The sequence below is a fragment of the Thunnus maccoyii genome, chromosome 20, assembly GCF_910596095.1.
Source record: "Thunnus maccoyii chromosome 20, fThuMac1.1, whole genome shotgun sequence".
In the NCBI taxonomy this organism is placed as follows: domain Eukaryota; kingdom Metazoa; phylum Chordata; class Actinopteri; order Scombriformes; family Scombridae; genus Thunnus; species Thunnus maccoyii.
Genome location: NC_056552.1, coordinates 26,514,611 through 26,625,129, shown reverse-complemented (window position 1 = coordinate 26,625,129; position 110,519 = coordinate 26,514,611). Strand labels below are relative to the sequence as shown.

Here is a 110,519-nt window from a genome sequence, read left to right as displayed (position 1 = left end):
TGAAGTTAGTTTTGTTGGCTTCAAAGTCCGTTTAATCACAAGGTCTCTTTTTCCTGTTGCTCCCTCTTTTTCTGCTGACCATAGCAGGTGCCCTGGAATTCACCCCACACACACACCCACCCACACACACACACACGCACTCACACACACACACACTCACACACACACACACACGCACACACACACACACACACACATTCTTGATGTCCTCCTCTGTTACACATGCTGAGGTTTTGTAGTACTCACACTCAGAGCCTGAACAGAGAAATGGCCAGTGACAGGGTCCATGCTGCTTTACCTGACCCTCCCAATCAAAGTGAAGAGGACAACAAAGAAGAGGAGAAGGCTTTTGGGAATATTTTTGCAGAACTAGAATCTGTGGACCTGCCTCTGGGAACCACCTTAAGGTAAACTCATGCAATATTAAGGACACAGTTTGTAGAATTTCATCTACTGGTCACAATCGATGGTGGACACAATCACCTGACTTAACCAGTGAGTCTCAAATAAAGAAATCATCTGAAATGCTGATTGCAAATATGCACACAAAGAGTTTCTTAGAGAAAAAAACATGCATTTTATTTTTGCATGAAATCTGTGATTTAACTTTGTACATCTTAAACAACTGTAAGAGCAAAACAGCAAAGTTGCAGCTGCTTATGTAAGAGCTGGTGACAATGTGTAGCCAAATATCCCCCCACAAATACACTAGAATTGAACATAATCATAGACAAGATGGTAAAGGATAGTTTCCTTTTTAGTAAAGATGCAAGATGAAAATCTCTCATTTGATATGAAGACTTAATGAATGAATCCAAATAGGATTTCAAGGATTATCATATTCATAATTTGAAAATTCTAAAAGGTTTGAAAATTAAACCTGCACCCTTGTGTTCATGGCAATTGGAAGCAGCATTATTCATGCAATAAATGCAGCTCAAAGTGCTTTACAACAAAGAAATTACATGGAAAAATGATGTTTTCGTCACCTTGTTAATGTGCGACCTGAAATTTAGATCTGAATCTAAGATACCACCAAGACTTGTAACCTCAAATTGAATCGAGGGAGTTAATTTCCCCAGATCATTAAACAGCATTTCTCTTTTTGTTTTGTCTAATGAATTGAAGGTTGAACACCTGCTTAAAATGCTGGGGAGGGGGTGCTATGGGAAGCTATGTTATAGCTTGCTTTGTTATAGAAAGTCAAGGCTTCTTTGTATATATTAGTGAGCTTAGTTTTCCTCCATTTTCTTTCAGCTGCCTGACAGTTTCTCTTGATCTCATTAACACATTTATTATTTAACCATGGGGAGATCCTGTCAGTTGACCTCTTTTTAACCTTTAGTGGAGCAACAGTATTTGAAGCAGATGAAAATGTATTGTTGTCATTTAGAGCTTATCAAGAGCTTATCTAGGAATCTCTTTTGAACCAAAAATTCCCTTTAAGTCTTTGTTAGGGTCAAAAAACACAGAGCGATGATCAGAAATAGGTGATTCGAATGCTGAAACATTATAAATGTTTAACCCTGTTGTTATTACCAAGTCTAGAGTGTTACCAAGTATGTAACCATACTTCACTTCATTTACATGTTGGGCGAGTTCGAAACTGTCCACTAAATTCATAAGCTCCAAAGCTTTGGGGTCATTCATTTTATTAATATGAATATTCAGGTTTCCATTCAGGATTAACCTATCATGTGTAGCGATACCATGTAAAATCAACTCTGAGAATTTCTGTAGAAATAGCGATGAATATTTTGGTGGCCAATATAATGTAATGGTGTGCAATGATAATTCTGCTTTGAGTTAAAGAGCGGGATATTCAAATGATGTGAATTCACCCATATCAATGTCATTACACACAAACTGTAGAGAAAATGACTGCTAATGGCTTATGCTAATGATGATAAATTTACGCACTCAACTCCGGTATGCTTTTCTATATGGCCTATGCATTATATAATAATGAAGCACAATAGTGTAGCCAGGTTACAATATTCCATTGAAATATTCCAATAATGTTGCAAACAGCCAACAACCATCTGGTGCTGTGACCAACTGTCATGTACAGGATGTGTAGCAACAGAGCTGCTGACACTGAGTGGATGACGGCTGTAGTGCGCCCCCCACAGGCCGGACCCCCACTGCCCTGCACTCCGCTGCAGCTGCAGTGAGCCGTGATGATACACACATAACACACACACACACATAACAATCATGGCGGAGAATGAAACCCTGGAGTGTATAACGGAGCACGAGCGGATTTTACAGGAAATTGAGAGCACCGACACGGCCTGTGTCGGTCCCACTCTCCGGTAAGGATGTGTAGCTTCTTAGGAAGCCCTTACTAATCATAACGTCTGTGTGTTTGGCTGCAGCTCCTACATTGTCAGACCTTTGTTCATAAGCTAGTTTAGCTAATCTAGCCACCGGCAGGCTAGCGTTAGCAGTTTCAGCCAACAGGCTAACATTAACCACTGTTTCAGTGAATCTGGTCCACCTTTAGTAAAACTGCATTTGTGTGGGAGTTTCCAGGTTATCAGTATTGATGGACAGCTGGTGACCTGTCAAAAATGTAAACATCATTTGTGGGTGTGGCTGTGGGACTTCACGTCTTGTTGTCATTATGCAGCTGATATTAGCTAATGGTGCTAACAGTTTCGGCTAGTTGTTTAGCAAATGACTGACATTGCGTTTACAATGGTTGGATGAGTCATGCAGACCCCCTGGTATTTTGTTTTGGGTGCCAAAGAACTTGATATATGTGAAATCGAAGAAGGATGTTTAATTGCTCAAGCACACTGCATTAGCTATGCTAGTTAGCTCCCAAGCTAGCTCCCAAGGCCATAGCTAATGAATGACATTAGTTTGACAAGTTAGTGCTCTAAACGGACTGCAGCTTCAGCTGAATGCCTCAACCTCCGACACACGCCTGTCCCGCACACATGCCTGGAGGCCACGGTTGTCTTTCAGCATACCTGCGGAAACCAGTGAATATATGCCCTGAGGTTACTTCTTTTAGCTCGTCTCAGTTTCAGATAGTGATATCAGCGCTGTCATGTTTTAGCAGCTGGCCTTGGCCTTGTCATGTCCTGTTCCTGCATCGTCGCCTACTGAGTAGTTCATCCGAAATAATGATACAGAAAGACGCTCCCCTTTGTTGTAGTGAGTAGTTGAAACGTTTTGTTGCATCTTCAAGCGTTTCAGTTTAAGATGTATTCAAGTGTTACCTTTTTCTTTCAAACCTTTAATTAAGCCTCGAAAATCATTGAGGGTTCCCTCATTTGTGATGATGCCGAGTAACAGAGTTAAAAACAGTAGGGTGAAATAGATCAGTAGAGGACAATACTCAGTGAAAACACACTGAGGCAAAGTGGTTTGAGATCATAGTCTTGAATTGTCCAGGAGTAGTTAGAGTGTCGACGTTGATGTGTTGAAGATAATTCCATGTGAACCTAAAGTCAACATTATGGTTTGATACTTAATTTTGTATTTCCTCAATTTGCATAAACATTTAATGGAATAACTACTGGAAATATTTAATGTTGTATGTTGACAATTAGCTGAGGTAATGCTCTAACATCACACAGCACTTACCACTAATGAGTTTAATTCTCACAGTGAATAAACTCACATTAGGAAAATTACAACACATCTGCAGGGTTTATTTGTCTACCTACTCGCACATGACATGTTTTAGGGATATTAAAAGTAGGCAGTACTCCTTAATTCAGGAATGATGACATTATGAAGAGTAAACATGCATTTTCATTATTGCACAAGTTTTTTTTGTAGCTTTTGCTTAAGAACACCTCCATGGACTTAATGGCAGTTATACGAGTCAAATTTAATGAAAAAGAACCACTAGGTGACCCTAACACCCATGTTTTCTGATAGTGTGTCAGGTATGCTACTGCTTACATGTTTATTCCTCTTGAAAACAATTGATTGTGCATGCAGAATGTGTATGCAGCTGTAGTTCTGCCCGCTTTATGAGGGTGGCCTTGAAGTTTTAGTACTCATAATATGAACATGCACCTCATCCTGGGTGTGGACCAATACGTGGCAAGATGAAAAGAGGAAGTCACTCGCTGTGTTCGCCTGAATCAGTTGGTAGCGCAACACTGGTGATCGTTATTACAAATCCGATAATCAGCTGTCTCTTTTAGCTCTTGAGTTTACCAATTCAGTTTTGAAAGAGGAAGAGTATGAAACTTGACGTGAGATAAAACGGTGATACCCATGAGGAAATAAGGTTATTGTGGTAGAAAAAAGTTGAGTGTGATAAAGTATGTGTGGTATAATCCCACTACAAGAGTAGAACTAAAAGCTGTTGAAAGAGAGGTTGTCTCATGTAATCCTGTGCTGCAGTGATGGAATCAGAGTGTTAAAGCATCTACACTATCAGGAATCCTGGAATGAGAGCAATTACCCTAATATGCAGCTATAATCATTTATTTCCTTCTGTGTGGGAAAGTGTCATTCTGTTAGAAGTCTTTTTTTTTTTTATTATGTCCCCTATCTGTGATATAATCATCATGAAAAGACAAAGTGATCCGCTGCTCTATAAAAATGTCGCCCTATTGTAAAAGTATCAGGCCTATTTTGTCCATGTCAGGATCCTGTAGGAATGAAGAGATTTTACAGTGAGCTAATTGGTCTGCAGTTGGGCTGTTGTTGACTTGTTTTGATACAATCCTCTGGACTAAACCAGCAGTGCCGCATAGATTACCATGGTGATCTACCACAAAATGAACAAGCTAGGTAATTCTGAAATGCTGATTTCAAACTGATAGCTGACTAACTTACTAATCTTGCTTTGTGACAGCGACCCCTGGTATATTAGCTGCTGTTCTCCAACACCTGTATCTCACCCTGATTATCTCTCTAATGTAAAGCAAGGAATCGCTGTCTGTATGTATGTATGTCCTTTGTATTTCTTGAGAACCGTTCATTCAGTCTACTTTATACCTAGCACATGTATTGCTGGGGACCCAAGGCAGTGCACTGCCGAGTGTGAAGTTGTTTGGATGAGCGGTTCTTGAGAAATATATAAAAATACCTCATAAACAGTGTTGATTTGCTTCTTCTTCTGCCCATGAAGTCAACGAGAGGAAATACAGACAGCACCACTGTGGTTGGAGGTGGGATTACAGTAGTCGGTAGTGTTAATGACTTGAAAAATTTTAAGAAATTTAAGCTTTACTATTGAACTGTGAATGAAACTTGGCATGTACATTCAAGACTAACTGCAGGATGTCTCAGACATGTTTTGAATGAGCACTGCTGTTCATCTAACTAAAAAGCAAGGAATCTCTGTCTTTCTGTCTGTCTGTCCGTCCTTTACATATCTTGACAATTGTTCATCTGATCAGCTTCACAGTCAGCGGATGTATTTCTGGGGACCCAAAGACGTGCAGTGTCGAATTTGGTGCAATTTGGACATGTGACATGTTTAATATGAATAAACTTTGAATAAACAAATGAACAGCAAGCCGCTCCAGCTCCATGCCTGAGTGCAGTGGGGGCTGTTTGATATAAACGCCATCACATCACAGTGGCACGGCACAAAGGCACACGTCCTGCTCAGTTAAACTGCCTGAGAGAGAAGAACAAGCACACACAGGAGAAAAAACAGAGGCGGAGGCGTAAAACTAGCCAATACGAGCACAGGCACATTTGATTGGCAGCAGAATCAACCAATGGAAGGCTTTAAACTGCTTCCATGGTTCAACCTTAGTTTAGTCTCACTGGTGAAGTTTTTGTCTGGATTAAAACCATTCAATTTAATAATTCTTTATGGTTTTAATTGATGCGGTTGTTAGTTACCACTGCCAGTGCAGGAGTATTTTCTCTCTTTATGTATGTTCTTTAAACCGTTTGACAGACACCTGCACATTAATGGAAACCTGCACACTGTATACAATAAATAATTCAAATGTGTTTCTTGCTGAAAGAAACAGACTCCTCTGTCTGACTATAATATCATCCATGATAAAGATTAATGGGGGAAATAACATTAACACATTAACACAGATCCACCATTTTTAACTAGACTATTACACTTGAGTTGAATATATTATTTGTCTCTCCACTGCAGTGATGTTGTGATGTATCAGAACAGTCTGACCAGCTGCAGCATCCAATCAATGACTGATTTCCAATAAGGGGTGTGCCAGCCGATAAAAGACTTCTCGAAGGCTGGTCTCATGTTTCCTCGCTTCCTCGCTCCTCAGATCAGAAATAAGAGCTTCGGAACTGCCTTTATGATGGTGGAGCGGAATGATTTGCAGGTTTGAGGGATGATCACATATAATAAGGGAACTGGCGTGTACCCGCTGTCAATGTTTTTATGACTTTGCCAGCTAGTAGATGTACATTGAAAAATCCCTGAATCTACACATCTAATTTAGTCACTTTCTGACAATTACAGATTGTCACTGTGTAATTTCCAAACCGTGTGTATATCAGTTAAAACACATTTTCGATGGATAGTTTTGTTACCCTGTGGCCGGTTTAGGCTGGCTGAAGTGAGCTTCCTGTCTTGGCAGGAAGCAGGAAGACAGAGACCTATTTGTTTCAGCCACCACCTGCTTTCAATGATTAATAACAGGAAAGAGGAAGCTCATATGGCAACATGGAGGCTGATGATTACTGGGTCGAATGGGTGCGCATGTGTCCATTTTGCATGTGCTGTGCTGCTCATAACATCAGACCTAAAAGGCTTCGTTTTAGCTCTTTGAGGAGGTTTATGGTTATCAGTGAATCTCTTATCAAGTAAAACATTAGCCAGTCCCAGCTTTCCAACTGTGTGAATTGGCAGTCTCATCTGTATTATGTCTCATGTGCCCTGGTAATCAAACTGTTCTGTAAATGACGTGAAAGTAAAGATGAACATTTGACTAGGTGAAGCAGCATCTGATTTGTTTAACAAAATGTCTCCAACTGTTGACAGCTGCAAAGCCCCCACAGGGTTAATTTTCTAGTAGAGATAGTTTGCTGGCTGCAGGAGTATTGTATTGTTGCCAGAATCATGTGGTTTATGGAGTTTGATATATAGATACATATAAAGTAGAATGGGAAACTGCACTCCAAGTGTGGAGGAAACTGAGAATGAATGAAATGAAATGAAACATGTAGCATCAGTAATTATGGCTGTAAAATGGCCATCAAACAATGTATTCATTACGATCTGATTACTACTACTAATCCTACTATTCCTTTTGATAGTGTGTTAGAAACAGAAAAGGTTTGAACAGGCAGGTACCACAGGTAGAGTGAGAAGGGCCAAGCTTGTAAACAGACAGAGAGGAGAGAAAGAGAGAAACAGTGAGGCAAGTCTGCATGTACAACCATGACTCCATCGCTTCATTCACTCCCTGCTTTCCTCAGCATGGAAACTGACCTTCAAAATAAGAGGTTTATTAAAGCATCTTGTCTCTTCAGAAACAGTGTCCCATGTTGCTTGTGGGTAATCCCTCACACTCACTGTGAACAGGTTGCTACTGTTATGTCCCTATAAACTGTCAATTATGAATGGCTGGACTACTCTATACTATTCTATGTAATACAGTAATTATTCTGTGCAACAGTATGTGTAAATAAACACAATGGAACAGCTTATGTTTATTAATATGTCTGCAATAAGGATTATTTTCATTATTGATTAATTAGCCATTATTTTTTTTGATTTATCATTTGGTCTATGAAATGTGAAAAAGTAATGAAAAATAATGTTCATTAATTGGGGAATAAAGATCCCAGGATAATGTGGTCTTCTTCTTTTGTCTGACCAGCACGACAAAACCAAAATGTATTCACTTTAGAATGATATAAAACAGAAAAGAAGAAAATCCTCTCATTTGAGAAGTTGGAAGAGAGAGGATGTTTGATGATTTATTTTGTTCTTGAAAAGTAATCGATGACGAGACGCTGCTGGCAGACAAACAAGAGACCTGTAACACTGACACTGAGTACAACACTATTATTAAAATATGCCCAGTTATCTCTGTAGTGAAACGATACCACGCCTCCTCTTCGCCCCTCCCCTCTCTGTGATGATCAGATTTTCACGCCGCCTTGAAGTGAAGCCGTTCAGAACAACTATAAAAACATTTGATTTCTAACGTGGTCAGACAGCACATCCTAAGATCCAGTACTAGGAGAGAAAAATGTAGTTAAAAATATGAAAGTAAAAGTTGTGGTTTGGTCCCTCTGACTGATAGATATATATATTGAACCTTTATTTAACCAGCTATTAACCTTGAGATTGAAATCTCTTTTCTCAGGATGCCCAGCCAAGACAGTGAACCAGTTACAGTAGAAGATAGGAAATACACTCATCTAACACACAAGGAAGATGCTCAGTTACATGAACTTTTAACATGGCTTTTCCATATATATATTATTATATATGACATCATTAGATTATTAATAGTGAAGCATCAGTGTTAGAGCAGTATGTTAGTGTTGTAGCTGCTGGAGGTGGAGCTAGTTTACACTACTTGATATACAGTTAGACCATGTAGTCTTGGTCCTGTAGTCCTGGTGTTGTATTAGAAAAATAAACTTGTCAATCTAAAAATATTTATTTATTCTCCTTCACATTTTTGCATTTTATAAGATTAATATTTTAGGTTATGGTATTGTATCGGGCCACAACAAACCAATAATTGTTATTAACGGATCTGAAATTTAATATCGTTGCATCTCTAATCTCTCTCTTTCCCTCGACACCTGCAGCCCCTCCCCAGGTGTGTGTTCCTGAAAATCGTTGGAAGCACATGTGACCACAGGTCTGATATTATCAAACAGGACGTTAAGATACGGGCTCAACAAGTGGTTGGAATTTTCAACAACATCCAGTTTATTGACCCTGTAGGAGCGATTACAGAGGTTCAGGGTTATTCTGTCTCAACATAACTTGTATGTGGAGTTAAATGACAAAAACAAGCCTCGAGCAGATATATGATCTGACAGCATTGTTACAAGTTCAGTGAGAAAATGTGCGTGTACCTTCAGTTGGATGTTGTTCTCTTCTTTGTGCAGAATGATGTGCAGTTTGTTGACATGTTCATCTGCTGAAGGAGGAACGTTTCAAGCGTAATTGAACTTTTTTTGTGGAAAAAACCATATCAGATGCATATAATTGTTCAAAGCAAAGTATTTTTTATACGTCTCAAGACATGTTTAGAGGGATCTTTACATTTTGCATGAATTAAAATCACTAAAGCTCAAATTAATATTATAGAAATTCAAATATTAAACTGATTAATACAGAACCTATTATCTTGAGTTTAGTATGTAATTATTTTGGGATATTGAAGTGCTTTTTTTATGATGAAGGCTTAATTATCTGGTGAAAATACATATTGTACTTGCACCTTGAACCCGATGAACTTTCTTTTCCATCAGGCAATATTTGCACAATAAGTATGCCCACTCAGATGCTGGTGTGTTATGAATAAACCATTTCATGTTTCCTTTAGGATTGTTTTGAGCAGCAGTGCTGTCCACAATGCCAGGATTTTTGTGTATGTACACACACCGGCAGTGGAATAACTGAAAACTAGCTAAAGCATATCGGGGGGAAACACTGCGTTGGTTCCATTTTGGATCCAGGTTGAGAACATTAATTAAGCTGCCACTACAAACTGTAGTTTTTCTGCCTTCTCAGCCAACAAGAGGTGATTAGACATCTCTAATTACGGCAAGGCTCAAGTGATTTTGTATCGCCGGTTAAGGCTGTAGCATCTCAACTTGATTGGTGACAGTTAGCTGTGGCGGTGTCTGTGCTATTTCTGAAGCAGGAGTGCACACCAGATACACACTGTTCACTGTAGAAAAAGATTTGTTTGTTCATTTTCTGCCAGCATTAATCTTTTGCTGTGTGGCATTAGTGGTAATGAAAACCAAACATTTCCTGCTGCTGCTGATGCACATTCAAAGCTTTCTACCGGTGGGCTTTTATTGTCAAGCAAGTACAGGAAATATGTGTTTAGTATAGATTATTGCTAGTGGCTGTTGTTGAAAAAACAAAATATGGTCATTTTCAAAACATTTAGTTGTTGGGATCAGTTTTAAATGTTGCATTGAGGTATGGCAAAAATAACAAACAGTCTCCTATGCAGTTACTGTGAACAAGCAAACCTCCAACAATTCAACACAGTCATATCCAACATGTGTAATGAAAGCATAGTCACTCACATTGTTCTTCAAAGAAAGAATTTTTGTCAAATGAATTAGCCAGACAGAGGATGTTTTAGACTACTTGAAGTAAATGTCATTTACCTTGATTTTTTTTTATTTGCACATTGCTTATATAAAGAAAGTAATAAGCAATTTCTCATGCACAAGATGTTTTCTCTTCAATCTTGATTTGTTCAGAATAAATTATAAAAGCTTTTATTGTGTCTGTGTTAATAGTAATAATAAGAGATTTTATGTAAAGCATGGTTTAAAAATTTAAATGACAAAATGTGGTAGTTCTTCTTCTGACTGGGATCATCAGACTTGATGGTAACATACTGCCATGGTCTAGTAAATAATTGTTGCTCTCTTGTTCCAATAACTATAACCTTTGTTCTGTCCTAGTTTACTGTAAGGATAATTGAGGTCATACATATATTCCTGTGATTCATCTCAATAAACTGTAATGATCAACAGTGTCTGTAGCATTTCACTACAGCGTCACTAGATGGAGCTGTTACTCCAGGTGAAATAAATGGTGATGGGTGTTAGTGCAGGTCATGGGCTCATACTGGTCAGTTTGGGATCATTCATCATTTCCTGACCCTAATTATATCAGAAGCATGTTACACCTGAAGGCCAGCCTATATCTATATATGTTTATTTTGTATCCTTTCTGTTGAATCAGTTGTATGACTTTAGAATAAGCTCATATAGCCTCTTGTGTGCCTGTGAAGTTATTTTGTGATCCATTTACACTGAAGGTTTGACTTTTAAAGAGTGACTATCTGATCTGTCACACATCTGCAGTATCTGATTCAAAGCATCATTTGCTTATAATCCTACTCTGTTTATCTCTGAGTTATAGCTGCTGGATGATAGATAGATAGAACTAATTGATATTCACCTACTGTATTTAAACCTTTCCAGAACATGTGTATATATCATCTCAATATGAGATGAAAGCTCTTTCATCTTATTGCTGTTGGTTTGATATTTTCCATGCCCTCTGCCTTGGGGAATATTGTCCCTTACAATGATATTTCAAATTCAAAATTCTATAACTGGAATACTGCTGTTTTCAAACCACTGCTGTATGAAATGTGTGTGTAATGTGAATGTCTTTTTTGTTCTATATAGATCTGCAACAATTAGTCAATCAATTGAAGGTTCAAGGTTCAAAAATGTGATTATTTGTTGCTTTCTCTTGGTTTTGCATTATAGTAAACTTAATATTTGGGGGTTTAGGACTGTGTCAAATCAAGACATTTGATGAGTAACTTTGTACTTAAGGATATTGTGATGGACATTTTTCAGTTTTCTGATGTTTAATAGACCAAGAAAATAAGATTAGTCGAAAATGATTAGTTGCAGCCCTAGTTCCATATGTAGTATACTGTATGTGTGAGGGGAAGTAGTGCTCAGAGATCAAGGTCCATGGTGTCTGCTCGTGAAAGCCTGCTAGTTGAGATACAAATATACACGTGTGGTGTGACTTTTCCACTAGGTGGGGCTACGGCCCTAGGTAGCTGTGGATTTTGTCCGTGAGCATGTGCCATACAATGTAGCGGAGAGCCAGCTGCTAGTGGCTAGCGGCTAGGCTAGTGGTTTGTAAAAGTGCACCTGTATGGAACCTCTGACCCAGGCATATGAACATTTTGGACGCTGGGGAAATTGGCAAAACGGTGAGGTGGTGAATTGAAGCCAGATTGTATATTGATTCCTCTCACTCATTTAGTTTCACTTATACCTGCAGTGTGGAACTTTTGTCTCCCCCTTCTGGCAGTGAGAGTAATTACAAAAACACTGTCAATGTGTGCTTTGTGAGGTATGCTGATCACCCAGCCAGTTGCTCCTCACAGCGCCAAAACATTACAACAAATTCCAAATTTCCATATAAACTGACCAGATATTGGGAATCTAAATGGTTACTTTCTAACCTGAAAAATATTAAAACTTACTAAAGTGACATATTAACAGTCCTACAGCAAAAATTACAACAGCTCTTAGCCATGCATACCAAGTATGCTTTGCAGTCCAACAAAGATGCCCAAGCACCTGTCAGGATGGGTCAGGATGCCAAACATGATGTAATATCCCCAGCAAACCTGAAGGGAAACCAATCATTGCTGGGTGATGTAAAACGTATCACTATCAGTGCACCAGCACAGGAATGTCATACCAGACACCAGATTAAAAAACTCCTTATACTGTGAAATACAGAGAGATTTAACAGGCTTAATAGGCTTAATCAGCATTGTGTGAACTTGTTTGGCAAGGGCTTGACTGTAACGGATGGTCATTGATATTTAAAAGTCCCGCACTCCAGCTTTAATATCAAAAGTTAATTATAGAGAAGCACCTTTCAATTTTAAAGATATAAGCCAACTCAAATTTTAACCATTTAAATCTGTGATTTATTATTGAACAATTAATGAAATATTGAGCACAAGGCACTGTCTCACCATCACATTCTCAACCCCCAGAGTGCAGAGAAGAGGTTCCCACATATGTGATCAGTTGTGGAGCAGCACAGCTGCTGAAATGCCAGGATGATGTCAGGATGTGGCAGGATTCTGGAAAGTCTGGCTTGCCTTTCCCCAATATTAAGCGTGAATATTCTGATTCCTTTTCACCACGTTAACTAACTGATGAAATTATCATCATCAGTTGTAGAAATCCAAGATGACATCAGATAACTTCAAAGAATAGCAGAACAGAGTGCTAATAGATTTTTAATAATATCTTCTAATACTGTGCATATATCACTAAGTACAATTTTAGTGTTGATATATTTTCGTGTGCAAAATCACAGCAGGGAACAGGACTGTGCTGTCAGGTGCCCAGAGCTCACTGGAGACACACACTCTCACCTCACCAGCACATCTTCACCTCCGGCACTCAGATTTAGATTGTGTAAAATAGAGAAACATCTGTATGCTGGATTTCGGAGTAAATATCAGTGAATACAGTGTTAATTGTATTTTAGATATTGAATGTGCAGTCTCATCAGTCATATATGTGTCTATATACAGCAGCTTGACAATGCTTAACAAATACCAAGCAGTGAGCTTCAGTGTCCCTCCACTTGTCCATACCCTGACAGTGTGTGGCAGTGCACTTTTTGGCATCTACCCTCATGTCTGAGCACTTTGTTTAATTTTGGGAATTGTTTCATGCTGCAACTGTCAGCCTCTCAAACGTTCTTCTAGTTACTGTTGCTGTTCTCCACAGGAGCAACATATACATCCATATTCATGAGGGCTTTTGCATTGACCATTTATGGTTAATTGTAGGAATGTAGCAAGTGGGATATGAGGTTTGTCCATGTGCGCACATTTTCAAGTTGACTGTGATTTATAAAGAGAAAACTACATGCATTTGTGTAGGTTTCTTCATAGCAATGTGCGAGCAACTGGTAACCTTGCCTGATGTTGCATTTTTAGTAAATGTATGAGCAAAATGACATATTATATGAACCTCATCCTACTGCCTCTATAAAAACGGCACACACAAGTCCTGCCTTAACCCCACTCTTCTGTTCCATGTTTGTCTATGTCAGGTCTATTTACGATGACCAGCCCAATGCCCACAAGCGCTTCATGGAGAAGCTGGATGCCAGGATAAGGAACCATGACCGTGAGATTGAGAAGATGTGCAATTTCCACCACCAAGGCTTTGTGGACGCCATCACAGAGCTCCTCAAAGTCCGAACCGATGCAGAGAAACTGATGGTGAGAGAGATCACTGTAAAGATGACTACAGGCCAGAAAAGCCAATATCAACCAATCGTGGTATCTCTGCAAATCAAAAGTCTTAAAGTCAGAACCTGGTCGGCCATATTGTAAGTGTCTTGGCTAATCTACTTTGGTGTGACAGTGTGATGAGCTGAAGACTTTGAAAGGATCTCTGTTGAGTTTGCAGGAATTAGTGGAACAGTAGCTCATCTCTAGAGTTTACAAGCCCTGTTACCACTTCAGGCTCAAACAGGACCAACCAGGTCTGTGAAGATTCTCAGTCATCCAGGTCAAAGGACATCTAGGAGTGCTAAGTCAAAGGCAACTGGACTTGCTGTAAATTCTTGAAGATGTTTCACCTCACATCCTAACTTAAGTGAAGAAGATTTTCGGTTGAGAGGGAAAACTTCAAGAATTTACAGCAATCTAATTGCGACAATGATATACAAATGAACTAATATCAAATCTGTAACTAAGACGAACTTAATGCAAAATTAATATTGTGTTCAACATGTCATCAACATCATTTATGTTGCAGCTGACTGTATAACATCACCTACTGTAGACTATAATATTCTCTCCTCCAATATCTCAGTGACAGTCACATGACTACCTCTCATATTAGTCATGGAGCATTTTGCTTTAGAAAGATGTTTTTTAGTATCTAACTTCATGTCATAGGTTGTTCTCTCAGATAGCCAATTTCTCTCCATCAGCAGGCACTTGTTTCCTGACCAGTACAACGCAACGTTGTTTTAGATGACAGTCTACATACGTTAAATTTCTAGAAATATCCTATATCTCTTCTCTTTAACCATTGATGGAGACTCTGTCTGGTGCTGTTCCACTGCTCAATGAAAAAAGAAGAACCAGTGATTATGTAGTTGGTCCCTCCAGTTTGGAAGCTTCACTGTTGAAAGGATTGTCATCAAAAAGCCGACTGGTCAATTGGGTCATGGCTCTCAGCCGTGTGACAAGAGCCGAGAGTTCAAAAATCCCCATCCAGAATCGAGAAGTTTGTCACTGAATCTGTGAGAAAGAGCCTGTCACAAGCCATTAAACCCCATGAAAGGCCCATTGCACCGACGATGGGTTCAGGTCCCCGCTGCCTGGTTAATCTGAATTTGCCTGCCTTTGTCCTTGTCCCTTCATGGACAATGAGCTGATTACAAGGCTGAGCAGCTGCAGCAAGGGAGGTAGAGAGGGAAAAGAGAGGGCATGGAGAGGGGGGTCAGACAGGGAGAGGAAGGACAGATAGACATGTGATATCATATATGACTGAACCAAGACCAACCTACATTCTAAAAAGGTTTTCAACTATCAAAATTTAAAAACCACAAAGAAATACAAGTGCTCACTTAGAGTAGGTCAAGGAAGGAGGTTTTTACCACCTCCACCTCAATCACTAGAAGAAGAAGACCTTCAATTGACTGATGTCAACTCGTTCCCAAATTCAAAGCTAAGCGTTGCGTCTGGCTCAAGTTTTCAACATGCATGAAAATTCCCAAACCAATAATGTGTTGGTCCATATCTCAATACTCTCTGACTTCCCATGCCAGGTCTGTGGCTCTCAGCTCCAAGCCCATTGGTTCCAACTGAAGATGCACATCTTTAAAAACAGCTCATTAATATGTGTGTATATATATATATATATACACGTGTATATATATATATATATATATATATATATATATATATATATATATATATATATATATATATATATATATATATATATATATATATATATATATATATATATATATATACACACATATATATATATATATACACACATATATATATATATATATATATTAAAAAGGCTCAATAATTTACTAAAACAACTGGACATTGCAAACGTTACTCAAACAGGAGGAAATAGTGCATTTTTTGGGAACTACTTTCAGCGGTGGATGAACGCACATTGGAGTATTTCTGGCAGCAGGACGGTGTGTGTGGGATTGAGTCAAAATTAACTACAGTGTGTGTGTTCATGATAATGAAGGAACACCCAGTGCAACAGTGTGACTCATTGTGTGTTTTTATTAGTTTCTGAATAAGAGATATCAGGTTTTGATACACACACACAATACTTGTTAGCAGGATATACAGTATTCATTGTTGGTTTGGCTTTGCTCATGAGATTTGTTGGCAATAAGAAAAATATAGAATTTCAGCAAACTTAAGCAAGCAAACTTTAAGGTCTAGATAATTAAATGGAGTGGATGGAACAGAATTTTTAAATCAAAACGTAGTAGAAATCCTGCATAGAGGAAAGGAAAAATAAAAGGAAAGATCTGTGCAGCTAAACTGATGTCTGTTTGTTTTCCAAGGGTCAAGTGACAGACACTAATCGAAGACTACAAGAAGCTGGGAGGGAGGTAAGAATGGCATGAATGTGCAGAAGACAAAAACGGTCGATTGTATTGTGCTGTCAGCACATATGCATGCTCGTTAACTGGAAGGACAGTTCTGCTTTAGACATGACCGTTCTTTAACCCAGTAGTTAGCAGTGGTGGTCTCTTTCTCATTGTCTCCTTCCTTTTGTGTGTTCCTTCCCTCAGGTGACAGCTCAGACAGAGGAGGTGATTCGCTGTCGGATCCAGCAGAGGAACATGGCCACCACTGTGGAGAAGCTCCAGCTCTGTATACCAGGTAGCACAGCTGATTAGGTGTTAATATGGTGTTAGGCACCCTGAGTGACCTCAGGGTGCTGCACTAGTCCATATACATGTACTTTCACCTTGAATATGACCAAATCAATACTTTGGAGAAAATCTTACACATAGGTGAGAGTGGCAGCCATGATAAGAGCCTATGGAATTCTCTAAGTATTACGAAAAGGTACTTTATTACTTCATTTTCTATCTCCTGTAGCCCATGAAACACATGGCTATCATTCATGAAAGGAAAGGAGATACTGCTAAAAGTCCTTGTTCCAGCAAAAGAAGACCAAAAATCAAAGTTTGGATAAAATATAATATGTATTTGTAGGTTCACAGTCAAACATTATGTGTTTTCTCAGGTCTGTAAGGGTGTGCTTTGATCAGATTTGACAGCACAGGCAAAGGCTGCTAAATTGTGATTGGTTAACAGAAGTACGTGACATTACCGTTTTCCAACTGAGCCCAATGAGAAGAGCACAGACAAAAACAGAAATCTCTCATGTTTAAATGCCCAAAGAAAAGAGTGTGTCCATGTTGGACCCATCACTCATATTGAGAAGCTGATTGAATATGTTCACACACAGTCTTGTGAAAATCACTCCCAATAATGATTTGTGACAATGTCCTTTTGCAGTAGACAGGTTTTGTGTGTGTAGTAAGAGATACACTGGATGGCTGTTGAAGTAAAAAGATGTCAGTATTTTTTTGTGTGATTTGAAGCTCAGGAGCTGACAAAAAGTGATGTTAAGCTAGACTAAGAATTTTGTGACACAGGTCAGATTTGGGCATTATTTGGACATTCCATATTCACACAGATGTAGTCTGATAGAGTGGACAAACTCATTGGGAATCATATTATTCGTGCTGCAACTACTGCAGGATGAAGCTGAAAGTTCTTTGTTTTAAATGTGTTGGGGTTTTTTGTTGCTTTTTTCAGCAAATCTGAAAAAAACTCTGCCACTGACCCTGTTTCCTGTCTTCTCTTCCTTTGCAGTGCTAGAAATGTACAGCAAACTTAAGGAGCAGCTGGAATCTAAAAGGTATCCATCACAGTGTGGCAGATGTATACCTGTAATATACTGTCCTATTAAAATAACTCGGAATGTGGAATTTGAAACACTTATGTAAGATTCCCAGATTTTAAATGAATAGAAGTTATCAAATCAAAACTGAACAACTTTACAATACAGTCCTTTGAGCTAGAGAGAACAAGCTCCTGCCAGACCCTACTAGACCAGTCTGTTAAACTCTAGTGTTTGTAATGCAGGTTTCCTACCAATGTTTCAACTCACCCCTGCTACGTGGGTTTGATTGAACTTCATTTTTACCCCATGAACTTCATTGACAGGAAAATAATGACCCTTTCTTGTTCATTACTGTGGACCAAAGGAAGAGGCCATTCACTGGCAGGACAATTGACCCTCAGTATGCCCTTGTTCACAACAACGCCCCCTCACTGCAGCCCTGTCACGGCCCACAGACAATCCAAGGCAATTAGACCATGCTGGCCACCTTGTGTGATGTGTGTGTGTGTATGTTTGTGTGTGTGTGTTTGTGTGTAAGTGTGTGTAGAGTCTACTTTAAGCACTAATGACATGGACTAAGCACTGTGTCTATAAATTGGCATGAGTTTGTATGCCGCAAATGCACATTATTATCTGCACTGTATGTACTGCTGCTCAGGTCACATTTTGTTCAATGTCCCGCCACTTGCAGCCTTTGTTTCCTCCGTCTTGGTGCTCTGCACTCTGACAAACCTTTTCACTGTAGAGTTTATGAGGCTGTCTTCTGTTCATGTGTATACAACACATTTTACACTCACTGACCGACCAATTAGATCTCTTCACAGCCTGCCTATCAGCCTAATGATGGGAGCTCAGCACACTGACCTGAGGCTGAACCCTTGTGATGTGTGTACACTATGAAAGACCACAATAATAGGTTTCAGAATAGGCATTCGGAAATAAAATATGTAGCTCTTTGATTCCCTAGTTAGGCCTTTAAAACGTGAGCAAATAGCTCAATTAGCAAATAGGGAGCACTATCCCAACATATTTTGATATGCTGGTTACAATTTTAATACATTAGTCTGTAATCCATCAGGTGCACTATCTGGATGCACTGTAAGTTGTCTCAGAACACTATCATATACTTGTTTTACACCTGTTTTACATTTACTGCAATGCTGGTTTTTGCTACTGTTACCTTTCCTGTTACTTTCTATCGTTCCCTTTTCTTAATAAACCCTGGTCCATCTGTAACCAGGCAGTATGTGAACCAAATTTAAAAGTAAACTTAACCTTCATGCTTGTGCATGAAGGACCATAGCTGAGATTACATCCTAACTGAAGCTATATTGTTTGTCTCTGCAGATACTATGCTGCATTGAAAACCATGGAGCAACTGGAGAAGGTCTACATCCCCAGGTAGGATCTATACCATCCAGATTTTGAAGGAATACTCCAATAAAACTCCTAAACCCCACCTGCAACTTAATCCCTTCTCCGCAGTTGATGCTTACACCATTACTACACAGAAAGCGCTTCAGCCTTGTTTTTCAGTCACCCGTCTCACACTCATCTGATGAACAGATGAGTGTTGTAGACACATGAAAAATGGAGCACTTACTGCTGACATGCTGCTCATGCTACGTGTCCTGTGCAGACATGGTGTTAGTGTGTTTCAAACAATCATCATAACAACCAGATTTTAAATGTAATTATTCAAATCAAGATTTTATTTACTTTACTTTGTGGTGTAGCTGGTGTTGTTGAATGCTCCACTATGTTCACCAGCTAGTCTTTAACTTTGTCTGTCTGCTGTTTGGTGCTGGCAGTGTACAGCAGGTTAATCAGAGCTCTTTCACTGAAAACAGCTGTCTGTTGCTGCTGGAAGTTAATGAGAACAGTAAGACCGAACCAAAACAGTAAAATTCCAGCTGTGAAACCAAAACACTGAGCTGCAAGAGGCTAAAAAGCTGTGTAGAGCTGAGGGAAACTGCAGAGATAGTGATAATTGTCTGTGGGTTTGTCACTACTAGCGACAGCATTCACATTATACATAGTTATTTGATCCATTGTTGATGTAAGAATATTGATTAGTACAGCTTTAATATTGATTTCTTCTTGTTTATTGTCCCAGAATTACATCTCATTAAGGAGGCAATGGTGCCATCACATGGGAAAATTAAATTATCCTCAGTCTTACATGCAGAGCATTCTTTATAAAACTGTCACAAATAATATTGAAGATTCTGCTGGTTAGATTGGATAGTACTTTTGAAGGTAGACAGAACTGAATTGGTTGTGCTGTGTCTCTTGCAGAGTCAGCCAGTACAGGTTCTGTCAGATCATGGCCGAAAACCTGCCCAGACTGAGAGAGGAGATCAAGGAGATCTCCATGTCTGACCTCAAGGACTTCCTCGAGAGCATCAGAAAACACTCCGACAAGGTCGGAGAGACCGCCATGAGACAGGTAAGAGAGTTTGTGTTTTTAATAATTATCACAATAGCTGTTTGAAGGTATTTATCAGGTTATTGATCAGTGTATGTGTGTGTCATGTGTCCCTCCAGGCACAGCAGCACAGGACCTTTAACAGTGCAGTAGCAAAGCAGGCTAGTTTGGGCCACTACACCAAGCCTGTGTACTCCCTCAATGGACGAACACACACTCACACTCACAACGGTCTGATGATGGACGATGACACAGGAGACGAGGAGGAAGGCGATGAAGAGGTGATGAAACATCATGTGTATTTGGGGTCGTGACAGAAAGTGATCAGACTAGAATAAATATACTCATCTGTTCCTAAACTGGGTTTTATTTGTTGCCTCAGACTACAGGATGTTTAGTTCATTCTAATGCAATGGCAGCTAGATGTTCATAGAAAATGCAGTAGGAGTTGTGTTTTTCTGTTATACAAATGTCATGGCTACAGTATTGAATCTATATTCATATATACAGTATGTAGATATTTGAGTCCTGATCACAAAGTCTCACAGTCTTTTTTCATGTTGCATAATGAATACCTCCTTTTCAAGCATATGATCACGCAGAAGAAATATTTAAGAGTAAACATGTTTCCTCATCTTATGTCTGACAGATTCTTACAGCTCAGGACCTGGTAGACTTCTCACCTGTCTACAGGTGTTTACACATTTACACTGTGCTGGTAGGTGTCTCTTTCTCACACATACACACTCACTCACAAACTGGATCATAGCAGTGTCACAACACATTTTACAACTGTGAACTCTAAAACTCAAGCCAAAATGAAAGAAAATGTTGTAGCAGCATTTAAAATTTAACATGATGAATTAATGACCTCTTCACTGACCATTTCTGTTGGACCTCTGCTCTCATTAGCCAGAATGCTCTCACTGATTCTCGCTAGTGGTGCCTGAAAGGTTATCCCAGTAATTTACCCGGAACTATGTGTGAAAGAGACTCAAGATATTCCGCTCCTATTAGCTAGGCCTGTGGAGGGCGCTGTAGGAAAACATCATCCTTTAAACAAGCTTTATTTTTATTTGTCCAAAATCATGAGAGATGTGTCCACTCTGGAGTGTTTTTGAAAAGCTATATTATTGCATTTTCAAATTTAGATGGCTTATGAGAGTGTTTCTCTTTCATTTACACCATTACAGCTTTCAAACATGCTCCGTTTCCTCAAGATTCGGTATTTCTCTAAATTCTATGCCACTGCATTCATTTTTTGAATATTTAAATAAAGGCATTCTGACTTGTAACAACAAAAACAATCTTGATCCACCTACAGTACTATGGTTATCAGTTACCATTGGAGTGGTTATTGAAGTCTGTTGTATTTCTTTGTGTCTGCAGGGTGACAGAGAAACATTTGAGAACTACTACAGGAAACAGAGGAAAAAACAGGCCAGGCTAGTACTGCAGCCACAGGCTAACATGGTGAGCAACACACAAACAGGCTCAAATGGAACCATAGACAATTGCTAATATAGTGGCAGCATCATTAAACACACATAATTATGAAATTCAAGAACTGAATGAAATTTGTAGTCCACACCAGGAGTTAATATTACTGACTTCAACTCTTCCATTTGGTAAAATGTTTTGGACGAAGCAGCTTTGACTCAGAGACGTAGAAGAGTTGATAACCAGTAAAGTGAACGAGCCAGTGAGGCAGTAATTAACAAGCCCTACCTTTAGTGCTGGAAAATGCTCTCCAGTTCTTTTCTTGACTAAAGTTTTCATTTAAGGAAAATACAGCATATTAAATGAGGGCACTGAATTCCACTCTATTCCAATTTTCACTTGGAGCTTGGAACAGTTCTCTTGTCGTCGCCCCCTTGTGGTAGTATCAAAAAAGACAACAAAAAGAAATGGCTGCTACCCCTGAAGACTGCACTGACTTCCACCAGGATAGCCTCAAAACTGGCTGCTATGAGAATAATTTGAAAGGCCTTGTAGTCACATTAAGTGTCTACACATAGTGTCTCTTAAGTGGAAGTATAAAGTGGTCAACAGTAACTGTAAAAAAACAATAAACATTGTTAAAAAGGAGAACCGATTATTTCTTGCATTACCTTGTTGCCTTGTTTTGGATGTTAGAATTTGACTGAACTTGTAAATCAGTCCATACTTACAAATGCAATACCACAAGATAACATTCTATCTTTATCAATCTATCAATCTATATCAGTTGAGCAGGTGATGACTTAAGAAGCACTATGCTGTGATGGTTGCTGTGTGTGTTAACATGGATTTGTGTGTGTGTGTGTGTGTGTGTGAATGTCCAGCATGAGACCGTGGAAGGCTACAGAAAATACTTCAATCAGATTGTGGGGTGAGATTTTTTTTTTACACTTCAGTATCTCAGTACAGAATTTAATTTTTACATAACATCCCACTGACTTGATGATTATCTTGACTTTTCTGTGTGTGTGTGTGTGTGTGTGTGTGTGTGTGTGTGTGTGTGTGTGTGTGTGTGATCAGGTTCTTTGTTGTGGAGGACCATATCCTCCATGCCGCACGGGGGCTGGTGACCAGAGCTTTCACTGATGAACTGTGGAACATGGCCCTGTCCAAGATCATCGCTGTGCTCCGAACGCACTCTGTAGGCTCTCACTCACTCACACACACATGCGCACACACACACACACACATACACACACCAGCAGGGAGTGAGCTGTGAAAGCAAAGGAGACTGTTGAGAGTTAATAGAGATAATAGAGCCTGCTGTGGATCTATTTATCCTTTAAGAACCTTCATTCATTGGCTGATACACACACACACACACACACACAACACTGTGGAGGTCAGTGCACCCACAAACACACTAATGATGTCACTCTCAAGAGAAGAGGTCAAAACACACATACGCATGCAGCCAAAGAGGAGGTCATTGGAGCCTTAATGAGAGACAGATTGCAACAATAACAGCAGATTAAGAAGGCATATTCCTGACAGCTGGGCTCCAGTCAGTTGTAAATGACCCAGAGAATTATGCTAACAGGCCAGAGAATGGGCCGCACAGTGTGGGGTGAGAAGACTTACAAAGCCCTGGGTCTGCCCCCTGGCCTGCAGCCCCTCTGCTGGGCCATGACACAGGCAGCTCCACTCTGCCAGGTTCCTGCTTTTACCACTGCATGGTCAGCCCGCAGGGAGAAAGTCTTTCACAGACCTGTCGAGGAGGAGCCTGCTCACCTCAAATTCAGTGTACAAATGTTCAGAAATAATAATTACAAATGGTCTACAAAGTGTTAGTTCTCTCAATATATTAATGAATAACCCCCCCCAACACAACAGTTACTATTCAATTCATCATCATTAATAATAACAAATAGAAAAAAAATACACTCCCTGACTAAAAAATCATGATATATTCTCACATAGCATGAACCAGAATCAGTACATTTACTCAAGTACTCAGTATTACAAAGCATTCATTTGAGAGCTATAGTCTCTACTACTTAAGAAAAATATTTGTATAGTGTATTTTAACACTGTGGTATTGCTAGTTTAGTAAAACATCTGTACATTTCTTCCACCACTGACCAGAGTATGGTCGATATAAACACATACAAATAATCTGCTGAGATACTTTCCTATCACTGCTGTGATTTGTTGCTGTTTAGTCCAGTCTCCATCTGATTGTTGGTGTGTGTGTGTCTGAGTAAACAGAGAGGCAGGCGGCTACTGCTTTACGTCAAATCTCAGGCTGTGTTCATTCTCTTGCTTGATTTACACACTCCTGTGTTTGGCAGGATCCTTGTGTCAATGTTAAGGGACTCGACTGTGCTGCTTTCAGGGTCATAAATCACTCTGAACTACAGAAAAATGGAGTGACTTTGTTGGTGTTAATTCACCCTTCATTAAGTCCCACCCCTCTCAGTTACTGTTGCTTGTCAAGCTTTGCTGTCTACCATTGCACACGGTTTACAATGACATTGTAGAAGATTTTTGGAAGAATAGTACTGTGTCTGAAAACACAACTTGTTCACTCATTCACTATAACATAATAACACATAATAGACACTCAATAAGTTTGAGCAGTAAACTGACATATCGGACACACATCATTTTGCAGGCATAGTGCTGCATCAATCAAATGTAATGCATTGGATTGTGGGATTGTTAGCACAGAGTAGTGTACATGCCATGCCTCTACTTCCTTCATCCATTGTGCATTTTTTGAGGGCTCTGTATAAAGCATACATTTCACACTCAGAATTCAGACACTTAAATAAAATAACAGAAAATAAATATAATGCACTATGTAGTAAAGAAGAAGTGGTTTCAGAAACAGCTGCTGTCTTTGAGCTCAAACAGAAGAAGACAAAAGCAGCTTCTCAGTTTTAGTCAATGTCTGTTGATGTTGCTGACATGCCGACTATCACTGGCAGATTTTATTAGCTATAGATTGCTAGCTAATTAGCATACATTTTGTGAACTGGTTGGAAAGCCCCATCTCCAGCTGATCTTTGTAATATTTTTGACTGTCTTATGAGAAAATGACCCAATAAAAGGGTCTTAAATATGCATTTGGCTATATACTATATTACTCAGCACCATGCAATAATGCAAAAAGACTTCTGCTGCCAGTTTGCTTCATCAGAAGTGCTTTGGAAACACCTCTCCCCCCAAACACCTTTCCAATGTTGTAACTGGAGGGGCCTCCAACAATTTCTACAACTCTCCAAAACCAAATTTAATAACACTGTTTTACAAACCTCATTTTTAACATTCATTCATAAATGATTGTCTTATTATTGTTGCTGTTGCAGACGCAGTATCTCTCCCATATCTAACCTATATCTATCCAAGTGTTTGCTGAATCTTAATTTGTTGTCTCCAGTCATACTGTGATGATCCAGACCTGGTCCTGGAGCTGAAGAACCTCATAGTCATCTTTGCTGACACACTACAGGTTGGTTCTTTTGCCTCAGTCAGGCTCAGAGCTGTACTTCATTTTAACAACTTGTGACTGTGAGGTGTGTTGTAAAGCAGCTGAAACATTTGATTTTGTGTGTTTGTGTGTACAGGGTTATGGTTTTCCAGTGAACCGACTGTTTGACTTACTGTTTGAGGTCAGAGACCAGTACAATGAAACTCTGCTGAAGAAGTGGGCACTGGTTTTCAGGTGGGCTTTGCTGTTTGCCTATCTGTCTGTAGTTGTATTTCTGCTCATCTTTTAAAGTGTGAGACAAAACCATGCAGGTAGTTACATCCTTAAGTTTTGATCAAAACTCCAACGACGCTTCAGGAACTATTACTGCTAACACATAACGCTTTAAGACATATTATAAGACCAATGCATTGACCACATGGAATCTATATAAAGATGGACATAGCGAGGTGTGATGTACGGAGTGTTGCCTTTCATGCTCTAGAAACACATCCCACTACCTCGGACCCAAGCAAATGCTAGCTTACTGGGAACACTGACCTTACTTGAGCTAAAGTTTGCCAGTTTAGCTAAATTGTGCTAACAGTGCAGGTCTCATAATCCAATAACATTTAACTGAGTGAAATATTCTGACAGTAGTGTAACTCAGTGTGAGTCCAGGAGCCATGGAGAGCAGCAGGTGAACTGTCAATCACAGCCATCAATCAAACGCCCACACAGCAGACATCAAAGCTATTATAAGTCTTCAAATCTTACTAACGCAGCAATAATTTCCAAAATGACCACCAGCACACTTATTAGAGGGCCTGAAATAAGAGACTGAGACCATAATAATTTGTTGAAAAAAATGATTCTTAGTATCTCTAGAGAGAAGTTGAGGATTTTTGGGTGGCAGACAGTTGAAGCATCTAATGGCTGTCAGTGGCACTTCAAGGTATTTCCACATTAGCTTCAACATCAAGCCATGGTAGTTGCTGCATTGTTGACCCTAACAAAGGCCACAAAACAAAATGCGTCGGTCTCACAAAAAAGTTGTTAATGCCACATGTCTTGCGATCTTAAATGTGTTGTATCGATCATAAGTCTTGATCTTGGTACAGGTTATGTAACTTATTTCTTTTCAGAGAGGACTTTTATGTTATTGAAATATCAGATTGTTGTCTTAACACATGTACAAATCTCCATGATGATTGTATGACCTTTATTTTGTACTTTAGGGTACACATTTCTGATAAGTACAAGAAAATAAAACTACAGCATGTTTTCACCTTCAGATGAAAGTTGATGAAAACAACTGAACAAACTACTTTGTGTTAAAGAGAGAGATTCTCAAAGCTCTAATACTGTGCACAAACACTGAACTGTTATTTTCCACAGGGAGATCTTTGAGTTGGACAACTACAGTCCCATCCCAGTGGAAACAGAGGAGGAATATAAACTGGTGGTCAGCCGCTTTCCCTTCCATGATGCTGAGATAGAGAAGGTAACAAGTTCATGTAACATGTACTGACTCACAGAGCTAATAAGTTGGTCCTGAGCACCTATTCATAAAGCTATTAGTTATTAGAATGTATGCAAAATCAGTAGTATTGTAGTCTTCTTATAGGACATTTGACATATAATTTCTACAGCACTGCTGCATTAGGTAAAAGTGTTTTGAAGAATGAAACTGAGGTGAATATGAAAAACATTTCTCCAGATGCCGACAGATAGGACTTGAATTTATTGACCTCAATGTGGAATTAGATAATGAATCACTGATTTAAAACTGTTTTCTGTATTTTTTGTCTGTCTGTGTGTGTGTAAGCAGCAGGACTTTCCTAAGAAGCTGCCAATGTCCCAGTCTGTCCCTCAGATCTACACACAGGTTAAAGAGTTCATTTACGCCAGTCTCAAGTTCTCAGAGTCACTACACCGCAGGTAGGTCTCACAGAACAGTCACTGTATGTTCATTCCAGTAGGTCAAGACTCAGTGACAAATCTCTATGAAGCAGACACCTTCTAATCTTTCTTAAGTTTTTTTGTCTCTGTGTTGTGCAACTGGACATTCTGGAAATTCTGGACTTTCTTAAACATAAAGTTTGTTTGTTTATCCAGTTCAACAGAGATTGACGATATGTTGCGAAAATCAACCAACCTGCTGCTGACAAGAACACTCAGCAGCTGTCTGCAAAACCTCATCAAGAAACCTCACATAGGACTAACTGAGGTAGGATCAACGCTAATGTTACCAACAGAGTTCACCCATGCTGTAGACCAATGGTTTATTATTGAAGATAAGATATTTGAAATTTGACTTGGACAGTAGTGCTACATACAACTGCAATCACCTTAAATTCAATATATAATTACTAGGGGTGTGCCCGAATATAAATACATTATTTGGCAAAGCACAAATAGTGGGTTTTATACGAATATTTTGTTTCATACAAATATTTTTAAAATTATTTGTTGGGGGTGTTCCCCAGAGATAAAGTTGAGCTACTGTTGTTCCCCTTCTCCTTTCCACAAAGTTAGGTTGTAAAAAATAGGCAATAAATGAGAAGTGCAAAGCATTAATTGCCTTTGAAGTTCCTCCCTACACGTGACACGGTGTGCTGTCTCTGTGTTATGGGTGTACAAATAGATAGGTCTGGCTGCAGTGAGGCGATGAGTAAAGTTTTAGCTCAGTATTCATCATAATTTTCTAAAATTAAAAAAAAAAAGTGTAATAAAAACAAAAACAGGATTTTTAAGCCTCTTTCCACTTTTATTCAAATACAAATACAGATACAAATAATTTTGCTGCCTCAACAAATACAGATACAAATACAAATACTGGGATCTCTGCACATCCCTAGTAATTACATACAACAAAATAGAAAATATATGTAAATATTGCACATGCCCAGAGAGGTGAAAGATATAAATACCCAAACATTATAAAATGAGGAATGAAACCATACAACCAAAATTCATAATGCATAAAGCTGAATGCAACAGTGCCTCCTTACTTATGAGGCACTACAAGTAAGGATTGATCTGGTTGTTTGTTGAGAAGTGCTATGGATGTAGGGAGGAAAAAAAGCTTACAGTGGTTGTTTTCACATTTAATGGTTCTGTAATGTCTACCTGAAGGTAATAGTTCATATTCAGAATATAGAATGTGTGAAGGGTCCTTCAGAATTCTATGTGTATATCTAACAACAGTTCTCTCATAATTAGTGTGAAGGGACGGGTGTTTTTCTTCCCTATTACTTCCATTGCTGTTTTCACCATATTGTCAATTCTTGATGTTAACTGGACTGTAAGGGTGCCGCACCATGATATCTAATGATGTGTTCCAGCATAGCGTTGTAGAATGTGATCTTGTGAAAGAACATGATCTTGGTCTCTGAGCCAGCCTAGCACACAGCATGCATGTCATTTAACTTCTGAACAACAGATGTGGATGGAGTGTAGTAAAAGCTGAAATAAAATCCGTAAATAAAACACGTGAATATGCCTTGGGGTCCTCTAAATGCTTACTAATCAGGTGTGTTACACTGATAACAGCATCCTCTGTACAGATGGGCAGATTTTTTCAGAGAGCTGGAACAGTGTGACTGACTAAGGACTGTTGAAAAACAGGATTCAATGCCACAGTTAGTTCTGATGAGAATTTTTTTAGCAGGAAGGTGGGTAAGCCATCTATCCCCATTGATTTCTTCTTGCATACTTTGCTAAAAATGGTCTGTACCTGCTTTGGTTCAACACAGATCTATATGTGGGCATGAGACGAACAGCCGAGTGATCTAAGTTGGAGAGAGGAGGAGCCTTGGCTTTGTTGGCTGGTTCCACATTTAACATTCTGGTGAAATCCTGTTAGTGCTTATTCAAGTCAACAGATATCAAGAATGAAGATGAGGGCCTTAGGAGTGCACTAGAGTTGGGTGTGAAGGCGTTCTGGCAGATGATTTGCAGCTCATTTCCACTTGGAGGAATATACACAGCACAGATGATGATGTTCCCAAACTCTCAAGGGAGGTAAGGGAGGTCTCATGGAGAGACAGAGCACTTCTAAGTCAGGGTCGCATGTAGTTTCTCTAATTGTGTATTGTTTACACCAGTTATCACTCAGCTCCAGCATTGAGTCTGGTATATCCTGGTGGAGCCATGATTCAGTGAACACCATGATGCATGTACTCATGACAAAACCTTCTGTTTATGTGGAGCTCCTCCATTTTGTTACGCAGTGACCTGAATTTAGTCTAAAAGCTGAACCTTGTTCTCTCTCTGTAGCTGGTGCAGATCATCATTAACACCACCCACCTGGAGCAGGCCTGCAGGTATCTAGAGGAGTTCATAACAAACATCACCAACGTCTCCCCCGAAACAGTACACACCACAAGACTTTATGGCTTGTCCACCTTCAAGGTAACACATGAATGTGATATGGATTCTTCTTTGTGTTTATATTTTGTGTATATGTTAATCACTGATGTTTGTTTTTGGAATAATGTGTCTTCAGGGCACATTTTTTCCTCTGTCTTTGACTAAAGACAGTCAGCATGCTAAATAAAAGCAACATAAACAAAGCTCTCATGTGATAATATGATTGTTCTAACAATAGTTCAGTGTGGCAGCCAATTGTATTGGCTATATTTGATTATATATCATATTTCATCATGTGTATGTATTTCACTCATGTGAAATTAAGTTGAGATAATTACACCAACAAATTTTGATTATTAACGTTCTCATCATCAGTCAATAGTACTGCGTATCAAAACTTTTCTAGTCATTTGTTAAATCAAGTTCAAATCATGCTAACTCAGTTGTCCACATTTGAAGAATAGGGCCATGGTCTGACAAATTGCTAATGCTAGCATAAAAGCTAGCATAACAGTTTTCAGGTTTGCAGATTGTTCATGCATACATAGAAATTTGTATCTCTGTTCCTGGATGACTGTATGTATTTAAAACTATTTTTTTTAATTAAGTCTGGTCAAAGGATCTTATAAAAGATGTTTTCCAGGATGCTCGTCATGCTGCAGAGGGAGAGATTTATACCAAACTGAACCAGAAGATCGATGAGTTTATCCAGCTTGCAGACTATGAATGGGGCATGGCTGAGTCGGACGGTCGTGCGTCTGGATATCTCATGGACCTGATCAACTTCCTGCGTTCCACTTTCCAGGTCTTCACACACCTCCCGGTGAGTTGGACACGCCCACTAACCTCTGACCCATTTACCCTGAACCCGCCGCCTTTCTCTTGGAAGTGTGGGACATTGTCTTCTTGGTTTTGAGATTGATTTTAGTTGTATTTAAACAGTGTGTGGCAGTGTTGATTGTGTTTTTGTTGATAATAGGGATGTGATCATTTCTTTTTTTTTCTTTCCATTTTCCCTAAACCCCCCACAGTTGTCTGCTGTTTTTGCTTGTTTTGCTTTGCTGTGATGTTCATCACATCCCTATTAAAATGTGTGTACTGTCTGAAAGTGACTTGTTTTGAAGTTTGTGCAAAGTTGAATTGAGTATGTGTTACGTTCGGTCCATATGCATGGTGATTGTGCTGTTACTGACTTGTAGACTGCTTTTGCACATACTGACATCATCCACCTGAACAAGGCACTATTTGGTGATAGCAAAGTGTGATGGACTTGGTCAGTAAATGTGTGTTTTGGCAACTGCAGCCTGTTGAGTTCCTCTCTCCGTGGGCCACGTGCCTGCTCTTCTCTCCAAACATCCCTTCCCGTCTTGAATGAGTTCCAGCTTGTTTGTCTCCTGTCTCCCCATCCACACCCGCTGTAACGAACAGCACTTTAACGCTATAATGATTTGTTTTACTACCAGTTTTACTCCTTGATTAATTTGACTTGTGTCAAGCATGCACGATTACTCTAGTTGAATTTACCTCCTCCTGTCCATTTATTGTTGCCACATTTCTTTTCCTGTCCTTTCCCTCTTTCCCTCCCCCTCTTCCATTTTTGGTTGGTTTGGGGGTGTCTCTGCTCAGAATAACAACAATGACCATGCATCGATGTCGGTGAGTATTCCTGCCTGGCTGTTACACCACTTTACTGCCTTTTTACAGGCAGAGGGGAGATGAAAAGCATGCTTATGTTTGACTGTGGAAGCTCCACTACTCCAGGCTTGTTGGTTCTTCTGGCACCTGTTGTAACCCTTATTGGGGACACCGGACGACAGTGTTTATGTTTGCATTTTAGCAATAAATGCTCTCATCCAGGGGTGATTTTGAGTGAGGGAGGATTAAGTGGCAACCACCACAGCTGAAAGCCAAAGCCAATGGGGAAGATCCAGTAATGGCTGCTAGATGCTGGCCAAGAAAGCTTATTCACTCTCTGCAACCTATTTTACTTCTTTTCTGTGTCTCTCACAAGGGTGTAGGTTTCAGAAGAAAGGGCATGATTTCAGAAGAAAAAAGGATCAAATTAGAACAGTAAACATGTGGAGTTGCTTTGAAAATTAATCTCAAAGTCGGACACAATAGCAACTGTCATGTGTGACAAAGTAATCTCACCTCAGAGCTCCACTTACTAGCTTTTTCTGAGCTTTGTTGTCACACATATTGAGCCCAAAATTCAAGACTGAACTTCCATGATCAACTGGAATCTTATCTCGGGGCATCTGTTCCTGTGTTTAAAGAACTTGATCATTACATCCCACTCACTATTTTCTGTTTGCCTGTGTTGGCCCAGTTGCATGCTTTTGTAACTTAACATTAGTTATGACAAAGTTTTATCTGTACTGTTGTATTTTGAGGTATGAGAGTGCATGGCATCAGGCACAGGAATGTAACATAAGAGATTTTAATCTGGTCCCATTTGAGGATGTGCTGTATCTTTTTTTTTCCACAGAATGAGAGTTAGTGAGGTGTCACCACGTGGCATGTTCAGCCTTCACTTTCTTTTATGCACTTGATTTTATGCGATCACTTTGACAAAATCTGTACGTTCTCAGAATTTGTCTGTTGTAGGAGTAAGAATCTTGGGACAACTTTCACAACAAGCCTGTAAACTGCTACTTCAGCTGCATGATGGGATATATTTAATGAGCCTTATTGTTCTTTCTGCCTCGCTATCAAGTCCATATGACAGTGTGTGACCAGCAGCTCTTACTCACCTCTGGAGCTTTAGTCTTCCCCCTTTTCTGTTAATTTTGAGTTTTAGTCTTCACTTTCTTTGTTTTTTTTAATTTAAGCTCAATTTGAGTTTTTATCTAGTCAATTATGTTTTTATAGTTTTATTATTACATTTAAGGTGTAGATAAGCCATTGTAATGGAATGAATGAGTATTTTTTTTATTATTCATATCCTTTGCTTTAATTTGATGCCTCGCTGCATTTTTTGAAAGTATTTGTGTCTATGTGGAAGTGGACAGTGGTGTGAAAGCAACACTTCAATGAATAGCTTGGAGAAAGTGTGCACGGCTGGATGATAGAGCCAAAAAATAAAGTAGCTCAGAAACCAATTCAATTCACAATTTACACTCTGTCTTTTATCAACATCAGCCTGATATCTACAGACTGCTAGTGTTAGCTACCCAGCGGCTAGAGACAAACTGAACAAAGTAGAATTTACATACTGTTCAGCCGACTCTCAGCTCCCATTACCATAGATAATGCCTCGTTACGGACACAAACAGAGTGCAGAGTCTTTTGCAGGCACTGATTGTCTCTCCAGTGTTGTTTTTAATAGGGGTTGTGTCCTTATGGAAATCTGTATCTCAGTAAGAATGTTGGCTGTGCTTTATCCTTGAAATTTGAGTCACCACATCATCCTTGTGTTTGGCAGTTGTTGCATGAATGTCTTTGAGAACTGATAGTGTTGATGTACTGTTCAGTTCCTGTTTACCACAAACATGAACTGTACTGTACAGATTATTTCAAAATTATTGTTGAATTTAACACTTGAGGAAAGGTTTAACTTATGACAGTTCCACTTGTTCTAAGCTGGATAATAATTTCAAACTTGGATTTTCACAAAATCAAGAACACCTCAAGCCATGGACGCAGATTTGAGTATGGACATTAGGGACATATCCCTATCAATATCAAGGTGTTGCTGGATTGTCCCTACCGAGATTTTTACTGATCTCAAACAATCTAGCCCCTTTAACTCCACATAATGTTAACAGTAAGATCTCTGCAGAGCTGCCAGGTTTTTGCGTTTTCTGAAAAAAGGTGCGCTACTGTGATAAAGAGTGAAAGAGCATGATATGGGGGATGCTTGACCTGATGATCTGGCAACCCTCAACCTCAAGTTATACACATTGTTGACTAGCAGCAGCAGCAGTAGCAGTAGTGGAGTCGGTGAGGTGGAGAGTCTGAAGCAGTTAGTATTTATAGTTAAAATGTTCCAAACGACACAGAATTGAAAATGACTTCGCTGGACAAAACTAAGATCATTTGATATTATATTTAATTACAGGTGTTAGGTGTTGTTAGTGAATTTGTGATTGCTGCTCAGACATGCTGTTTACTTAAACAACTTTATTACTGTTGGTGAAAATTCCTGCTAAACGCAAATGAAGACATCTGGTCCTTTTTAAAGAAGAACCAAAATGTCATTAACAGTTGAGCTTAGTTAATAAGAATGTTCTGTAATCACAGTCATCTTTGAAATTAGTGGTAGATGGATTAAGAGCAGAGTTATTATTGCATATGTTTCCTCAAGACATAAACATGATTTTTAAGCTAAATAAGCCATAGCTGGTCTAACTGATTTGTTTAACTGTCAGGCATCATTTTATTATGAATATCCTGTCAGCAGCACACACAGACAGGTGAGCTCTGATGTCATAGTGAAAGATCTAGCCATAAGTTCAGGAGTTGAATGAAAAATAATACAAATCTAAGTTTTTGAGATGATTTAAAGGTAGGTTTGAGCTTCACTGTGGTTGTCATGAAACTTTTGTCACCCAAATCCACAAACTGAAAGGACAGAATCTCAGGTGAGGTGTGAAAACCTTACAGAGCAACACATTACCTACAGGTTTCTAAACATTTCTTTTTTTGTAACATTTATTGTGACAGTCTATCATATTTATAGTTAAGTCAATAAAATGTAAAAATCAGAGAAAAACTCATAATACATGTCCAATTTCAGGCAAGTCAGCAAATGCATATTCAGTAAAGAAAACATTTCGCTGAGTCAGGCTCTTAAGAGAAAAGAGAAAAGAGTGGTGGAGAGCAAGTAAAAAATGTCCCTACCAAAGTTAAAACCAAACCTACACCCTTGTCTCAAGCAGTGGAAACACTCTTATTTTCTTTCTTACCTGATTTGGAGATGTAAACATGATGCTATGGAAGTATATGGAGTGTTACATGTGGATTATTATTGATTGAGCTTGTGTTGTGCCTTACCTGCATGTGTTGGGCTATCTGTGGTTTCTTTTTTACCTATAATGTGTTGTAAAGAAGACATGTTTGGACACTGTAGCACTGTAAATGGTCTCATGCCTCTTAGTGACAGATCTCATCACCCGGTGATAATTTAATGGTAATCAAAGCATGTTTATTGTACATATTCATATTCATGATCATCAGGGGTTGGGAACCTATTTAACCTCGTTGATTAGATTAATAGTACATTATTCTTTTGTATACCAAAAACCATTTCACTGGGGCCTTTCATTTTTCCTCTATGCATTATGAAAGTATTCCTGTTGTCTTGCAATATGCTGATGACACAGAAATGTTCTCTTCTGACCAAAATGCGGTTGTTATTAATTTTAAACATTCTTTCTCCTTCAGTCTGAATATGACTTATTGTAATTGAATCAATTAGTTGTTAATGTATAAAGAACACTTGAAAATCAAGCCCTTGCCATCACATAAAGATCCATATATCTAAGTATGTATCTTGATAATGATCTTACCTTGAGCCCATATTCACAAAATTAGAAAGATGCTCATGTAGAAACTCACATACATACAACAAGATGAGGTCATATCTTAACTCTCTATTAATGCAAACACACTGGAAACCATCTCCTACTGTCTGCCAGTTTCAGCTTCTACTATCAAGGAAATTAGTGAAGACATTACATGGTTTTCAAAAAAAAGCTGTTGTCAAGACGCAACCCAACAAGATGAGAATGTGTCACCTGAGCCGTCTTACAGCATGCAATCCAGTACCAACTTTTAATAACAACTAATTCAATCACTCCTGGTAGTATTGAGCCATGCCTAAGCCTACCTCTAACCCCTGATGCTGGAATTATTCTTAATTTGATTTTAAAGTTTATTTTTTCAAAGTCCAGTCTAGTATGTAATGCTTCCCCCTAGATGGGCCTGTAAAATACACAGAACTTGACAAGGAAATACATTCAAAACAGCACAAAACCCAAACAATGGTGCAGTAAAATTAGATTAAAATAAATCTCAATTACAAACACCAGATCATTCATGACTACATGACTCACACCCCTTTAAAAACTGTTTGAACTTGACAGTTCTCTGAAGATTCCTGTTATCATCTCTATGGGTGTACACAGAGAGGTTGGAATGTCAGAGGTGTGTAGAGTAGCTGTTGTGCATGGCTCCCGAATTAACTCCTTCTGAGAGACAGAAGCAGAAAAACACAGAAATGTTAGACACAAAATCTGTACATGTCACTGTTGAGTTTTTGATATTATACCTTTTGTAATGCTTTGAGACCCACAAATGAAATCCCATTCACCTCTCTTGTATTGGAGGGACATCATAAATCCCAGAGATATCTCAATCACATTAATCTGCAAGGCTACATACCATCTGGAGTAAGTATTGAGTATAGGGTAATTACTTGACCCTTAAAACCAAAAATTGAAATTGGGTCTCTCATCATATCAGAGGTAGCACTTCTCTTTCATACGTCAGCTGTGCACATGAGCAATTCCTACTTCAAGCTCAAAAGCTCAAATCATAATTGTCATAATGACGTTTTATCTACAGCTTCTGTACCACCAGACACCCTCATGTTCTATATTAGTCCTTTTGTCTTTGTCTTTTGTGTATTGTTTTCTGCTTCTATATCAGTAATTCATCTTGTTTTGTCATTTCGATCTGTTGTTTCCATTATGATTTGTATTGACATCATGCACAATGTCGATACAGTATGTCTGCGCCGATGTGTCTGACCGTCTTTATGGGCTTGTATGTGTATACAGTGAGTGTTGCCTTCAAGTCATCACCACCCTTGCTGAGGATAGGCAAAGGGCAGCAGCTCCTTTCTTGGTTTGCTCATGGTCTTGTTGGAAATCGGCAGGTCACATTACTTATGAAAGACACATTCTCAGATCATATTCCCCTGTTGGCCAAGTTATCTTTACCCAAAGAGGCATTCAATACAGTAGTCAAAAGTAAGCCAAAAATGCTTAGTGTTCAGTCTAAATACATCTTAAAGCACTGGTCACACCTGCAATTGACTAAATAAAGTTCATCCATGCATCCTTGCAAAATAGCTTGCTGACAAAGTGACTACTGGGAGGGCTAGTTGACAAACTACTGTAGCTGGCAAGTCAACTGCTAACACACTAGCCGGTGAGAAACATGAGAGTCAACAGTAAGATGTCTACTGTCTATAAAGCATGCCTCTTTAGTACAGCTGCTTATACTCCAGCAGAGCAGGGTTATATAAAAGTGGATGGTGCAACACAGTTAATATGTTTCGATAGTTTCCTCTGTTTTGAACCTCAAAGGTCAGCCCTGTCAAGACTATTTGCTGTTGGTCAAAGATACAAATTTACATGTCAAAGTTCACAAAGTTGAACTTGATGCAAGAGATTTGTGTGGATTTAGTTTGCCATGCGAGTGAATCCACTGCCTGTGGCAATTCTATCGAAATAAACTGATTTCCCTCCATAACTTTGCTGTTTTAAATGCAGGTGTGACCCAGCCTCAAGAGTCTGACCAAGCACTCAATGCCATATTTTGATACTTAAACAGTTCCCCATAATTTTTTTCTCTACTTGAAAAAGTACACCGGTTGCTAGCAAATCTAATCCAAAAAATAGATGTCACCCTTGTTGGGTTTGCTTCCAGTATGCTTGTTGCACAGGTATTGACATTTTGTTAAGAATAATTGTTCATCTCCATATTTTGTACTTCACTGCTGATGCAAGTGATACATAAGTCATGTTTTACAGAACTCATTTACCTTTTTTCTGCTATGTCCAAGTGGGGTGTGGCAGTTCTTAGGCAGATTTAAATTTTCTAAGCGGGAAGACGCCTGATTTGTTTTTAATTCACTTTTGAAAACTGTAAAATCCACTATCTGGCAAAAAGCTTTCTGGCTTGCACCCCATAGGTTCCTGACCCCTGAGCTAGATGGTAGATGGTATGAAGTGCAGGATACAATGACGGATACAATGACTGATACAGCTGCTCCTATATTATCCTCTGTTTACCCAGAATTCAAGGTGAAGCTAACACTTCTTTTGCCCTTCTTGCTTTTTATCCCCCATATCTGTTTTTACTCCTATATCTACTTCCCACTATCCCTCCTTCTGTTCTTTTACCATTTAACCTTTTAATCTCTTGCCGATTGTTCCCCACAATATCTTTTATACCTCCTTACTCCCCTCCTTTCACAAATCTGTCCTTCCTACACACATTATACCATCTTAATCTTCTGTACCCATGATCCCTCCCTCTCTTTATTCATGTTCAACCCTTTGAATGACCTCATACTGCCTCTTTCCCTTCTGCCTTCTCATTCTCATTTACTGTCCTCCTCATCCCCATCCTCATCTGTCTTATACTGTTCCATCTTTCCCTCCTTTCTTGCATCCTCTCTTTCTCTGTCACCCTTCCTTCTCCTCCCTCCCTCTCTCCCCCCATTCCTCTCTCTGCAGGGTAAAGTGGCCCAGACAGCTTGTATGTCAGCCTGTAAGCATCTGTCCACATCACTGATGCAGATGCTGCTGGACACAGAACTGAAACAGATCAGCATGGGGGCCATTCAGCAATTCAACTTGGATGTCATTCAATGCGAATGTGAGTATAAAGAGATTTAATGTTAATTGTTTAATGTTTTTAATTATAATTTCCTGTTATCTGTCTGTGGGTGCATGTGTATGAAAGAGAACAAAAAAGAATAAGTTCCTCACATTAATTGTAATGTGATGTGTAGTTGGGGTTACAGGGAGTTAGGTGCTGGAACTATTTCCTGATTCCAGGTAGTCACTAGCCTAGTTCAGAAATAGCTCCAGCAACTCCCTATAAAATCACAACTTAACAATTTTACGTTTCAGTTTTTGTACCAATTGAACAAACATGTTAATTAGTGAGCTTTAGAAGCGCTGGTAGTTTTTAAACTTTGGAAAGAGCAAGGCTAGCTGTTTACCCTGCTTTTAGTCTTTATGCTTAGCGAAGCTAATCTGGCTCTAGCATCATATTTAAAGTACAGATGAGAGATTGATATCGATCTTCTCATCTAACTCTCAACAAGAAAGTGAGTAACCTTTCTCGGGTGGGTTCGTTGGTTTTCAGATGAGATGCCACCACAATAATGGCAGCTTGTCTTCTTCCACCTACAGCTCAAATTCATCTAAAGAGACAACTGAAAAACATCTAAAGCAGGCTGTAGTTTAAGAGATTAATACTTGTAGCATATGAAACAGTATCATCTGCATAGAAATGTACATTACAATGTGGAGTGGCAGAGATTATATCATTTTCATATATGGTTATTCCTCAGAAGTAGAATAAGTTGCCATAAAATGTTTTTTCAGCGGGTGAATATAAAGCACAGCAGATAGTTGATTATTGTCCACAGCTTTGACGGTATCATATATTACAAGTCATGTGGCTGTTGTTGTGACATGGTCTTAATTAAATCTAGACATCTGAGGTTGTAATATTAAATTGTATTATTGCTGTATTATTAGACATAGAATATTGTGTGTGTGTGTGTGTGTGTGTGTGTGTGTGTGTGTGTGTGTGTGTGTGTGTGTGTGTGTGTGTGTGTGTGTGTGTGTATTCACATCCACACGTTTATCTTAGTGTGGAAATTTTCCCCTTAAATATTGCTGTGAATCGTGTGTGTGCGTGTGTGCGTGTGTGCGTGTGTGCGTGTGTGTGTGTGTGTGCGTGTGTGTGTGTGTGCGTGTGTGTGTGTGTGTGTGTGTGTGTGTGTGTGTGTGTGTGTGTGTGTGTGAGTGAGTGTTTTTTGGGTCAGCCAAAGTTCAGCACTACATCAGATGATCCAGGGAGCCACAACAAGACAGTATCACCTTTCTGTTTTGTTCTAATGTGATACTGATGTCAGTGAATTCCTACAAAGAAATGGAGGGTTTATCTGATCATCTCTGCACTGATTCCAAGGAGTCGACAGCCCCTCCATTGTGGAGGCAGTGATGCTGTAACTGAATAGAAGTGTTGAGACAACAAAATGAAAGAGTGATAGTTTTTGACATAAGTTAATTCTGGAGTTTTGGAAAATATTGCTCATGAGGTTAGGGGTAGAGCACAGAAGTAACAGCCAGATTACCGGATGATTAAAATACACCTAACACCCTCAATGAGCAGCATTCATATAATTAAAACATTTATCATTTTCCACACACTTTAATAACTGTTACACGTTCAATGTCATTGATAGTATCCACCTTTCTATTGATAGCAAATAAATCATCATGCATCCATCAATACAGACATAAACACATAAAAATGGATATTAAAATTCTACATACACACACACACACATGATCACACACATTCTCTTTTTAATTAGTCTTAAGCCTGGTCATTATATTCTATGAAATGACTTCCTGTGATGTGAAAAGGTAGCTGGTTGAGGTGGGTGATGGGGCCAAAAATCAAGTTTAAAAATCATGTAACATAATCATTTAACTAGTATGATGTTTTCCTGAAAGCTACAGCACGTGTTCCAATATAAAATGTGGTCAGTTATCACATATTATATCCATTAAAATCAATAATTAGCATTACCACTCATGCTGTAAGCCAGTGAAAAAAATGACATTTATTTACTCAAGTAAGGTAGGCTTCTTGTACTTAAGGCTACTTATGCCACTTTATATTCATACTCTACTATGCAGATTAAGATTTTTGATACAAAATAAACCCTAACCCTATGAAGTGATGAAATATAACACATTATTATAGATGAAAGCAGTAGCTACATAAATTAAAATTATGTTCAAATGAATATTCAAATGTTGCTTATAAGGCAATGAGTGGATGTGACAGGAAAGTGTTAGTAACTGTGGTCCTGCTGGTTGTTTCAGAGGGAGCAACAGTCTTTACAATGATTGTTTTACTTTTCCTCTTAGATTTTTCTTTTGAAATGTGCACTGTGACAACTCTCTGTCACTGTTTGATGTTGTGTTGGATGCATGTTACCTGGAGGAGTTTCTGCATCCCTGTCAACATGCAAATGGAGAGGTAACTCCAGTGAAAGAATAGTCCATTAATCTGTAGAGCGCAAGGAGGGTCGGACGTTGACAATGATTTTTTTTTAAGTGTTCTGGGGCCCCTTTGTATGTAATTTCACGGTTTGATGAGTTAGAATAGTAACATCATTTTATATGTTTCATATCTATACATCATAATAAATCTACAGCTGTTTGAGGCCCTTTTAGTTGGGGGCCCCAGGCAGTTGCCTACTTTGCCTAAAAAGTCCGCCCCTATGCCTACTTCATCAGAATAGTAACTTGGAAAGTTGCAATTTGATTCCACTAATTTTTTTGTTACAAAGTGTTCCATGGAAGAAAAAAAGTAGAAGTATTTTTTATAACTAATTACAATAAATTGAAACAGTCTGATTGTATTATTTTGATTAGGTATTTTTTATTAGGTTTTATGCTTCAAAAGAAGCATTATTTATCATCATGAAGCAGTAAACCTGTTAAGACTGAGGTATGTTTTAGTTGAATGTCTGCAGACCTCCACATATATTGTTTATATGTGGTCCGGAGATCTGGAGCCAATTTTTGACACTAGCTGTGTTACTTATACTGTACATTTAAAGTGATTGTTGTCTGGTGGAATTTTTGTTTCTTCTCAGTGTTTGCCAGCTCAGAGCCAGTCCCTGGCTTCCAAGGAGACACACTCCAGCTGGCCTTCATCGACCTGCGACAGGTAAACTGTCTCACTGAGCCATACTGAAAACATGAATTTACTTGTCTACACAGACTAGTTTAGGATTGCTTCATTTACTGCACCAGTTTATGTCTCATGTCTCATCCCTGCATCTGTTGTCTTAGAGGGGTATTCGTTTCTCTGAGTCAGATGTGTGTGGGGGGGAAGCTGTATTTAATGACATCACCACTGGGAATTACCAAAGTCAGAAATATTCACATCCTACCACAACCTACCGACTTTGCTGCTGTCCCACATTTCACCTCTCTTAATCACCTCCAACAATATTGTCTTTCATTTTCTTTTCCAGTCTCATGTCTCGACCTTTTCAACTTTCACCTGTCCTTTAGTTCATCTGCTCAAGAAAATTCCTATTCCCCCACTCACAAGCACAAACCCTCGGCCTCCTTTTTAGTTGTAAACACCAGTGGTATGTAAAGTGTTGCTGGGTCTCATTAACTTGTGTCTGCGTTGACCTTAGTTAATCTGAGCCTGAGGTGGAGGCTTGGCTCTGCATCCAGTCCAGGTCACACACTATACTGAGGGAGTTTGTTGAATATGCTGTAAGAAGATGTGAAACTTTTAAGATTGTTTCAGCAGCGTAGGAGCTCTGAACCAGAGAAGATAAACTCACCACCCACAGCCAACACTTGTGGTTGATGCATTTTCCCACCCTATTAATCAATTAGAAGTCATAAAACAAGACCTAAATATCAGAGTGAGGGATCCAATGGCCATAGCCAGGAGTTGAAAAGTCCCCCTTAACACGCCTTCTCTAAAATGTTTGAATTATTTGGATTGTTCAACTCAACACAACCAACTAAACTGTAACCAAAACAAATGTTATCTTATTTTCACTCTAATTACTACCAGATTATATTGATCTTTTCAGAAAAGTCCCAAGGAAATTATAACTGGCTAGTAAATAAAGTGTTACTATTTTATTTCCCAACATGAAGTCCTAAATGCAATTTGAAAAGCCTCTCCACACTGAATTCTGATGAAGAGGTACTGAATCCTTTCTATTTAAATATTTTGTTGTCCTAAAATTTAAACCACAACTTAAATAAGTTAAATAACAGAACTTGTCAATAATTAGTTTCAAATTACATAATTCTTTCCTGAAAATCTCAGGAAATTATTAGAAAATTACAGACCTGAAAGCATTATCTGAACTTTAAATATAAAAACTCTACAAATACTGTAATATGGTTGTAAGTGTATAATTGACTCCCCCAGGTTGCTAAACCCCCCACATTGTCATAGTAAATCTAAAGGACCTCAGTGTCCTCATTGGTAGTTGTGGGCCTGCCTGGCTCTGTTTTTCAGCTGCCGCTGTGGTTTAGTTTCCTGTGATGCAGCTCATTAGACAAGATGTGTCCATGTTCCCTTTTATACAAGCTGCTTGGTTGACATGTTAATCCTAGCCTTAGGTGAAGGGGTAGGGAGGCATCCACTGGCTAAGGTTACACAGAGGTCATCCTTTTACTTTCCCTTTATCTTATGGCTGTTGATTTAGCTATAACTACTTTGTTAGTTCTTTATCCTGTAACCAGTTAGAATGTTTTGATGATGATAATAATGAGATGATAATATCAGCCTATAATACAAATGATTGAAAACAAATTTATTTTTCTAAAGTTATTCTGTTCTACATAGAAACAGGTTTATAGTTTACTTCAATGTTCTGTTGTTGGCAACAGAGCTAGTGTAATCTCATATCCTCATATAGGTCATTTCATATACAAATAACGATACATATCACAATACAGCACATTTTTTGTAAATTCAATGAATAAATAGTTTACATAAAATGACCACATTGAAAGGCTATTTCTTATTTCATTTTGAATTATATATGTATATTATAATTATATATGACAAATAAAAATTACTTTCTCATATTTGATTATTCTTCTCCTGTGATTTAGAACCTTTGTGCACATTTTCAGTGAAACATTGTGGGGACCAGTCTGCAGCATTAGTTGCAAAGTATGGTCTTCTGGTCCATGTCAGACTTTTAATACCCAAATTACATCCATGTGACAGAAGTAGTCTCTCTTTTAGGTACGAGCTCCTCGTTTTGTCTTGTCTGGACAGAGTCCTTCTCCTGTTTGGAATGACCTTGTTCTGTGTCATGTTCACTCTCCTCCATGTTTGTTTGTGTTGCCTTCATAGAAATTTCCTGCCTGCATCCCTGCCATGTGGAAGAACACAAAGCGTCCAAATGACAAAAAATATTGCCATAAAGAGTGTGATTTGCGACACAACAAAAAAAATGATAGAGCATAATATATGGCACAGCCCTAGTTAATCTTAATGCAGTGACTTGTGAAAATGAATCTTGGTTGATGAATCTTTAATAACATTTTATAACTCGGTCATTAAATGCATTTCATGTGTAAAAAACCTGTTTTTAAAATATGCATGCTCACATCCCCTCAAATTTGGAATGACCTCATATAGATATGGTTCTACAGTGAGTGGTACTCCCCATGCACAGCCAGTATTTTCAGTCAGGTGTTGGTCAGTTGCAGGAACATCTTAAGTAAAGATCAAAATGAACCATCGCACACTGAAATGACTTAACTGTGACTTTATTAGGATTTTGCCTGTAGCTTCTTCAGGTTCACTCAGCAAAATTACATGAGTACATATGGGTCACATGACTAACTATCACAGTCTTCATTTTTTCAGTGTTTTCACTTTTTTCATTTTTTTCATTTTTCAAAAATTCAAAAAATGTTCAATTTTTCAGTTTCATTAACAGTAATTAAAATAATTTTTTCACGACTGTATTCCATGGTAAAATGGAAAGTGGAATGAGTGCTATTTCTATAGTCATTAAATGCCCTACGTTCATCTTCAGGACCTGTAAACCCCATAAAAATGTCATCAAAGTACCTTCTAAAAAACAAGATGTTATTTACAAAGGGGTAGCTGTTGAATGTATATCTGTCTTCCCACAAACCCATGAACAAATTGGCATAGTTAGGAGTGAATGGTGACATCATGCTCATACCTTGAGACTGCAAGTAATATTTGTTGTCAAACATGAAGTAGTTAGATTTGAGGATAAACTTTGTGAGTGACATAAGCAGTTCCACTGGGAGTGCATCTTTCCTAGGTTTTAGGTTAAAGTCCATAGCTTATAATCCATCATCATGTGGAACGTTGGTATACAAACTCTCCACATCAAAAGATACCAAAAAGGAGTTGTCAGGCATAGAGATGTCGGCCACCAATTTTAAAACATCTTTAGTGTCTGCCACATATGACGGTAGTGTCTTTACAAGGTCTTTAATGAAGTAGTCTACAAATTGGCTTAAAGGTTCAGACTTTACACTTGGACATCACAATGACATCACAAATTTTAATATCACTTTTCTAGGCTATATGAAAGTTTTGTTAACTTTTTGCAACAAAAATGTTAAGTTCTGATTGGGTAGGTGGCCTGAGAAACGGATGGTACTTTCTCACACTTGAAGCTGATGTGTGTAACAAGGACTGTATATTCAATTGGAGCCAACATACAGTCATCCATCATCATGCAGGTTTCTGAAGACCTCAACGTGGACCCCAGACTCAATGTAAAAATGGTCTAGTCAGACCTGGAGTTTACGTTTTCTCACCTCTGGTCCACCAGTCTCTGATGACAAGCCTATAGTGAGCAAGAGAATAGCCACGTCTTCCATTAATACTCGTTTTATAGCAAACGATACAAGTCAGTGGGACAGTAGCATTTAATGGGAGACGTCCAAAGTGAAGTTTCAGAAATGCATAAAGAGAAGGAGAGCAGAGAAGGATTTCTAGAGTTTCAGAATGCCACCTTGACTTATTGTTTGAATGTAAAGGTGAAACCTGGAAGTTTCACAACAAACCAAGATGTAATGTCATAGGGATGATGATTTATCTGACACCATCCTTTTGGGAAATCGCACACACACACACACACACACCTTATTCTCTTTATCTTTCTCTCAGGCTCTTTCTTTTAATCATAAACATTTACCTCAGCCTAACCCTGGACATCCACTGTCACATCTCCATCACACTGGAAGTATTTCAAAGCAGCCACATTTCCAAGATAGTTTAGAGTTGTTTGTCGACATTTTTGTTTGACAGCAGATTGAAAACACATTTGCAGCTTAATTCTGATCAGTGTGTTGACAGACACTTTGTGACCAAAATATATGAGTGGTTGGGACCACCCCTAAAATTTCTTGCCACAAACCTTATTATGGTTTGTGGTTTGAGTTCTGGACCAATAGCAAATAAGCCTCTACAGACATTGTTAGATAATTTTATATTTGGTATTTTTCTAGTATTTTCAACATTTGTCATCACATTTGCAATCTTGCAGTTTGTGCTGTCCACACATTTTTGCAGTTATCTGGGTACGGGTTGCCGTGGAGATCATTGCAAATCTCACTGTAGATAGCTTATGAGAGGGGAGCCTTTGGAATTTGGAACATTTAACATAATGACTCCCATTAGATCTTTTCCAGGTTGCCCCCCTCTCAGTGACGACCACACTACCACTACATTTTTATAACATGATTCAGCTCGCCCAGCTGAATCCTTCTAGATTACACTGACTGTTGTCTTCACTGCGTTTGGGGTCTTCTATCAGATATATGTGACAGTGTGGAGCGATGTGGATGAGGGTTGCGTGGGGTTGGATATTGACAGATGGCTATGAATTGGATACACTTCCAAATTTGTAAGCTTGGATTCTTTAGAAATCATGCTTTTTGTTTCTGAAGGTGAAGTTTGGACTAACTGCACTTCATCTACATTACAGATATTTCAGTGTCAGTGCATCTGTGTAGCAGACCAGAGCTAGACTTCCATTTGCAAAAGATGTCAGTCAAAAGACTAAATGAAAACACTGTGTGAATAATTCATTAATTATGAATTAAATATTTCATTGTAAAAAATGACAGCTCTATTTTAATGAAGGCTTACTTTAGCCTAAGACTACATCGTGCAACTGTATTTTATAGGAAATTATCATATAATTGTGTCTTGGCATGAGCAGATGCTCCATATTAAACACCTCAGATCTGTGGAAAACAACATAAAAGCGAAGTCTCTACTAATAACAACCTGACAGTAAGAGGAGGAGGGTAATCAGCCTCTTCACAGTTTTTTATTTAAATAACTAAACAGCCTGTCATAAATTTTTCACTGCAGATACATAAAACACAAACACAAAAGGAAAACTACTTTGACAACACATAGATCACATTTAGAAAAATATTGTACCACATTGTGTCATCATCAGTTTCTTTAATATATCCAAAAATGAGTCTGGGTCCAAAGTGCTCATTGATCTGGCTGAAGGATAACTCCAGTTTAATATTGATAGGCTTTTGTTTTGGTAGGGTTTGGCCATCGGTTTCTATCAGTCATGATGACTTTGTGCTCAGCAATGTAACTACTGAGATAGAGATAGAGGTCTGACAGGGCAAGAAACATGATCAGTCAGACAAGTTGGAAACAAACCAACAGTTTATCCAGATTATATAAACGACTTTATTCGGAGGTGAAACTGAAAGTGACAGATATATTGGTATGGCCATATATGTCTGCCAAATGATATTGTAGTAGAGAAATACCAAAGATATGATTGAGGTGACTTAGAATCAGTGGGTACGTTTACATGCACACTAATATTCCACCATTATTCCGAATATGACAGTATTCTAAATTTGATACAGGTAATGTAAACAACATATTCCATTTGGATATTCCAAATTAGGTCTTATTCTGAATGAAGCATTTTCTATTACATACGTTTTGTCCACCAGAGAGCACTGACAAGTTTATTTTTACACAGTAAAATGTCCCGCTCACTACAGTACATATCTTGGTCACAAAACAAATATTGTCTGATATATTGTATTTTTGTATTGGTGTTTGTGTAAAAAGTCCAGGTTCCTCCTGGCTTTAGTGAGCACACCAGAGATGTCGCTGATACCCCCTCTTTCACTAAGTCAGCCTTGTATTTCTTGTCCTGTTAGTTTTTAGTGATGTCACTGTGTTCCCAGGTCTTAGCAATTAACGTAAGTAGAATACCATCATAACTGATGGAACTGATGGCCAAACATATGAAAATAAGGATCAAGTTGTAAAAAAAACAGACTTTTCCTTTAAGGGCTTATTTTACTATATCAGTCAGATCCTGAATAGTGTAGAGTTGAGAGTAAGACGTGGCAGCCTCTTCGTGACTACTCGTGGTTCATCACTTAGCTCCAGGTGAGAATAATGGCATTGTTGCTAAGCCTCTCTCTCTCTCTCTCTCTCTCTCAGTCAGCTGAATAATGCTATTATCACTAAGCTGTTCTTTCACTGCTCTTTCAACATGACCCAAACACCCAGCTGTTTCACCCTATGACATTAGCATATACTGTGTGTGTGGGTGGGGTAGGAGGGGGGTCATCTCCATCAGGTTAACCAGGGGTCGTTGAGGGGGGGGGTCATTTTAAATGTTCCTGTTCACACTTCACACTCATCATGTAGCAGCAGAACCCCCCTCCCACCTCCCTCTCTCTGCAGCTCTCACTCTCGTGTCTTTTCTCTGCATCTCAGAGTGACGCAGCGACCCAGGATAAACAAGTGTTTACCATCAACACATTATGTGACCCTGTTCCTGACGTGGCTTTAATACGGCTTTGACTCTGCTACTGCATTTTTGCAGGATTACTGTAACCTTACAGGACACTCTTCTCTTAAGCCAAGAGACACTTGAACATGATTATAGAATGTAAGATGCTACATTAGCTTTTCTTACAGTGACAAATACATTCTCTGTACACTGCATTGGTCGGTGTTAATGACCTGAAAGCTGACAAATATGTAGACAAGGTCCAGTGCAAGTCTGTCGTTTAGGAGTGTTGTGTATGGAGCTGTATTTGTAGACCCATGCGTTGATTAAAACATGTCCCCTTAAAACATCAAATGTCCCAAGACTGTGACCCTCCTGCTCCCAACTGTCCATAAATCAAGGGCAGAAGCAATGATGGTAGCAAGCTTCTCATTCATAGTTTGCATTTGAGTTCATGTCAATCAAAATACAAAATTACCCTGTTGGCTGTTTTTACTCTGTTTTTGCTCTGTACGTCCATCCATCCGTCCCATACTCATGAACATTTTATCTCAGGAACACCTCCAGAGAATTTCTTCAAATTTGGCACAAACATCCACTTGGACTCAAGGATGAACTGATTAGATTTTGGTGGTCAAAGGTCAAGGTCACGGCGACCTCATGTCCATCCCATTCTCGTGAACTAAAACGCTCAGAGTGGTGGACAGAGATGGTTTTTAAAACTGTGTTTTAAAAGAAGAACGTATTAGTTTGAATGTAGTCTTTGTATTGTTTTCATATTAAAAGTTAAGAGAGTGAATCTTAAGATTGCTTTTCTTTGTTCTGGGAAAGTTTTACAAATATAAGACCTTCATGGTTTAAAAATTCATAACACAGACTAATAATAGATCATAGATGTCTCTTTTATAATGGTGGTCTATTTTACTCAGTATGAATAACAATACATTTTTCTGCTTTCCTAGATGCAGATGAATCATTTTATAATTTCCTAAAAACAGTACAGTTTTCACAGTGTTGTTATTGTCCCCCTTTTATTGAGCATTTTACCAACTCCCAAACCATCCTGGCTCAAACACTGTATTCATTATGTGAAAATGATCCTGTCTGTCTCTTCATAACTCACCTGCTACCACCCTCCATCTCCCTCTGTTCCTCTGTGAGGTTCTGTTCTGTTCAGTTATCTTCAGTTAGGTTCTAGAAGTATATCTGAGGGGAAATACTGACAGTTTAGTTCTTTTGTTTGTGTGTGTTTTGTAGCTCCTGGACCTGTTCATGGTATGGGACTGGTCAACATACCTGGCAGACTATGGCCAGCCAACCTCCAAATACCTGAGAGTGAACCCAGCCACTGCCCTGGCTCTACTGGAGAAGTGAGTTTGTCTGATTTGTTTACAATATTTCACCATGACTTTTAAAAGGCCAAGTCACATCTGAGCAGGGATGAGCCTGAGAAATTTGGGTTTGCTTATAAAGAGTCTGTTAAAAGCCACCAAGAAACAAACTGGCTAAAATGTCTTTTGAACTGAAAACAGTATTGGTGCTTGAATGTTCAACTTTAACAGCGACACAGAAGCAGCTTCACCAGAATATTTAGTTATATAAGGATGTTCTGATGTGGATGTTATTGCCCATTGACTTCAGACATGGAGAAGGCAAAGTTAGTTGGCAGAATAGGAGACATCATTATGATTATGTTTGAACACCACAGCTAATCTTATAATATATAATCCATATATTTTATTAAGATATAAACATCTATAGTCTTATTTCTAAGTTTTCATGAACATTTGAACACCTCTCACATTAAAACTAATTACATTAATGATTGCATGTAACTTATGAAGACCTCAGATATGAATGTGGCTGCTTTGTCTGTTGCTCTTCTGTTCCTCTAAATCTTCTCTCTTGTTTTTCTGCTGCTGCTCAGAGTCTACAGAGGGTAGGTGCAGCTTCCTCACTGCTTTTCTGTGCTCTTATACATGTATACTATGATATGTGTAGTAATATAGTGTAAATCTATCTAAACATGGTTCTACCTCTTCCACAGTTTAGATTTTGTCTCTTTAGTTTAGTTCAAATAGTGACTTAAGGCTGAACTAGGTGTATTGTTATTATTAAGATTAAATCCCATTATTGGATACATAAAGTTGAAATGTACACAAACTGCTCACAGTTAATACCCATTTTTAGTGACTTCTTGCTTGACCCTTACCCAACTATCGTTGTGCCCACTCGCATATAATTGGGTTAAACTTGAAAACTTTTTGAAAATATTTCTAGTGGCTGGTGGTTTAAATGCTGCATGAGCTCCATTATAAATCCAGGTCTAGCATCCTGACACCAGATCAGAGAAATAGAAAGACCAATTTTTAGAACATCTGTACACTGGATCATAGATCATAGCCCAACATGTGTTAGACTCAGGGAATTAGTTGACCCCATCTGCGCTAAAGTAGGTAGAAGGTGAAGGTATATATTGTCAGACATCTGATTACATCATGCTGATGTCATAGTTAGCTAATTAGGTCAGACTATTGAAATAAAAACTTTCATCAGCCTGCTGCAGGTGATGACCCTGCCCATATCACCAGATGATTGAGAAATATTTTTAGATTTATTCAATTATTTTCTTATCTTTAAAGATGTCTGATAGCCATTTCACAATGATTAGTTTTTTATCTTGTATCTTCTGTCTAATTTAAGTCTAGTTTAATGTATTTAAATAGTTTACTTGCATCAGCATGATGTCATTGGTTTTGAGCTTGCTTATATACACCTTGACCTTCTCATCACGTCAGCCATTTGCCCAGTCAGTCTAATTAACCTTGAAAGTTATAATCCAGTGTGTGCATTCTTTTGCTGTTTGGTATCCTGCACCTGGCATAAATATAGGATTAAATGTGCCCATAAATACCCCTTCAGAGAAGAAAAGTCTTCCATACTCATTTATTGAGACATTGAATTCTGATATATCACTGATAGAAAAGCAGTAAATATCTAAACAGTAACCATCCCTCTGTCTCTGTCTCTGTGTGTCTCCAGGATGAAGGACACCAGTAAGAAGAACAACATCTTCTCTCAGTTCAGGAAGAATGACAGAGACAAACAGAAGCTGATAGAGACAGTGGTCAAACAGCTGAGGAGTCTGGTCAACGGCATGTCCTCCTAAACACACATAGATAGAAAGAATGAAACATGCATGCAGTCACATGCACACACTCAACTGCCAAGACACCTACTGAGGGAGGACATTCTCACACATCTAATGAAGTGACAACACACACACACACACACACACATACAGGAGAGTGTATAAGAACAGGACAGCGAAATACAAAAGAACCACACATATACAAACACAAAAGGAACACACACACGCAAGTCAGACGCACACACCACATAAATGCACAGCAATACACACACTGTACAAGGCATGCAGGGAACCGATTCCTAGCAAATACAACACACACATGAAGCTCTCCTTCCTGTTATACCTGACTGAATACTCAATGTAAATAACACATGCACACACACACACACACACACACTTAACAGTTTACTGGACTCTTCACAGGAATGAACAGTAAAATGTTTGTAAAGTATTTTTAATGGCTATGATAAGACAAACTATGTTTTGTACATTTGTGAGAGTGCAATGATTGTAGCTGCAGAGGAAGTGACAGACACAAGTACTGGGACAATGAGGCACCACAGGTGATGGGAGAATCTACTTCCTGTTGCCCTGTTTAACACAAAAACATACTTATTGAAAATGTCTGAGTTTCGAGCACCTTTGTAGATGAAGATGGAATTTGTTTTCTAGCATTTAATTCTGATGAATAGACAAATAAAATAATTGGTGTACTCATCAAATCCTTTGGTAAAAAAAACAACTTTTTCATCTTGTAGATTTAATGAAACGATGATAGTTTTAGAGGCAAAATATCAAGCTATAGTAGGTTGTTCACAGCGTTGACTAATTCACTTTAACACTTGTGCATCCCTTAAATATGAGTCTCATGTCCAAAGCTGAAAAAATATAGATACATTACATTTACACAGATTAATGTGCAGACAGGAAACCAAAACTCGGTTATTTGGAGAAACCTTGATCCTGCCAGCCATTAACAGTCGTTTCTTTAGAAGAAACTTCTTAAACCAAGTGAAAACATCGTCCCTTTTGGTTTTCACCAGCTGCCAAGCTCCTACACCATTATGGATATGGAAAGTAGCCAGTGGTGTTATGACAAAAGACCAAATTAAAGTCATTGTCCCAGTACTTCAACCGTTGTATGTATGTGTGTTGCTGAGGTCATGGATGGACGGATGGAAGAACAGAAGAATGGATGATGACGTCTTGATTGACTGATGTTCATGAAAAAAAGTGGAGGTTTTGTTGAACTCCTTGGTGGCTTTGCTTGCTGTTTGTCTTTTTTTTTTTCTGCCTCACATTTTACATGTAAACCAACCCCTGAGACAGAGCCTCACAATGACTGAACATGTAGTTCAGTGTGTGTTTCAACAGGACTCATGGCTGTCACAACTACTAAATATGTAGGAAAAACCTGCTTGTTTGAATGACTGATACCACAAAAAGTAGTATCTGTGAAATGTGGTTGTTTTTTAAATTCATGTCAGTTGTAAGTGTTTTCTTATCCTGTCAGGTGAATGTTAAATTGGAGAGTGAAACAGCAAGCTTCCAAACAAAGCTCCCAAAGGATGTTTGATAAAGATTTTAAACAAGAATTCCAGGCTTTAGTTGAGGCCAGAAGGTGATGAACTCTTAACATGTTCTCTGCTCATTAGAATGTAAGAAATCGGGTTGAAAGTCTGCAAATGATTTGGTCCGATATGTATGCACAGGTTGGACTACATTACAGAACATAAACCAACCAAATAATGTAAATCTAGTACAAAACACAAAGTCATGCAGACACAGGAAGGGACAGTGCAGAGTTGTTTTATTAGATTGCACACGTCTATGAAAACCTCCGAGGAGCCGATGAGGGTTTTATTTTGGAGTGTCAAAGTGAACATTGCATGAAGGAATCCTAGTAAAGGGTTTGCACATGATGTCACTGTAAGCAGAAGTTGCCAAGATCATTCCCCCCCCTGAGTGGCAAACACACAATATTCAGCATCTAGCATCATCCACTCACATGGATAAAACACTGCAAATATAGTAAAGAGCTGTTTGTTCACAGGCTGACTCTGATCACATTCTTAACCTCAAATTATACATCCTGAATCCGCACAGCCACAATCATCTGCCCATGTACGCAAGGGTCCATGTGGACGTCACATGCTCAGAAGTTATGATGGATTCTTTATGTGCCACGTGTGTGATCACGTTCCACTACGCAGACACCTAGTGAAGTATAAACAGAACTACATCCTCTGCCCATTAGGAAATGTGCCACAAAATAGCCTACAGATCACATGTTAGTAGCAGGTGGAGATGGGGTTTGAATGCGTAGTCATATTTCAGTGTCATAGCAGGTTTGGCCACTCAGTGGTGGTGAGGGTAGTCAGGTGATATCATGTGAAGTGACATCAGTCCATGCCCTCCTCCCTCCCTCTGTAAATTCTGTCAGTTGTAGGGTTAAGGACATTATACATGTGAAGATAACTGCAGTTTGGTCTTACAACCCACCCAAACTACTTGATTCATGCTTACAAGAAACCAAATTCCAAATGGGGAATTGTTATGTTATTAGTAATGATATATACATACATATATATTTAACAGTTGAGTGACTCGCATTCTAAATTCTCTATTTTTGTTCCTCAGGGTGAAATGAAGCTTTAGAATCTCATTATCCACATATATCAACAAAGCACAGCAATAATGAATTGGTTCCTTTACAGCCTGGCTGGCAGGTTGATGCTTACCTGAAACCTGCAAACTCCTGATGACAAACATTTTATAATGAGACTGTTTCTATTCTGTTTATGTTTTGGGTCTGTGCTCTACTTTCAGCAGGCATTTTTGCACTGAAAATGATTGAAGTTTTTTCCTTTTAGATTTATTTTTTGCCTTTTTTAATAGTTGCTTGTAAATGCCACTGTATATACTGCATATTTTGTAAAGAAAATATTATAGCAGTTTGTCTGCTACAAACAGAATTGGAGGTTGACACTGTGATACACACCTTCATCAACACCTGAAGTAAATATGTAATTAATAAGATTGAATTTCTGTTTGTTGCTTACTTGGTGGACACAGTTGAGTGCAGTGTGAGAAGCTAAGTGATTTATGTTGGTACCTGCTCTCCACTCATTTGCATGGTTAAGATATTTAAAAAAAATCCTGTACAACATTCCAATATGAACTATTTAAATACTGGTACTCACAAATTTCAACTCAACTGTTCATAAACTGCCATCCTTTCACATGACCATAAATTCTCAGATTTCAAATAGAAGCCAATGTTCAAATATCAGCCGGAATAGCAAAGAAATAAAGGCTGATAAAAACATTGTTACATTAACAGAAACTGATCAGCAATCAATTTGGGGAAAATGCTGTTTTTCCCCAAATCCCTAAAATTTATGATAAAAAGAGAAACTCTGCAAAGGATTAGTGAGGATTACATGACTCTGCTGTTCTGATGAAAGGACGGCTTCTAAAGAAAATATGATGAGGAAGAAAGGTTTTCTCTAACAAAGCCTGGATTAAATAAAAACCTGCTTCTCTGCAGCTGAGGTAAATAACTGAGAATTTACATCATGTTCACTATACAATGTGTCATATAATCTCATGCAAGACAGCAAAGAAAATATTCTGACCTCCAGCTAACAAATCTTAAATGCCGATTCCTCAGTCTGTAGCCTTTTGATTTGGCAGCATTTTCATTCCTTCTCTTCATCATAACCCCTAAAACAGTTTCCCGCTATAATGGCACAAATCAAGATTATAGAAATCAAGGTTTTGTGTAATACTGCTTGTAAATCAATGATTATCTCAATTCGAATACTAAAAAAAAGCAAGATTTTCTTTCTTGCCTTCCACAGAAGTGGAGAGTGGGTATATTTTGATATCCAAATGAATCCTTGCTTTAACCTTTGTCCCTGTTCTCAGTGAGACACCCTGACTGAGATGTTTTCCTAAATTTGTTGTTTTTATTTTGTGTGCTGTAATAAAAGTTCATTCAACAGTAACGTCTGTTTGTTGTTAAGATCACTGTTTGCCACGATGCAGCTCAGTTTACAGTAATACTGGTTCTAGGTAAGAGCTTCCACTCATAATGGACGTCTCGAATCTCAAGCTGCTCGGCATCTGAGCATCTCAGCAGCTACTGTCCACATTGCCATGATATTTGACATGATTATGGATATTTGGCATCAGTATTCATGGACCTCAGAGGATATTGACTCCATGAAATTCCGTCTAGTGCCAAAATCAGGCTGAACTTACAGATTTGCTGTAGAAATTAAAGGATAATTGAGGTTTATTACAACTTTGGTCTTGTTTTTGTCACTTAAAGTCATGCTTATCAGGAGTTTCTAGGCCCATTGTTAAGAATTGATTGTCATTGTGGCCTGATAATCAGACTGACTTACCGGTTTATTTAACTTCATTCATTCAGCCAGACATGGTCTTCATGATGGCTGATTTCTGTTTGGAAGAGGATAAGTAGTAACATATCTGTCCTGCTGACATCAGTTATCATCAAATTTCTGTAAGTCATCATTGCTCAGAGCAGGTAACGTTCATGACAAGTGAAGAAATATGTTGATTTACTGGATATGCTGTTGTCATGTCAGTAAACTGACCTACAGCATGTACAGCTGTATCCATCTCATCCACAGTTGTTGCTATTTTTCATAGAGATGACTTCCCTATTGTTCATCCTGCCCACAACAGCCATGGAAAACAGCCATCTATCAGCACAACACCAGACCTACTTGAATTATCAGACGGTGATTAAGAGAAGAATTGTTTCCTCAGGTATGATAACACTGTACTCACCAAGTGAAGCTGACACATGAGAACATTGTGACTTCACTACAACTGTCACAAGCAGTCAGAAGATCAGTTTATATAGATGATCTAAACCACTTTATTTGGATGTTAAACAGAAGGAGAGTGCACATTAAATGTCAGCAATAATGCCCAATTGCAGGAAAACATCACAATTAAACTTTTATCCACTGACATTTGCTTCAGGTATAAGTATCTTTTATGATGTGATGTTATTTGAGTCTACATCGTCTTTGTCTTGAGCACTTCCTAAAAACATTTTATCGACTGTCTGTTCTTAGGTTTAACTCTCGTCTCCATCTTGTTAAAAGGTTGATGGACTGAGAAAACATTAGGGACAACAATAGAAATAAGTCCAGGACGTTACAATATATTAGAGTGCTGTCAGTGAACCTAAACCTAATGGATGAACTTTGATGCTCAACCTATCAGCCAACACAGATGAGATGTTCTAGTCTGTTAATCCTAAAAGAGCTCACATGTCAATAAATCCATCTTCATGACAACTGAGCAATTTCCATCCACAGATGAAGACTCTTTCATACAGATGAAGGCTCCTGCAAAAGCTTGTCAGTGCACATGAGTGGATTTGGGATTGTTTTGTCAAAAAGTTGCATGTTGTAATAATCCTTTAATGGTTCCTGTGGAAAGGTTGTTAAAGGAATAGTTCACTACTTTGGGAGATTGTAATATAATATACAGTACTGTGCAAACATTACTTTCAAAGTAATGGCATGAATTGCTTTTATTTATCACCTAACTTGATACAAAGTTAAGTGAACAGCAGAAACCTAAATGAAATCTATATTTGGTGTGAGCAGCTTTGCCTTTAAAACAGCAGCAGTTCTCCTCAGCACATCTGTACACAGTTTTTCAGGTACTCAGAAGGTTGGTTGTTCCTGCATCTTGGAGAAGTTGCTTCTTCTGTGGATTCAGGCGTCTAAGCTGCTTCTGTCTCTTAATGTAATCCCAGACTGACTCCATGATGTTGAGATCAGGGCTCTGTGGGGGCCAAACCATCTTTTGCAGGACTCCTTGTTCTTCATGTTTATGGAGATAGTTCTTTATGACTCTGGCAGGATGTTTGGGCTCGTTGTCATGCTGCAGAATACATTTGGGACCAATCAGATGCCTCCCTGATGGTATTAAGGATAAAAATCTATCTACTTTGTTCAGTACTGTATATAAAATCTTAATATTTATTTATAGTGCAAAACCCAGAACTTCCCACTATGCAGCAAATTTAAATCAAGAATAATAAAATCAAATGGAGAACTCACAGCAAAAGACATTAACTGGAGCAGAATAAAACTATAAAACAAATTCCAAGAAAGAGTTCCAGCATGTAACTCCTTCTAAAACCACTGATTTTCACATTTCTGTTTGTTTAAAGATTAAGCAAATGCTTTATAAGTGTTGGTAGGGTTTGGACAAAGCTAGGCTAGCTGCTTCCACCTGCTTCCAGTCATTATGCTAATCCTGACTCCAGCTATGAACTTAACGCACAGATATGAGACTGATATCCATCTCCTCATCTCACTGTTGTTTGTGTGGGAATTTCTACTTGTACACGGGAAATATTGTTTACCATAGTTTACTGAGCACATTCATGCTCCCCATATGAACACCTTCCATTCTGAACACTTCATAACAAACAAACATATGATATGTATGTAGTGCTGCAAAATATGTGTAAGACAATGATTGGAATCTTTTTATTTGTGGTACATGCAGCACTGAAAAACTACATGAGAAGATAAATGAGACACAGTAGGTGGGAAAAAATGTTTTTTTTACATGTATATAATTTGGATGAACTGCACCATCAGTCACAATCTAGATACAAGGTCTTTAGCCCTCCCTCTCTCTCTCTCTCATACACACACACACACATACAAAGACAAAACAGTCACTTGTTCTGTGAAGGTTTTCTGTCATCTTGTGTCTCTGAGCCTCGCTGTATCCCACCGCACACACGCTAACTGGGAAACAGCAAGTGAACTTTGGCCCAGGTCAGCGTTTGAATGCGAGGATCCCTGTCGCCGCAGATGTAATGAGGCGAGAGACATTTGAAGAGCTCTATTATCAGTGGACAGCAGCCACCCTGCCAACACACACACACACACACACACACACACACACACACACAGAAATGTGTTTGTTTTCCTCGGAGGTTACTGCACATTCTCAACTGTCTTGTTACAATATTCTACCATTCTATTTAACATTGTGACCTTTCATCTATATACAGTTCATCCCATCTGCAAGTTTGCATTCTATTTACAGTATCTATCACTGCTTGAAATCCAAAATTTGTCAGAGGGAAGTATTTTTGGTGAAAAAAATGATCAACTTTCTTCACCTAGGAAATAACTCCTGACACATTCTCTGTAGATATCTAGGAGAGCTCCGGAGGTTAACGACCTGTTAGGAGCTGCAGGAAGAGACATCCTGTGGAAGGTGAGATGTTCATTCATGACAATAAACATATTAAAACATGCTGTTCTGGCAAAAATTGAATCATTTTTGTGACTGACCTCTTTACAACATCCTCATGCAAATTCTGTTTATTTATTTATTTCAAATGACAGATGGTGTGGCTGTAATGTTTGAGAGATATGTTCATATTGTTACAGTGCATTTTACAACAATTGGTGACACTGAAATATATAACATCAATACATTTTCCACACTTACAGGACACATAAGTTAAAGGACAGCTTCACAATTTTTCAAGTCTGTCTCAAAATAAATACCTAAATGTGCCAAATGAACATGTAAACATGTTTTTCTTGCTGTAATCATTCCTCCTGTTCATACTGACCATTAGAAGATCCCTTCATAATTCATTTATAATGTAAGTGATGGAGGACAAAATCCACAGTCCTCCTCCTGTGCAAAAAATGTATTTAAAAGTTTATCTGAAGCTAATATGAAGCTTCAGATGTCCAAATGAGTCAAATCAAGTAGATATCTTTCAACATTACAGACTTTTTAGTGCCAAAGTTCCTCTTTTTGCAAAAAAGACTGTAAATGTGGCAGATATCCACTTGATATGATTAACTCAGACTGATGAAGCTTCATATAAGCTTCACATCAACTTTTAAATGACTGTGTGGACACACTGTGGATTTTGGCCCCATCACTTACATTTCAAGGGGAGGACTGGAACAGGAGGAATGATTACAGCCAGGAAAACCAGTGGGCACCTGACTAGAAATTGTGAACCAGTCCTTTAACAGAAGGTGCAGCTGGAAGGAGAATTGGCAGGACCCAACCTGGAGGTCGGAACCCCCCACTAGAGGTCACACTCACTAGAGTTTGTGAGATGATTTACAGAAGCGGAGAGTAAGAGACACATTTCTGCTACACAATGTTAAGCTTGTTTTAACAGACCTTCCCTTTAATTTTTGCTTTTTCCTCCCTTGTAAATAACCAGATAAATTAACTTGTTCAAATAAAACAAGGGAAACATATTGACTTACTTGACTTATTGAGGATGACTTATTTATAAATACTATTATCAGATTTAAGCTATTTACTAATTTTGGCATCATATTTTTGCATAACCCATAACCTTTATCATCTATATTACTCGCCCGTATACAGTACATAAAGCCTACACATAAAAGAGTGGTTTTTAGTCATTACGATGCCTATTGTGATACCTGTGAAGGGTTCTGAGATGCTTAATAAATATGAGCCCTGATCTTATTCATTATAAAAAGCCAACATCAGCCTCATGTAACAGTGTAACCCGCCACTGCACATCTGCAGTTGGACGTCCAGGGGAAACCAGTAGATTTTGCCTTCCTGTGTCAATGTAGTGAGAGGAGGGGGAGAGCGTTTCCTTCCTGAGTGTCAGCAGGAGTGACAAGTATTTTAGTGCAGGGATCAAACACTTTAACAAGGCAGTAAACTACTTTTACATTCGCTTCAACAATACAGCAGACAGACACACCTGCTGACACAGACATATACATTTAGTTTTAGATGCGGATGAAAGCATTTTGGCTTCACAGTCATTCAGTAAGATTGAGAGGCTCCCAGATGAAGTTGTCTCTTCATATGGCTGAAATTTACTATTTACTATTTTTTAGAAACTTGTATTGATGGCTGGTCATTTCTTAATGGGGTGGGATATTGGAATATTAGAGTTATTAAAATCTTATCTTATCTAAAAAACTTATCGTAGGTCCTGGATAGTCGGATGTTTTCTGCCAGACACGTTAGTTATCTAGGATGCTGTTAGTCATCTGTGTGCAGAGAGCATGATATTAAAGACCCAGAGGAAAGTCAACAACAAAACACAACCAGGCTTTTGACCAAAATTGATAAAGGAAATTGATTAAGACACTGCTGCTGTTGTTGTGAGTTGTCTTGACTCAGTATGTTCATGGTTTGAAGGTCTAAGAAAACACCACCAGACTTCAGTTACCGACCACCATAGATTGTCTTTAGGGTTACTGGGCTGGGATTGGTCCAATTTAACTTTGAACAATAAAAAAGAAAAGGTATCTTCCACATTTTAAAAAGAAGGAATGAATGTCTTATGGGAAACATGAAAGTGTAGGCTCATCATCTATAGAGGACACCAAGGTCATGACCTCAGTTTTACATGTACGTGTAGGAGTTAACATTCTACAATTACACACACATAAAAGATAAAGCTCATAGAAAATAAACTTGAGCAGTTAAAATGAATAAACAATATGTGTACTTTTTTGGTGGCAAACATTTTTTAGGTAGATGGAACACCCTGCATCCTCGTTATATTATGTATTATTTTTACAACTTATTTTTCACAATTATGGTGTATTTATTTGGTATTTTGGTTTGTTAAGAATATGATGACACCTAGCTTTACTGTAAGGACCACAATGGAAATATCGTCTTTGACTTTTTATTGTGTCATCTGTGACATTTTAGAGTTGTGACAAAAACAAGACAGAATAGAAACCATAGAAAGCATCATTTTATGCTGTATGTTGTTAATGGGAGATTGTAGGAATAAATAGCAGGTCATTTTATACAGTAGTGTCATCACAACATGAGAGAGATTTCATTTGTTTGTCTGTTTTGGTTTGTTTTTTTTCTTATGCATTTTCAACCCATTTTGTAACCTTATCCTTTGAAAGTAGTGTACCTGTGTGATGGACTGAATGTATATCAACATTACAATTTCACTGGAGACATTTCATCATTTTTAATAAACATCTGATGTGACTAGTCACGTGAATTCATGCCCTCTCCTATTGAATCCCACAGAGTTTCTACAGTGAGACACAGAGAGCCGCTGACGTCAGAAGAAAAACAGTGATTGACCTCCTGTTGAACCAGGAGCCTGACACTCCCTCTGACCTCCTCCCACTGGGAATGCACCTCAGATTTGCACCTCAAACTACAAATCCCAGTCCAGAAGAAGAGGAACCATAAAGCCTGTTGTAAATCAGCATAAATGCAGATAAGCAGAATGCATTTGCAGGATATCATTAAAGACGCAGTCATGGATTTTTACTTTTTTGTCCACTTGGGGGCAGCAGATTAGTCGTAAACACAACACTGATATATCATCATCTTACAAAGTTGTTATGGCTAACATGTTAGGAAACAGTTACCTCTTTACACATCCATCAGACACAGAGCAACATTATTATTCATTTGGAGTCGTGTTTCTGTCCACCTGGTGAATGTAAGTACAGCATTCACTCTCTTTTAGCTGTTAATATCTGTAAATATCTGGCTCTTTAGCTGTTGAATGCTTCACTATGTTCACCAGCTAGTCTACAGCTAACTGTGTCTGTTTGCTGTTTGGTGTTGAGCAGGTACAGTGGCTTTTTCTCTGAAAACAGCTGCCTGCTGCTGCTGTTAACCAGGCTGCTGCAGGTAGAGTTTACAGGCTCGAGGCTAAAACTATAAGAGGGTGAAAGGCTCAATAGAGCTGAGAGGACCTGCAGGGTTAGTGATGATTCTCTGTTGGTTCATCACTATGAATGACACATTTCACATTACACATTATCATTTGATCATTTCTCAATATAAAAATATTGACTAGTACAGCTTTAAATTAATTTCCATTCCTGATTTTTTTAAAAATCCAGTTAACAGAGTGCCCAGCTGGATTAAGACTTGATGTGTGAACTGTAACTGGCTCCAGTCCAGGGAGCTTGTGTTGCATCTCTCTCTCTCATCTCTCTGTTATCACAATCTAATAAAAGCATAAAATATCTGTTATTTTGTTTGTTTTTTATGAAGAGGATCAGGAGGAGGGTCATGAATCACTTCAAAAAGTGACTGAAATACTTATTTAAGGCCAAGTTTAAAACTTGAAGCCAATTGTCAAAGGTTCATGTTTGTTGACACTGCATTTCTGCTACTAGTGTTTCATTCATCATATTGTGTGATATACAAGAAAACAATGCAGATTTTCATTTGACATTTTTGTTGTGTGGTCTTTCAACTCTGTAACTGGGCATGGTTGAACGTTAGGGACCAAATTTAGTTAACGGCCCCAAAGAACTTTGGACTGGCTCTGTGTTGGCTCAGTCTCACAGTTAGCAGCTGATTTATGACCCCAACTCATTCCATTCATTTTTCAATCCAAACCAAACTGACTGTATAAGAAACTGCAACACCAGTTTAAAGACAATGGGAATGAGCACATCTAGCTCACTGTGGTTTGGATGGATTAATTGTCTATTAAGCTACAGTAATTCAGTTATTCAACAATGATTTAATATTTATATGTAAAACAACAACAACAACAACAACAACAACAACAACAACAACAATAATGTAACAGTTAAAGTAGTTTTGTGTTGTCCAGCGCTGTCAACTCTCTCTCTCTCTCTCTCTCTCTCTCTCTCTCTCTCTCTTTCTCTCTCTCTCTCTCTCTCGCTCTCTCTCTCACTGTGTGCGTGTGTGTGTGTGCGTGTGTGTTTGACGGACAGTGAACTTGGTTGCGCGCGAGAGTTCACCGAAATGTCAGGGTCACAAGCAGGTCAGCCAGGGCGCGAGCTGGGGGAGGAGAGATACAAACACGCGCGCACGCGCCGCGGCTTATTGGCGCTTGTGCTGACTGCGCGCTCTGTGCGCGTGCGCGTGTATGTGTGCTTATACTTTTACACGTTTATTGACGGTGTTTTGCCCTGCAGTGACATATCAGCTGAGATAAACAGCAAACACACCAACAGATCTGTGAGTCAGTTCATCATCAGACTATCAACTCTCAACTTTATCACCAGCTGAGATGGAAAGTAAACCACAACCAGGTTTAATTAGCCTGGAGGTTTAGTATTTTGATTGTTACTCTACTACATTTCATTGGGACTGTATGATGTAGTGAGTGACAACAGGAGAATATTAAACATGTGTCTGGTGCACTGTTGTAAAAAGCTGCTCAATAGTATTTGAATTACTGAGATACCCAGCTGGAATAACATCAACAATTTAAATGTCTTCAAAATTGGCGTTTTTGTTGTTGTTTTGTTTTGGTTTTTTGTTGTTGTTGTTGTTGTTGGGGGGGGGGGGGGCATTTAAATAAGTACTCTGCATGTTACATACCTGACTGTGTAGAAAATGCTTTTAAACTATTTTAGACCATAATGTAGAACATAAATAAATAAAGAACGTTTGCTTGGTGGCTCATCAACAGTCTCTCAGGAGGGGCTCTGCTGGGGGGGGGGGGGGGGTTGGACTCGCTGCTAATGTATCCATAAGTTAACTTTTAAATAAACATTAAAGGCATTTTATCATTCTGATATTTTTATGTGTACTTGATGAAAATGATTTGAATACTTATTCCAGCCCTGGTTTAAAAAGTCCTTTAAATAGTCTTTATTTACACTGCAGGCCTATTGTTTCATTTGATCTGTTTATTTATTACATCTGTCTCACATTGTGTTTTCACAAGGCACAAATCTAATGTCATGTAGGACAGACCCCAGTCCTGACATGGCCTGCATGGTGCAAATGAACAAAAACAAAAGATGTCACATCTGGGCAATCTGTCATGGAAGCTCTAATCCTGCTGCTCTCCTCTATGAAGGGCTCTCCCTGTCTCTCCACTGGCTGCTTGAGACCACATTCAAACAAGGTTTTATACACTTTGAAACAGTTTTTTTCAGTTCTGTTCAGACTTAGCTGATGTTTTCCAAAGCTTAACGTTTTTCAGACAAATCGAATCTTTAAATCAAATTCTTGTTTTTTTTTTCTGTTCACATGTAGAGCGACTGACAATCCGTGATACATAGAGGCCTTAGGCTACAATAATCATTACACAACAAAATACCTGTGAAGAAACACTGAATAAACATATTGGTGATGTCCTGAGGCTGGTGCTAGAGGAAATGTCATGGTGTCATTCACATTGAAAGGGTTTAACCTCTCTGGAGTGTGAACGTGATCAGTAAATGAATTACAAACTGTCTGTTAGATTATAAGACACATGGTCTATCTTTGTCCTGAAGCTGGTGCTAGAGCAAAGTTCAAAATGGTTCATCCTCCGGGGAGCATGAATGTGTTCATGAAATTTTATTACCATCTGCCATTTAGATTCTGATATTTCCATATCTCTGACCTGACAGTGACGGAAGATACACATACGTGGACCAAAGTGTTGTGGACTTATGGACCAGGGTAAAAACACAACTGGAACACTTTCATCTGCAATTAAAGTGTACTTTCATGGTCACATTTGTCCATACAGTATAAACTACATACTGCTCAAGTGATAGCAGTGAAGATAGCAAGAAGGAGTGTAGATCTCTTCAGGTGATCAGTGAGTTTACACAGTGACATGTTGAGGTGTGGACCCATAAACAACCAGGAATCATTCTCTACACTTGAACTTCCCTTCAACCCCCCCCCCCCCCCCCCCCCTCCCTCCCTCCTCCTCCCCCTGCTTTATCACACCTGAACAGCAGAATCCTGTTTCACACATTCACATTGTGATGAGAAAAACTCACCAGCTACAGCATGTCCAGCTGGAAACCCACTCACCCTGACATGCATCACCCGCTGCTGTCTGTCTGAAGCCAGAGAGAACAAGTATTTGTACATGAACATTGTGGCTCACTCTTCAGTTGCCTATATTTGATTGATTGGTGCCCAACCCTCATTGGTTTACAAGACACCAAAAGTACAGTTGCAGTGGTCAAACATTTCATTTCATTACAAATTACAGATTATCATAAAGCTCAGTTATTATTATACAAATTATTCTGTCTTCTCTCCCAAGCTTGACAAATAAGATCTACTACAAAAAAGGTTCCCTTCCTGAAGCACTACTCAAGTTTATTCATAATCATCCAGCTCAAAGAAATCAACATAAATGGAGGACATTTTACTAAAAAAGTATATCCCTTAAGTCCTTGTAGACAGGACAGTAAAACAAAGATGAACCTCATTCTCAACTTCACCTAACTCACACAACAATGTCTGTCCTCTTCTGGAGTGGCATTAAACCTCTCTGCGGCTGATGGTAATATTCCTGAACCTAACTGTGTACATAGGGATCTTTGTCTTTTGTTTAAATTATACTTCACATAGGTTTCTACACTGTAGCTATTCGTTATGAGTTCATTATTTTTGTTTATACCATATATTAACAGACCATTTTCTTTATACATTTTACTCCTAATCTCCTGAATATCACAAAGTAACCTGTTCTGGAAAATTCATGACAAATCATTCAAATAAAATTAAACTCATTAGCCCAGGGATGACCATGTGAAATGTTGTAATTATATATCTTTTTAGTGAGTCTCTGATCAGATGTCTTCACAAGCCTTTGTCATGTTTGGAGGTTCCCATCCCATAATGACCAAAACTGAAGTAAATTTATGGTCTCCCAAAAAAGATTGAATAGCTCTGTGATGCAGTGTTGTAACTTGTATGTTAGTAAAAACCCCAAACACTAGAAGCATAGTCAGACACAGGACAGACACATGAATTATAAAGTTGTGTATAAGTATGGAATCCCAGATTATAGCCTGTATACTGTTGAGCAAATAAATAATGTCATGAAAATGGTGTTATTTTATCATTAGGCCTTTACTTTTATTGTCATGTTCAGAGTTGTCAGAGTCAAATCTCATCTGTCCATGAAGACCATAAACCTTCAACAAGATGAAATGTTCTGTCTCTCTGTTCTCAACTGAGTGCCATGTTTTCTGAGGTTTCATAAATTATCTGTGGAAATCTGTCAATAACGGAATTTTACAAACAGATCACTACACAGAAACATATAATAATGTGTTTAATGTGTGCCCACTGATGTGTGCTAATTTAATTCAAACTTTGTGTGGGAGTATACAACATTAAAGCACAATATCAGTGAGTCCTGTTTCTTTGCATAATTACAAGGCCCTTGCAGATCAAATCAGCAATTCTGGGTGCGGGAAGCATGTGATTTTATTTCAAAAACTGTACATATTGCAAAGATAGAAGGAGGAACAGGGGGTCAGCGGGGGGCCCAGTTGGTCTTCACCCTTGGGCCCCCCTAGCAGGTTAATCGTGCCATACTGTTTCCAAGATTTCATCATGCTGCTAATTCTGTCAGAGAAATATCGAAATATATGTATTTATTATGGGATTTAAATATACTTAGTCTAAAAATATTAAAATCAGTATGAACATATTGTAAACTGGTAAAATATAAACTCCCACAAAGACTGTAAAACTCCCAAAAAAAAAGGCCAATGTCCTCAGTGGCAGCTAAAGCCCAGCTTGTATCAGCAGAAAGTCAAGGAAAAGTCATGGAATTTTACATCCAAGCCAGGATGGGAACCAGATCATATGTCCAGGCTTTTGTGCGACTGTAATAGTGATAGTTGTCATGCCTTCACACTGGGGTGAACCTCGGGGCGCCCTCTTTTAAAAACGCACACAGTCAGCCAGAACAGACAGATCCATCCATGTAATGTGTCGTTGTAAAAGCAGCAGCCAAGCTGTCTCACTCTGACTGAGCGATTGGCCCTGCAGCACCCACACACACACACACACACACACCCACACACACACACCCTCTCACACCCCCACACACACACTCACACACACACACACACACACACACACGTCCTGACGTTATGGCAGGTCGTAAAAACAGAGTCCAAATGCAGAGTGAGGATGTGGTGACTCGGCTGATGAGCGCCTTCTCTGCTCGGTGTTTACTTTTCATGCGGCGTAGCCCGGGGATAACCTTGCGTGCGTGTACGCGCGTGTATGTGTGTGTGTGTGTGTGTGTCCCTCCGCCTGTCTCTGCTGACCCAAGTTTGAACCCGCTGAGAGAGATATCATTTTTATAACACACACAGAGGGAGAGAGAGGGAGCAGGTTAAAGTCTTCTTCTAGATTACGAAGAGGTTCAATCTGAAAGCAGAATGAGTCAAGCTGAGGGCAGCGCTGCTTTCCAGCGAAGTGTTAATCATCATTTCATCTCTCACAGTCATCTGCTGCCTCATTCTTATATTGATACGTCATGAAGGCACGCGCGAAAAATAAGGATACACGAGAGCGAAGAATGAAATCTGGAAGGAATGATTAAGAATGGTACTGTGTGCAGGTGCAGCCTATAAAAAGAAGGTAACTTTTCTTAAAAAAAAAAAAAAAAAGGCTTAATGTTGAATGACAGCATGAGACACACAGGGAGAGGGATTAGGACATTCTTCAACCTGAAGCCTCTTTTCCATTTTCTGAAGCAGCTGAAAATGTGCTGCTTAAAAGCTTTTTGCTCTTGAATGCAGGCCGCCCTGCAGGCATGATTACTGATCCTACAAGCGGGGCTTAAGCCAAGGTAATGAGTGTGTAAACTAGCTGCCTTATTGCCAACAAAGGCGTCTTGGGATGCGCTTCCATTGTCTCGGAGGGAATCATCACCTTTTCTCAATGAAATCCGCCGCGGATTGTCTGCGTGCAACAGGAGGTAAGGATTAAAGATGCGGCCCTTGGAACAAATGGTGAGGCAAACTAGCCAGTACCGGCCGGAGGCGGGGCCGAGCGACACCCACAATTAAAGATGAACTTTGTGTGAACTAATTTATCTGAGGGAGGAGAAGGTAACAGGCTGTCCGCGGTCCCTGGCAGCCTATAAAAACGCTGGATGAGCAGCCCGGAGCTTCAGTAGCTGGCAGAGCTTCACCTGAACGGAGCCACCACTCTGACAAGACGCTGCAACATGGCTCTGAGCACACTGCTGGCCACCTTCCTGTGCACCATCGTGCTTCCCATCCTGCTGTTTCTAGTGGCGGTGAAGCTGTGGGAAGTTTACATGATCCGAGGCAGAGACCCGAGCTGCCCCAGACCGCTGCCCCCGGGATCCATGGGCTTACCTTTCATTGGAGAGACGCTGCAGCTCATCCTGCAGGTAAACGCATGACACAGCTTCTGACTTCTACTTTCACACAGAAACACTTAAAGATGCGTAATGTGCCCGTGTGGATAAGGATGCTCCAAACACTACAAGGGATATATAACTTTATGGATTTCATCTGTGTAAACAAACTGCACCGCATTTAACTTATCTCTTATCCCTCCTGCATGATTAAATAGTTTATTGCAGTCTTAAATTAACTCTAGCCCTTTGGACCAGCTTTATTGCGGCTGTTAGTTATACATCATTAGAAATCTGTAAAATTTATCATTCTAGTAGTATTGATTAGTTTAAACTTTTTGACTTATTTTCTAACTTTATTTTAATTTTCGCATGTATATTATTATTGTAGTTGTTTGTCATGTGAGTTGCAGTTCAGTACAGTACAGTCTACAGTTCAGTATCAGTGTTTATTCGTGTATTTATCATTGTTTATTGTCTGGGATGTGTCTTGCAGAGAAGGAAGTTTCTGCGGATGAAGCGACAGAAGTACGGCTACATCTACCGCACACACCTCTTCGGGAACCCCACGGTGCGCGTGACCGGAGCGGATAACGTCAGGCAGATTCTGTTGGGGGAACACAGGCTCGTGTCCGTGCAGTGGCCCGCGTCTGTGCGCACCATCCTGGGCTCCGACACTTTGTCAAATGTGCACGGGGCGCAGCACAAGACCAAGAAAAAGGTAAGTTATGATTTTATTTGAAACTCACTTTTAAACAAAAGTGACACGAAGCATCGGTGTCATATCCCTGTAAGCATCTCTCCACGGTCCTAAACCACCATTAACATTTTCATATGTACTTTGAAGACATCTGCATATGCACTTTGAACAGAGGGATAAAAACATCTCCCAACCAATCTCAGTTTTTTTTTATTTGAAATAAAAAAACGTGGCAATCCAACTTTGATCTTAGAATTATCAGTTAAATGAGTATCAAATATTCAATATTATTTTCTATCTTTTGCTTAAAATTTATCAGACAAAAACGTGACATTAGGGAGCATTATTCCCTTTAGATTGGTGGCAGGACTGTAGTTACTGTTCAAATTATTTAATCAACTGGGCTTGGATGTATAGGCTTTCCCTGGGGGAACTGTAAAAAAGTCATCAGTTTATCAAATCATGTCTGCTTATAAATGAGATAAATAAATGCTTGGAAAAAAGTATTTTCCAAAAACTAGATGAAGTGAATATTTTGTCCTTATGTCTGCAAATTGATCATGTTGGCCAAAATATAACTTGTCAGTCATCATTCAGAAATCTAGTGGACAAAATCAGGTTTGGATGATTTGATGAAAAATGATGTTAGATGTATGGACTTTGGCTTTTATTAATCTAACCCTCCATCCATCCCTTCTGCACTTCTCCAGGCCATCATGCGGGCTTTCTCCAGGGAGGCTCTGGAGCTCTACATCCCCGTCATCCAGGAGGAGGTGCGGGCTGCGGTGAAGGAATGGCTGGAGAGGGATTCCTGTGTGCTGGTCTACCTGGAGATGAAGCGGCTGATGTTCCGTATTGCCATGAGGATCCTTCTGGGCTTCGAGCCGGAGCAGATTAGGACAGACGAGCAGCAGTTGGTGGAAGCTTTCGAAGAAATGATCAAGAATCTGTTCTCTCTGCCGATCGACGTGCCTTTCAGCGGATTGTACAGGGTAAGAGAGAAACAAATGATGCTCATGTAGCTACTCTCCCTTTTTAAGGAGGAACATGCTTGTATGAATATTATGTAGATATGATTATGGATAATATTTACCTTGATAATACAGAATAGCAGCCATGCTAATTCATCTTCTCATGCTGTCTCTCCTCTACCCTCCATTCATCCTCTCCTCCCTTATTTCCACCTTCTCTCTGTCCCTCCCTGCTCCTCCTGCCATCCTTCCTGTCCTTTAGGGTTTGAAGGCGAGGAACTTCATCCACTCCAAGATAGAAGAGAACATCAAGAAGAAGGTACAGGAGTCAGACAAGGAGTCCAAACACAGAGACGCCCTGCAGCAGCTCATAGACAGCAGCAAGAAGAATGGGGAACCGTTCAGCATGCAGGTAATGATGAGATGATCACATCCACTGTATCAAACTACATGAATCATATATCATTTAAAACCAAACACAAGATATCGTGTATATTATGTTCTTAAAAGCTGCTGTTTTTAAACTAACAAACATTCTCTGTTTCCAGGCCATTAAGGAGTCTGCTACAGAACTGTTGTTTGGGGGCCATGAAACCACAGCCAGCACAGCCACCTCTCTGGTCATGTTCCTGGGCCTGAACCCTGAAGTTGTGGGTAGACTGAGGCAGGAACTGATGGACAAGGTAACGAGACTGTACTACTGTCTTGTGAAAAGCTAACCAAATGCATGATCATGTTAAATTATCTTCAGACATGAGTGTGACATTGTAAAAAACAGTGGTTTAAAGAAAAATAACTCAAGGTCCACTAAACTGCGTCTCACAGTCTTCCTCTGTAGAGTTTACTCAGTTGTCAGCCATACTTTGGCCAAATGATGACAACTGAGCAAACTCCATCTCCTGAGGAAGACTGTGAGATGTGGTTGAAGGCTAATAAGCTAATAAGTGGACCACAGGTATCCTTGAGCACCTTTATCGATTTGGGGGAAAGTCCCCACCCATATCTACTGTAATATAGTTACTATATTAAAATAAACAGTAGGGTTAATATACAGTAGAGCACCATGGATCGAGTAATCCACATTGAAGGTTTCTCAGTAAAGCTACTTAGTGTAAGTGACCAAGAGCCGCATCATGAAGCCAGGTCAGATGAATAATGCTGAGCTGGTCATCAATGATAAACGTGTTTGTTGCTTTGGTGGTCTTGTCTAAGCTTGTGGGGAGGGGGGTAGATAAACTTTTTTTTAGCTGGGAGCACCAGAATTCATAAATAAGTTGCCTCCTGTGTTTGCTCTTTGATGCCAACATTGATATTATTTATGCACGATAAAATTTCAATTCAACAACCAGCACTATCCCATTCCTCGCCAACTAGCATTACACTTGTGTTAGCACTGTCTCCCTCCTCACACTCCTGTTTGTGTCTTTGTGTTCAGGAGGAGCAGGGGATGGACATCCAGAGTCTTAACATCGAGTCCTTGGAGCAGTTGAAATACACTGGTTGTGTCATTAAAGAAACACTAAGGATCAACCCTCCTGTCCCCGGAGGCTTCAGAGTGGCCCTCAAGACCTTTGAGCTTAATGTAAGTTAACAAACATCCCTATGAAGACTGTTCACTGGGCAGCTCAGTGTTAGAGTTTATAGATCCCAGAAACAGTTGACAGCCATGTGTCCTTACTATCTCCTTACTGATCCTTTCACCTCACCATTTCAGGGTTACCAAATTCCCAAAGGCTGGAATGTCATCTACAGCATCTGTGACACGCATGACGTGGCCGATATCTTCCCCAACAAAGAAGACTTCCAGCCCGAGCGCTTCATGACCAAACCCTTGACCGACTCCTCCAGGTTCCAGTACATCCCGTTTGGAGGGGGCTCCAGGATGTGTGTGGGGAAGGAGTTTGCCAAGGTCCTGCTGAAGATCTTCCTGGTGGAAGTGGTCACAAAGTGTCACTGGACTCTTTTAAACGGGCCACCCACCATGAAAACAGGACCTACTGTCTATCCTGTCGACAATTTGCCAACCAAGTTTACCAGCTATGTACAAAATTAAACTGTTATAATGAGGGCTTGTTTCCTAAAAGCAGAGTAGTGTTAAATATGAGGTTTCCCAAAAGTCTCAAATCATCTGTGTTTTACCTCCTGATCTACAGGGAAACTATGATCAGGGTACTTGGGGAGTTATTGGAAGCACTAAGGAGCTCTTAGGAAACAGATCAAAAACTGCATTTACACATGATTCACACAGATCTGTTCTTCTGGGCTTGTGTCAATGTGGTGTTTTAGAAATGGCATGAAATGTACATATTGTAGATACTGTAGATGATTTGAGAATGTATTTTACATTTTATCTTATGTTAATACATTGGATTTGTATATATCTTTTTTTGAAGATGAGAAACTAAACGAGAGGCACTATACACAGACATGGAACACTTTAATCAGCTCAGAGGTGTATCTATAGGATCATGTACATATGTAATGTAGAGTCTGTTTATATAACTTTTGTATCTTACCCCAATTTATTTAAGTGATTTATGTTATATTGTATGGGCTTTTTATTTAATAAACAGTTTTGTGTAGAATCTTGTTTTTGTCATTTAATTTAAAATGAAAGGTTTAAACAGCAATATCCTTCACCTTTGCTATAAAGATTAAAAGAATACTTCAACATTTTGAAGGAGATAAACAAATGAGCTTTTTTGTGAGGGTGAGTGGAAAAGATTGAGATTAATTTTATTTGCATGTGTGTTAAGTACAGAACTGGAGCTAGGATGCAGTTAGCCTGGCTTAGCATAAAGACTGGAAGCAGGAGGAAACAGCTAGCCTAACTCAGTCCAATGTTCAAAAACACACTTAACACATCTAAAGCTCACTGATTGACACATCTATTTGACACATCTATTTGACACATCTATTTTGTTGAATTGTTTTAGAGGGGTTTTTTGGTGTTCTTCACCCAGAAGTAGTCCTACCTCACTCTCAAAAACAAAGCAAGTCGGCATATTTCCCAAAATGTCAAACTATTTCTTTACAAACCTACTTTACTGGTCTCTTTGCAGCAAGAATCTTACATTTAGTTTTAGACAAGCTAACAATTTGGAGCTTAAGGAAAAACAGGATGTAATTAAATATTTTTAAAAAGTACTGCAGTCATGCTGATCTGGAATCACAACTTCATTATAATATGCAAATGAATAATTACAGGATATAATGAATACCAAAGGTTTAGATGATGCTATTAGTGAGCTATGTGTTTGGACATGAAGAGATAAAGAGCAGCTCTTTGTTGTTTATTTGAAAACACCAGGTATAGATGTTTGATGATGATACTTAATGTATTTACTCTGTACACACAGAGGGTGGGTGGTCCTAAAACACACACACATTCCATTATCCTTACAGAATCAATAAGTTCTGAGGAGAAAAGGAAAATACAAGAAAAATCTGGAATCCATAGAAGGAGGGAAAGCAAAGCAGAGGGCTGATGACCCTGGCAGATGAGCAGAAAGAGGGTGAAACAGAGTTCACACTGATCAGTTCAGTTTCAGGGCACTGAACCAGAATAGACCTCCAGTGGAACAGTGGAAGTAGGCCAGTAGCATGGGTAGATGTGTACTGCAGGGTCAGAGATAAGATTATGTCCTCACCTTTAGAGTGTTACTGTTGATGTTGTTTATGTTGCGATGGCCAATGAACAGGTAAAAAGTATGGAGCTGTGTGTTTGAGAATGGGTGTGTAGCTTGTAGAGAGATCTGCTGATGATCAGGTGATTTGGGGGGTGTAGAGGGTTCAGTATGCTTGAAACAAACTAAGTCATATAAATGCTGTCCGACCACGTTTAAAGACCTGTTCTGAATGATTCCACTCACACTGCCTCCCTGGTCTTTCTCCAACTACTGTGTACTGTGTCTTTGTAGTCTCGATGTGTTTAATTGTACATGGATAACAACACACACTTTCAAACAGTATTCCCTCCAAGGAATTCATAAGATACTTTGCTAATAATTCATTTCATAAGTTCAGACTGCTTTCATAGTGTGTTTGTCTAACTTAGATATGGAGCATCCTTCCAATCCTGTGTCCATCCAACCATACCGATCTGCATCCTGGTTAGAGCCTATCCCAACATGCTTTGTGTAGTGTGGTGATGTGGTGGAGGTTGAGCTGCTATTAGTCTATGTTTCATTAGAACTTGTTGTCGGATGGTTGAATAGCCTCCAACCTTTTCAATGTTGGAATTGTGGGAGCTAGTTAGTTGGGGTTTTTATTAATCCTTATACACACTTTTCATGTCTACAGTTGTCAGTTGGAAGAGCTATAAAAAACTTTTGATTAAAGACAACAAATAGCATGAACAATTTTTTTTCTACTGTAACCTTATCCTTAGAGTGGTAGGTTGATGTTGTTTTCAAAGAAATAGTTTCATCATTTTGAGAATACATGCCAAAATACATGGGCATGTATTTGAAGATCAATGTCAATCTCATGTCTGTGTGTTAAGCACAGAGGTCAGGGCATGGTTAGCCTAGCTTAGCATAAAGGCTGGAAATAGGAGGAAACAGCTAGCCAAGCTCTGTCTAAAGTTAAAAAATACACCTATATCAACACCTTTAAAACTGTCTTACACAATGTATCTTGCTTGTTTAAGCTGTACATGAAGTGAAATGTTAAAGCAAACAACAGTATATCCATCCACCCACTTCTTCTGTGCAGTATCTCAGGCTGTAGTGCAGGCTGTCAGATAGGTTAGTGAGGTTTTGGTTTTGGTCTCTGCACAGGCACAATGGTACCAAACCTGGAAACCTTACTGAGATAACAAGACATCAGGTAACTTCACACGGAGCAAGGCTAGCTGTTTACCCCTGCTTCCAGTCCTTATGCTAAGCTAAGCTAACCACATCCTCTAGCCCATCTTATTTTGGAGGTTAGAGCTGACTTCTTGCATATAAAACCATAAACACTGTATTTTCCTTACTTTTACCATATGCAGCACATTGGAGCAATCGCAGTGACAGTGAAGTCTTCTTCTAATCAGCATGAGAAACATTTTGACTGCATGTATTTGTAATACTTTTCATGTAGCTAGCTAAATGAGAGCCTGTTCCTCCAGTCTAACAGCAACCTCACTGGCAGATGTATTTTGGCCTCTTTCACAAATTGTTTCTCTTTCTGGTGCCGTTCTGATTTACACCCAGCCTCTCTCCACTCCATGTCAACTTCTTAGCATTGTACTGTTGTCCCTGGCCCTTGTTTATTACTGTGCTACTTGTGATTATTGGATCCACAAATGCTGAACTGTTGTACTTATTGTAAGTCAAGTCTGGATAAGAGTTTCAGCTTAATGCCCAAATTGTAATAGTAAATTGTAGCTGACACCTTTATGTCCGGCCATCCTATCCCTGCTGGTCCAGCCCTTGAACGATGTGAATGAACTTTTCTGAACTTTGCCTCTTCTCCTTATTCTAAAGAGCGTCTGCTTCCCTCCATTGTTCACCATCACCCAGTGAAGACAAAACTTTGCACGGCCAAGGCCATTTTTGTCGAAATTTGTGACCATTGTAGTGAATTTACAACACAGTGTTGAAAGAGGTTTGAAAGTAGCTTGCTTTCAGTAAGATCCTCAGCTCTGAACATGCTCCAGTGTAAATCATTGTAATAGCTAGTGAAGAAGTGTTATTGAAGGCAGCACTTTTATATGCCGACCACTTTGTTGCCATGAACAGTACATGGGAGAGGTGAGAGATGGAGACTGAAGGAAGCTGAGACAAACACAGAAATGAAAGGAGATAGAAAAAAAGAAAAAATCCAATACAACAGCTCTGCCATAAATTCTACATTTACGAAGCTTATACATTTTCAGTTTTTGTTGACACTGGGTGGTCGTTGGTGTACTGGAGTGCATTATATTGAAAAGTGTTCCTAATATTTTGCCCCCCTCATCACGTTAATGGAGTGGACAAAATATTAGGAACACTTCAATATAATGCACTCCAGTACACAACCACTATCCACTGGTCAACTTTTTCTTTCACCTTTAATCTATGGTGTTTACATTATGGTTAATTTTATATTAGCTATTTATACAAGATCTTCATTCTCAACACTAATGTGATAGGTTGCTAATGCCCTCAGGCCTGATCATATACAACACATCCATCTAGTGCCATGGTGCAATCAACAGGAGACACAACACCAAACTATAAATCAAAACCTATGCCATGGTACCCACAGAGGTACTGTTGTTGAACCCCTTGTGGCTGTGGCTCAGGAGGTAGAGCGGGTCGTCCACTAATTGGAAGATTGGCGGTTCAATTCCTGGCTCATGTCCTCATGTCGAAGTGTCCTTGGGCAAGATACTGAACCCCAAATTGGATGCAATTGTTATTGAATGATTAGATTCCCTCTGATGGACAGGTTGGGACATTGGTAGCCCCTGCCATCAGCATATGAATTTGTGAGAATGGGTGAATGTGACTTGTAGTGTTAAAAGCGCTTTGAGTGGTCAGAAGACTAGAAAAGCGCTATACAAGTACAGTCCATTTACCATTTATTAATTCAGCCTCATTGATAACAACAGACAGTCAACAACATAGATTATTGTGTCTTTAAATGTAAATGCCATTATGTAAAAAAAAAGTTATACTACAACTATACAATACTATGACACTGTATTATTATCTGTTAGCTTTAGTCTGAAAGATGGCTGTCATATGACCGGCTTTTAAATAATTTACACAGAAAAAAAACTTTGCCTGACATTTATCATTTCATGTTTAAAAACTACAAGGAACTGTTTGCGCTCAGATCAGGGCCTAAAAATCTGTTCACAGTCTGTTTACATCAAACAAATGGTCAGTAGAAGAAGGAAATAATCTCATCAAATGAAAGTCAGTTGTCTTAATGCTATCATGTGTGATTAATCAGGCACAGTGAAGATGCGCTTTAACTTCAATGGCCAGCTATTTGGTCTGATGACCAAGGTCATTGAGAGTCAATCGGCTTAAAGTGTCTGTGGTGGAGAAGTCAATGCAAGTCAATGGCAGCGTTAATTCCTCAAACTGTGTTTGCACAGTGTCTGCTTGCCCCTCAGCCCCTGCTGTGGAGTCGTATGAGTGCTCAATAAGAGATGCTAATGGTGTCGTTAGCATGGTTGTTAGTGGCACACTGTGATTATTCATAATTTGAGAGACTGTTGACAAGTTCAGCAGGTCAGGTAGAGTTCAGCAAAGAGCTGCTTTTTTACATCAGCACCTCTTTATCCCAGAACTACCTCTAATCAGGGTTTACCTACAACTGTTTCTAGTGAAATGCTTTAAATGCTAAAGAGTTTAATTTACAAATGACTGTAGCCTATCATTTAATTGTTCTACACAAATTATTTTGAAGAGGCCTAAAATGTTGTCAGTAGTACCTGTCAGATTATATTCTGGTACAGCAAGCACACACCAAGTTCTTGGCCTTTCCGAAATCAAACCCTTAAATGTCTTTAGAATACAGTGAAGAATGCCGTCACCCTAATTAAAGATTCATTATGATAAGTCTTTATTTACCTAGGTCAGGAATTGTTGGTCACACCATTTGAGGTTGTATCAAGCTTCTTTCTCCCTACTTGTTTTTATCACAGTAAAACACAGGTCCTCTACTTGGGAGTAGATTCAGGAGGAACTCTTTGGAGGACTAACAATAAAACAAGGTGTCCGTATCAACCACTGATGTGTACTTACCTGCACTGTTGTCTGTGCAGTAGTTGACATTGTACTCCAACACTGTAGTTTGTGCTGTGGACAAATCTACAGCTAGCAGGTCGGAAATCTACCCAGAGGTCAATGCAAAAGCATGTAACTACGGATTGCTTTGTGCAATGCTGAGCATTTGGTGCTGTTTAGATCTAGCTTGTTAACTTACAGAAGGAAACCCGAACCACTGAAAAAACAAATGCATACAGTAAATAAAACAACTGAGGTGCAGTGACAAAGTATCTGTCACCACATCAATCTGAAATGAGCTGCAAATGTGTTTGCTGTAAAACACAAAAACATCTTGGCAAAACAGTTTGATTTGATTTGATTTATTTGACATATAAAAACAAATACAGTGCTGCTTGAAAGTTTGTGAACCCTTTAGAATTTTCTGTATTTCTGCATAAATATGACCTAAAACGTGGTCAGATATTTACACAAGTCCTAAAACTAGATAAAGTGAACCTAATTAAACCAATGAGATAAAAAAAAAAAAGTCATGTCATTTGTATCTTTTTCATTTATTTATTGAGGAAAATTATCCATTATTACACATTTGTTGAAAGCAAAAGTATGTGAACCTTTGCTTCCAGTAACTGGTGTGACCTTCTGTTGCAGTAATGACATCAACCAAATGTTTCTGGTAACTATTTATCAGCCCTGCAGATCCGACTGGTGGAGTCCAAACTCTTTATAATTTTGTAACCCTTTCCAGCTTGGTGAGCATCAACAAATGTTCTTATAAGATCCTCAGAAATCTCCTTTGTTTGAGCCATGACACACTTCCACAAACCTGTGTTGTGAAGCTCAGACTTTGATATTAAAGACTCAGATTTCTCTTCTTTAAATAGACTCATATGTGATTGTCATCCCATCGATTGAAACACCCGACTCTAATTTCCCCTTCAAATGTATTGATTATCCTAGACGTTCACATACAAATATGTAACATTGGATCATTTCCCTCAATAAATAAATGAACAAGTGTAAGGTTTTTGTCTCATTTGTTTAACTGATGTCTCTTTATCTAGTTTTAGGACTTGAATGGAAATCTGATCACGTTTTAGGTCACATTTATGCAGAAATAGAGCAAATTCTAAAGGGTTCACAAACTTTCAAGCAGCACTGTATATGTATAAATGTCATACTCTGGGACAAATACATATTCATTTAAAATGTCCAGTATAACACAATAAAGTTAAAAGATAACTTATTTCCATTGTGGTCCTCCAAGACAAAACAGTAATACTGGAAATCTGTCCGCTGAAGAACAGACTGCTTGAAGATGTTTCACTTCTGAAATGCTTCAGTGGACATTTGAACAGTGACAAAGATGTTACGTATACAGTTGATATCCTGGGCTTTTCACCAGGATGTCAGCAGTGTTGGCATCAGCAGGGTCATCGTGTAGCCTCATCACCACCCAAGTACTGTCTGTGGCTGGCCTAAGACCAACAAAAGACCAGCAATGCTTTGAGCTATATAATTGAATTAATTGTCAACCTAGATGTTTAACCAGACCATAATACAATATATTTAAGAAGTAGCTGGATTGGAATTTGTTTTCATTATTATATTTGCTTAGATGCCTACTGGTATTTTGTGAGCTACTTATAACTTGAGTGTCAGAGTCTGGAGTCTGGAAGTCACGTCTCATTTACTTCCTGTCAGATGCCAGGGCCATCAAGAGGCACCCAAAGGTGAAAGTCAAGCTAGTGTTTGGATAGTCACTTTTAAATTCACACACTTACAGACACACATATCAGAGTGCAACTCAGGCCGCATATTTCTGCCTAAGAGAGGAGTAACCGAGCCTGACCCAAACCCGAAAGGTGTTCTGTTTTTTATGTCTGAATGCAACCCAAGCCTGACACAGTTAACGTAAGCTGAAGCACTGACTTTGTGTTACTGTCACACAATTGTTGTTACCATGGTTACAGCTTGCCTGTTTATCCTGATTACATATACTTAGCTAGGCTACATGAATATTTACCACTTGAAATAGCCTATGTGTTGTGTTCACACACACACACACACACACACATACACACATACACACACACACACAAGTTTGTGCAGCTATCCTTGTTAGGACATTGCATTGACTTCCATTCATTGTGGACAGCCTAACCCAAAAAAAAGGGACAGGAGAAGAAAGAAATTAGGACAAATGAATATGTCAAAAACTGAAGTCTTATCAGCACTTCTATGTCAGATTTTGACGGATGGTGAAAACCAATAGGGAAGATGTTGCTATGCCACAGTTGGCAGTTTACCCATTTACCTTACAGTCAAAGTGTGAACGAACTTCTAACACAGTTGAGGTAGTCACAGCCAAAAACCAAGAAACTAAAGAAAATAGGTAAAATAGGTAAATTCAGACACTAACATCTTGTACGTCAGTAAAAGCTCTCTAATGTGACTGATTTAATTTTGTTCACTTTCAGTTATATGTTTAGCCATGCTAGGAGCTTGGCTCTAAAGATGACAACGTCGGTCTGTCGATATACTGTACCACTTTGGTCTAGACTGAAATCTCTCAACAACTAATGGATGGATAGTTGTGCAGACATTCATGGTCCCCAGAGGATGAATCTCAATGACTTAATGGCAGTGATCGTCTTACTTTTCCTCTAGCACCACCAAAGTTTTCACTTAGCTGTAAAATATCTCAACATCTACTTAATGGATTGTCATGAAATTTGGTGCAGACACTCATGGTTCCTTGATAATGTATCCAAATGACCTAGGCGATCCTCTGACTTTTCCTCTACCAATACTATGAAGTTAGCTTGCAGTTTTGAGTAAAAAGTCTCAACAACTATTGGATGGATTGCCATCTTAGAACTGGAGATGACTTTTATTTGCTGGCTGTTGGTTGGCTGAATTCCAACACATGATGTCAGTGCTAGTGATGGTCACACTAGTGAAAACAGGAAGAGTGTGTGGTGTGATTTACAATTTATGAAAAGTAGTAATATATATTGAAATGAATGAGCTAAAATGTGGGTATGGTCCTTTAAGCCAGGTGTCAGGAGGCTGACGCTGACTGATCACACATTACCTACTACTGTCATTCAAAAACATGTTCTCATTCATGCTCTTATCACGGAAAGGCAGTGTGACCAGCATTGATATGGTGTTAGAATTCAGCCAACCAACAACCAGCAATAAAAGTTATTACACGCTCCAAGAAACCCACAGGTCAAGTGTGATCACAGATATGATAACAGTAACCCAGATAGCAAGGGACTGTTTTCCTAGTATTGTCAATGCACTGCTTATTTGAACTGTATCTTTGTAGAAGTACATTTATCTAAATCTTGATTTCCTACTGATTTTCCAATTAGTTAAACTATTGTATATGTTAAAAAGACTTTTTGGATTTTCAGTGCAGGAGGCTTGAGGCAGTGGTTAGGTGCACCATCCATGTGTTTTATTTTGAATACATTAACAAGATTCTGGTCACAAATACAGGAAACCACACGGCAGACTGGGGTCCTGCTAGCAGCAGCATCAGAGGCCCCTTTTACATTTTGCATTAAAATGCATTTTGGGTGATTGGATTGCAATTGGATAGTGCTTGACCACATGAAAGTACAGGTGTAAATGCACCCAAGACACTGAGGAGGGATTGTGACCTGATCGGCAAACTGACGTTAGGTGTACTTTTCCCTGGTGAAAGTTTGTTTGGTGGCTTGTTCAAAAAGCTAATATGCAGACAAGACACAAACTTTAGGAGTGCCCTGGTAGCACTATGGTTACAGCACATACCAGATAACTGCAATGTCCCTGGTTTTATTTCAGCTAGGGATCTTTGTTGTATATCGTGCCCCTCTCTCTTCCCTTGTTTCCTGTCCACTTATCTACTGTCAGCTGTCCAACAAAGGCAAAAAAAATATGCACAAAAACATATATTTAAAAATTAGACTTTAGTAGGAAAGCTGATGTGGGTTGTTCTTCAGAGTCTGTGACTATCTTGTTGTGTATCAGGATGCTATCAGGCTCAGTGTGACCTTCTGGTCTGCCTATGATAGAACACCACCTTACTGCTTTATGCAAGATTCGGTTTGATGTATGAAAATAAAGACTCCGGCTACATAAGCAGATGGAGAAACGGTATTTAATTAAATTTCACCATCATGAAATCAAAAAATTGAGAAATATAAATTCGTCACTTTTGGTTCCTGATTTTTTTTCTCAAAGGAGAATACAGGACATGTACAATACATGTTTGCTGTAGCAGATAAAAAAGGCAACTTAATTTCATTTGTACTTCAAGGTTAGGGAAACTGTGGCCATGTTTAAAAAACAGACTATATTGACTAGCAGCTGGAAACAGGGAGTGAACAGCGATCTCCCACATTATATACTATACATGTTATAAACAATAGTCTTAGGTTTTTTAACCCATCTTTTGTTTGTTTGTTTTTGACCCCACCTTTTACCTACATGGACTTTGACACTCTATAATAACGTCACCTGATTTTCTCTGTTGCTCCCATCATTATAACTATGACCACTAGAGATCGCTGTCACTTGAATGTGACCATGTCAAGGATTTGCTGAAACAACTGATTTTGTCGTCAACAGTGTCCATATAAACTGTATGTCAGTATTATATCCGGCAAGTGGCAATAACCACATATTCCAACATGTAGGGGAGCCTATCCTTAACCTTACCTTTACAATGACAAAACAACAAACAACAATAAAAACACATTATATAGCATCTGATCTATAGGCATGTCTATCAGTTGAGGAATGCTCCATAAAAAGCAAGTAAGTGGACCATGAGTTAAGATTGTTTTGTAAACATCTGAATTTCTGCTTAAAGTACATGTCACACCCCTCACTTTTCTAACTCGCTCCCCCTGGAATCTTTACATTGGTGTCTGAACACCCTGAGGACTCTTTTTGCCCAGAGAAGAAACATGCATAGACAAGCAGTAATGAGTAATTGAACAGACATTGCTCCAATTATCTCACTTTTTGCACAAAAACTAGGAACATTCACCTCAATTTTTTTTAAGTCTAAAGTCAGAATTCTGAGATTAAACTTAGAATTCTGACTTTAAACTCAGAACTCAAATACATTTTTCATATGTGGCCCAAATCCTCTACTGTAGAAGTTAAACCAAAACCAGAAAACAACTTGTTTTTCACTTGTCTGGCTAAAAACAATATTTCAGAAGCTAAAGATGTCATTATGTTTTCCATGGATAGTTTCTTCTGTCATGTCAAGTTGATAACTACAGTTTATAGTTTTGCTGCGCTGCTCAACATCATGAGTTCAGGAGTTATCAGGATGACAGCTGCTTTACTCCAAACAGTTTCACTGTATGAACCTGGACTGTCTGTGTGTAACAGCTGACATTTTGGATGTGTAAAAGAACACAGAACATGAATTAACGTCAGATCCTGACCGATCCTGTTGGCATGTCGGGAGATTTAAATAATCAATGAAGTTATGCTGCTGTGTCTTGTGCGTACAGCGTCTCTCAATGGAGAGATGCAGCTGCAGGGAGATATATAACTCTTTATTTGTTATATATATTTGTTCTAGAGCCAATCAATTGGACAGGCATTTGATTTTCATGAGGGGGCACACAATGCATGGTATATTTGTTTATGCTGTTATTAAACAAGTTGAACACAGCTTTGGATAGAGGATACAAAGTCCCCTGGTCCTCCTGCTGGTTAAAAACAACAACACATTTGGTCTTTGCAAACAGAAATGATGCACATGTTTATTTGCATATAGAGAGGGGAACTGAGATCTGATCACAAGCGGTCACTCGATGTTGAGACACATTCTAATGCTAGGTGTGAACACACAGGCTACTTACTGTCCACTTGTAATCGGATCACCCGAGACACATGTTAATGCCAGGTGTAAACAGGCTTATAGTGAATGTAAACCGATAATGTACCAAAACACAAAAGGGCCCATAATGAAGAGGTGAAATATATTTTATATGAATATGTGCGTTATATGTTCTACAGAGCACAATCTCTTTTTCCAGTTTGGTAGCATCTTGCTGAGGTTTGACTGGATCGTTTTTTCTTTTACATGTTTTATTTGTACAAAAAATTGTAGCCTATGTGAAATAAACCAGGGTGGTTTCTTAAAACATCATTAGTGAAACACTGACCAAAAATTTGCAGAAATTTTATTATTATCTGATGATGTGATAGAAAAATTTGGCATATACTCATCTCTATCTATGTACATATATATGTGGCTGTAATGATATGATGAACATTGGTGGTAATGAGTTATGTTACTCTCTATGAACTATACTTATATATATATATGTATCTTATTGTCCTGGTACATGCTCAGGAAAACCTTCCAAACATCTGAGCATCATCTTGATCTATTGTAAGGATTTTAATGGCCCTGACATGGTTTGTAGAGAGTCAGTTTACACATTTACACCTGAGAGCTTGATGGAACAAAAGCAGTTGTCTTGATCCCAGATGGGGAAATCCTCTCCGTTTCACTGCTGTCAATGTCCACAGGGGAGGGGTTACAGTGTGCAGATTTTCCTGGCTGCATATTGCTCTCAAACATACTTTGCTCAGTTCAAAAGTTCAACACAGCTCTGAATTCTGTGAGGGACTCTGGACGCAGGCAGGAGGCAGGCAGTCTATTCTTCTGAATCACTCTGTACTTCCAATAACAGCTATCCCCACTAAGGATCAGGGAATACTTAGGAAACCAGGCGAGGTACAACTTAAGGCCAAGGTGAGGGTTACACTAATGACTTAGCAAAGAGGTCATCTAGGAGGCAGCGAAAACACACACACACACACACACACACACAACAATGGTGCAGTGGCCAGTAGCCTGTTATTTCTACTAAATTAATTCTCAGTGCACAGTGACTATCCAGAAATTCACTGTTGTCACAATGGAGAAGTGTGTAAGGCCTATCATCAATTCATGTGTTTACAGTATTTAGAACAATCCACTTTCTTTTGATTCAAACACAAGAAAAACAGGTGAACTGAGCATTTCTTGAGCAGCTTCTACCAGCTGCACCAGCACTGGTCATGATTTGATGAACAGCCTTGAAAAGCAAGCAACTCTTTTGTTGCCTTAGCGAGTCTTAGTGCATTGCTAACAGCACTACAGCTAGATCAGAGTCAGAATCAGAATCATCTTTATTGGCCAAGTATATTTACGCATACAAGGATTTTGACTCATTGCATCAGTGGTTCTGAATTTATTCACACACAACCCAAACAATCTTAAGAAAGATACGCAAGGAATGACTATATACAGGTGAAACCATTTCTGTGAACTGTGAACAGGATACAAATAGTGCAAATTAATAAAGAGTGCACGGAGTGCTGATATGGATATTGAATGGTTCAAAAAGTGACATGTTACTTTATATACATATAGTAGGTGGTTATGTAAGGTATACACAGCCTGTTCAAATATACAGTATTGAATGAACTCTATTACACACTTTGTATTTTAGACTTTAATAAATATATATAATTTGCAGGTGCGGTGCATATTTCAGTGTTACAGGGTTACTGTTCATAAGTGAGACAGCGAGGGAAAAGAAACTGTTCCTGTGTCTTGTGGTTTTGGTGTACAGTGTTCTGTAGCGCCTACCAGAGGGGACAAGTTGGAACCGGTTATGTACAGAGTGTGAGGGGTCTGCAGTGATTTTCCCTGCCCGTTTCCTGACTCTGGATGTGTATAGGTCATGAATGGTGGGCAGGTCAGCACCAATAATCAGATCACCAAGATCAGAAACAGCATCGTCATGACATTGTGGACTCTTATCCTCATCATTTGGAGGCATGTTAACCTGCCGAATAGTAATATTCTGAGAATGTTGCATTGCTACACTTGTCTCTTGGCTACAATGGCAACTTAACAACCCGTGACCTGGAGCATCCCATAACCTGAACTGTAAGAAACTGCCAGGTCTAGGACTGAGGTTCTGTTTTGTTTTCCTCTGTGTTTTACAGACCAGAGCATTTCAGATATATGTACATCATTGAAATGGCAACACCGTGCTGCCAAGTTGGCAAGTTTGGCAGATGCAGTTCAGATTTGAGGCAGGCAACAATGGAAAAAGTGGCACTTGCAGACTTTCTTTTACATTTACATGTGATGACTTTTAAATGTCAGTATTGATGAATTATTAGAGGAGCCTCATCCACAGTTGGAAGTCCACAGAATAGAAGAAAAGAGAGAGAGACAAGTGGTGACTTAAAAATATTGTGATTGGGAGCACTCAATCTGAATAACCGATAGATTTTGGATAGAAGTTTTTTTGCTGTTTAAGTCTTGATTAATCACCATTGTGAGGGTGAAGGATGAAGTGTTTTGCTGGATATTCTACTTTAGGCAATGCGGTGTGAATTTGAGGACCGCCAACTTAGCTCAGTTACAGCTAGTGTAATTATAGAGTTGAGATAGAGAGGATGTACACTTATTCAGTGTAACAGTATTTCCCACACACACAAAACAAATTCTGTTCAAAGTGCAAAAAGTTATTTGTTAAAATATATTTAATTTAATAAAATGGCAGCTTTTATACACATTTATACAAAATATTGTGGTAATAACAAAATTCTGTGAAATCCATTTAGCAGATATGATGTGCTATGATGTTGCAACTGCAACACATGCAGACAGGAGGGTTTCATTGCTAAACTCTAAAAATGGGGCTTTTATTCTACAATCTAAGTGCTTTAGACATTTAGTGAATACACAGATTCTTTCAAAATAAAAAAAAGTCCCAACGAATAGAATACTATTCTCTGAAAACTCCACAATGGGCACCGTATGAGCATTCTTCCAGTCTGATTGAAACATTGAGCAAGGCTGAGGAGGGATTAGAAGACAAGATAGAGCAGGTGAGGAGGTCATGAGGGTCACATCACTGAACTTTTACAAGGATTCCCCACTTTCATGAGCCCAGGAGCAATCAAACGTCTAAAAGACAATAAAAAAGGAAATAAAGGACACAAACAACACTCGTCCTCTGCCATTAACGTCTCCTCAACATCATTTACATCCAAATACCACACCCTGCCTCATAAACATTGATAGATCAGCATAGACTCTCTGATGTCTCTAGTCAGTGGACCCCCCACCCCCACCCCCCCCCCACACACACACGCAAACACACACACACACAAATGCCAATTGGTCAATCATGCTGTGTATTCTTGCAGTACCATTTAGTACAGTACCAACCTATTTACTAAACTTAACTCCAAACCACATCAGATGCACACACACACCTCAGATTACATGATGGTGGTGGAGGCCATGGAGATGCTAAAGGATCTAACAGGTCTATGCCACATTTCAGAGACCATCAGTCCTTTGATGAGGAGGAAAGAAAGAAAAAAGGCCATTGTCTCTGAGCAGACCGCAATATAACTGTTTCACCGGCCTGAGTGAGTCTGTCAGGAAGGACAGAAGTCTCCCACACACCCACATACACACACCCTGTTGATGCGGTATAAAGCCTTGTTTATATTTGCGCGAGACACTGTGGCACGGGCCTCTGCAGATCTGTGCATGCTCGTAGCTCGAGCACAGAGGCATTTATGCTTAATGTGTTTCTCATTGCAGTATTCTTTGAAACAAAGTCAACGAGTGTCATCCAACATGGCTACATGCCCTGCCCAGGAGCTCGTCATTGCTGAGGAAGAATTTATCTGCTTATGGCTATTAAAACTACAAAGGTGATGCAATAGGAGATGGTCTGTCCATCACTTTGCAGAGAGACATCTAGATGGGGAATAGAGCCCGTGCTATTGATGAGGAAATGCACTTCAGCTACATCTCTCCCTATTTTAATGATTAAGGTCAAATTTTACATATGTATTTCTTACTTTGGTTTTATTTCTGTCAAACAGAAAATGTTATTTATGAACAAATTAGGAAAATAAAAATAATAAATTAAGTGTAAATCATGCAACATAATCAAATCTCAAAAATGAATGAAACGTCAAAACACCATAAGACCCACTTACTCAACAGCTTTTCTTTGTATCACTGTATGTAAACCTCTCCTGTGAGACTGTAAAGTGAAAGAGCTTTTTAAAGGTTAAACAGCTGCAGATATGTCTTCAAATTGAGCTTCATGACAGGAAGAGATAGTGTGATTCATTAATGAAGTAAGTAAATGAAGTAATAAAGTCTAGCAGTGCAGCTCACAGTTTACACTGTGTCTCTGTGGTCAAGAGTCAGTGGTATTTCTTTGGAACAGGCACTGTTACTAACAAAATATGCAAGAGATGATTGACAGTTCTCTTTAACAAGCTGTAAAAATGAAAGAATAAAAAGTCTATTTATGAATCATTATACACATGAGGAAAAGGCTGTGTACTGTTGTTGCACATTCACTCTTCATCCTTCATTTTAAACACCTTGAATTGTTGGTATTGTAGTTTTTCTGTGGTTGGGGACTGTATGGAAAGTCTTGGGCTATTGAAGTGGACTGAAACTCATGAGTCATTTTTTGACAGACTTTTAGTTATGAACACTTTGTTTGGATGCTCCTCATGAAGACTGCAACACCCTTCTCCCAATATCTCAGAATAATCGAACAGTATTGATTCACCATCAGTAACTAAAAGAGGCAAAGCATATGGTAAATATTCCAGTTACTCTGTTTTTGAACCGACGCCCACTAAATAAACTTTTCAATGTAACTATTTTTGATGTATAATAAGTTTATTGATTAATATTAAGGCAGAGGTTTGAAACCACCTCAGAACATTTGCCAGTGGGCTGCAAGGAAATTGTATGATTGATCAGAAATAGATCATCAAAATCATGAAGACATGGAGACATTATCTTCCAGAGTGCATACTAAGAATGATTAAAAGAGCTTCCTTTGTTCCCCTCAAAAAGTCAGACTAGCCTCCTTCCTATCTGACCCCCTCTCCCCTGATAGCTTTCATACAGTCCATTACTACGGCTGTGGATGTTTATGGAAGGTAAACCACAAACACTCTTCACAATCCATCTGTCAGGCTCAGTCTGTTTTCACACTGATTTCACAATTTTTGAAATGTTGTTTATGTTAAAGCAGCATCATCACGTGAAGAAACTAGAATCATCTCCACCTCAGGGAGAGATGTTACTACAACACAGCCTCCAGTGAACCTTATCAGGAACATCACGGAGAACGAGGACGACTACAAGGGAGAAAGTCGGATCACAATAAAGCAGTCATTGTGGTGGTGGTGGTGGGGGTGGGGGGGTGGGCTGGGTGAGAGGGGGATGTAAAGGTGAACATCAAGTGACCATCACGCAATGAAACAAAGGTTGAAAGGAAGGCAGGGAGGGAAAGACAGAGTAGGCGTGAAAGAATGCCAAGGCCTGGAATGCATTTAGAGGTTACTATCCAAGCACTTTCCACAAAGACAAGCACTTAGCTACATGTACTGAGGGTGTAAGGGCAGGCTGGTGACAGACATAGAGCGTCAAGATGAAAAAACAAGTCTGGTGTAAGCTTACAGTTCAACCAAGGTGCATCAGCTGAATGAAGAAACAGGTAAAAGCAAGATGGAAGAAATTAGAATCAGGCCTGAATTGACTCATTTTATTTTTTATATGCAGCTCATGTATATAAGCTGTAATTATCATTTGTTATTAATTTGATACAGTAATTATTGATCATTCTTTACACAAGAATGTGTTAATGGTCAGACTGCAATGAAGTTTGTTACTGCTTATTTTGGAGCGGTTAAAACCCACAATGAGATTTTTCTGGTTAAATAAAGTTTAAGTTTGAATATGATCATTCTTAAGCATAAAATAGTAACGTGACCAAACATTTCCAACCCACTAGCCTTTTTCCGAGCTTTCAGCTGTATCAAACAGTCTTCATCAGTGGGTGAAGTTTTAGCATTGCGCTCCTATAACATTGTTGGACAGGTTTTATTAAAAAAAAAAAAAATGGATGCAGCAGAAGCAGAGATGTCTGTATTTTTTATTCCATGCATTCCTCTTTCATGTCAAAACCTGCTGCCTACATTACCTACAATGCAACTTGGCCGCCAACATTTTGGTCAGAGATTATGCTAGTAGCGGCTAATGTAGTCTGAAATCGCTAGCCTCAAGCTTCTTTCTACCTCCACACCCTCAGACTTTTTTCATTTTCACTTGTAGTCTTCAGCCCCAACTGGCCCTGACTCAAGTGACATCTCTTGAGGCAATTTAACTTTTATCACATATGAAGTCGTACTCCCCAACACCTGTAAATTAACTTTGACGCGTAAAAGCAGGTTCTCCCTCACCAGTTTTTGTCCTTTTGTCCAATTTTTTGATGCTTCGAAATTAAATAAACAAAACATCATGAAATAAATAATCATATGAACAAACATTAACCAAACAAAATATATGACCACCATATTGTGAAATCATCAATATTTAAAGCAGCTCGTTATTATGAAAAGCAATTTCACACTGTTCATTTTCACAATAAAGAGTTTTTTGCAGGTTTGTTGGTCAAGATAAACAGCAGAGCCAGTTATGTGATTGGCTGTTTGCTCCTTCAGACTGAAGCAACAGCCTGGCTAGCAGTAACTCCATGTATTTGAGGGTGACTTTGTATATGTCTATATATCACATGATATATCTTTATCTTGTGAAGCCAGTGTTTTAAGATGGCAGTGTGTGGTCTGTCTCCACAGTAGTGTTAGCCTCGCCCCACTGAATAAAGTGTGTGTGAACCACTGTACCACATTGGTTCATCAGCAGTGCTGGACAGCCACAGTGGTCAGTAGGTTTATTATAATATTGTGGAAATATAGGCTCATAGTGGCATGTGGGAATGCAACTAGATTTCTATTGCAGAAACTTAATTTCCTGGCCATGTTCATTTAATATGTTTTTAGCCTGGTTTGTGTATATGACAAAAACATGAACTTGAAGATGCACATCCTGCAGCCAAAAGGTTTAAACTCAAACTAAAATAAGGAAGTCTAAAGAATCCTTGTGTAACACCTAAAAGATGTTTTCAAATTCATAAAAATTTGTATGGACATTTGTGTTTATTTTGAATTAAAAAAGGATTTTCTTTGTGAATACTGTGCTTTTACCATTCATTCTTATTTTTACTTGACATCAGCTTGGTGTGGATAAACCTTCTCATTCATTTGAATGGGGCGGGGGGGACTCTGTACTCCACTGGGAGGTATAGTCTTTCTTCCTCTTTATGTCACATTGTCATCTATTTACTACTCTATTTTCATCTGTGTAGCTGAGAACAAACGTGTATCTTGTTTAGTTTAACAGCATTAACAGCTTCTCCAAAGATCAAATCAACAAAAGTGAGCAAGGAAGTGAAACCCAACCACGAGCGGTTACTGGAGACACATTCTGATGTCAGGTGTGAACTGTCTCACCTGGATTTACACACAATCTGGATACACCTGGTTACAGGATAATGGGTCTGAATAGGGCTGTAGTTTCTCCTACACACACACACGCACACACACACACACACACACACAGTCTCATATATATGCAAAGCCACCCACCCACACACAGAAATGCACATTTGTGCAAACACATTTATCATCCAATTTCACTTTCTGTTGGCTCTGTGTATTCCCATGATCAATCATAGTCCCAGTGTTTGCCTTGCTATCGGCCATCTTTCATTGTCACCTTCAAAGGACTATCTTGTCTTCTTTGTAGAGTGGTGTAGGTGTGTTTGTGTGTGTATGTGTGTGTGCGTGAGAGAAAGAGAGAGAGAGCGAGAGAGACGGAGGAGTTTGTTGTAACTTTTTATATTATGGCTGGTGCTTGTATTTTGCTTTATTCTTCCAGAGTACAGTTTTATGCGAGAGGGAACTATATTAAAATATCACAAACTAACAGGTAAAAGTTTTATATATTTAAGATGAATTGATTTTCACTAATGTCACAGGGTAATGGAGGATGCATCCCTTTCATATGTGAAAGTGTTCAGATTGTAGCCTTACAGTTATCTAAATGGAGCGCAACCAAGCGATGTTTTCCTGTCTGTCTTTGATGGAGTCAGGGAGACAGAGGGTGGTGTGAGGCGGGGTGAGGATGAAAAGAAGAGGAAGAAACTGAAGGGGTCTGCCATCACATTTAGCCTTATACTTAAAAGCAGAATCATCATTTACATCATTTACATCATTTACACTTTTTCTAGCCAATGTAGGCTACGACATGGTCTCTTTAGGCACTGACTGGATCTTTTTCTTGTTTTAACGATATATGGAAGTTATCAACTTATTATGTTATACCAAGAAAAGTTTGTCTTAATGAGATATGTTAATTTTGTGAAATAATGAAAGTTTTGTAATATAACAAGATAAAGTGGTATGTAAATACAAGATAGGTTTCTTGTTAAAACTGAGTAATATAGTATCTAGTAATCATGAGAAAAGTATGTTATCATAAACAATCTTGTTAAAACATGAAAAAGATCTTGTAATAACATGAAAGGGATTGTGTTAAAACAAGGAAAGTTTCTCATTATTACAAGAATGTGAGCTATTTTAATAAAGTCAATACACTGCCTTCATTTTGAGTTTGGTAACAGGTTTAATACAGTCCATGAAGAGGGCTTGGGCACATCCAACCCTATCACCAGACAAGATGTAGATATTTAAGAATTTTGCTAAACCCCTGATTGGATTCAATAATATAGTTTTACATCCATTGCAAACAATTTTTGAAATTCTCGCATACTTCTGTATGACTGAATCAGTCATTTATAATAACTAAGTGATAATGACTGTTGCCATGATGAGTCATGCTGAGTAAACCTAGTCTTGCTGACTAAGCACTTATTTGAAACCATGATTTTCCCCTAAATCTAACCAAGTGATTTGTTACAGTTTTGGAAGGCACAGCCAATTGATGTCATCATAATGTGTGCTGTCCCTGATAAATAAATGAGTAAAGTTAAGTAAATAACTAATCATAACCATATCTAGTTAAGTCCTTTGACCATTCATGTTCATATCGCAGTAAAATATAAATAACAAAGTCATAGTGAAAGTGACTCAGGTGAAACATTCTACAACAGGAAACAGCAGCAGACTAGCAGAATAACAAGATTATTATTGTAGAGCGGTGCATCATTTCCACATGCATGACAAGCATGAGCAACACAAGAATAAAAAAACCCCATGCAGGCTCTGAACTGAAATCAGCATTTGTGCTGAAGGGCTTTTGCTGACACAAGTAAAAGGCAGACACTGTGACAGTCCTCCCCCTCCCTCCATCTCATACTGTCATCTGGCCTGCACATGAACCCTGCTCACCTCCTAACCCCAAAGTAACAGCATGCCTGGCTGTGTGTGTGTGTATGTGTGTGTGTGTGTGTGTGTTTGCATGTTTCTCTTCCCTATCACATACAAATGCATAAGATATCAGACACAGGTTTTTAGCGTAGATAAGTTAAGACAAAAGATCCAAATGATGGGAGGCTGGAGAGAGTAGAGGAGCTGTGCAGCAAACAGTTTGGTTTGTAGTATTTTGTTGAGGTGGAAAGAGACTTTTAAGTCTGAGGAATAAACAATTTAAAGAGAGAGGAAGAGAGGTTCTGACATGAAGGTGGGAATAGCTTAAAAAATGATGTAGGAAATATCCCTCTTCAATCCAATAGTTACAGGAAATGAATTCATGTTAGCATTTCCATCACAGAGGAACTAAATTTAGTAATTCCTCTGATGGAAATGCAGATATGGATCCTAGGTTCATGAAAAGGTTCCTGGGAACAGTTGTGTAAACTTTCTGCTAACTCACATTACACTATAATCACAGGTCAATTTTTGCTGGGGCAAGTAAAATTGTAGGAGTAAAAACCTTCACAGAACCTAAAAGTCCCATTCTGTGCATTCTTGTCTGTGTTTCCATTGCATTCTCAGAACCATGCTAAAGAGGATAGACTGATGATGGAATAAAAAGAGCAGCGTGTGAAATGCAATTTTCTCACACGAGGAAACAAAAACAGTCATCCTGTTGTTCGTTGTATTTACTGTAGATGACTCTGATGTTTGATGAAATTAATAAATAAAAAAGAAAAATGCAGAGGAGGAGAATGAGACTGAAACTCCACAGCACCTGTCTCCAGAGTAGACCTTTTTTTAAACCTAATATATCATTGATTCTAGAGTCACCCAGTACTTCCTTGTTTTGCGAATGGAGCGGTACACATTATAGTTGATGTAGGGCAACATTCAGCCATGCAAACTCCAGCCCCATAGTTCCTGAACTATTAGAAAGTTCTACTACTCCTGCAGCAGGGATTTTTTTGAAGTAGAACTAAGTACAGTCCCAGTTTCCACTGGTCAAAACACAGGTAAAGTTCCTGACTTCCTCAAAAGGTAACTTAAGTAGTCACTGTAGGGAAAAGGGTAGGGCCCGGTGGTGCTGGTGCAGGGGTAAAACTTTTTATTTCACCTTTTGGTGGACCAGAAGCCACTAACTGCAGCTCTCTCTGACTGGCCTCCTCTCTTCAAATGCTAATGAGGGCCTAGACTTCTTGGTTTGTCCAACAAGTGTTCTTCATCGTTCTTCCTTTTTTAAATAATTTGTTGTCCTGGTCAATATAGATGTAGCAGTAATGTGATGATTACTGACGTTGTGTTTGTTGTAGGCATACTTCTGCTTGGCCAGCCACGATTGACAGCACTGCCCCTGAAAGTATGTTGAAGTTGGATTTAGTATCACCAGCTGAGCAGTGCCTAAATTAAAGTCAAAGAAGTCATCCCCAGAGCAGGTGAAGAACAGTGGATGCAAAAGCAGAACCTGTGACAATGGATACACAGTACATTAAGATCCTGTGGTGGAAAACCCCTACATATGTGTCAGAGGTGGTAAATGACTTTTTTCACCCTCATCAGGTCAACAATGAAGGTGTAGTGTCAAGGACCACAGTCTTGGAAATACTACATTGGGAGAAAATGGGTGAAGGACATTGAGAAAAAAACACTGTAAACAAGAGTTATAAATGCTTTGTAACAGTCAGGCTAGTGGTTTGGGGTCTCTGTAAATGGTGGGAGACACATTTCCTGTCCCTGATGTACATAAAAGGAATGAACTAATACATCACACACTCACACATACACACACCTCCTCCAGGGTCATCAGGAAGTAGAGAACAATAGCAGCAACCAGACGACCTGACTCCTGGCTAATGGCACACCACTTAGAGGTGTGACACACACACACACACACACACACACACAAACAGTAGCCAGTTAAAAGAAATGCAGGCATCAAATCATTTCTACACCTGCAACTGTGTGTGTGTGTGGATATGATACACTGTTACGTTCATTTACTGTAGATGCTGTGATTTATTTACTGTATCACAGCATCTCACTAATGTCAACAAACATTCTCTGTAGCTGTTTATCTGTTTATCTGTCTGTCCATATATCTATCCATCTATCCACACACCCATCCATGTCTTATGTGCTAGCACTGGGCAGTAAGTGTGTGTGCTGTAGTAGCATGGTGTGATGAATCTGCCTATAAATCAAAGTTGTCAGGGTTCGAGTGAACTATTGGCCTTTAATGGCCAATAAATACAGGTTAGCAGGACAGAGGTTGACTACAGGTCACAGGGTGTGTGTGTGTGTGTGTGTGTGTGTGTGTGTCGTATTGGCTGTTGTTGGAGTGGGTTTAGAGGGTTCACAAATAGGCCTTGAAAGAGAAAATTTGAATTTGAATCACTACCTCAATCAAAACAACTGAAAACATCCTACAATCACTGTCCTCAGATAATAAATTGTAAATTGTAGATGCTGTTGAGGTGCCTTTACAGTAATATAGACATTATAGACATTATATTTTCCTGCATGAACAGAGTGTCATTCTACATTTCATATCACATCATCATCATTCCATCATTTTTTAAATTAGTCCATACACCAATTTTTGATGGAAAGCATTATTTCTCTTCTTTCTATCTCCTGAGCTCTCAGCCTTCCTCTCTGACTGGTTTTCCAGCTGGAACCATCAACAGCCTTCTCCTCCTCTCATCTGTCCGTGTCTGTCTCAGTGAGACAGCGGTCACCTTTTAGCCCTGAAAGGCTCGGCCTTCAGTCCCACCTCCCACCGTGACGACGGGGTCAAAACCGATCCAACCCAGGAAGTGATTTTACGCCCTTCACACATGTGAGGAGCTTTTAAAGAGCAGTGGTGGAGGACAGGGAGGCTGGAGGTGCAGTGATAAACACCACAGGCCTCAGATCTTCTAACTACCAGCCATTTAATGAAGACACGTTTGTTCTTCATTCACCTTCATCCCCCTCTACTCCCACTCCTCCTCCTACCCTCCGACAGCCTTTCATTCCCCCCCCCACCACCATCCTTTATCATCACTTCTTGTCTTTCCTCTCTTGCCTCTTGTTTTTATCCCAGGGATAAAATGATGAAACTTAGAATACAGATGATTAAACGTTAAAACTATGCAATCGAATTATCAAATTGAAAATGAAATAAAATCATCCTCTAGATTGTTCTATGTATTCACAACTTTATGAATATATGCATCAATAGTCTAGACTGAGCCTAGAAATGAAGGTGTGTGTTTGGGTTTTTTGCACCATTTCTGGTCAAGACGGGGAGATCTTTGTTTCTCAAATGGAAGAATGTTGTTGTAGTGACAGTGCTGATTTTCAAACTTAAATCAGAATCCAGAATGTTTAAGCTCACTATGCCTAGGTGCTGCTGGTGTGTCTAAATCAGGCAGCTATCCAATAAATGATGAAACTGATGAGAGCATCTTTTAGCGGCGCCGGGTTGGTTAGACAGAAGTAGGGGTGCGTGTCCCTCACTCTTACGATGGTCATTAATGAAACCACGTAGATAAACAGTCATTCATCTTTTGAAGTCCATCAGTGATGCAGCCTGTGAATGAAAAGAAAACACTCTTCTTTCACATCATTAAACTTTTCAACTCACCACTGTTCTTCAGCAGTGATGGTGCAACCCTCTGTGGACCAGCTGCAGTGAGGCTCTTTCTCTAACAGCTCTGTCAGGTTTAAATAGAACACTTATGTACGTCTGAACTACCATTTTTTGTGTTGGTTGCAAATTATATTTTCACAATTTGTCAATTTATTAAGGTGATGCCAAGAACTGATTTTTTTTCCTTTGACTTATGAATTGATGTCAAGCAGAACAGGGCATCGGTACAGTCTTTGGCCTCACGTTACACTTAGAAATGTTTTTTGCTTTGTTTGCTAAAAGTGAGAATAAATCAGCAAAATAAAGGCAACAGAATCAGCAGCTGCAATGTTGTGATTTGGATTGTTTAACACGTGAGTCAAGAAGCTTTGTCCTGTTAAGGCGGCGCAGTTTGAAAGAAGTTTAAAAGAACAGGCCACAACACTGTCATTTTGCCAACAATGTAACATATAAAAAGGGCTTTTGTCTCCTCCCTGCTCTTCGTCCTCTTCCCACACATCTTTCTCCTTTTTCCTCTTTCCACATCTTTTTCTATTCCATCTCTCCCTCCCATCCCTTATCATCAGCTTGTCTCTTCCCCTCTCTCCTCTTGATTTTATCCCTCTCTTCTTCATCCATCCATCTGTCTCACTCTCTGTCCACACTCTAACCTCTAGGTTACCTCTGTCCCTCTGTTACCTTTGTCCAAGGCTATGTATGTTTGGCATGCAGCATACCTAAACATCAGTGTGTGTGTGTGTGTGTGTGTGTGCGTGTGTGTGTGTGTGTGTGCATGTGTGAGAGAGAGAGATTAACAAAGTTTCAAATGAAATAGGTGTGTTCAGTCTCTCTCTGGGAGTGTGTGTATGTACTGAATGTTTATGAGACTCCATATGTATACATGCATGTGTATTTCCAACTGTGTGTGTCTTTTTCTTACGATGTACATATACTGTATGTGTATGTAAGTGTGGGTGTTTGTGTGTTAAGACAGCAGGGCGCCACCTCTAGACTTAAACCCCTGTGTGACCCCTGGATGATCATCCCAGTGTTTAACACACACAGCCCCAGTCCACATTCCAATCTGCTGTGTATGCGTGTGTGTGCACGTGTGTGTGTGTGTGTGTGTGTGTGTTCGTGTGTATGTGTGTGTGTGTGTGCTCACTCCCCATTATACATGGTTGCATTTACATGTCAGGTGTTATTATACACAGACAGTCCAGGGCTACGGTGAATGTAGCAGAAGAAACCAACCATGAAAAAGAGCTGCTCAGTATTTTGGGAAATATGCACATTTAACCTCTTTATGAGACTGTGATGAGAAGATGGATATCAATCTCATGTCTGTGTGTTATGTACAGAGCTGGAGTCAGGACATAGTTGTGTTTTAGGGGGTCTTGCAGTACATGCTGGAACTACTTAGTGTTGAATAACAGTCGGTACAGAGACAGTGCACAGCATCATAGTCACGTTCTCACAGTGAGGTTGCCAGGTTTGATACCATTTTGCTTGTACGGATGCAAATACTAAAACCTGTCAACCTGTGATATAACCAGAGACACTGGGCGGATGGATAAACTGTTTTTTGTCAAGAAATAGTACTAGCAGTAACTCCCCTAACACCACAAATGTGTACAGATTAAAACAAACAAGATACAACATGTTAATCAGTGAGCTTTAAAGGTATTGGTAGGTGTATTTTTTCACTTTGGACAGTGCCAGGCATCTGTTTCCCCCTGTTTCCAGTTAAGATAGGCTAAATATCCAGCAAAACCATCAACAATTCTCAAGTAGAAAAAAAGTTTCAAAATCCCTCAGCGAGGTGTGACGAGGCCTAAAGACAGTAATCAGTACTTAGTCAGTCTCTCCATGTGTCTGTCCAAGCAAGTGGAAACACATGTCAAAAGAAGATTGTGCATAAGAAAAATACATTTCTGACATTTCTTTTCACTGAGCACATTTGATTGAATACATTCATGCTCCCAGACGATGAATCCTTTCCATAACACTCCAGGAGATGTTCTCTGGTGTCATAGGCCCTAAGAATAGCTAAATGTTGTTTGTTGTGTCCAGCATTTTCAAATCAATAATCAATCACCTCTTCTGTTAGTGGTCCTGAAATCCAAGTGTGAATCCCCCACTTTTATTTTGTATGATTATTTATATAATTCGTGTTATATTTCTGTGTTTTTGTTAAAAATGGACACATAACAAACTGATGAATGATGTGTGGTGACTCAAAGGTCAAAGCCCCTGCATCAGCAGTGCAGTGCAGGAACTACCATTTGCTGTACACCTGAACACTTTCTTCACATGTACATAGTAATCACACACACAGATGCACACACACAAACACACACACTGAATGACTGTGGTCATGAAAAAGGCAGATGTTCAAGGGAGGGAACCCCAGAACATGCACACGCATGCCTGTGTGTGTGTGTGTGCGTGCATGTGTGTGTGTGTGTGTGTGTGTGTGTGTGTGTGTGTGTGTGTGTGTGTCTTTCTCATGACCACAGTCATGCAGAGTTCAGCAGCAGTTCATGCAGTATAACACAGGGTGCAGGGAGACACACAAATCTTACTCCTTCTCTTTCTGTCACACATGGCTTTTTTTGTGGAAATATTTTAATGAAGTATCATTAATAAATGAACTTACTGTAATCAAATGAATGAACTGTGTCAATGGCAAATAAAATTGTAAAATATTGTCTTGAACTGTGACAGTTTTGTTAATCTTTCCAGGCTGAACTTTGGGTAAAAATGTAAAAACACAAAAATTTCACTCAGTAAAAGTATCCATTATTTTCCATATAGAGTTAACACACAGACATGTGTGATATTACCATACAGTGTGGAATCTTTTGTCCTTGTCCTCAAGGGTTTTAATTGGTATCAATGAAATCATCACTGACGGTTATTCAGTACAGTTTCTTGGTCAGTTTACTTTCAGATGCCATGAAAGAGGAGGTGGTGTTCCATAGTGCAGATAAATCAACATCCTGTATGTATGTATCCTGCATACGTATCAGTGTTCATTTCATCATTTCATTTTCAAAAAATATTCATTGATGACTTTTTTTGATTAAAATGAGACTAAAATGAAATAAAAAGTAATCACTGAAAATGAGAACTATGACAAAATGTATTATAACTTTCATCAACAAACAAAAACTAGACAAAAGATGGATGAATCAAATGAATTCATGAATGTTGTCACACACTGTCGCTTCTGTTTGGTAAAACAATATCCTCCATGGCCAAAAATACCTCTTCTTCAGAAACTGATTTGGTTGCATTGTATTAATAAGCAGTATCATACATTCAGTAACAATATGTCTCTATCAGTAGTGGTATCTCATGTGACAGGTCCCTGATGGACTAAACTCATCTACAATCCCACTGAAAATCAGACAAAGAAGCTGCAACAAAATAGTTGGGACATACTAGTAAAACATGTAGGCAGCATGCTGAGATTTATAAAAAGGTAATTATCAAGAGCTTTCTATGTGGATGTTACATTGATGTTACTTTCACTCTGTTACCTCTTGAGTTGCTGTCGTTTGAAATGAGGGCTTGATGTTGGCAGTGAACCATCTAAATCTCCTTCTATATGTGCACAGAAGGAACATCGCTGTGTAATGTTATCTGCCTCAGACTGTGAACAGATGAGTGAATCCATCTCCTAGAAGATCAGCTGCTCAGAGGAGAGCACAGGTAGCTGTGGTAATACTAGGTGAGCAGGAATGATGAAGAGCAAGTGTTTCTGTCCAAAATACCAGTTAAGAAATGACAACTGGATTCACTGAGGAAAGTTAGTCTGAGTAACATGCACCGTGTGTCTGTCAACAAGTAAATACTCCCTTATCCATAACCTTATGACGCCCGTAACCATAGCAACTGTAGATAACACATATAGTGACACCTGAACCCTTAAAATGCTTAGAAGACATAAAGATGAACACATGACATAGATCATACTAAAATGTCACTGATGAAAATGAGACTAACATGTCTTTAGCTATTCTTGACTCAAACTAACAAAAATGAAACGACTAAACTGACTGATGAGTATAAAATAATAAATGTAGTTCATGTTTGTATTGCCCTTCTCTTGACAGCACGGTAGCAAAAAGACTCGTGAATGTTGGTTGATTAGAAGCTACATTGTGTTTTAGGGTGTAATGTGTGTAGCAGTGTGTCTACAGGAGCCCATTGAGATTATGTAACATCTGAACTTGAGTCACCTCCTCCACGGTCAAACAGAGTTCACCTCGCGTCGCTGCCTAGGCCATAGCGACAAAGCATCACTGTCAGCTCTCCCTCCTCCTCTCCTCCTCCTTCTTTCTTCTCCTCTCCTTCACTGTAATCAACACCTCCTGCTGCTCGTCCGGCCCATTCAGTTTACCAACACAGGGGGAAGAGTGTCATTACCCCGTGTGTTTGGAAAAGGGGGATACTTGGAGTTATGGTCTGAGGATATCTCTAGATCCTGTAGGTTCTCCTGTTCTTGCTATATGTTCATGTTAACAAGCAGATCCTAAAGATTTGGGCAGAAATGAACAAGTTAGTATTATGTGTGCTCTGACTATGTCTATAGGCCAATGTGTTGAAAGCTGTTCTGAATGGCTGAATGGGACATGAAGCCTGCTGTATCATTGAATGGAGATAATGGTGCACACTTTCAGAGAGTCTTTCCTCAAAGACGTTGATGGTGTTGCACTTGGTTGTTCATACAAAAAGTGACAGAAGTAGTTCTGTGAAAACAGACTTGAAAGTTCAAAGTTCAAATGCTGCTTTCTTTCTCGCCTCCACACATCTGGCCAATCACTGCAGGAAGTGGTCATGACTGTTACAAAAATTGTCTGATGCACACACCCCCTCAATTTGGTGGTCAGAAAAGTGTGGGGGGAGGGGCTTTCAGAGGGTGTTCAACTGTCCAACAAGTGATGCTCTTACAAACCCTCTGTTTTCTTTACAAAGCACTATTATATTTCATTTTTTTGTTGTCTCTAATTTCACCTGCTGGCGCCCAAATTTTGTTGCCTGTACCTGTCAATTTACATAAATATTATTTACCCGTTACACATAGTTTTTGCAGGTACCAGTGGATACCCAGCCTGGGGCCAAATGCATAAACGATGCATATCCACAAAAACCATGCATACGCCATTCCCTGCATTTAAAGTACAGCATGTGCAGTGAGAATGTTCACACCACACACATTCTTTAGACCAGGTGTACACATGTTTTGGGGGGGTCTGAGGGTGATGTGATGAGGTGGAAATGAAATATAAGGTGAGAGACAGAATCTTTTAGTAATGCATTGTTTGTTTAGGTTGATAACCAGCTACACTGATTGTGTGATTTTTTTTTTTTTTTTTTTTTTGAGTTTACACAGGTGCTTGTAAAATGCCAATTAAAGGCACATTTATTAAGGTAACATTGATTTATTACTTTTGTGTTTAATTTTATTATACTTTTAATTTACATAAGAGTCAACATTTTATTTTGTTATTATTCTTTTAATTGTATCCTTGGTTGTATCACACCTTGTAAAGTTGGTTTAGATATGAGAGCTACAAACTAATCATTGATTACATTTCTGAGATATTACTGCCGACAATGTGATGAATTTATGATATGGACGGTATATGCAGTATGCTGTATATGATGTATGCATATTTCTGGCTTTGTGTGTACACTGGTGGAGGACTCTTGCTTGGAGGCATTAAAACAAATGCACCAACTTGCAAGATGGAATTTAGAGGGAGAAAGCAAAATGTACTGTATGTCCAAACACAACTGGATATACAAACTTTCAAATGAGCTTTCAGTACAACCTTAAAGGTATCCTGTGGAGTTTATTCGCTGTAGAGCAGTTTTTAATAAGAGGTCCCTGTCTGGTTTGGATTGTGCACATGCGGCTTACACAATACACATTCCTGCAGCTGGTTGCATGCTCTTATCAAAAGTTGGTGGCGATTGCAGTGGCAGTGATGAAGTAAACAATGCATGACTTAAAATGCTCCAAAAAGCTTTGCAAATGTTTCATGAGGAAGGAAACACACTCAGCAAATTTGTTAGACCTGATACACACAATGAGTTTTGATGAGAAACACTGGATGTAAACTTTCTTTACAAGAAAACTCTGCATGGGAGCTTTAAATGTACAAGCTGACAAAGCTAAGCTTACAAGAATAAATTAAGCACCTCTATGAATGATTTAATTCTCTGTTGTGATACTCAGTGTTAGCTGCAAATGTATCGCCCATGCAGGAACTCTGGTAAATCTGATATGTTATGTCTGCAAGCTGCTGGACCAACAAACCTATAATGAACTTGACTCATCTTTCATCTAACCTTTGAAGTAAGTGTGCACTCTCAGATCAAAATCTCATCCAACAAAGATATGATCTGCACCCACACTGTTCCTCATTCTCTGTCTGACTGTCAAACACATTCACACCAAATTCATTCCAAACCTTACAACACATGCACATGTTCTCAGTTACAAATCCTCTGTCTCACACACACAGACATACACACAGAACCACCCACACACACTCTGCCACACCTGTCCTTCCTGGCCTCGCTGCCAGCTGGAGTCAGATTCCTGCAGACTGTTCCGGTAAAACGTTGTGGAGCGTGAAACAGGCAGTCTGCTCCATGGCTTCAAGCCCAGCACTGCAGGTGTTGGTGGGACTATGGAAGACTGTGTGGGTGTGTGTGTGTGTGAGTGAGTGATATGTGCTGGCAGTGTTTACTGCATAAACTGAGTATTGTCCAGAATTCCACAGAATAATCTACAATCTTAAACTACTTCATATTTATAAAGTTAAACAGTTTATCTCACCCTGTTGGAGTCAATAAACCAACAAGTAGATTTTGGCACCTACCTTTTAAGGGTAGCAGAAGCAGGTTCTGGGAGATACCATGTTTTAATTAGTGTAGGGGTTGTTGCTGTACTTTAAAGGTCACATATTATGCAAAATGCACTTTTTCTACTACTATGAAGAATCTCCAGGACCTGAGGCCTGTGTCTTAAAGCTAGATTATGTTGTTAGCCAGCTATCTTGGTGGCTTTGTTTACACAGACAGTTTTACACAGATAACGCTGCTACCAATACGCACTCCGCATACATTTTAGGGCAACATTTCATTACAAAAGGCATCAATATAACAACCTGCCACCTTTCTTGAAAAGCAATAGTCTTGAATTCATAAGTGGCATAGGTTTGAGGAGTGTGTGTGAGCAAATCTATCAAGTTAGCTGGATAACATCATAATAGCTTTGTGGCACAGGCCCCTGATTTTTACTTTTTTGGCTAAAAATCTATAGCATAACATTTCAAATAGCAAATAACTTAAAATACAACACATAGAACCCCAAAGTCTCATGAAATATTGAAACAAATTCGACACAATTAATCACTAACAATGACTTAAGGGGGTTGATACTTTTTGCTATTTTTTTTTGAAAGTTAAAACATTTAAAGATAATAAAAATAAAGCTTACAGCCAGTGTTTCCCCTATAATAGTACAGCTCTGGCGGGACGCCAGGCCAATGAGAACCCCCGCCAGTCCAAAAAATATTTTTTTAAATGTCCAAAATAACGCCAAATATCTATTCATTTGCAAATCAATAGCGTTTGGGAGCCTCTGAGCAACGCTGTCTCAAAACACCAGTCAACGTCTGTGTCGTTGCCTGGGAAACTGCAGGTAGCGTAACTCCTTTTAAGAAATAGTGCAGAGTTTAAGCAAGTGAGTGGTTAAGTGAGAAAGTGAGCGTCACAAAAGTGATGGTGAATGCAAGCGGAGCAGAGGAAAAGGTTAACAGTAAGTCGGCTGTATTCAGACCAAATCAGGCGGTGCGGTGTTCAGCGTGGGGGTGTTTATTTGTCCTCTGGAACGTAACCACTGTGAAACAACAATAACATTTTATTGATCTGATTCACCGGCATTGTTGCTACAAGCGCTCCCTGTCTTCATTCACTCTCTAGCTCGCTCGACCAATGCTACACTCTCTCTCTTTCTCTCATCTTTTTAAAAATGAGTCGGGAAGCAGACAGCAAAGCCTAACTTTACTTTTAACGTTAGTTGTCGTTAGTTAGTAAGTTGTCGGTCTGGCAGTAAATGTACAGACTACAGTGTGTCAGTTAATAAATGCTGCAGCTTCTCAAGACCAAGAACAGTCACGTCTGTTGTTTCCTCAAATGCTGGAAAAGTGAAGGGGGTTAGCTCCGAAGTTAGCAACAATGGGTTAGCCTAACCTGACCACACTAAACAGAGAAATAGAGAACGGAGAAATGTGTGGGTGCTAATGTCATTTTTATATAATAGCTGTGACGCCCGTGCATGTTAGCCTGTTCTGCTCCGTGATCCTCACCGGTATGTGTGTTGCTGCTATAACGTTATGTAAATGTACTTGATAGACATGCCACGAAGGTAACGATACATGTGTGAAAAAGAAATGATCAAACTGAAGGAATTCCTTTGATTGGCAACATTATGTAACTTGGATTAGCACCCAGCAGCTAACTTGCTCAGACCATTAAGCTGTCGTGGCCCGCTACAGCGTGTATAATGTGTGTAAAGTCAAGCCGAGGCTAATACGACCATTCTGGTTCACAGATACGCTTAGCGTTACTGTAATACTAATATAAGTGACACTTCTGTAGCTCTGTTGCAGTTCCAGTATCAATATTAATACAGTCAACAGCCCTCGGTCTCTCCTGTTGTGCCCATATATATATCATATATCTCGCACATGCTGCCTGTGGTCCACAGTATTTTATGTGGAGTATTATGAGTCATTGTGTTCAGTGCGGGTGAACTGAACACCTGGTTGATCTGCACCTAACTTCTGCCTCAAGCCTCCTGCTTTTAAATTCCAGCCGCTACACAGTCATGCTAACATAGACTCCTCACATCAGTAACACCACAAGCTGTCACTCCCTCCATAATTAATTAGATATGAATATAACATTTTACAACTCTGTAGAATTTTAATATTGGAAAAAAAACATAATGTATGTTTTGGCTCTTAATTCTTAATTCTCGTTGCCATTGATTTTGTGTGTATGCAGTTTTGCTGAATTTTAATCCTGTAAACCAACAATGTAGATGAAAGCTGAAGATTCTGTGGGACTTGGCTGATGGTTTAATCAACGGGATTTATTAGTTCACACTGTGCATGTATTTTATCACAGTAATTGTTTTTTTTTAGTTAATTCAGACAGTGAGACAATACCAGTGTGATAAAACTGTTGTGTGTTATGAAGACTATATTATATTCATCCTTAAAACAAAAGTTCATCGTCATTGAAAATACATTTATGGTCTTCTCAGTGGAGCGTTAGATGAGAAGATCAATACTACTCTTTTATTTGTCAGTTAAATACTGTATGAGGCTTCAGCTAGCAGCCAGTTAGCTTAGCTTAGCACAAAGACTGGAAACAGGTGGAAACAGCTAGCCTGGCTCTGTCCAAAGCTAAACAAAATCTGCCGACCACCTCCTCCAAAGTCTAAAGGGGCTTTTCCACCATTTTAGCTCATATGTTTAAGATCTAAAACTCTGCAAACTGTACACTGAGGAGGCTTCATCTGCTCATAAACCTAAACTTGTTAGAAATGTTGCTGCTTCTAGCCCATCAACATCCCTATGTGTTCTTTACATTCATCATGTGTTTGTTTCAGAAATCTATGCGAATGATTTAACAGTTCACCCCACTTGTGATCATATGTGCCAAATAAAGCTGATGACTGAATGAGCCTGTCACTACAACACATGTAAAATGCAAGTCTGCATTCCAGTGTGACAGGATGCATCACAGCTTTATTAGTATTCTGTGCTTCATGTCACACACAATAAGCTCTCACCTGTACTGCTTTGCTGTCTCTCACACACACAAACACACACGTATAAACACACGCTAAGATGGGAGCCTTGTGTTCATGTGTAGAAGTAGAGGGGGTCGTTCAGAGGACAGAAACACACAGGCAGTCTCTCGTCTGCCCTCAACTTAAACCCTCACACACACACACGCACACACACACACACACACACACACACACACACACACACACACACACACACACACGCCTCCTCTCCTCTCTTTCCCCTCTGCCCTCAACTTAAACCCTCACCCCAATCTTACCCCAGCCCTCTCTACATAGCCTTAACCCCCACTCAACATCCAACACCCACTGCCCCATTACCCCTGTTACCTATCACCCACCCCCACCACACACACACACACACACATTTACACACACAGCCAGCAAATCCAAATGACTTCAAATCCTTGATTGGAAATATCTGCAGGTATCAGATGCAGATAACACATTGAGTAGCACATAAACCTATCACATAATCTGTGTACAAGCACTTTGTAGACGTCCCATTTAACATTCATTGATTCCTTTTCAACACCACCTGTGGAGAACATCAAAAGTATGTCAGCAGAACACTTACAGTTTCTTATGATTGCTTATATACTAAAATGAATAAAAGTGTACAGACACTTAGGTGTCTGTACATTGTAAACTCACCAATCAGGCATAAGCACTATAAAAAGGCAACAGGTGAGTGTAACTGTCTTCAACAAAAATGGAAGGCATAGTTGCAGTAAGATGAAGAGGGAGAGTGAGGATGAGAGGGGGAGCCCGGAAGAACTGTAGGGAGAGGAAGGTAGGTAAGGGTAGACTTGGAGGAGGACGTGGACAAAGAAGGCGAGGATCAAATTTATCAGAGGGGATTTGAGCAACATTGTTATAAACCATGGGTTGACATTGAGAGAGGAGAGGCTGGACAGAGAGCTCAGCCCGACCTCAGCAGATATACTGTTGCAAAAGTAATTCAGGTGAAAAACAACTTTTCTCTGCTGTCTACAGTAAAATCAGTACGATGTAGCCTACTATATGCACTACGTCAGTACCTATTTGTATCCATTCACTGCATTCCACGTTTGAAACAATGCCTAGTACACTGTCCTCTGACATTTTACATGTATTTTGATTGGTCTACATAGGATTGAGTATCTAGAATGTCAAGGATGAAGGGGCCCTATATTCTCAGAGGAACAAGAGAGAGCTAATGGCCAATAATGTGACACATCTCAGAGAAATTCAAACAAACATCCTCAACAGTTTTCAGTAATGTCCCTCAGGTCTCTCATCAACACTGAGGCCAGTCTTTAAAAAACATCACATACAGATGAAACCACTCTACTGCGTGCCATTTGAAAGAAATTCTGAGAGAGTAAAAGACCTGTGGCATGAATATGTTGAACTACACAATGTTGTCTTTTTTTCAGGGAGTTTTGCAAATGGATGCTGATGCAATCTTGCATGAATTTATCTTCATAGGTGAGGCTGGGTTTAACCTGACAAAAGTAAGAAGAAGAGGGAGAAACGTGGTGGTAACATCACAATATGTGCTGCATTCACACAGAATGGGTTCCTCCATCGCCATGGAAACTTAGGTCCTTACAACATGGTCCACATACTCATCTGGGACAATGCATCTTTCCACTGATCTACTCCAAAACTGATTTCATCAGCATCCACAATTTTCACTCCAACACCTCCCACCATACTCTCCTCTCCTTAACCCCACTGAAGAGTTTTTTTTTTCAGCATAGTGGTGAAAGGTTTATGATCTCCAGCCCTATGTCAGGATACCCCTCCTTCAAGCCATGGAGGAGGCCTGCAAACAAATTGATGCAGGGTCTGTGCCATTCAAGAAGGTTCCTCCCTTGCTGTCTTGAGGGAGGACAAAGCCTGTGATGTGATGTGGCCACATCCAGCTAGGTGAAGAGATGATGCTTAGGATTTTTTTTAATTCATGCTTTCTTTCTTGTCTCTACAAATGTTTTTGTTGTGTTTTTATATTATATTCTATTTAGAAAATGTTCTGTTCTGATTTTCAGTGCAAAATGCAACCTTGGACATGCATGGATGTATTGACTGATTTTACAGTGTGGAGAGAAATAAATATTTTCATCAGTGTGCAGTACTGGTCTTGTGTGTTGTGTTTGGTCAATGTATTCATATAACAATATCTAATATCTAAACATATCTCTGAAAAAATGAAACCCAGACTATATCATTAGAAAAGCAGAAATGTTAAAAGTGTTTTAGATTGAGCATAGCAGTGTGTAAGTGGTTCAAACAGAGTCAGATCGTATGAACCTTGTGTGTGCCATACGCTGACAAAAGTGGGTTTTTATAAATTATTGTATAGTTTTGAATGAAGTGTTTCATTTTGCAATATATCTGAGGTGTTCCGCTACTTGTGTGTGTGGTTGTGTGAATTGTGTGTCGTGTTTTTACAAAGAACAAGCTCCGTTTCCCCAACTGTAAAAGAAAAAAAAATAGAGGACTACATTACTGCTGACAACTTTCAAAACATTCATCTACGGGTTTGATTCTAGACTTTATTAAACCACTCTTGTAAGTGTTTATAACAGGAACAAAACACTTTTTCTAAAAGTTAAAAAAATATATGGTTCAAAGGGTCAGATGAACATTCTGATCTCCTCTGCAAGGAGTTGATGATAGCTGATACATGAGTGAGACAGAGCCACTCACAGGGTCCTAAGTCCAGACATGAGGATTCAGGAGAAGGATTGGAATAGTCTGAAGAGTAAAAAGATGAACAGGATGTATAAGAAGTAGAATAAACAGAGCAGTAGGTCTGTGAGTGGACTGCAGCAGCTGCAGTCAAACAGCTAAAAACTTTCAACCTCTTTAGATTGCAGTGAGTTGCAGTAGAGCCCAGATGAGATGTCAGGACTTTGACTCTCCACTGTGTACAATAGCTGATACACATTGTGGAAACGTGACATGTGTTCATGTGCTTTGGCCTCCAGCCTCTGAGCCCTGAGAGTCAACGGATGAACAGCAGCCTTTTAGAAGGAAGAAGATGCCAAATTTCCGTTTTTTTTTTTTTGCACAACATCTGTTCATGCTCATTTTTTGTTCTTATGTTTAATTTTCTGTCAACACAGTTCATTGAAGGTAAAACTGCTCAGTAGCTGATAAGGTTCAGATGTGAAAAACATGTTGCATTTTAAGCCCAGCCCTATTGAAATATGAATGAATATGTCCTTCCTCATAGCTATAGGTGCACACTTTTCTCTTTCAGCGTCTAACTAATCCAGGTATGTAATTACATTCTTGCTCTGTGTTGAAATGTTAAAATATGTGGAATAAACTGAAGGCAGCAGGAATGTCAGGCTGAGGTCAGAAATCAGTCTTGAAGAGCTGGTTTGTCTGTTGGAGTGTGAGAGACAAGCACCTGTGGTTCACTTTTACAGGGAGCAAACCTCAGTCAGCCAAATGGAGGTATGCTGCTGGCACACACACACACACACACACACACACACACACACACACACACACACACACACACACACACACACGCACACACACACACACAGCCAGCTGTTGTTAGCAAGCCGTGTGCGAGTTCACGTTGGTGAAGACACAGCAGGAGGCTTCGACCTCCACACACAACGATGTGATGCTGGAATCAGGGCGGGAGGACTGTGCATCTATCTGATGTTGAACTCTACTTTAAACTGACTGACATGTTTTAAAGCAACATACAAGAGTTGAGTTTTGCTGAAATCACTAAAGGGCCAGTCCACTGATTTTACATGTCAAAGTCAATAGTAGTGAGGAGGAGTAGTACTCAGCCTGTGAGAACATTTAAAGTGTCTTCTGTGGATCTGGAGCTTTGTCAAGTCTGAGAAAATAACAATGATGATGTCATAGGATGTTATAGGGTCGGGGTTATCTCTGGGCCTGTAGACTACACATTTATAAAACAAGAGGTTGTAAACACACTGAAATGTGCAAGCTCCCAAAAATTTTATCAATGCAACTTTTCGACTCACAGTCACAGGCAAACAGCAGGCTATACACAGTATATACAGACAACTAATGACAGCTCCACCTACAATTAATAGATCACATGATACAAAATAACAACCTATCCATTAGCTCTATAATGTCTTAAGGAGATGACTGGAGCCCATAAAGGGTTGTGTGCTTGTTTGCTGTTTTATGTCCTGCACCTGTTCCCAGCTGCAGTTGGATGTGAAACTATCCAACTTTTCTGCTGTATAACAGAAAGCCTGTGTTACTAACTGAGAGTGTGGAATTTAAAAGATGTGGGATTT

At 39.1% G+C, this 110,519-nt stretch overlaps 2 protein-coding genes across 3 annotated transcripts; both read left to right on the top strand.

Annotated features, from left to right (window-relative positions):
• Positions 1 to 263: 263 nt before the first annotated feature.
• exoc6 (exocyst complex component 6) lies at positions 264 to 54,822 on the top strand. 2 transcript variants are annotated; one of them, XM_042396698.1, is made up of 23 exons: positions 264 to 407; positions 13,751 to 13,922; positions 16,262 to 16,309; positions 16,493 to 16,583; positions 17,589 to 17,634; positions 18,967 to 19,020; positions 19,918 to 20,068; positions 20,167 to 20,328; positions 20,697 to 20,765; positions 21,437 to 21,520; positions 22,372 to 22,418; positions 22,568 to 22,688; positions 24,930 to 25,001; positions 25,117 to 25,214; positions 26,358 to 26,463; positions 26,791 to 26,900; positions 27,078 to 27,189; positions 29,241 to 29,375; positions 29,977 to 30,156; positions 37,802 to 37,943; positions 40,978 to 41,051; positions 48,919 to 49,031; positions 50,704 to 54,822. In XM_042396698.1, the coding sequence occupies exons 1-23, from the start codon at positions 268 to 270 to the stop codon at positions 50,828 to 50,830; spliced, it is 2,454 nt and encodes an 817-aa protein (XP_042252632.1). In that variant the 5' UTR covers positions 264 to 267; the 3' UTR covers positions 50,831 to 54,822. The 2 variants fall into 2 exon arrangements, with proteins under 2 accessions (XP_042252632.1, XP_042252633.1); XM_042396699.1 differs by lacking the exon at positions 264 to 407 and adding an exon at positions 2,133 to 2,315.
• Positions 54,823 to 67,461: 12,639 nt separating this feature from the next.
• LOC121887615 (cytochrome P450 26A1) lies at positions 67,462 to 72,232 on the top strand. Its single transcript, XM_042398531.1, has 7 exons — positions 67,462 to 68,009; positions 68,473 to 68,697; positions 69,387 to 69,668; positions 69,910 to 70,059; positions 70,196 to 70,330; positions 71,083 to 71,229; positions 71,362 to 72,232. Exons 1-7 carry the CDS (start codon positions 67,821 to 67,823, stop codon positions 71,698 to 71,700), a joined length of 1,467 nt encoding a protein of 488 aa, XP_042254465.1. The 5' UTR covers positions 67,462 to 67,820; the 3' UTR covers positions 71,701 to 72,232.
• Positions 72,233 to 110,519: the final 38,287 nt, after the last annotated feature.

What these genes read in the sequence shown, in the direction of transcription:
- exoc6 (XM_042396698.1), top strand. Translation starts at nt 268, where the DNA reads ATGGCCAGTGACAGGGTCCATGCTGCTTTACCTGACCCTCCCAATCAA. An exon ending in TACAAGAAGCTGGGAGGGAG is followed by an intron (nt 16,310 to 16,492) that starts GTAAGAATGGCA and finishes TCCTTCCCTCAG; the next exon opens with GTGACAGCTCAGACAGAGGA. An exon ending in CTCACATAGGACTAACTGAG is followed by an intron (nt 27,190 to 29,240) that starts GTAGGATCAACG and finishes CTCTCTCTGTAG; the next exon opens with CTGGTGCAGATCATCATTAA.
- LOC121887615 (XM_042398531.1), top strand. Translation starts at nt 67,821, where the DNA reads ATGGCTCTGAGCACACTGCTGGCCACCTTCCTGTGCACCATCGTGCTT. An exon ending in AGCACAAGACCAAGAAAAAG is followed by an intron (nt 68,698 to 69,386) that starts GTAAGTTATGAT and finishes GCACTTCTCCAG; the next exon opens with GCCATCATGCGGGCTTTCTC. An exon ending in GGGAACCGTTCAGCATGCAG is followed by an intron (nt 70,060 to 70,195) that starts GTAATGATGAGA and finishes CTCTGTTTCCAG; the next exon opens with GCCATTAAGGAGTCTGCTAC.